This window comes from Lontra canadensis, unplaced genomic scaffold (genome assembly GCF_010015895.1).
Source record: "Lontra canadensis isolate GAN:19392208 unplaced genomic scaffold, GSC_riverotter_1.0 scaffold53, whole genome shotgun sequence".
Lineage (NCBI taxonomy): Eukaryota > Metazoa > Chordata > Mammalia > Carnivora > Mustelidae > Lontra > Lontra canadensis.
The window spans coordinates 1,544,447-1,668,949 of NW_022631047.1; the positions used below are offsets into that span (position 1 = coordinate 1,544,447).

Sequence of the window (124,503 nt, forward strand, 5' to 3'; positions counted from 1 at the left end):
AAAAAAAATGGAGTCTGCCAAGTTTCTCCACTGTAAAGTTAATTTTTTTCTTTTGTAACTAATAAATAATTCGTGAGGATATTTTGAGATTATATAAATATCCTGTTCCTCATCAAACTTTTACCTACTAATTTTAGAATTATTAATGATTCTTTTTAAAATCAGTTATTACTATGATGATTATGAATGATTTTTAACTCCCTCACTCCATCTACATTTACAAGTTGAAATTTCCATCTCCTTTATTTTTTTATTTATTGTAAAAATGGACTCATGGGGTCACCTGGGTAGCACAGTCGGTTGAGCCTCTGCCTTCGGTTCAAGTAATGATCCTAGAGACCTGAGATTGAGACCCATGTCGGGCTCCCTGCTCAGTGGGCAGTCTGTTTCTCCCTCTGCCTCTCCCCCAGCTTGTGCTCTCTCTCCCTCACTCACTCTCCCCGTAAATAAATTAATAAAATCTTAAAAAAAAAAAAAGGAATAGACTCATGGATTCTTAGTTTAATTAGTTATAAGCCATTTCTGTCATTACGTATTTTGTATTTTTAGAATTCTTATATCTGTACAACTTTTTTTTTTTTAAGATTTTATTTATTTATTTGACAGAGATCACAAGTAGATGGAGAGGCAGGCAGAGAGAGAGAGAGAGAGGGAAGCAGGCTCCCCGCCGAGCAGAGAGCCCGACGCGGGACTCGATCCCAGGACCCCGAGATCATGACCCGAGCCGAAGGCAGCGGCCTAACCCACTGAGCCACCCAGGCGCCCTGTACAACTTTTTTTTTTTAAAGATTATTTATTTGAGAGAGTGTGAGAGGGGGAAAGAGGGAGAGGGAGAGTGAATCTCAAGCAGCTCCATGCTGAGCCGTGGAGCTGATGCGGGGCTGGATCTCACAAGGCTAAGATTATGACCCAAGCTGCAATCAAGAGTCAGATGCTTAACCAACTGCTTTTGGCTGTGCTTTACCATTAACTCCAAGCACCTGTGCATTCGTGTGCCCTTCTAGGACAAATTGGCACCAGCCACAGTGTGGCAAGACTCTCCCCCAGAGGATCAGCATGGGTCCGTGTCTCGCTGGCTTCCTAAATTTGGAGTTTTGAAACCCAGCTAGTGGACCTCAGATAAAACATAGGAGCATTGCCCTGTTGGGTGAGCAGATGGCTTGGCAAAGACAGGGTGAAGGCAGGGATCTAAGGGGATCGTGTGCCTGGGACACATGAGGGGAGATTGTTCACTCTTCTGTGAGGGCTTCCTAAACAGTGGTGGTGTGAACTTTGCCTGCCCCCCTCCCCGCCCTCTATCAGCACAGTGCCCACAGTGGAGGCTTGAGCCGATTATTCCAAGCCCCAGCCCCCTGCTAGGGCAAGTGTGCCTGAGAGTCAGAGTAGCGGTGGGCCCTCCCCCAGAAGACCAGCACAAACCCCCCACACGCACTAAGTCTACTGACCATAGAGCGCTGCAAAGCTTCAGCTCTGGGGCAAATAGGAAATAGAGTCTAACCTCTTTTAACAAGCAGACCAAAGCACACCCAATTAGAACCTGCCACACACTGGACAAGTTCCCAACATTCCCCAACTCAGGCAAGGAGAAACACACACACACACACACACACACACACACACACACACTCCTTCCTCCAATTCCTCCACCCTCCACCCCTACCTTTGATAACCATGTATCTAAACTTTTTTCTATGAGTTTGGTCTCACATATAAGTGAGATCATACAGTATTTGTCTTTTTCTGACATGCCTTCGAGGTCTATCCATGTTGTCACAAATGGTAGAATTTCCTCATTTTTTTATTGCTGCTAATATTCCATTGTATATACACACCACAACTTTATCCATTCATCCATCCACAGACACTTAGGTTGTTTCTCTGTCTTGAGCAATATCAGTAATGTTGCTATGAACATGGGAGTCCAGATATCTTTCAGAGTTAGTGTTTTTATTTCCTCTGGATATATTACCAAAAGTGGAATTGCTGGGTCATATCGTGGCTTTATCTTATTTTTTAATTTTTTATGGAACTTTCATGCTGTTTTTCATAGTGACTGTATCAGTTTACATTTTCACCAGCAGGGCACAAAGATTCCCTTTTTTCCACATCTGTACTAGCATTTGTTATCTCTTGTCTTTTTGATGATGACCATTTGAATGGATGTGAGGTGATACCTTACTGTGTGTTTTGTTGTTGTTGTTGTTGTTTTTTTAGGATTTTATTTATCTATTTGACAGACGGAGATCACAAGTTATGCAGAGAGGCAGGCAGAGAGAGAGGAAGGGAAGCAGGCTCCCTGCTGAGCAGAAAGCTTGATGTGGGGCTCGATCCCAGGACCCCGGGACCATGACCCGAGCCGAAGGTAGAGGCTTTAACCGACTGAGCCACCCAGGCGCCCCTCAAGTTAATTTTTGTGGGTGGTGTTAGATAAAGGTCCAGTTTTATTTTTTACATATGAATAATCAATTTTCCCAGCACTATTTATTGAAGAGACTATCTTTTTTTCCAGTAAGTATTCTTGGCTCTCTTGTCAAATGTAAGCTGATTGTATATGCTTGGGTTTATCTCTGGGCTCTTGATTCTTTTCCATTGGTCTAGCTGACTTTTTATGTCTACCATAATGTTTTAATCACTATAGCTTTATAGTGTAGCTTGAAATCAGGAAGTATGATGCCTCCTGCTTTGTTTTCTTGGGATTTCTTTGGCTATTAGGGGTCTTTTGTAGTTCCATATATATCACAGATTTTTATTGTTAAATGGAAAGATCTTGAAGTTTATAAGCAAGAGAAACAATGATGGGGTTCTTGGCTGGTTCAGCTGGTAGAACATGCGACTTGATCTCAAGGTTGTGAGTCTGAGTCTCACATTGGGTATAGAGATTACTTTAAAAAAAGAAAAGGAAAAGAAACAATAATAGAAAGTAGACAGGGGAAGAAGGAGGAAAAAAAAAGAGACAAACCAAAAAACAGACTCTTATTAACTACAGAGAACAAACAGTTACCAGAGGGGAGGTGGGTGTGGGGAAGGGTGAAATAGGTGAAGGGGATTAAGAGTGCACTTACCTTGATGAGCACTGAGTAACATAGAAGATCGTTGAATCACTGTCTTATATACCTGAAACTAACTTGACACTGTATGTTAACTATAATGGAATTAAAAATTAAAAAAAATAAAGAAGGCCTAAATATAAATGAAGAGATATACTATTTTTACAGGTGGGTCAGAAGACTCAATATAATTGTTAATTCTCTAAAAAAGTAAAGAAAAGAAAAAAGAAAAATGGACAGAGAAAATGAAAAGCTGAATGACTAATAAATATATAAAATATATTCATTTTCACTAGTAATCAGAGAAATGAAAAGTAAAACCACAGAGAGATATAGTTCCACATCCATAATACTGCCAAAAATGAAAGTCAGCCAATATTAGGAGAGAAGCTATAGATAAAGGGCAGATTCTACACTTCTATGCAAGATTAAATTTATAGAGCCATTTTGGTGATCAATTTGGGAAATACCTGATAACATTGAAGTGCATTTGCCCTATGACTCAACAATTTCACTTCTAGATACAAATCATAAATATCACACATTTACACAAGAAGACCTGTACAAAAATCTTGAGTATTCTATTGTTTGAATCATGATAAATTGGAAATAACTTATCTGTCAATTTACAGGATAATGGATAAATTGTAGTATGTTCATACAATGGTTGGTCGATCTACCTATTATCCAACTATCTATCTCTCCAACCATCCATCCATCCAACCATCCATCCATGTGATAGTTAACATGAGTCTTCATGAGGATTAAGCTACATATATCAATGTGGGTAAAATTTAAAAACATAATGAGTGATAAAAATAAGTTGCAGAAGATCTGAACAGTAGTATGTCTTTTGTTTAAAGTGTTAAAACTTGCAGAAAGTCCTATATCTTGCTTATGGATATAAATATATATAGTAGAAGAACTATTATGTTTATGAGAATAATAAACACCAAATTCCTGGTGGTAGTTACCTTTGTGGATTGAGGAAGGGTATGTTGGAGATGTCAATTGAACTAACATTATATTTCTTAAACTACGTGTTAGATATATAGGCATAGGTGTTAATATTCTTTTTTAAAAGATGTATTTATTTATTTAAGATTGAGAGAGCATGGGGTTGGGGAGGGCAAAGGGAGAGGGGAAGGAAAATCCCAAGCAGACTCCCTACTGAGCATGGAGCCTGATGCAGGGCTGGGTCACAGGTCCCTGAGATCATGACCTGAGCTGCTCAACTGACTGAGCCACCCAGGCATCCCTAATTAATACTCTTTTTACTATTTTGTAGGACACAAATATTTAATAACAAAAATGAAATTTAAAGAAGTCATAGTCTGTATAATCTCAAACTATATGAACTACATCTTCACCTATTACCATACCTCATGTATAATAAACAGTCAAAAAGCACATCTTGAATGTAAAAAACAAACCACATTTTTTCAACAGGGAGTAATAATTTGAATCTACTTTTCTAGGTTCTCCTTTTAGTAGATACCGTTGGAAATTTTATCATGCCCAAATATGGTTTTAAAAAATATGTTTAAGTAGATCATTAACAGAAACTCCTATTTATCTTCTTGATTGGTTTAGTAAAGCATTACAAAATAGTCCTTGCTGAGGAAACCAATCAATAAATGTGACAGTAAAATTTTAATCTCTAGGACCTTGCATCTAGTAGTCATTAAATAAATATTTGTTGAATGAAGCAAATACAGGAAGTATAAGATTATGTGAAGTGTTAAGGCTGTTTTTCTGATGCTTTGAGGGGAAACTTTTTTTGAGAAGTTAGCAGTTGTGGGAACAAAAATCCATTTAATTGCTGACTGGAACTCGAAAGAGTGAGCTTTCTCTCTGTGGGTTTAGGAGTTTTCCCATGGCTACACTATTTTGCACAGCTGACATTCATTTAGATGCGCTGGGCAGGATAAACAAAACATTGATCTTTCTGTTAATGAAAGGCTTAAGCAAAACCTCTAAGTCATTAACTTCTTATCTACATAGAAAGCTGTGTCTAAGAACATTATCAATTAAAAAAGAGAGTAGCATGTATATTATGAAAGCTCTGTAAAAATAAATTTACACATAAAAAATAAATTTATACATGTATATATATACATACATGCAAGCATGTAGTTTGTGTGGGAGAGAGAGAGAAATAATCCCAATTGTTGGTTTGTCTCAGAGGCAGGATGGGGGTTGGAACTAAACTTTCTGCATTGTACACTTTTGTAATATTTGAGTTTTCTATAATTTATGTTGTGTTTATGATGGGGATATTTTATATTTCTATTTCTGGCAGGCCAGAAAACCAGTCTATTTTTTAAAAAAATTTTATTTATTTATTTGACAAAGAGAGATCATAAATAGGCAGAGAGAGGGGGAAGCAGGCTCCCCGCTGAGCAGAGAGCCTGATTCGGGGCTCCATCTCAGGACCCAGATATCATGACCTGAGCTGAAGGCAGAGGCTTAAACTACTGAGCCACGCAGGTGCCCCGAAAACCAGTCTATTAATCAGTGTGGTGAGGTTCTGGTTCTTAGGGAGTAGGACAAAGCACTGGGGTGCTTTTTGCTCGGGGTTGATGATAGGGTAGGAGTTGGGGAGAGCATTACCCAAAACCTCTGCAATAATTTAAGGGCCAAGCTGATGCTCTTACCACCTGTATAGCTTCTCATTGCAAGAGGACAAAATAGAAAGGTCTAGATGTTTTCATACTTTCACTTCCAGTTAAAGGAAGCCAAGCCCTGGAATGGTTTTCAGGGTTTTTCTTGATCTGGACTGTTCACCCCTGAGCCCCGCAGTTAACTACCACTCTCCGCAGTTAACTACCACTCTCCAAATGGAGGCAGCCCGTCGGTAAGTAAGTCTCAAGTCCCCGCTTAGGGAACTTTCACCTGTTGCTCGTGGGAATGTACATCGCTTCAAGCCTATTGGGGGCAAATTTGATTACACATCATTAGAATTTGTAATGTTTTAAATACCCTTACGTTCAGCAATTTAACTAAGACTTTAGTCTGTGGATATAAAGTATGGGCCAAGCAGTGACTGAGCTACAAGGAGTGCTTGCGGCTGCATTTTAAAAATATAATAAAGAACAAATGAGAAATAATTTTAATTTCCAAAAATGCTGAAAAGCTATAAGAAAAATGAAGCAACTATATCATAGACTATTTAATATATATATTCCCAATATATTTAATAATATTAAATATTTCACAGATTTAAGAATATTTAATTTATATTTATATAGTATAAAGTAAATATACTAATATTATTAAATAAAATGATCAAAACTTTATATTTAGGGGTGCCTGGGTGGCTCAGTAGTTAAGCGTCTGCCTTCAGCTCAGGTCATGATCCCAGAGTCCTGGGATAGAGCCGTGTATCGGGCTCCCTGCTCCTCGGAAGTCCTGTTCTCCCTCTCCCACTTCCCCTGCTTGTGTTCCCTCTCTTGCTGTCTCTGTCAAAAAAATAAATAAAATCTTTAAAAAAACAAAAAAACCCAGGGTGCCTGGGTGGCTCAGTTGGTTAAGTGACTGCCTTTGGCTCAGGTCATGATCCTGGGGTGCAGGGATCAAGTCCCGCATTGCGCTCCCTGCTCAGCGGGTAGCCTGCTTTTTCCCCTCTCCTCCCTCCTCCTACCCTCTCTCACTATCTCTGTCTCTGTCTCTCTCTCTCCAGTAAATAAAAAACAAAAAACCCCTTTATATTTAGTATAATAATTTCATAAATATATTCACAATATTCTTCAAAAGTGAAAAAAGACTACAAAACAGTCTGAATATTGTGGTCTACTTTTTATTTTATTTTATTTTTTAAAAAGATTTTATTTATTTATTTGACAGACAGAGATCACAAGTAGGTAGAGAGGCAGGCAGAGAGAGAGAGCGGGAAGCAGGCTCCCTGCTGAACAAAGAGCCTGATGTGGGGCTTGTTCCCAGGACCCTGAGACCATGACCTGAGCGGAAAGCAGAGGCTTTAACCCACTGAGCCATCCAGGCACCCCTACTTTTGATTTTAAAAAAGGATACTCATGGGGCGCCTGGGTGGCTCAGTGGGTTAAAGCCTCTGCTCAGGTCATGATCCCAGGGTGTCCTGGGATCGAGCCCCACATCAGGCTCTCTGCTCAGCGGGGAACCTGCTTCCTGCTCTCTCTCTGCCCGCCTCTCTGCCTGCTTGTGATCTCTGTCAAATAAATAAATAAAATCTTAAAAAAAAAAAAAAAGATACTAATGTGGAACATCTGGGTGGCTCAGTTGGTTGAGTATCCAACTCCTGATTTCTGCTGAGGTCATGATCTCAGGGTCATGGGATCAAGCCCTTCATCAGGCTCCATGATCAGCTGGGAGTCTGCCTGAGATTTTTTCTCCATCTCCCTCTGCCCCTCCCCCATCACTCTCTCCCTAAAAATGAAAAATAAATAAAAAAGGATACACAAGAGCACACATACACTCACACAGATAAAGAAAAGTCTACAAAATGGAAGAACACCACAGATCTGGTTCTCTCCTTACACCTACATTAAATAAGGGTTTGGAGTTGGATTATGGTTTTAAATAATATCCCAAATCCTGTCCCTTAGTACATGCTATCTCTCCCATCTGGAATGACCTGCCCATGTGGCCTCTCCCTCTTGGGAATTCCTGTGGCACTTCATCAACACTGTTACTATTCCTGAACTGGTTACTGTTTTCTAGCCACCACCTTCTCTCTCACAGTGGATTATAACATTCTGGAGAGGGACCAGGTACCTGGTACACAGGGCACGTGGCCCTGGGTCTAGCCACATCAAATACAGTAAATATTTGTGGAATGGGTTGGATATAAACAATTTTCAGGCACCAATACGTCAGTTGAAAAGAACAAAACTTAACATGGCACAGCATATTAAATCTTTGTCTTTGACTTTCAAGATAAGCTGTTTGTTTTAAACTCCTGTCAAGGAAGGACAGGGACAAGGGCAGAGTGGTGGGTGTGCACATCTTCAGTGGAAAACTCCATGGGATGTTTTCAAGGTTTTGAACATAGAAAAATGTTAAGGATATAATGTTGATGGGAAAAAAAAACCACATGTGAAATAGTATATAGTTCCAAATATAGGGTGACCAAATAATTTATTGTTGAAACCGGGACATTTTTGGGAATGAAAGTTGGTGCTGAAATACTTAAAATTATATGATTTTTTATTGATTTGAAACCCTTTTGGGAGCTTCCCAGGTGAAATCTAAAACTGGCCCCGTGCTCAGAGCTGAAGAAAGAGGCAGGCCACTCCAGGGCGGTGGGTGGCAGTTTTAATAAGCAAAAGGAACTTCCATATGAGGCTTGTCTTAGGCGGCAGCAAGATGAATGGATCCCTGCATCCGCTCATTGCATCTTAAGAGTTTATAAAGAGGCCCACGCTGGGTTCAGTCACGTATACCGTGCATGTGTTGTCAACACCACATCGCTATCTCAAGGCTGTGTCCTCGGAGCAGTCCCTGGGAGCGGGAAAGTCAAGGGGAACCCACATTCCAAGCACAGGGGAGGGGTTGAGGATCCTGTGATCACTGGGGCCCACCTCACGGGTCAACTGGTGGTCACGTCTTTTCAATGACATATAATTCACATACCATAAAAATCACTCATTTGAAGTATACAATTTAGTGGTGCTTAGTATGTTTATAGAGGTGTGCAACCAGTGTCTAATTTCAGAACATTTTCATCTCCCTCAAAGGAAACCCTGTACCCAAAGTATTCATTTCTTTGTTTCCTTTAATTTTTTTTTAATAATTTTATTTTATTTATTTGACAGACCAAGATCACAGGTAGGCAGAGAGTCAGGAAGAGAGAGAGAGGGAGGAGGAAGCAGGCTCCCCGAAGAGCAGAGAGCCCCACACGGGGCTCGATCCCAGGACCCTGGGATCATGACCTGAGCCGAAGGCAGAGGCTTAACCCACTGAGCCACCCAGGCGCCCTTGTTTCCTTTAATTTTAACCTTATTTTTTACTGTGAAATATAATGTACATACAGAGAAATACATATATATATATGCATATATATAATTTTTAAATATATATATAATTTAATAAATAACTATAAAGTGAATACCCCTGGAACTCTCACTTTGGTCAACATTCGGAGCACTGCTACCCAATGCATACTATCCTCATTTGACCATCTAGAGGGACACACTACCCAGACTTTTGTCAAAATCATTTCCTTGGTTTTCTTTTTAGTTTTTAGTTGAACTACTCCCGATTTTCTTTCCTTTCTAAAAATTAAGATATAATTGACACGTATTAGACATTTCAGGTGTACCACATAATGATCTGATATTTGTATGTATTGTGAAATAATCACCACAGTAAATCTAGTTAACATCCCTCTCCATATATGATTACAAAAATTTTTCTTGTGATGAGAACTTTTAAGATCTCTCTTAGCAACTTCCAAATATGCAATACTGTATTATTGCACCGTATTAACTAAAGTCACCCTGCTGTACATTACATCTCCAGGACTTACTCATTTTATAACTGGAAGTTTGCACCTTTTGCCTCCCTTCATCCACTTCTCTGTGCACCCCCACTGGGACCCCCACCACACCGGACAACCACCAATTCGTTCTCTGTATCAATGAGCTCGGTTTTTGTTTTTGTTTTTAAGATTCCACATGCAGGTGAGATCTTATAGAACTATTTTTGATTGTATTTCTAAAAAATAGAGTCTTGTTTCACCTATTTTAATTCTCCCACATCTTGCTTCTCTTACCCAGCATAACGCTGACACAATTTGCCTATAGTATGGTACATGGAAGTAGTTTCTTCATTTCTATTACCGTGTGTTTCAACTAATGAGGATTTTCTAGCAACCATTTGGTTATTGATTTGTGGAACAACTATCTTTTGATGAGAGAACTATCAGCAGAGGACTTTGATATTTGTTGAGACTTGCTTCATGGCATACTATATATGGTCAAGTTTTACACAAAGCATGCATTTATTTTTCTTCTTTTTAAGACTTTTTAATGACTATTTCATTCAGCATTACACTCTCTAGTTCCATCTATGTTGTTACAAAAGGCAGGATTTCATTGTTCCTTTAATGGCTGAATAATAATCCATCATACAGTATACCACACCTTCTTTATCCATTCATCTACTAATGGACTTTTGGGCTGCTTCCATAATTTGGCTGTTGTAAGTAAAGTTGCAATAAACATGGGGTGAATATATCTTTTTGAAATAGTGTTTTTGTATCCTTTGGGTAAAATACTCTGTAATGGTATTACTAGAACAAAGTATTTACTCTTTTTTTTTTTTTTTAAGATTTTATTTATTTATTTGACACAGAGAGAGAGAGACAGCGAGAGAGGGAATACAAGCAGTGGGAGTGGGAGAGGGAGAAGCAGGCTTCCCGCCAAGCAGGGAGCCTGATGTGGGGCTTGATCCCAGGACCACAGGATCACGACCTGAGCTGAAGATAGACGCTCAACTGACTGAGCCACCCAGGTGCCCCTAAGGTATTTACTTTTTAAATTGGTTTTAATTTTTTAATTTTTAAAAATTTTTAAAATTTCTTTTCAGTGTTCCAGAATTCATTGTTTATGCACCACACCCAGTGCTCCATGGGTATTTACTTTTTATTTATTTTTTAATTTTTAAAAAAAGATTTTATTTATTTATTTGACAGATGGAGATCATAGAGAAGCAGGCAGAGAGAGAGGAGGAAGCAGACTCCCTGCTGAGCAGAGAGCCTGATGCGGGGCTTGATCCCAGGACCTTGGGGTCATGACCTGAGCGGAAGGCAGAGGCTTTAACCCACTGAGCCACCCAGGCACCCCCATGGGTATTTACTTTTAACATCAGTTTTGGCACAACAAATTTCAGTAGTTTAGTTCAGTTACTCTGTATATAAATCAAAATATTTGTAAAAGTTGACAGAGCTTTTACATTAGTTGGTAGCAGATCACAGCTTGTTGGGAAGCAATCATTAATGATATATGTCCCACAACCAAGACCAAGTGCATTTCTCCACCGCAGATTTTTAATTTAGTGAAAACATTGTTCTCATGATGACACTGGACTCTCTCTACTTTTGTACTTGTAATTATTACTCTCAAAAATAATTTTATCTTTAATGTTGGAATTTTATATTTTTTATTTTTTTAAAGATTTTTATTTATTTATTTGACAGAAATCACAAGTAGGCAGAGAGGCAGACAGAGAGAGAGGAGGAAGCAGGCTCCCTGATGAGCAGAGAGCCTGATGTGGGGCTCCATCCCAGGACTCTGGAATCATGACCTGAGCCGAAGGCAAAGGTTTTAACCCACTGAGCCACCCAGGTGTCTCTAATGTTGGATTTTTTTTTTTTTTTTAAAGAAGAAATCATCTTTTTTTTTTTTTTAAGATTTTATTTATTTATTTGACAGATAGAGATCACAAGTAGGCAGAGAGGCAGGCAGAGAGAGAGGAGGAAGCAGGCTCCCCGCTGAGCAGAGAGCCCGATGTGGGGCTTGATCCCAGGATCCTGAGGCCATGACCTGAGCCGAAGGCAGAGGCTTTAACCCACTGAGCCACCCAGGTGCCCCGTAATGTTGGATTTTTAAGCTGAATTTACAGTTCCTTTTACAATGTTACATGTTTTCATCTTTGACAGAATTAACTTCAAAAACTTTACTTTCATTTTAATAATTGGATAAAAAAATCAAAGCATTATTGTAATTAATTCATTTTCTACTTGAGCCACATGATAATACTGACACGAAATGGCATTATTAGCCATTAGTGAAATTCTTCTGCTAATGAGTTGACACATCAACAACTGTGGTTTCATTTTTCGCATGTGGATGAGAAAACTTGGAATCAAAACTGTCATTTGTTCAAAATGCAGAGTGACTCTTCACACAGTGAGATGGAAATGTGTCATCTGCAGTTGCCGGTGTTTAGTCTTTGTCTTTGAGTACAGTCTTCATAAAATAATGGCACATGGTGTGGAGCTCAAACTCTCAAAGCTCAGATCAAGAGCTGCATGTGCCACCAGCTGAGCCAGCCAAATGCCCCAATAAGGCTAACTTTTCAAGAAGATATAGATGCTTCTTCAACCTTCCTGGGTTGGTCAGTGGTATTCTTAAGGCCTCTAGGTGTCAACAAATATTTGCAAGTTTCATTAACTTTTTATTTTTATTTTATTTAATTTATTTATTTTTTTAAGATTTTTTTTTTTTTTGGACAGGCAGATCACAAGTAGGCAGAGAGGCAGGCAGAGAGAGACAGGAGGAGGCAGGCTCCCTGCTGAGCAGAGAGCCCGATGTGGGACTCGATCCCAGGACCCTGAGATCATGACCTGAGCCGAAGGCAGAGACTTTAACCACTGAGCCACCCAGGCGCCCCTTATTTTATTTTTTAAAAAAGATTTATTTATTTATTTATTTGACAGCAATCACAAGCAGGCAGAGAGGGAGGCGAGAGAGAGGAGCATCAGGCAAGCAGATGTCCAAGCACACTTGGTGTGTTGTTTTATCATTGAACACCCTGTGAAGATTTGAGAAAAGAGAGAGCTGTCTTCATTCTGGGTTTTTGGTAGATTTAACTATCTGGGAAAGCAAGAATTCTCTTCAGTGCTACTAGACAAGCATGGCAGAAGGTATGAATACAAAGTGAACTCTTCCAAATCCATTTGTGTTTATGTTAATAATAAATAAATAATAAAAATAATAAAAAGGAAAAACCCTGGATAAATGCTAAACCAGGTATGACACTGTGGCCATAGGCATGAGCCAGGACTTCCCCAGTCTAACCAAGATGTATAGTCACCTTTCAAGGATCCTAGTAAGGGTTCTCTTGATGTAAGCAACAGCAACTATCTTTGGTTAACCCAAACGAAAAGATGGCTTATGGGGAGAATTTTTCAGGGTAGGGTGTATAGCTCAAGGATAAAGAGCCAGGCTTGGAGAGTCTCAGTAGCAAGAACTCATTGATGGGTTTGTCAGAGTGCCACTCTGAAATAAATGTGTCTTGATCATGCTCTGTGTTTGTACTCCCTTGTACTCCTCAAAGTCAAGAGAGAGAAAGAGACAGAGAGAGAGAGAGAGATTTCGGCTGGTCTAACCTGTGGTACTATGCCCACCTCTTGGCTAGGGGAGGGCAAGGTACTGGCATACACATACCCATCTAGCCTGCAGCCCATGAGAGGTGATTCCCTGAGGAGAAACCAAGATGCAATATTTACTTATTTATTATTATTATTTAAAGATTTTATTTTTTTTTAAGTAATCTGCACCCATTGTGGGGCTTGAACTCATGATCCTCAGATCAAGACTTGTGTGCTCTACTGACTGAGCCTGCCAGGCGCCCCTCAAGGTGTTATATTTAAAGAGGAAGAATTAGAGCTGGGTAGTCAAAAACCAAATGCCCACCATATCCACCACATTTTTTCCATCTGACTTATGGTCTTCTCCATCACAGTTCTGCCATCAGTCTAGGTGTCTTCAGTGCCCATGATGATGATATGATATCCTAGTTTCACACTTTTTCTTTCTTTTTTTAAAATTTATTTTTATTTTTATTTTTTTAAAAGAGTTTTATTTATTTATTTGAGAGACAGAGATCACAAGTAGGCAGAGAGGCAGGCAGAAAGAGAGAGAGATGGGGAAGCAGACTCCCTGCTGAGCAGAGAGCCCGATGCAGGGCTTGATCCCAGGACCCTGAGATCATGACCTGAGCTGAAGGCAGAGGCTTTAACCCACTGAGCCACCCAGGCACCCCTCTTTTTTTTTTTTTTTTTTTTTAAGAGAGGGAGAGAGAAAGGGAGGGAGGGAAGAGGGAGGAAAGAAAGGGCAGAGAGAGAGAGAGAGAGAGAGAGAATCCCAAGCAGGCCCCATGCTCAGTGCAGAGGCTGATACAGGGCTCGATCTCAGAACCCTGAGTTCATGACCTGAGCTGAAACCAAGTGTCAGTAACTTAACTGATGGAGCCACCCAGGAACCCCCGAACTTTCTTGATCTCCCCAGCTTCCGTGACTATTTCTGTTTCAGGAAGCCACAGGTCATTAACTCAGACTGGACTTTTAACATTCCTTCTCTGAAGGCTCGTTTCTTTCTTACTTTTACATGATATTTCTAGGTCTCTCAATTTTGTCCTCCTAAATCCCTGTTCTTTGACCTCATGTATTCTGCAGGTCTACTGACCCTTTCCTTCACTTCCTCCAATCTATCAACTGGCTGTTGCCTTCACTTTCTTCCCAGGAGAGGACAGACACATAACCCATTGTAGCAGTCAGTCTTGCCACTATAATATTGAGCTTGCAGTCTTACACTGAGCTAGCTTACTGCAGCATCGCCTCTATCCCTAACCAGCTGTCTCCCATTTCCCCAGGGATTCATTTAAACATTCACCATTATTCTCAATTCTCCAACCCCACAATCTACTAGTTATCTTGAAAATTGAAAGCCCCAATGAGGAAACCCTCCATTCCCTGTGTTTCCCACTGACCAACATAATGTCCTTCCCTGTAGTTTTATGGAATTGTCCCTTCTCTTGTAAGGCTAATTCTTTCCCCTGTTCTGAATCCAATCCTTTCCTGTATCTTACCCTCACAGTTACGCCTTCCCTAGCCTGTTTCCTCAACCTCTTCTGTCCATAGGCTCTTTCCTCAAACCTAGAGACATCTGCTACCTTTTTTTTTTTTAAAGATTTTATTTATTTATTTGACAGAGAGAGAGAGAGAGAGAGAGAGAGAGAGAAAGATCACAAGTAGGCAGAGAGGCAGGCAGAGAGGGAGGGGGAAGCAGGCTCCCTGCTGAGCAGAGAGCCCGATGTGAGGCTCAATCCCAGGACCCTGAGATCATGACCTGAGCTGAAAGCAGAGGCTCAACCCACAGAGCCACCCAGGCGCCCCGACATCTGCCATCTTGAAAAGACTTCCTCTCATCCTAGCATCTCTTTCTAGGTATTGTCCTGTCTTGGTCTTCCCTTACAGTTCAAATTCTTCAAAAAGAGTAGTTTATATTCCACTCTCCACTTTTTAAATAAATATTTTTGATGACTCCATTTTATTCTTTTTTAAAAAAGATTTTTAATTTATTTGAGAGGACGAGAGAGAGAGAGCAGCAGCAGCAGGGAGTGGGGGAGAGGGAGAAACAAGCTCCCCACTGAGCAGGGAGCCCAAAGCAGGGCTTGATCCCAGGATCCTGGGATCATGACCTAAGCCGAAGGCAGAGACTTTAACCCACTGAGCCACCCAGGCGCCCCCACTCTCCACTTCTTTACCTTCATGCCCTGTTCAATTTAGTGCAACCTAGCTCTTTTTTTTGCCGGCTCCTGTTATCCTCCATATAAAAAAGTTAATGGATGCTAGTCAGCTCTGACATCGACTGACCTCGCTGTAGTATTGCCTTTTGACCAATCCCTCTTTCTCAAGACTTCTCCTTAACACCACACCTTCCTACGTCTCCTCGGAGGAGGGCTCCATCCCTGTGTGTCCCCAGGCTCCCCCACCTCACACCAGCCCTCTTCTCTACACTGAACCAACTCTGTAAACTTCCTCATTGAGTTGAAAACTGAACTTCTATTTCTATGCAGTTTAGTTTTATAGGGAAGAGCGATGCAACTTGTCATAGCGGTCAAGTTCCTCGGTTCTGCTGGTCCGAGGACACATTTTACTTTTCACATATTGTAGTCACTTCTCACTAGCCAAAGAAGCTGGAATGAGGACATACCAAGAATAACAAACTTTTCCTAGACTTTAATAACCTGACTCTTAAATGCTGTTTCTCTCTGCCTTGATCATGCTGAAAGCCCAAGTTATAAGAGTTTAAAAGGCACAGGGAAAGTCGGGATGCGGGAAGTACAGGCTGTAGTCATTTTGAAAGCAGAAGTTGCAGAAGCAGAGCAGGAAGCACCCTCACCCGTCATTATTCAGAGTCTGGGTGTGCATTTGTAATAATGCCTTGTTTATTTCTTGGTTGGGTCTCAAGGGGGCTGCGGGGACGTCAGAAGACATTGTTCCTTGAACACAATTGTCACTTAATAAATATTCATTGAATGAGAAAGCAGAGACAGACACTTCAGAATTTACAGATACGAAGAGTTGTTCATGGAGCTATGCTGCAGGTTTTTGGTGTGGGTGGAAGTGGTAAGAAGACGGTGGTTTTATATGGAACACCTAGGGCACAGAGGCAAATGAATAGAAAACAGTGCCATGAAAAACCTCTAATGTGATTATGTAAAAAAGTTGCCCAGAGCTGAGGTCTCTTTAGTTGAGACCCAAGGAAATCTGATGTCCCCTAAACTTTCTGCTTTTATTTATTTATTTATTTAAAGATTTTATTTATTTATTTGGCAGACAGAGATCACAAGTAGGCAGAGAGGCAGGCAGAGAGAGAGAGAGAGGAAGAGAAGCAGGCCTCCTGCTGAGCAAAGAGCCTGATTGCGGGGCTTCATCCCAGGACCCTGGGATCATGACCTGAGCCGAAAGCAGAGGCTTTAACCCACTGAGCCACCCAGGTGCCCCTGCTTTTATTTTTCAAACTGGCATCCATGTAATACACATGTACTCCTTTGAACCAGGCAGTGAGGTCACAGAGGCAAGGAGACTCAGTCTTTAGCACACACTTTCACATCACACAAGGATTGAAGCTTGTTAAAGATGAATGAAAATGCAGGGCGCCTGGGTGGCTCAGTCAGTTAAACGTCTGCCTTTGGCTCTGGTCGTGACCCCGGGATGCTGGGATCGAGCTCTGTGTCTGGCTCCCTGCTTAGTGGGGAGCCTGCATTTCCTTCTCCTTTTGCCATTCTTCCTGCTTGTGCCTTCTCTCTCTCTGTCAAGTAAATAAATAAAATCTTAAAAAAACAAAAAAAGAAAAAGTATATAAAGCATCTAGTGTTTAACATATAGGATACACTCAAGGAGTTGTTTTGGTTGATGAACCCTGGTGCGGTGGTCTCTTGTGCTCTAGCTCAGGTAGCCATGTCTGTTTTTGCTCCCACATCAACCCAAAAGCAGAACTCAATTTCTCCAATTTCCCCCAAAATATCCATTTACAAAAGAGTAGCGATGGGCAGCCTAGGTTTTATTGAAGATTTTGTTGGGAGAAACTAGAAGGTGTTCATATGCCTCAAAGAAAGCACCTTAAAATCCCTAAGTGGTTCGATTTCCCCAAACTTCCCTTTTATCTTAATCCCAAAGTCTTCTCTCTCTGAGGCTCTTCCACCTACACCCAGCTTCGTGACTGCTTCCCATTGTTCTGGGAATTTCCTTTGGGAACATCAAATTCTCTATCATGCAGATTGATTTAACTTGGTCCTACTTCCTGTTCTGGGTATGCAAACCCCTGTCTGTGCTCAGTCCACAAAGGGTTAGGCTGAAATGTTAACTGTCTGGCGAAACTCAGTAAATCCAGCCAGGAAACTATCTAGCTCAACTTATGTAACACAGAACACTGACACATTTTTGCAATCATGACGTATTGACAAATGTATTGAAATAGATGGTTTTGGCGCCATTAGTCATGGGAGTCACATTGCTCTGCGCAGAGATATCACAAGGCAACATTTGAATTAAAGAGACTCCTTTAATGTCAGATATTTATCTTGGGTGGCTGGGTTAATGTTCAGAATTAATGTTTTCACAAAATGTCAGATTAATGTATTTAAGAAACAAAGAAGGAATGGATTTGAGAAAGAAATATTCCAAAGCTTCAATATGATTAAGCATAGGGTAACCACAGGTTATATATTAAATTTATTCACTAATTTTTCCAGTTTGTCTCAGGATGAAGAGTTTGAGCTTGGGTTTCTCTCTACCTCTCCCTTCTTGGTGATGCCAAACTCATCCTGGATGTTCAGTTGTTTCTGCCTGGGTTTCTCAAGTGCAAGTTCTTTCTGTCTTTGATCCATGTGGTTTTGAATTCAGGTGGTAATTGACCTATATTGTTCTGTTAAATCTTACATTCTGTTTGAAGCACTGGGGCCTAAACTAAAATGGTCAGAGGAAGAAAATCTCCCCTGGGGAAGTGACTGTTTAGCCCAGAACCATCTATGTATAAATTTATTGACTCACCTGCTCCAAGGTACAGGCTGTTCAGGGATCGCCTTGGGCCTGCTTTTATCTGCCTTCCCATTGGAGCTGACAGATCTTTCAGGGCCAACCAGTTCTACCATCCATGACCTTCAAAGGAGCCTGGTCTCAGCTCCTATCAATATTCAGAAACTGAATACCATGACTTTTCATTAAATGCAAATAAGAATGAGTCAAAGAAGTTTGTGCTGATTAACCCTTGAGATGACTGGGTAATTGATAAGTTCATGATAGAAAAATGACTACTTGGGATGGGCTTTTAAGAGGATTGTGATTATGATTCTTTGATAGAATTAAAACTTGATGGTGTTAAAAAGAAAACCATAGTCCCCAAATGGTGTCACGTTAAGGCCCCATGTCACAAAATGAAGACTTAATCCCAAATCTAACTGCAGTTTCAACCACCCACACCCCCACCTGAATGTAACCTTTTAGCAGCCAAACTGAATTTTCTAGTAGATACTAGGAGGTAATTTCCTAGCCGGCCCCTTTGGTTCCCCTTAGGAGGGTGACATGCCTAGAGCAGTGCTTCTTTGGTAATACATTCTTTTTTTACATCTCTTCTCTGCTTTTAAAAACCTTCCATTTTGTACAGTTCCATGGAGCTCCCCTGTGTTTGCTAGATGAGATGCTGTCTGATTCATGACACATTTAATAAAACCAATTAGATCTTCAAATTTACTCAGATGAATTTTGTTTTTTAACAATGGAAGATTGGAAAACAATTTGCCTAACCTGGATAATCATAGATAAAGTCATAACCTTTTTTTATCTGGTTGTTTAAATGAGATGGGGGAGGCTAGGAGGATAAGCATGAACTGGGAGAACATGGAGGTCTGTATTTGGACCATGGGAAAATGTACTCGGACATTAAAAGCAATAATATTAATCATCACTATTTTAACTACATCTAAGTAGTTAAGTACTTAACTTAGTAGTTAACTACATCTAAGTAAGTTGACCACTTTGTAGGGAAATTGAATTTTGTCTAGACTGTTGGATAATGTCTGGAAAAATAATTTCTCCACATGAAGACCTTGGATCATCAACTTCCATTTATGCTTTTGATCAAATGCTATTTGGCTAATACATTGCAGGAGTGCTTTAAGATATTTGCCTTTAACAAAAATGAACTATTGGGATTTTATCAAGATCAAAAGCTTTTGCACAGCAAAGGAAACAGTTAACAAAACCAAAAGACAACTGACAGAATGGGAGAAGATATTTGCAAACGACATATCAGATAAAGGGCTAGTGTCCAGAATCTATAAAGAACTTAGCAAACTCAACACCCAAAGAACAAATAATCCAATCAAGAAATGGGCAGAAGACATGAACAGACATTTCTGCAAAGAAGACATCCAGATGGCCAACAGACACATGAAAAAGTGCTCCGTATCACTCAGCATCAGGGAAATACAAATTAAAACCACAATGAGATACCACCTCACACCAGTCAGAATGGCTAAAATTAACAAGTCAGGAAATGACAGATGCTGGCGAGGATGCGGAGAAAGAGGAACCCTCCTACACTGTTGGTGGGAATGCAAACTGGTGCAACCACTCTGGAAAACAGCATGGAGGTTCCTCAAAATGTTGAAAATAGAACTACCCTATGACCCAGCAATTGCACTACTGGGTATTTACCCTAAAGATACAAACGTAGTGATCCGAAGGGGCACGTGCACCCGAATGTTTATAGCAGCAATGTCTACAATAGCCAAACTATGGAAAGAACCTAGATGTTCATCAACAGACGAATGGATAAAGAAGATGTGGTATATTTACACAATGGAATACTATGCAGCCATCAAAAGAAATGAAATCTTGCCATTTGCGACGACGTGGATGGAACTAGAGGGTATCATGCTTAGCGAAATAAGTCAATTGGAGAAAGACAACTATCATATGATCTCCCTGATATGAGGGAGAGGAGATGCAACATGGGGGGTTAAGGGGGTAGGAGAAGAGTAAATGAAGCAAGATGGGATTGGGAGGGAGATAAACCATAAGTGACTCTTAATCTCACAAAACAAACTGAGGGTTGCTGGGGGGAGGGGGGTTGGGAGAGAGGGGGTTTGGGGTTATGGACATTGGGGAGGGTATGTGCTATCGTGAGTGCTGTGAAGTGTGTAAACCTGGTGATTCACAGACCTGTACCCCTGGGGAAAAAATATATGTTTATAAAAAATAAAATTAAAAAAAAATTTAATAAAAAGAAAAGAAAAGAAAAAAAAGATATTTGCCTTTAATTATAGTATTAGTCATAAGGTTGGTTTATTGTTAAGTAAACAAATTAAAAGCTTTCCTGAAAATCTGAGAGAGAAATGTTGAGGAAGGAGCTCGTGCCATCTGTAGATAACTGGTTGTACAATTTCGTCTTCTTATGCAGAGGGAAGCATGTGTTTGCGATGGACATAAGCAGCTACCAACATGACCCCACTATCAGTGACTAAGCCCTCAAACCCATTGTTTCCATAGCAAAATATATTATCAAAAAGTTAGGAGTGAAAAAAAGTTTTTAATTATGATATATCTGTTCTTTTCTTTTGTTGTCTGTGCTTTTGGTGTCATATCCAAGAAATCATTGCCAAATCCAATGTCAGGAAGCTTTCCCCCTGTCTTTTCTTCTAAGAGTTTTATAGTTATGTCTCTAAGCCTTTGATTCATTTTGAGTTAACTTTTGTGTATGGTATAAGGTAAAGGTCTACCTTCATTCTTTTGCATGTGGATATTTAGTTTTCTAAGCCCCATTTGTTGAAAAGATTGTCCTTTCTCCTTTGAATGGTTTTGGTAACCTTCATCAGAAATCACTTGACCATGGGATGCCAGGACGGCTCATTCAGTTCAGCATTAACTCTTGATTTCAGCTTAGGTTATCATCTCAGGGTTGTGGAATAGAGCCCTGCATCAGTCTCTATGCTCACCGGGGAGTCTGCTCCTCTCCCTCTCTCTCTTCCTCTGCCTCTACCCTTCCCCCCGCTTATGTGCACATGCACACACATTCTCTCTCTCTCTCTCGATAAATAAATAAAATGTTTTAAAAAAATCATTTGTCCATACATGCAGTGTTTTATTTCTGGACCTTCTATTCCATTCCATTGGTCTATATGTCTATCTATATGCCAATACTACACGATTTTAACTACCTTAGCTTTGTAACAAGGTTTGAAATCAGGAAGTGTGAGAACTCCAACTTTGTTCTTTGTTAAGATCGTTTTGGCTATTCAGGGTCCATTGAAATTCCAACTGAATTTGGGATAGATTTTTTTTTTTTAATTTCTGTGAAAAAACATCACTGGGATTTTGATAGGGATTGCACTGATACCGTAGATCTCTTTGGGTAGAATTAACACCTTCCAATCTATGAACACTGGATGTCCTTCCTTTTATTTATGTTGCCTTTAGTTTCTTTCAGTACCATTTTGTAGTTTCTAGTGTACAAGTGTTTTGCTTCTCTGCTTAAGTTGTTTCTAAGTATTTTAGTATTTTTTATTAAAAAAGGTTTTATTTGGGGCGCCTGGGTGGCTCAGTGGGTTAAGCCTCTGCCTTCGGCTTGGGTCATGATCTCAGGGTCCTGGGATCGAGCCCCGCATCTCTGCTCGTCAGGGAGCCTGCTTCTCCCTCTCTCTCTGCCTGCCTCTCTGCCTACTTGTGATCTCTCTCTGTCAAATAAATAAATAAAATCTTTAAAAAAAAAGGTTTTATTTATTTATTTTAAATTTTATTATTTATCTATCTTTTATTTGGGTGGGTGGGGTGAGGGACAAAAGAAGAGGGAGAGAGAAACCCAACCAGACTCTCTGCTCCTCGTGGAACTTGATGTCAGGCTCCATCTCCCGACCCTGAGATCATGACTTGAACCAGAACCGAGAGTTGGATGCGTAACCAATGGCACCACCCAGGTTTATTTATTTATCTAATAAATAAAAAACCTATTTATTTATTAGAGAGAGAGCAAGGACAAGAAGGGGGAAGAACAGGGAGAGAGACAAGCAGACTCCCAGCTGAGTGTGGAGCTAGATGCAGGCCTCAATCCCAGGACACTGAGAACATGACCTGAGCCAAAATCAAGAGTTGGCCACTTAACTGACTAAACCATCCAGGCACCTTAATAAAGTATCTTTTCTCTTCTTTCTTTCTCTCTTTCTCCCTTCCTTCCTTCCTTCCTTCCTTCCTTCCTTCCTTCCTTTCGTTCTTTCTTTCTCTCTCTTTCTCTCTGACAGAGAGAGAGGGAACACAAGCAGGGGGAGTGGGAGAGGGAGAAGCAGGCTTCCAGCTGAGCAGGGAGCCCGACATGGGGCTCGATCCCAGGACTCTGGGATTGTGACCTGAGCCGAAGGCAGACACTTAATGACTGAGCCACCCAGGCCCCCTTATTTTATTCTTTCTGATACTATAGTAAATGGAACTGCTTCCTTAATTTCCTTCTTGGGTTGTTTATTGTTAGTGTATAGAAACACAACTCTTCGGAGTTGGGCTTGTATCCTGAAACTTTTCTGAATTTGTTCATTAGTGCTAATGGGGTGTGTGTGTGTGTGTGTAGTCTTTAGGATTTTCTCCATATAAAATCATGTCATCTGTGAACAGAGATAATCTTACTTCTTCTTTTCTAATTTGGATGCTTTTTATTTCTTTTTGACTAATTGCTTTGGCTAGAGCTTCCAACACCATGTTGAATAGAAATGGTGAGAGTGTGCATCCTTGTCTTGTTCCTGATCTTAGCGGAAAAGCTTCTAGCATTTCACCGTCAAGTATGACATTTGCTATGGGCTTGTCACATATGATCTCTATCATGTGGAAGTGATTTCCTTCTATTCCTAGTTTGTCGAGTGGAGAATAGTTTTTTTAAAAACTAACTTTTTTTTGGAGTACTTATTGTGTCAGGCATTATACGAAGCTCCTCACATGGATCAGTTAGATTGATGCTTCCAAGAGTCTTTGGGGTAAGAATATTATTGTCTCTCTTTCAGCGATAAAAAGACTAAAGCTTAGAGTTTGTCCAATGTCATGTAGTTGCTGAGTGATGAAGTTGGCTGGAGTTTGAATCTGGAGTTTGTGTTCCTGACTGCTCTGTTTATGCTACTACTTAAAGTTTCACTCTTTGACATGTTTCAAATACAAGTTCAGGGGCTTGTGAATTCTGAGGTGTGAGCTTGCAGGCTGGGTCTTGCTCTGAGGAGGAAGACGAACGTCCTGCACGGTTACCCCACGGAGAAGTTACACATCAGTTGGTTCGAACCAACTCTTTCCAGCTCAGCTCTGAGGAACAAATCTTCCACAGAGATTAGATTTTAGAAATGAACTTGCTCAGACTGTGTAAGCTGTTATATAAAGAAAGTGTTAGAAGAGATGTGTTAACATGTGCATATGAAACCACATAAGAAAAAATGCTAAGAAACAAAACAAAAATGTATTCCCTGTAGTAGGGAGAAAGGAAATTTATCTCTGTTGCAGGTGTGATGGCTGCATGTGGCTGCCCAGAAGGGGTGTGAGGAGAGGCAGCAGTGTGGAGGGTTATAAGCACAGGTTCTACAAGGATTGTTTGGATCCTATTCCTGACTCCGCCACTGACTTGCTAGGTGATCTTGACATTTCTTACCTCAGTTTTCTCATCTACAAAAGGGGAATAATTACACCACCTACCTTAGTGGGTTGTTGTGAAAATGTGCTGAGTTATTTTTATAAAGTGGTTAGAATGGGCCTGACACATAGCCCAAGTGTACTGGGTGTTGAGATACAGGGAAAAGAGATCAGTCAAAGCATGAAGGAGAGGCAGCAAGTGAGCCTGGAAACAATACTCAATAAATATTGTTTGAACAAACACGTTTGCCACCCCATCTTGGGGAATTGAGGAGGGAATCCGTAGTCTTTGGAGAACTTTTCTCTGAGCTTTCCTTTGCCTCTGGAGATGACTGGATCCAGCAGCCCTGGAATATCCTATATATAGTCCGGGTTTGAGAGACCTGATCTGGAGTTGTCTAGTTCTAGGATAGCTACTCAAATCTGAAAAGGACTGCCCTCTCTTCTAAATTTTGTGAGGCAAGAGAGTGTGAACCAAGGGAAACCTAGGAATATCCGTGAAAAATGCTGCCCTGTCCTCCCACAGATGCTCAAGGCAAAGTGCTTTGGGAAGAATAGGAAGAGAAACCCCAGGCAGCTGGGGAAGAACTCAACTCGAAGGCCTGAGGTGGAAATGAGTTTCCTTGTCATGTCTGAAGGTACTGGAGGCAGAGAGAGGATTAGTGCTGCCTCTTACTAGCCCAGTCTCACACCTCTCTCATGGAACCCCCTCCCTGAGACAGCCATGAGGAACACCACTTGGTTTCCTAGATTCATGAGCTCGCTCCTTCCTTCCTTCCTTTTTTATTAAAGATTTTATTTGTTTGCCAGAGAGAGAGAGAGAGAGAGAAACCAAGCAGAGCAGCAGGCAGGGCAGGCAGAGAGAGAAACAGGCTTCCTTCCCACTGAGCAAGGAGCCCGATGTGGGACTCAATCCCAGGACCCTGGGATCATGCTCTGAGCCAAAGGCAGACACTTAAACAACTGAGCCACGCAGGCATCGTGAGCTCTTTCTTTTCTTTTCTTTTTTAAAAGATTTTATTTATTTATTTGGGAAAGAGAGGGCAAGAGAATGTAAAAGGGGGGGGCGTGGTGGGGAGGAGAATGAGCAGAGGGAGGACAGACAGACTCCAGGCTGAGTGTGGAGCCCAACGCAGGGCTTGATCTCATGACCCAGAGATCACAACCTGAGCTGAAATCAAGAGTCGGACTGAGCCACCAGGCACCCTGTCATGCAGGCAGTTCCCTCTGCCCAGAATACCTTTCACCCCCTTGCCTGCTTCTCAGTTTAGAGCTCAACTCCTCTGTGAGTCCTTTGCCCTATTGCCCCAAGGGATATTAAGTGTCTTTCTCATTGTTTCTCCAAGGAGCTGATATGTGCACGTATGTGTCTTCAACAAATAATTGTATACCTCTATTCTGGACCTTGGGCCAGCGTCTAGAAAATTTATGAACACACTCTTAAGGAGATGATCTCATGACTCATAAGCCAGAGGTCACACGGTTTGTTTACCTTCTGAGCCGCTGATTCTCTGAGTTTAGGGCCCAGATGGATTCAGAGAGCGTGGGCTTGTTGCATAATTATTAATCACTGACCTGCTTGTCTCTTCTGTGAGCCATGAACTCCTCAAGTACATGAGACTCATTCTCCGAATGACCCCGGAACACCTGGTGTTATGGACCAGCACGGAGCCCAGTGCAACAACAGGGGAAAGGTGTCTGATGTCTGAAGTTCTTGTTCCATAGAAATTTTCTCCTAAGATGATCATGAGATGTGTGTGTGTATGTCAGAAAGTAAGGTTCAGACTGATGGGGGTATGACAGAGCCCAAGTCACTTCACGGTGTGGAAGGGAGTGTGAAGAGTGAGTGTGTAAACAACGCATGTGGAAATACTGTCCCCACCTCCATTGTAGTGATATCCACATAACATGGGTATTAGAGAATTTTGGCAGGAGAATTTTGCCTCAGTAATTGTGCTTCTAGAAAATCCTGACTGACAGAACTTCAGACTGGACGGTTTCTTTTATAGGAAGAAACATGAACCCTTTTTATAGGCAGAACTTAAGGTGAGAGAAACAACTGTGTTTGTGTGCTGATTTGGCTAGCTTGATTTGGAGAGGATGAAGTGAGTGTCATGGTGGGAGGACCTGGGAAGGACTGGCTGACAGGCAGACGGAGAGATGGTCTCTGGTGATAGGTGAGACTGCATATATGCTGGAAGACACTGAGAGTCTGAGGTCCTGGGAGTGCTTGAAGTTCTCTTAAAGTGCTTCAACTCACTCAGTAAAGTAGGAAGCAAGATCACTTCCTCAAAACAAGCTGAGGAAGACATGGAGTTTGAAGAGGACAAGGTGTGAAGTACTTGCCTAGGAGTGTGGGAGAGAGTGGGCTATGGAAGGATAATATGCTAGTGGGGCAGCGGTCAGGGCCCAGTGGAAGTTTGTCAGCTTAAATACACATCAGCTTAACTGTTCTTCAGATATGTTCAGTGTGTGGAGCAGGTAGAGTTGGATTCGACCAGAGCTGTGGTTTGGCTGAGTGAGGACACTTTTCCCGAAGATAGGCAGTGAGTTGCAGATAAACAAAGGAGTCATTAAAATTATTTTCCAAGTGGAGGTGCCATTATTTCCTTTCTGCTGTAAGCTCACACGGCTGGTGTTGAGATGGGCAAGTTCATGACAGCCGGGAAGGTGGTGCTGGTCCTGGCTGGATGCTACTCCGGGTACAAACTGGTCACTGTGAAGAGCACTGACCATGGAACCTCAGACTGTCCCTACAGCCATGCTCTGGTGGCTGGAATTGACTGCTCCCCCTGCCACCATACAAAGTGACAGCGGCCATGGGCAAGAAGAAAATCACCAAGAAGTCAAAGATCAAGTCTTTCATGAAAGTTTACAACTACAGTCATCTTATGCCCACAAGGTATTCCATGGATATCCCCTTGGACAAAACTGTCCTCAAAAACGATGTCTTCAGAGATTCTGCTCTTAAACACAAGGCTTGAAGAGAGGCGGAGGTCAAGTTCAAGGAGAGGTACAGGACCGGCAAGAACAAATGGTTCTTCCCGAAGCTGCAGTTTTAGATCTGTTTTGTTTCAGTCGTTAAAAAAATAAAAAAGAAAAAGAAAAAAAGATTGTCCATGGAACTTAAGCTGGATGAAGATCAAAGTGAATACATCGTGGTACGGAGCCAGTGAGGATGTGGTAGACCCAATCTGAGTGTTATCCTGGTGGGATCTAAGGATATTTACTTACTGGATGGAGTGAGCTGGAAAGATAGGAGTAGGATTCATGGACCAGAGATTGCAGGGACTTTTCTAGGCCAGGAGGAAATGGTTCCAGGGCACCTGTGTTCACTGCCTAGCATGTGGCAGATCCTGTGGGAATCTTGCTGAGCTCAGTAAATTGTGGGACATCACCCCTATGAGAGGCACATGGCTGGCGTGCCCCAGCCCTCATCCTCCCCAAAGTCATCCCAATTCCGAGTATATTGGTTCTGGACCCAGACAGAGAAAAACCATGAGTTGAAACTTTAGTTACTGTAATGCTGGTAGATGATTTGCTTTTAAAGTCATTGTTGGGGGCAACGTTCCTGGGGCAGTATGCGCCTTGGATCTTCACTTTTCTCTCTAAGATGTGACGGTCATGTGTGTTACCTACATCCATGGACTTCCTAGCTGTGTAATCTGTACCCCTCTCCTATTTTTAAATCCCAAACAAACAAGCTGGATTATAAGCAAATGAGGCTTATGTTGTTGGTGAGATAAGTCAGCCTCCTCCTGTAGCTTTGTAATTAAACCTTTTGTGATACCACAACTGCTTTTTATTAACCAATGTCTTGAGACTCCAGCGACGGGGTGCGGCACAGGCCGAGCTTTGAGAGGCGCCTCTTGGAGCATACCCCCATGGACAGATGGCACTGGTCCCTGGTCCCCACCCTGACACCCAGACACAGGGTGGGGGTCGTATGAGGTGACACTGCAGCTGGCCAGTGGGTCTGGGAAACACTTTGCCATTTCCACAAAGATGGGGGAGAAAAATAGAAGAGAGGGAAAGAAGAGGAAGGAGTGGATGAAGCAGAAAGGAACAAGCAGAAGAGGGGGGAAGAGAAGGCAAAAAAGGAGGAAGAGGAAATGAAGAAGGACACAAAAGGGGATCCGTTGGATCCTAACCCTCCCGTCCATGCCACCAGCCAAGGGCATCTGACCTCCTCGTGACCGACAAGTAGGGGATGATCAGGGAGGAAGGCCTTCCTCTGTCCCATGGTCTTTCCAGCTGGACTTGGGACCAGATTGACATGAGACAGATTAACAGGAGCAAATAAAATTTAAGGTGCAGACCTATGGGGAATCCACACAGACATGACACTCTGAAGGTAGTGGGGCAACAGGAAGCTCATGTGAGCTCAGAACAAAGCTGAGGGCCTGAGGACTCAAAGATGAGAAAAGTCCTTAGTGAAAAAGTAGGAGATGTTTGGAAAAAACAAGATTGTTCTCTCACGTTGCTGAGTGACTTTGGTAAAGGGAGGTTTCTGTTAGTACTTCCCTTCCTGACGCAGACTCTCCCTTCCACCATGAATTTAGGCAGTTACATGGGAGGCAGAGAGACTTTCCTGCATCTGCTGGGTTTTTTTACTTTTAACTCGAAATAATCTTTATGCCAGAGTGGCCGCCCTGGGGTGTCTCACCCTGTACCCCTCTGGTCTGGTCACTTGTGCTCAGGCTGTGGAGATTCTCAGCCTGCTTTGATTTTAAAATTAACTACCAGACTTGCTTTGCTTTTAAAATTCATGACCCTTCCCTATTTTCATTTTTTTTAATTTTTAAATTTTTTTCCTATTTTCATTTTTCAAGAATTAAAAATTCATAGGGCAAGAGGGTAACGTCTTGGGTCTACACTCTCCCTAACCTCCTACCTATTCCTGAATTTTCTGTCCAAATGGGAAAGGACAAGGGGTCTTGTCTTGGTGCCAGCACCAAGCTGGATAGGAGGGTATTTGCTGATTCTTCTGTGCCCAGCACCGCCGAGGGCTCCTGAGAAAGACCAAAAGATTGCTTATGTGTATTAAGTGCACACACATATTTATGGCAACATTCCTTCTCTCAAAAAGATTTCAACTTGCTTGAAATAACAGGCATATTAAACAAGTACAAACATGTTAATTGCTAGACAATGACTATGAAAGGGTCTTGAACAGGGTTGTAGGCCCAACCCACCCGAGAGGCAGCCGAGGAGAAGCAGCGTTTATAGGACAGGCTGTCAACAGCTTTGAAAAGACTTTGCTGCCAAGTCTCAAAGGAAGATCTTTTACTTGCCTCAATCAGATACAGCCCCCAAGTTGACATGTTCACTTCTTCCGTCAGGCTTGGGGCACGGGGCTGCTGGGGATGAAAGGATTGTAGGGTCAGGCAGAGAATATTAATACCCTGTTTTCTTTTCAAGATCGGGAGTGGAAGGGATATTCATGGAAGGAAAATGCAAGACAGCTACAGAGTGAATTGCAAAGAAGGCAAAAGTTTAACCAAGTCCTTGTGTCACACATATCACCTGCTCGCCCACATCTGTCATGTTCTGCTCTGGTCCTTGAGAAAGCAAATACTAACTCGAGCTGAGAAAGTAAATTTTTGCCAAATTTCTGGCCCACTCTTTCTCCAAAGGACCTGCTGCAACCGTGAAGTTTTTTTTTTTGTTTTTGTTTTTAAGATTATTTATTTATTTATTTGACAGAGAGAAAGATCACAAGTAGGCAGAGAGGCAGGCAGAGAGAGGGGGAAGCAGGCTCCCCACTGAGCAGAAACAACCCCTTTGTGTGACTACTGGGTTTTCACTTACTGAGAAACCTAGTTCTCTGAAAAAGCATCACTCATCCAAAACTTTGCTGTTTAAAATTGTGTCAGTAAGAATGGATATCCCATTCTTGCCTCTGAGTCACTCTGACACGGAAGCAGCTTCAATATACGACTCAGATACAGAGCTTCAGATAACGGGTGCTAGACACAACATTTCACAGCTGTCTTAACTGTACGCTTGACCCTTGAAATACAGGGGTTTGAACTTCATGGTCTACTTACATACAGATTTTTTTTTTAATTTGATAAATACAATATGTACTGTAAATGTATTTTCTCTTATGATTTTCTTTTCTTTTTTGGCAATATATAGACTCTATTCGAATATGTGCTATTCTTGAAATTAGGGCGGAGCACATCTGGAAAACATACCTGCTGTTGAAATCAGATCCTTGAATTTGCATAACAGAACCCAGGATTTGAGATGGATGCCTGATTTGAACTGACCAGAGGTCTGGAGGTGGGAAGTTCTGCTTGTTCCATGACACTACCTGTAATGTGATTATTTTCCAGGGGAACCCAAACCAGACACCAAATGGCCTTGTAAGTGGATGTAGCAGGGACCTCTCTGTACCTAAGACTAAATATTCTGTTTGAAATTATGATATCTTCATTTGTAGGAGAAGGTTCTTCCCTCAAGCTGGGAAGAGGCATTATTGTGAACCTCAGAGAAAAAAAGGGGGGGTCCCCTTAGTTAATGCAATATTATGTATGGTCCAGGTGTCCAGTTATGTAGTGAATAAGTCATGGGAATAAAAAACAGAGCAGAGGGAATATAGTCAATGATATTGTACTTGGGTTGTGTAGTGACAGATGGTAGCCGATGGTGGCTATATTTGTGGTGCACATAGCAAAGTAGGGAGGTGATAAATCACTGTATTGTACACCTGAAACTAATATAACATTGTGTGTCAACTATACCCAAAAAATTTAAAAAATATATATTATGTCTGCTAGTCAGGATAAGGATATGACATAAGGATATTACATTTATAAATATTTATGAACACATCATAGGATCACTGCAGGCTCTAGGTATGAATCTGTTTCCAAGCCTTTTTACTCTGTTGGCCGAATTTACTTTCTTGTGGTTATAGGATTGAGATCTTCAGTTTCTGGCTGGCTATCTTTCAGGAACCAGTCTTTGCTCCTAGAGCCTGTCTGTGTACATCCTTATGATTTGGAGAAATTCCTGGAAGCCTCTCCAGTAATTAATGGTACGTGCCTCATGTCTCAGAACCATCGACAGCACTTCAAATGTCTTTCACCATGGAATTCTCCCTGACTTCTCTTCTGCCATTTCCTGCACTTTCCTTATGTTTTTCCTTTCTTTCTTTCTTTTTTAAAATGATTTAATTTATTTATTTGATATAAAGAGACAACAAGAGAGAGAACACCAGCAGAGGGGAGCGGAGATCATGACCTGAGCTGAAGGCAGATGCCTGATGACTGAGCCACCCAGGCGGCCCTCCTTACGATTCTTTCTTTCTTTCTTTCTTTCTTTCTTTCTTTCTTTCTTTCTTAAAAGATTTTATTTATTTGACAGAGAGAGAGATCATGAGTAGGCAGAGAGGCAAGCAGAGAGAGAGGGGGATGCAGGCTCCCCGCTGAGCTGAGAGCCCAACGGAGGGCTCAATCCCAGGACCCTGAGATCATGACCTGAGTCGAAGGCAGAGGCTTAACCCACTGAGCCACTCAGGTGCCCCTTCTTATGATTTTCTTAATAACATTTTCTTTTCTCTAGCTTATTTTATTGTAAGAATACAATATATAATACATATAACATATAAAATATGTGTCAATCAACTGCTTATGTTATCAGTAATGTATCTAGCTGATAGTAGATTATTTATAGTTACGTTTTTAAGGTATCAAAACTTACATGCAAATTTTTGACTATGCAGGGGGTCAGCACCCCTAAGCCCCTATGTTGTTCAAAGGTCAACTATACTTTCTTTTTTTTAAGATTTCATTTATTTATTTGATAGAGAGAGACACAGTGAGAGAAGGAACACAAGGAGTGGGAGAGGGAGAAGTAGGCTTTCAGTGGAACAGGGAGCCTAATGCAGGGCTCGATCTCAGGACCCTGGGAGCATGACCTGAGCCGAAGGCAGATGCTCAGCAACTGAGCCACCCAGGTGCCCCTCAACTATACTTTCTAAAGTAAGAGATCCTGGGTCCACTTTGCAGTTCAGACCTGAGGTAGACCGCTTTTCACACAGCCCTGCTTTGCTTGGAGCCTATCAACACATTGCTTCACTCCTAAATCCTGTACTAACTCTTCCTTTGTTTGGTGAAATGACCCATGGGTCTTCTGGTGTGCAGTCTCCCTTGTGGCATTAGGTCAAAAGACCTGACTATGTTGGACTACAAGTTGGTTTGGATCTCAGGCTGATTGGGCTAGGACACCTTTCAATTAAAAAAAAAAAATTTAAAGAGTTTATTTTTAAGTAATCTCTACACCCAAGGCCGGGCTCTAAGTCACCACCTTAAGATCAAGAGTCACATGCTCTACGCTGTAAGCCAGCCAGACACCCCTAGGACATCTTTTAGCTTCAAGGTTCTCTCAGTGGTTTTCTATCCTTCTCACCTCAGAACATTTATTCAAGGTGCCAGCGGGTTCTCAGGTCTATGCTATGTTGGCGCAAGGAGGAAGGAGTCATGGGAATGTGTAAAATTTGCATGTCGAGCTCCTGACTGCAACTGGTCCTGCTGGTGTATTCTCTTCCCCTCAGAGGGCATCACATGATCAGCCTTGGCATTTCTTCCAGGAAACAGCAACACCTGTCTCTCTCCTAAGCTGATCCTTGATTAGGTTCACAAGGCATCTGCTAGTTCTGTAGGCTGCCTCAAAAATTCTCCTCATAACTCATGAGTAGGACACAATAGGCAGAAAATACGAAACATGCTTCGTGATCAAAATATAGGTGTGACTTGATGCATGATACTAAGACCTCTCCAAAGATACTTTTTAGAAAATTAAACTTCTTAAGAATTACCTTGGACTCTCAGGGTGCCTGGGTGGCTCAGTAGGTTAAGTGTCTGTGTTCGGCTCAGGTCATGATCCCAGGGTTCTGGGGTCCAGCCCCACATCAGGCTCCCTGCTCAGTGAAGAGCCTGCTTTTACCTCTCCCACTACCCCTGCTTGTGTTCCCTCCCTCCCTCTCTCTCTCTGTCTGTCAAATAAATAAATAAAATCTTTTAAAAATTTACCTTGGATTCAGTGGGAGTGAGTTACACAAGATCTGCCTTTGGGAGAACATGAAATAAAACGATTTGCTGACTTAGTTTAAATTTGAGATGTCTCCCCGACATTGAAGGGGAAATGTGGAGGAGGCCATTGCAAAATCGAGTCTGGGCCAAGCAGACAGGTACGGGCTGACATAGAAGGACAGCTACACAGGAGCTGGAGAACTGAGCCCCCAGGACACCCGGCATCAAGGATCTGGTACAAGTGCAGGAAACTAGCAAAGGAAACTGAGAGGAAGCATTGAGACAAGAGGAATGACGTTGCAAGAGAGTGGTGTCCTGGAAGCCAGGGGAAGAAGGTGTATCCAGAAGGAGACAGAGACAGCACTCAAATGCTTCTGTGTAAAGTCACATGACGATAGGAAGTGAACCCTGGCCATCTGGGAGGAGGTCACTGGACACGTCCATGGAAGCAGTTTGGGAAGAGTGGTGGGTGCGGGTGCCTGATGGACATTCTCTCATCCAACATGGGAAGAGGGATTGGAGACAGTGAGTACCGACAGATCCCTAGAGGAATTTGGGGGCCACTAGAAAAAGATGTGGTGGTGGTGGTGAAGGGACAGCAGGAGGGGGAAATAAGTGGTAGACAGCGAGAGAGCGGTGGCTTAGGAGGGGAGGGGAGGGGAGGGGGAATTGCTGGAGGGTGCGCTGAGAGGGCTCGAGGGACTGTGGTCTACTGCAAGCTGCAGGGACAGGTCTTGGGGATGAGGGCAGGCTTGGCAGCTGCAGGCCCTGTTGGCTGCGAGGGTGTGGGAGGACTCTGTGGAAATGCTTCTCCAATGCTTCAGTGTTTCTCAGTCAAGTTGCTCATCAGCTCAGAGCCAGGACAGGAGAGGACAAGTTGGAGCATGGAGGAGAGAGGAGGGGTTTGGAAAGGTTATCTGGGAATGGGGAGAATGAATGGAGAATGGCCATGGCCAAGAGCATGAAGCCCACTGGAGATCCATGGTCATGGATTTCTCCTGATACCAGTCAGCCTCTGAGCTCCATTCTCTCCATCCACCCTCAAGGGCAGGCCTGGGGCAGAGAGAGGGGCTATGACCCTGGCTTGTGGTTTGGCCAAGTGAGTACCACTAAGGGAGAGACGGGGGTGGGAGGGGTGGGGGGGGAATGAGTCCCAGGCATGGCCAGTGGGGGGCATCATAGTAATAGATCGGGGAGTGTAGGTGGGGATTGAAGAGGGACTAGCAAGGGCTGGGGCTTAGTGAAAAGGGGCTTTGGGTCAGTGGCACTGGAGTCCTGGTGGGCTCATGACCCAAAACGGCTGATTTGTCATCGCTGCTCTTGTGAGAGGGGAGGTCAGGACACCACTCCTCAGCACTGGTGTTACCTTTCCTTTTGTAATAACGGTGCCCTTTATCCTCACTCCTTAGAGCTGTGTGTGTGTGTGTGAGAGAGTGTGTGCTTGTGCCCTTGGCTGGCTGGCTGCCACACAGAGGCACTCCCCACTAAGAGAGCCTTATCTCCAGAGGAAGAGGGTGAGGGACAGTGCCGGGGCTGTGTTGGTGGACAGGACCCAGGGAATGCAGGCTGCATCTCCGTGCGATGCCACTGGCCCCCCAGGAGAGTGTGTGTGGAAATAATGGTGTGTAAGTGATTTGAGACATCGATCCTTCTCTCAAGAGATTTAAAACTGCTTGTGCTAGAAGCTGTAATGGGACAAGGGAATGATGCCCTGGTGATTATTCTAACCAAGTTAAGTACCCCAAGAGTGAGAGAAGTCTGTGTCACTAGCTTTCTGGCATAGTATCCCACCTCCTTCGGACAACCACCCTAGGGTAAACAAACCAGATGTTATCTCTGAGGAGGAATCTGAGCCATAAGGAAGTTAACTCGATTATCTAAAATCAGGACCCTGAACTCCCGCCTTCCTGTAAAACCAACCAATGGGGGCGCCTGCGTGGCTCAGTCAGTTGAGGGTCTGCCTCAAGTCTTGATCCCCTGACCTTTGCTATCTGCTCAATGGGGAGTCTGCTTCCCCCCACCCCCCCACCCCCGGCCCTGCTCATGCTCTCTTTCCCATGGCTCTGGCTCTCGCTCTATCTCTCTTAAATAAATGAATAAATAAATAAAATCTTAAACACACACACATAACCAACAGTTGTCTTGTTTCATTCCACACTTCCTTCTAGTGGGCAAAACCCATTCACTGCCCAGTTCCTTCTTCCTGTCCAGTGGATGGCCAAAGCCAGCAATCCGAGAAGAGCCACTGGGCTCTGGGTGCCTTCCTATGACCTTTTCCTTGAGGACTTTGCATTACCAAAGGAGATATACTCTATCAACTGATAAGCCCAGATACCATGGACCTGGGACCGTAGGAAAAGGCGAGACTAAGTTTGCCCTTGGAGAGCTCACATTGAATAGACAGAAACTAACTGCTAAAAGCAAGCAAAGAATAAGAGGCTGGGACCCAATTCTAGCTTTCCTTTCTCTAGATGATTCCAATATTTATTACTCACAGATAATAAGACTTTATAAATGGAATTAATGGAGCTCTCTAGTCCTTCTGTTTCTTTTCTCTTTTTTAATTATTTAAATTACCATTTAGTATAATTTTCTGTTGGTATACAGCTCCATGGATTTTAACACATGAGCAGATTCTCATATCTTACGGATCAGGATACAAAACAAATCACTACAATCAGGAGATAGAGCAGTTCCATCACACTCAAAACTCCCTTTAGTGTCACACCTTCACCCACCCACACCAGGGGCAAGCACTGATTTGTTTTCCATCACTGTGGTTTTGTGTCCATCCCACAGGCTAGACTCATGCAACTGCATCACAAGGTCTCCAAAGTAGCATCCGGTCACAGTCTCCGTTGAAAAGCTCAAAATCAGGTGCCTGGGTGGCTCAGTAGTTTAAGCGACTGCCTTCAGGTTCGGGTCATGATCCCAGGGTCGAGTCCCGCATTGGGCTCCCAGCTCCACAGGGAGTCTGCTTCTCCCTCTGACCTTCTCTCCTCTCATGCTCTCTCTCACTCTCTCAAATAAATAAAGAAAATCTTAAAAAAAAAAAAAAAAGCACGAGATTGCATCTAAATTTTGGCAGCTCCAAAATCCCACATCTCATGACATTTTATCTCATGGAATCAGGTATGGGTGAGATGACTGGTCACAATTCTTCTCTGTCTGTGGACTTGGGTAGTTAAAGAAGTTATCTGTTCCCAATGCATAGTGAATGGCGGTATAGGCATAAGGTAAAGTTACAGAAATTCTGACTCCAAGAGAGAGAAAGTGGAAGGTTAAAAAGGGGTCACCAGGGGGCGCCTGGGTGGCTCAGTGGGTTAAGCCTCTGCCCTCAGCTCAGGTCATGATCCTAGGGTCCTAGAATCAAGCCCCGCATTGGGCTCTCTCCTTGGCAGGAAGCCTGCTTCCTCCTCTCTCTCTCTCTGCCTGCTTCTCTGCCTACTTCTGATCTCTGCCTGTCAAATAAAGATAAAAAATTAAAAAAAAAAAAGGTGGGGGGGTCACCAGGACAAAGTTGTTTTGAAATGCAGGCAGGCAAACTCCCTTAGGTTTCAAGGCCCGTGAATAATCCTCTGAGCTCTTCACACTCTGTGGTCTTGGTACCATGTTCTGGACCCTGCAGCCCACCCTGTGAGTCATCTCTTGTTTTTTTCATAAAAGTTAGCATGCATTTGCACCTGAGTGGTTTCTTTTTTTAAGGATTTTATTTATTTATTTGAGAAAGAGCAAGAGAGCACACAAACCGGGTAAAGGGCAGAGGGCGAAGCCAACTCCTGGCTGGGCAGGGAGCTGGATGCAGGACTCTATCCCATGATCCCTGGGATCGTGACCTGAGCCAAAGGCAGATGCTCCATTGACTGGGCCACCCACACACCCCGTAGTCTTACAGTTTTGATTTAATAAGGCAATCCTCCCCTTTCCTTCTTGCCAAATCTGTGCTTTAATTTCATGTATTTTTATTTTTTAAAAAACTTTTTTCTTTTTATGAGGTGGGAGGGGAGAAGCAGAGGGAGAGGGACAAGCAGACTCCAGGCTGAGCATGGAGCTGGACACAGAGCTCAATCGCATGACCATGACCTGAGCTGGAATCGAGTTGGATATTCAACAGACTGAGCTATCAGGGCCCTCAGATTTGTTCCTTTAAATCAGTAGTTCTTCACTGGGTTTTATATACAACTGATCTCTACCTCTGAAACTAATAATACATAAATGTTAATTAATTAAAGTTAAATAAAATAAATAAATAGTCTCACCCATCAATCACTCAAGCTATCAATCAATCAGTAGTTCTTAAGGAGGTAATTTTGTCCACCAAAGGATCTTTGGCACCATCCGGGGCATTTTGGGTTGTCACAAAGGAGAGGGGATGGTTCTTGAGTGAGAGAAGTCTGTGTCACTAGCTTTCTGGCATAGTATCCCACCTCCTTTGGTGGGATAGAGGCCACCGGTGCTGTAAAAATCCTATAACGTACAGGACAGCCTCCTACAACAAAGAATTATCTGGCCCCACATGTCAATTGTGGCAAGGCTGAGAAAGCCTTATAGATTAACTTTCTTACCAATTTGTCAAGATCCGAAATAAATCACATTTGAATTGTGAATGGGATCGCATTATCTTTGTGTGTTCACTTTGGCAGGATGATAACTGCGTGTCTTCCCACCCAGGGATGTTCAGTTCTGCAGTAACTCAATACATGCTCCTTAAAAATCGCTGTACTATGCAGAAGTCTGTGGTGTAATCCACAGGGCTATTGGGAAATGGGTTTAGGGACAACACTGAAAATCTTTTTTAGAACACACTTCTTAAAAAGAGGAATCTAATGAAAACACTGACACAGTTTAACACATGTGGAATGGTTAAGAATACATAAACACTCCAATCAATACGGCACCTCACCTTGAGAAAGATCTGAAGTTTGCTGTAGAAGAATCAGGGCTTGTGAGGTATGGTAAGTGATAGAAGGAGGATTATCTGAAATATGATGGAAAGTTCTAACACCAGATATGGAACAGTGTGGTCGGGGGAGTCTTGATGTTCCGGTTTCTTGCATAGGTATTGGGTTACTTGTGGAGATGTGACCTGGGCATACATCCTTATGGCGGGAGAGTCAAGGGTTGCTGGGGCGGGGGGGGCTGGAAGATGGCGGCCCGGCTGTCATTTCTATTGTTTCCCCTGCATTCCTGGAGCCGCCGACCCAACATTCCGACCTTTTTGGTGTCATAGGGGCAGCGATTCAGATGTGGCTACTTCCTGCTGGCGAAGGGGCGTCGTTATAGAGTCCTTCGGATGTGGGTAGGCAGGTATAGGGATGCAGGAGTTGGTTGACAGTGACCCTGGAAACCTCATGGATACGATCCTGAATGAAATGAAGAACACAAGGGGCGATTAATAATGAGAGGCAAAGGAGAATGAGAGGACTTAGGATCAGGAGGAGCCGGGTCGTTAAGGGCGAGAGCCTCCATTGAGAGGGGATTGTTTCAGGGCGGTGCTGGCCATGGAGGGAGTCATGGATTTTTGCCGGGTATTGATATTGGTTTCGACTATACTGGATTTGTTGATATAATAGCAGCATTCTTCATTGAGGAATACATAGGTTTCTCCCTTGTCTGTGGTGAGCAGGTCCAGGGCTCGTTGGTTCTGTAGGGCTACCTGGGCCACTGAGGTAATCTGTTGTAGGCATGTCAAGGACTTGGCTGAGGACTCCACGGCTGTTCGGAGCTGTTCGGATAAATCTCGGGTAGCGTCTAAGGAGTGAGCTAGGGTTCCAGTGCCCAGCCTGTTGGCCACTAGGGAAGATGCCAATGAGACCCCAATAACCAGAGGAAGAAACATAGCCCTTTTCTGTCGAGGGGGGGGTGGAGAGGACAGCCATTTCCGCTAGGGCTGGCACCATCTGGGCTGGTAATCTGTGGTGACCGGCTGACTAGACCGTGTGGTGTCCCCATGGGTCCAAGTTTCCACTAGGAAGAAGCACCACCTGAACCCGGGTTGATGGACGAGTGGCTAGGGAGGGTTAGGAGTAAGGGGAGAGTGAGGAGAAGAAGTGCGGGAAATCCACAACCACGTAGTCCCCAGGTTTGGGAAGTCCAGCCATCCTGTGGTGGGGCTGGTTTTAGATTGGAGATGTGTACCCACGGGTACAGTATGGGGGCTGGTCCACCTGGGCTGTAAGGACTTTGGGTGAAGTTCTCATAGGAGAACTTGGTCCCTGGGATTTAGGGCCTGGGGGAAGTCTCCATCTGGGCTGTAAGGATGGGGATGGTTGCATCTGCTTGTAAGAGGTTCAGATAGGGCAGATAAGATAGGAGGGGTGGAGGAGAGGTAGGCAGGTTGTGATTGAGTCGGAAGGGCCTGCTGTACAGGAGTTTAAAGGGGCTGAGTCCTGACGGGCCGCGAGGAGAGGCTCTAAGGTGGGTGAGTGTTAGTGGGAGAAGGGTTGGCCAAGAGTGGCGGGTTTCAAGAGTGAGTTTGGTGAATTGTTCCTTGAGGAGGCCGTTGGCCCTCTCGACCTTACCCGAGGATTGGGGGTGATAGGGGATATGGAGTTTCCAGGTGATGTTGAGGCTCCCGGAGGTCTGTTGTGTGATGCTGGAGATGAAGGCTGGTCTGTTGTCTGATTGTAGATTTCAAGGGAGTCCAAATCTCTGGATGATGTGCTCAGTGGGAACCATGGCGACCATGTCTGCTGCTTTTCTAGTGGTGGGAAATGCTTTGATCCAGCCTGTGAAGGTGTCCACGAGAGTTAGCAGGTATCTGAAGGTTTTGTGTGGAGGCATGTGAGTGAAGTCAAGTTGCCAGTCCTCACCTGGCTGATGCTCGAGGAGCTGGTGGGTGGGTCCCGGTCTGCGAAGGCTGCCCTGGGCGTTGACCACAGAACAGATTCTGCAGGCCGGGTGTACCTCCCTAATGGTTTTTTTTTGGAGGAGGGGGTGGTGAAAGAGAGGTTGGAGAAATTGGTATAGGGCCTTTAAACCGATGTGGAGGGACTGGTGGATGTCAGTAATGAGGGTTTGGATTAGGCTGTTCGGGAGGGCAATAGAGTCGCCTTGTTGTTCCCCAAAGAGATGGGGTCCTTGGAGGGCCGATGGCCATGGCAGTGGACAATAGCCACCTCGTTAAGGTAATTGAGAGCCTCGAGGAGTTTGGCAATGGGAGGCCCATTGACTATGGGGGGTTCCCTTGGTCATGAGAAATCCTTTTTCTCTCCAGAGGGCAGAGTGAGCGTGGGTAATAAGGAAAGCATATTTGGAGTCAGTATCAATAGTGACCCACTGGCCCTCAGATAAGTGAAGGGCCCTGGTGAAAGCCATGAATTTTGCCTTTTGAGAAGTAGTCCCAATGGGAAGGGGGACCGCTTTTATGACAGCATCCAGGATGACCACTGCATAGGCCACATGTCGCCGTCCATCTGGCGCTATGAGGGAGCTCCCATCCATGAACAGAGTGCGATCGGGGTCAGGCAGAGGCCGGTCCGAAAGTCCTGGATGGGAGGGAGAGTTCTTCCAGGAGTTGAGAGCAAGAGTGGGAAGGAGTGGGGGCAGACGAAGGTGTCAGCAAGAGAGTGGCGGGATTTAGGTGAGGGGAGACAGAGAGTGTGACCTGAGGGTTTTCTGTGAACAGCAGGTGGTAGAGTTGGAGACAGGAAGGAGTGAGTTGTGCCAAGGATTTGTGGCTGACTAAGTCCATCAGTCAATGGGGGGAGAAGACTGTGAGGGGCTGTCCTAAGGTAAGTTTGAGGGCCTCCTTTGTAAGAGAAGTGGCTGCCGCTAGGGCCCCAAGGCAGGGCTGCCATCCCTGGGTGGTGACATCTAGTTGCTTGGAGAGTTAATGGGGATAAGGAGACCCTGCTGCGGGAGGTGGTCGATGATGGGCTTAAGTCCTCGCCAGTGGGTTGCTACTATAGGTCTGGAAATGTCCCATACCTGTGGGTCCACGGAGGGGAAACAGTTTGGGATAGAGGACGAGTCAGAGGGGAGTAGAGGGGGGACGAGGTGAGCAGAAGTCGAGGGAGAGAGACGAATGGTGGCCTGAAGTTTGTGGAGGATGTCCCTGCCTAGTAGGGGAACAGGGCAGGAAGGGATGACGAGGAAGGAATGTGAGAAGGGGAACCCATCCAGGCTGCACGTAAGGGGTGGGGTGGCCTTTAGAGTGGAGGAAGTACCATCAATTCCCATAACTGCAACTGGTGAGGGACGAGTAGCACCTGAGTAAGAAGGCAGGATGGAATAGGTAGCCCCCGTGTCCAACAGAAAGGAAATGGAGTTACCCGCTACCTGGAGTGTGACCCTGGGCTCGGCATGGGTGAGAGGGGTGTCCAGGTCTGGGCTCCGTCAGTCATCCTCCAATCCGAGAAGTTGGAAGTCAGGACTTACATCTCAGGGTCTCCCCCGTGTAGAGGCTCCAGGAATCCCCTGAGGCTGGGGCAGTCCGATTTCCAGTGGCCCATCATGCGGCATTGAGGGCACAGCCTAGTAGGCGCTTTTGGATTGGGGCATTGATGGGTCCAGTGTCCCTCAGCTCCGCACTTGAAACAGGCCCCTGGAGGGATGCGGTTAGGTGCTCCCTTCTGTTCACCCCCAGAACCTGCCGGCCTCAGGGCTGCTACCAGGGCTTGGCTCTGCAGTTGGACCTTCTGTTGGAGTCTGGCTTGGTGCTTAAGTTCTGCTGCCTCTTCTAGGGAGTTAAAGACTAAATGCCATTTTCACCAGATCAGAAATGGGAGTTTGAGGGTCCTCCTCTGCTTTTTAAAATTTTTTTCCGAATTGGCGGCTGATTGAGAAATAAAGTGGGTAGCTAAAACAATCACCCCTGCTGGAGAGGCCGGATCTAGGTGAGTGTATTGAGTCAGCGCCTCAGTAAGCCGGTTAAGCAACATGGCCCAGTTTTCATTGGGTTCCTGAATGATTTCCCTTCACAAACCTTCTACAACTTTAAAGCACAGGACAGGACCTGTGGATAGGAGGAGAAGCTGCCCTGATATCCTGAGGCGTGGCTGATTATATACATAGGAGTTGGGTAGGTGAGGACAAAGGGGATGTTAAGAAGGGCTGTCATGGTGAAGAAGACTGTCAGGATATTGGAGGCCTGGTTATTATGAAGCCAAGGCCATCTTTCCCTCTAATGAGGTACTAACATGAAGACAATTGGGAATTTCCTGGTGGAATGTCACATTCCTCCTATCAAACATCCTTGTCAGTGAGTTTTAGGTTTAGAAGAAATTTAACTTTATTTCCATTTCCTTTCCCTCAGCCTCCTTCAGTTTTATGGAGGGGGGCGATGTTAGGGCTTGAGGAACTGAGTTACTTGTCTCTAGAAGTTGGGCTATTAATAAGATAGTTTTTTTGTTATAAATCAGTAGGACTTTTGTAAACCGAGGGAGACTCCTGTGTTGCAGGATTGTGATTTCTGCAAGTTAACCATTTGTTTTTCTTTTAGGGCATCCAGGGGTGCCTGAGGAATGCCACACATGTTACCGAGATGGGGGGGAAAGGGGGTGTAGGGTGCTAGCTTTTGCTTTGTTTTCAGCCAGCCTTCTGCTCCCTCATCAATTTGACCTTCAGTAAACTTTGAAGTTTCACAACTGCTGATAACTTTGTCAGGAGTTGGGATGGGAGTGGTGAGGGGGAGGGGTAGAGGAGGGCTGCGGTTCAGAAAGCCTGAACGTAAGGGACCTTGGCCCATCTGCCTTGGTGTCTGCCCAGGTTTCTTAGGTCCATGAAAATCTGATAATTAAACGTGCCTTCCAGAGGCCAGACTGATTGCCTAATCGGTATTGTGGCCAAGCGACAGTAGAGTAACGTTGCTTTTGTAGGTCCTGGTCCAGTTCCAGGGTTTTAAGATTGGCCAACAGGCCTAAAACACCCCAGGGATGTTTTAGGGTCGAATTTGGATTGGGAGGTCCCCATGATTCGTTGCTAGGCAACCCGAGGGCTGGAGGAAGGCGAACCCGCATCCACCACTGGGATGCGGAAAAACTGTGTCGACTGCGGTAGAGGTTAGGACGTCTCCCAGCCTCTCGGAGTCACAGAGGTCACCTGGTGACCAGAGGGGTCCATCCTGACGCGGCTGCGGTTAGGCAGGGCTTTCCAGAGGGAAGCGCAGGATCGGGGGAAACTCACCACAGCTTCAGAAGTGGCGTTTGGAAAGGCAAGTCGAGGTCCGGATAGGGAGAGGAGAGCGCCTCCCCACCAAGGTGGGGGCTCAATCTCCTCCCGGGTTTCGGAGCCAAATGAAGGTTTTAGAGGCGAGATAAACACGACACCAGGCGAGGTAGGCACAAAGCAAGATTTATTAAAGGCGCTCTCCGGTGAAGTTTCAGGGCTCAGGAGAAGGGGAGCCAGGAAAGTCGTGCCGGGAGGAGGTGGGCACCCTCCGGCCTAGGTTCCCAGACTCCGGAAAGGGGAGTCGGGGAAGTTGCACTGGGAGGGGGTTGAGTGGGTCTTTTATCTGAGTTAAGACAGGGAATAGGTTCACAGCCATATAAGGTATGGTATTCAGGGATTGGAGGGTTGGGGGAGTCTTGATGTTCCGGTTTCTTGCACAGGTATCGGGTTACTTGTGGAGATGTGACCTGGGCATACATCCTTATGGCGGGAGAGTCAAGGGTTAGGAAGTGGCGGGGGCTGGAAGATGGCGGCCCGGAGGTCATTTCTATTGTTTCTCCTGCATTTCCGGAGCCGCCGACCCAACATTATGGTTTTTCCTCATGGCTGGATCCTGGCTAGGCTTCATTGGCAGGAGTATCTCACAGGTGAAGCTATGTTCTTCTCATTGTATCTTCTCAGGTGGTGCGTGATTTCAGTGTGTCCCATTACTGACAAAGCTCACTTCCATCACTTGATTCAGGTGGCCTCGGAAAACCCCTCCCCTGTAAAGTTACTTTCTTTTCCTTGATAACTAGTAAGTAGTTTGTGGGGAGGTGGATGTGAAACTATGTAAATATTCTATTCCCCATTAACTAATTAATATCAATATGGACTTGTGGTTTCCTATTTTATTTTATTACTATCTTTTTATTTTCTTTTTTTAAAAGATTATTTATTTATTTATTTATTTGGCAGAAAGAGTGCATGAGCACAAGCAGGGGGAGCGGCAGGCAGAGGGAGTGGGAGAAGCAGGCTCCCCACTGAGCGAAGAGACCAATGTGGGACTCGATCCCAGGACTCTGGGATCATGACCTGAGCTAAAGGCAAATGACTGAGCCACCCAGGCGCCCTGTGGTTTCCTATTTTATTCCATTGGTTCTTTTCTATTAACTTTAATATTTATTTTGATGCTCAATTTTGTCACCTGTTTAACCAGTGAGCTCCACTCCCTTCAAACCACCGTCAGTGCCCAATTGTCATGTCCCTGTCATTCTTTGAGCACTTCCTTACTTCTGGCACAAAAATGTATTCCAGGCTTATCTTGTACTTTCCAGCATCAGCCCTGAAATCAGTAACTTGTTTTTTTTTGGTGAACGGTATTTAGAGCCAGGATCTGGGTGCCAGGTGTTTCATGGTTATTGGGATGTTGCTGCTCCCAGGATCTCTCGGCGAGACAGTTAGGGAACAGAGGCATATGTACACACACACACACACACACACACACACACACACAAACACACAAAACTCATTTGAAAATCCCTATCATCTATCTATCTATCTATCTATCTATCATCATCATCTATCATCTATCACTATTGGAAAACTTGACTTCACTCAGATACCTTCAATTATAGTCCAATGTCTCAGAGTTCCTTCTAGTTTCCTCCTTTTCCTTATTTCCTACTCCCTTCTCAGGGAGAGCTCTTGTTTTCGTTTTCCTTAGTAGACTTACTTATTTGAGCAAACTCCTTCTATATAACATGTTTCTCTGTGCCCCCTCTTGCGTGTGTATTCCCTTCACATTCCTCTTTGGGCTCCAGTACCTCACACCAGGGAGCCTACCTTCATGGATTCCCTCTCTAACCAGTTTAGATCCTGACATTCCTTTCTGGCTGCTGTGGATCCTGCTCTATGCCACCATCTCCACCCAGGTTGTGCTTAAGTGCAGGCTTAACCTTCTTTTAGGATGGAATGATTCAGGAATGGGCTGGCACAGAAGAGGGAAAACAAACCTTGCTTTTGAAAATGGTTATTTTATTACTAATTGAAAAGTCACAACTATATTTACATTCTTATTTCTTTAAATGGAACATTGGAGAAAAAAACCAAAGGCTTTTTCTGCTCTCTAACTCTGTCTCCAGAAGTAACCCAGTGTTATTAGTTTGATGTGTATCCTTCTAAATTAAAAAAAAAAAAAAATAGGGGCACCTGGGTGGCTTACTCGTTAAGCATCTGCCTTCGGCTCAGGTCATGATCCCAGGGTCCTGGGATAGAGCACCGCACTGGGCTCCCTGCTCAGCAGGAAGCCTGCTTCTCCCATTTTCACTCATCCAACTTCTGTTCCCTCTCTAGCTGTGTCTTTCTCTGTCAAATAAATAGGTAAAATCTTTAAAAAAAAAAAAACTAAAAAGAAAAGAATTTCACATTCATACATATGTTTCCCCAAGGAAAAAAAATATATGTTAATTTTTAAGATTTTACTCTCTGCATTTTAAGAAAAGCCAGAGACCTTGAACAAGGCTTACCAGGAACATTAGTCAGGACTCTTTATTTGCCAGTGACAGAAATCCAACTCAAAGAGCATAGGCAAAAAGAAAATGTATTGGCAGATTTCATTGGGAAATTCAGGGTACAAGGACACTGGGCAGACAGCAAAGACATAGACCAATAATCATGTGTATCTAGGCCAGCAGTCAGTACAATTCCACCCAGAGCTGTGGGAGTGAAAGAGCAGTGGCAGCAAGACATCCACACACTGACAACATACAATCACATGGAGGGAGGATGTGATAAACAAAGAAGAGATTTTGCAAATTCTCGTTAGTATCCCACAGAACGAGTTTTTGGTTTGCTGAGTAAGGCTACCTCATTGTGCAATTCTAAGTGACACATTGAAAGGTTGGATTTCCAGCTCTGTCCAGGAACATTCCAGGGTCGAGAATGGAGAAATCACAGATGAAACCCTAAAGATCTTGGCACATAGTATTCTGTTCAAAGACAGAACATTTATGAAGTAACAACCGATTTTCCTAAATTATACCAACATGATAGATCTTAGACCTTCTAATTGTCATGTCTTTCTAAGTTGTGAATCTTGCTGCCAGCAAATAATTGGATCACTTAAAAATATCCCTAACTCTTCTTTTTAAAAAAAAATTATTTTTAACTTTTCCTTTTTGTACATGAGAGTTAATCCATTTGCATTAAATGCTCTGTTTGAGAGACATTTTTCCTGCCCTTCATTTTTTCGGTGGTTTGCTCTCTCCATTATGTAATTTCCACAGTGGACTTTAAACTAATTTTTCCTTTAATATAATTATAAAACAGGCCCTGTCAAACATTTAAAAATAATCATTGTAATTTTTTTTTCTGTAACTGATTTTTGCCTAAGCAACCTTTGAACTTACTTCTGGAGATGAAAAACAGAGGTATCTTCGCAAGCCAGTCTCCCAGCCAACCAGGAGCTTCTCCTGCCCATTACAGCCTGATAGTATGTCTGGGCTGCTCACAGAGGCTCAGCTCTGGGTGTAACCTCTCTGCCAAGTTCTTTGGCAGTGAATACTTATCCCTCTCCTGCTGGTATTGCAGTGTCTTATTTTTGCTTTTTATTTTTTTATTTTAAAGATTTTATTTATTTATTTGACAGACAGAGATCACAAGTAGCAGAGAGAGAGGGAAGCAGGCTTCCTGCTGAACAGAGAGCCCGACACAGGGCTCGATCCCAGGACCCTGAGACCATGACCTGAGCCGAAGGCAGAGGCCTAACCCACTGAGCCACCCAGGCACCCCCTGTTTTTGCTTTTGTTTCTTTTGGTGTCATAGCCAAGAAATTGTGGCCAAGACGAATGTCGAATGTCGAGAAGCTTTTAAGTTTTCAGGTCTTACATTTAAGTCTTTAATGCATTTCAAGTTAATTTCTTTGACTGGTGTAAGACAGGAGTCCAATTTCATTCTTTTGCATGTGAGTATCTAGTTTTCCCAAGGCCACTTACCGAAGAGACTATCCTCTCCCCATTGAGTGTTCTTGACTCAATGAAAAATTTTCAAATATTTGACCGTTCATGCATGAAATTATTTCTGGACTCTCAGTTCTGTTCCATTGGTCTATGAGTGCGTTTTTATGCCAGTAGCATACTGTTTTGATGACTATACCTTTATAGCAGTGGTTCTTATTTTCTTGCTCCACAATATACTTGAGGGATAGCCAACATTCCTGTGAATAACAGTGGCTCCCACAATCTAAGGGAACTATGTATTTCAGGATGCTATTACTAATTATGCTAAGACAACATACACGAACCAGTATTGTTTCAGGGACACTGGGACATGTGAGCACCCTAATTATAGCAGTGATTTTTCAGCTGGGGGGAGGGCTTAATCTCCTAAAAGAGTGTGTGAGGATGTTCGAAAAGCCAGAGGTGTAAGTATCAGTTAGGACCTGAGTAAAAAAAATAGAAACCACCATAGTTATTCTAAGAAAGAGAATTTAGCATATGGAATCGTTAACCAGTGATTGAGAGATGGAAAAGATGAAAAGGAACACTGCAATTTTCCTGGAGGGAAACTGCAGCAAGCCACTGCCTCTCCCAGGGCTGGGAGGGAAAAGCCATTGGGATAATGTGGAGTTTTTGCTCCAAGGAGAGACGCGCGGGGAGCTGGAAGCCAGACCCTGGTGGATGGGGCAATGGCTGGCTGGTGCTGGTGGGGTCGCAGCTCTGAGGAGGTCTCAGCGGCACAGGGCCCCGGACCTCTCAGGAGAAGGTGTCAGCTGGCTGGCGGTGGTTTTCTCTGAGGACATCATCGGGCCCATCTAGAGGGTATGTAGGAAAGAGCTACAAACTGCAGTCACCTTTGCTGCTGAAGTCAAGTATTGATGGCACAGGAAGGATGGTTGCTAGGCTGGCGCTGACATCATCAGCTGATGGGCATTTCCCCTGGACAAGTTCCAGAGGAGGGAATGCTTTCTGCGGACAGGGTCTCTAACTGGGAAAATGGACGTTTTTTAACGGGTGCTGTAATCACCGTGAGCTAGCACGGTTTACCGAAGCTCTTTTTCAGCTAATGACTGTTCCAGAAAGCAAACGGGAAGGAAGAAATCCCTCACCCCTCCAGCCTTCTGGCTGCCCTATAGAGCCTCTGTGAGAAGATCCTAACAGGGCGAGCTGGCAGAAGAGAAATCTGGTTTGCAGAGTTCCAGGCACAGCGACATAAATAGACACAGAAGGGTGGAAGCTTAGAGAACGTAGCTCATAACCAGCGTGTTCCGCCCCTTCAGCTGCTCAGCCCCTCTCAATTCTTCTGTGTATATTGAGCTTCTATAAAACAACAAAATAACTTTATGCTTTGGAGGACAAGCAGAAACTTCCTTTGTACAAATGAAGACATTCTCGCTTTCTCGCCTTAACACATGGTCCTAGTGCTGACTGCCTCCATCCCTAGGTGATGGGTACCGGATCCTTCCCTGGAAGAAAACGCCCCTTCACCCCTATGCTCTGCCTTGTTAAAGTGAGGACTCAACTCATTTTCCATTTTCCAGGGGAGAAAAGGATTCCATTTGGAACAGGTTTGACTCTGCAAAAGACCTTTGGTAAGCTTCGGGTGCTAGCTCACGGTGATTACGTGTAATGCTCTGTTGACCAAATGTCTGTTTTCCCAGTTAGAGACTCTGTCCGCAGAAGGCATTCCCTCCTTCTCTGGAACTTGTCCGGTGGAAATGCCCATCAGCTGATGATCTGACCCCAGGCAGCCCTTTAAAGTAGCTACCACCGAGTTCACAGGAACCAAGGGAAACCCCTCCTGGTCTTTGTTCTGTGCCCCTCTCCCCTATCTCCGCATACCTGGTCCAGCATGCCTCCAACGTCCCTTGCCCATGGGCTGCCACTGCTGTCCTTTGCCTCATCTACCCGGCTGCATCCTGGCATTGGGTTTCTGACCAACACTCCCCAGAAGCATCAACCTCGGCATGCTTCTGCCAATCACATGGCTCTCTTTCTGTTCACCAACTCTCTGCTGGCTCAAGGAAAAGCCCTTCTTGCAGAGCTCAGCCCAGGACTCTTCCACCGGGTGTGGCCCGACTGGGCACTGACCATGTCCCTACGTAACTTCACAGTGAGACTTCTGGCCACACACTCTCCCTGCTTGCCTTTTCCAAACCGATTCTACACAAGTTCTTTACTCTTGACTGCGCTCGCGATGGCCAGTAATCCAGCTCAGCCAGCTGACTCAAAGAGTTCTAACCCTCATGACATCAACTTGTCTTGCAAACCTGACAGTCTCCTTTATCCCAGAGAACAGGCTAATCTTACTAGTCTTTAGCTCACTGGTGCCAGCCTTGCTCATCTAAGGTCAATGCACTCATTTTGTAGCTATTATCCTTTATTCCTAAATGATATGGAGCTAAGAGCTGCATTCTTCCAGCTCAGGGAGATTTCCTGGAGTGTATTTCCTCCCCCTCCTTGGCCTGAATGACCAGATTCCAGACTATGAGCTTCTCTTCTGAGGTTTGACCTCCTGGATCTGGATGGGACCTGGATTTGAGAGAATACACGAATTTATTTTCATGGCAGTAGGTGCTTCCTTCTAATTCTTAGAAGTCAAAGTGTTGGCAAAGACAAGGGTGGACTGACTGTTCTAATCTTTGGCAATTTCACTTATTTACCCATCTCTTATAATAAGAACCTATCCTTTTTAAAAAAAATTTGATTCCCAATAAGATGGATAAGACATATGTGCCTTTACACTTTTTCTGCTAGTGTAAACTCTGTCCGTGTTTGGCATTCTTTTTGAGTAACCTAGACAGTCTTTACCCTGCTAATTGGCATAATTATGGTCAGAGCTCGAAGTCTCTGGACCTATTTTGGATCATCATTCAATTTTTGTGACTAACCATTATTTCCCTTAGGTCATATCCCTAAAGATAGTTGTGTGAGTTTAAGTCAAAAGCTCCTGGGCAATTGATTTTCAAATATAATCTAAAACTGTTGAATGGGGGCCCCTGGATGGCTCAGTCATTAAGCCTCTGCCTTTGGCTCAGAGCATGATCCCAGGGTCCTGGGATTGAGCCCCCCATCGGGCTCCCTGCTCAGCGGGAAGCCTGCTTCTCCCTCTCCCAATCCCCTTGCTTGTGTTCTCTCGCTATGGGTCTCTCTGTCAAATAAATAAATAAAATCTTAAAAAAAAAAAACTAAAAAAAAACCAAAACCAACTGTTGAATGGAATGATAAGGGCTATTGTAATGGTCCACTACTTCTCAACTTTTCATTTGGCTATGAATTAACTGGTCATCTTGTTAAAATGTGGATTTTGATTTAGGAAGTCTGATGCAGAATCTGGGATTTTGCATTTTAAAATAAATTCCCAGGTAATGACAATGATGCTGGTCTACACAACATGTTTTGAATAGCAAGGTTCTGGACTGTGATAAGCAGCCTCTCCCTGCTTTTCAGCGTATTGAGGGTAGATGTCATGAACATCCAAAAGCAGTTTGCCAGAAGTTGTCTGTGTACATGTTGTGACTTTTATCATTGGGTAATATACATTGGGTAATATAATTGGGTAATAAAACAATATACATATTGGCAGCTCTAGCACACAGATTTGTATCTATTCTCCACTGAAAATCCCCTAAAATGACAGTAAGATACCTTTTATTTTTTATTTATTTTTTAAAAAGATTTTATTTATTTATTTGACAGATAGGTAGATCAGAGATCACAAGTAGGCAAAGAAGCAGGCAGAGAGAGAGGAAGGGAAGCAGGGTCCCTGCTGAGCAGAGAGCCCCATGCAGGGCTCGATCCCAGGACACTGGGATCATGACCTGAACCGAAGGCAGAAGCTTTAACCCACTGAGCCACCCAGGTGCCCCAGTAAGATACCTTTAAAAATAAAGACTATAAACCCATAAGGAAGAAGAGAAGACTCATAGCAATGAAATTTTAGGAGAAAGCAAGTGGGCAAGTGGCAAATGACTTAGCAGAATTGAAAATACTGAACACATCTGTCACCAATGGGCTGACAAGCATCTCAATTTAATTGAGGAACTCCCATAGGGCGGAAGAATTAGCGCCCTAGACGTCTCTGGAAGTGGGGATTGGCCAAGGCCTTAGAAAAGAAGGATTGCTTGAAAACATATTCAAGAAACTGACCACCAGACCTCCTCCCAGATGAGTACAGCAACTGTCCCTCTCACACCAGGGAAGAGGGGGTAAAAACAATGAGTATTTAGATAAGAGCCGGGGGCACGGATATTGTTCTAAAAATGGGATGAAGTGAAAAATGTACATAGTCAGTGCTGAAACCCTGAGCTCAGTCTTCTTTCTGTATTTGGCAACCAGAATGGAGGCAGCCGGACATATGCTGTGATTGGGTGGAAATATCAAAAGTATAAAGAAGAAAACAAAGAGCACTCGAATCTCACCTCCCAAAGATAACTGCTGTTAAGAGCTCAGCTGTGAGATGGGATACCTGGGTGGCTCAGTCGGTTAAGCGGCTGCCTTCGGCTCAGGTCATGATCCTAGGGTCCTGGGATTGAGTCCCGCATTGGGCTCCTTTCTCAGCGGGAAGCCTGCTTCTCTCTCTGCCTCTGCCTGCCACTCTGCCTGTGCTCGCTCTATCTCTCTCTGACAAATAAATAAATAAAATCTTAAAAAAAAAAGAGTTCAGATGTGGGGCGCCGGGGTGGCTCAGTGGGTTAAAGCCTCTGCCTTCAGCTCAGGTCATGATCTCAGAGTCCTCGGATTGAACCCCGCCTTGGGCTCTCTGCTCAGTGGGGAGCCTGCTTCCCCCCCACCCTGCCTCTTAATGATTTCTGTCTGTCAAATAAATAAAATCTTAAAAAAAAAAATTCAGCTTTAAGATTCAGTGTGTTTCTTCCCAGTTGAGTGTTTGACCTAGCACATTTCTTTTTACCCTGTAGGTTTAATTGAATGGAGCAAGCACGAGCTGAGCACCTACTATGTCTAAGATGCTAAGAAGGTACAGACAAAGACACAGACCATTTGTTTCAATTCCGTTATGGGTTAGAGTTACTCCAAAAGAGCCAAAAGCAACATGGGGTTTTAATTGCCTAGGGAAGTCCCTCTCCTTCCTTCCTTACTAACAAATCAATACCACACTTTTTTTTTTAAAGATTATATTTGTTTATTTGATAGAAAGAGACCCAGTCAGAGAAGGAACACAAGCAGGGGGAGTGGGGGAGAGAAGCAGGTTTCACACTGAGCAGGAAGCCTGATGGGGGACTCAATCCCAGGACCCTGGGATCATGACCTGAGCCAAAGGCAGACACTTAATGACTGAGCCACCCAGGCATCCCCTAACACCACCCTTATTAAACTTAATCTTTGTAGCTCCAGAAGTTCCAGAAAGAGGAGAAACTTTGCCAAGGCTGGTAATATACATTCAAAATGAAATACACTATGGGCTACCCAGGAGTTTACCAAATTTAATTCTTATTCTACGTTTGCTATCAGAAAAAAAAATGTCAAGTACAGTCAATGTTTACAATGTTTACAGAACTTACTTTGGCCAATGTAACTAAGAGTGACCTAGACCACGGTGTGATTTCAGCTGAGAAGTGGGGCAGAGCAGTGGCCTGATGGTCCCCATGTTTTCTTTCTCCCATCTTTTATTTATTTATTTATTTAAAGTTTTTTTATCTATTTATTTGACAGACAGAGATCACAAGTAGGCAGAGAGGCAGGCAGAGAGAGAGAGGAGGAAGCAGGCTCCGCGCAGAGCAGAGAACCCGATGTGGGGCTGCATCCCAGGACCCTGGGACCTTGACCTGAGCTGAAGGCAGAGGCTTTAACCCACTGAGCCACCCAGGCGCCCCATCTTTCTTTTTTTTTAATTATTATTTTTTAAAAATTTTTTAAAGATTTTATTTATTTATCTAACAGAGAGCAAGATCAGAGAGTCAGGCAGAGAGAGAGGGGGAAGCACACTCCTTGCTGAGCAGAAAGCCCGATGCGGGGCTCCATCCCAAGACCCTGAGATCATGACCTGAGCAGAAGGCAGAGGCTTTACCCACTGAGCCACCCAGGTGCCCCTCTCCCAGCTTTCTAATCCGAAGAAGAAAATCAGTTTTTGTGCACTTTAAACCCAGTTTGGGCAAGGAATCTATCACTTCTCTTATGCCCATCTGATGAGGGGAAAAATTAAACCGGCCAAGCAGGTGAGCAAGTGTTTGGCCCACACCGTTGGTTGTTGCTGGGCTCCAGCCTGTGTAGGTCACTTGCTTGGCAGTCACAGTCCTGTCTGAAGGGGGAGATGGGCAGCATCCCACAACATCCCACAGTATCCCACAGCAGTGTAGCACAGGTCTCCAGAGCCTGACTGCTGGGGTTCCTCATCTGTAGAATGGGCATGTTAATAACAGCGAAGATTGTCAGAGAAGATTAAATGAGTTAGTATTTGTAACCCACATAGACCAGTATTCTGCACCTGATAGGAGCTATGTAAGCATTTCCTGATTATTTGAAATAAACCCTGTCTGAATGGACTAAAAGAAAAAGTTGATGCCCTTTACTACTCAAAAAAGATTATAGACATGAGAATCAGGTGACCCTTTTTCCATTCTTTAGTCTGACTTCTTTCCAAGTGGCCGGTAGGTTTTCTTTCCTATCTACGTCATGAGAAGTAAGGCATTCCACAATTAGCTTTAGATGTAGTAGTGTATCTTAGCCAACGTCAGACACAGCTTTAAGCATTTTGTGTACATTATCTCATTTGACCTTCCCAGTCAATAAAACCAAATCACAGAAAAGCTAAGTTCTGTGCCCAAGCTCACATAGTTGGTTAGTGGTAGAGCCAGCATTCAGTCCTAGAAAAGCTGGCTCCCGGGATCATGAGCTTCACCGTGACAATGGGCTGCCCCCCAGAGAGCATGTTCTGCTGGGAAGAACATGCAATTTTAAACGCTCCTGATCTTCCCTTTTGCCTCTGCTATTGGTAGAAACCAGTCATTCCCCAAGCCTCAACAAGGCTCCCCAGTTCCCGATGTGATGGTGCTCCCACGGGCCACACAACCACCCAGCTTCTAACCTCTCTGAATTTTTCTTTCCACTTCTATCAAAACTAATTTATATTTGCTACATTCATAGTCAAAGTAGAGGTAAAGATAAGTCAGCAGGTCAACCGGCCTCTTGCCTCAGAGGAAACCCCATTACAGTAGCCCCTCTTATCCATGGCTTCACTTACTGTGTGGTATCTTTCTTTCTTTCTTTCTTTTTTTTAAAGATTTTATTTATTTATTCGAGAGAAAGAGAATGAATGAGAGAAAGAGAAAGAGAGCTCACGCAAGGGAAGAGGCAAAGGAAGAAAGAGAAGCAGACTCCTCTGCTGAGCAGAAAACCTGACGCAGGGCTTGATCCCAGGACAGCAAGACCATGACCTGAGCCAAAGGCAGACACTTAACCGACTAAGCCACCCAGGCGCCCATCACTTTCTGTGGATTCAGTTACCCTGGTCAACCTCTGTCTGGAAGCAGATGGTCTTCCTTCTGAGCATCATCAGGTCAGGGTAGCCTAGCACTATGTCACAGTGCCTATGTCATTCCCCTCACTTCATTTCATCACGTAGGCACTTATCATCTCATGTTGTCACAGGAAGGGTGAGTATAGCACAGTAAGTTACTTTGAGAGAGAGGGACCACATTGATATAACTTTTATTACAGCATATTGATATAATTGTTCTATTTTATTATGTTATTGTTGCTAATCTCTTACTGTGCCTAATTCATACGTTAAACTTTATCACAGGTACGTATGTATAGGAAAAAACAGTAGATGTAGAGTTTGACACCATCCAGTTTCAGGCATCCGCTAGGGGACTTGCAAGACAGGGACTGTCCTGGGCCATTATGGTAAAGTATTCCTCAGCCAATTCTGTATTTCAGCACTGCAAGTCCTTATATCCAGTTCTAACCATTATCCCAGAAGATCAACTCTGGGAAGAGGCTGATGTACAAACCAAGAGCCCAATTTACAGGGGAAGCTACTCCTGAGAGTAAAACCTATCTAGGGCATTTTCATAGGATACTAACTATGAGGTCTTGTGAGACAAAAGGGAAGACTAACTGGGTGAGATGGAGAACATCTGGATCATAGATCAAGGTATTGTGTGGTGAGGACACATTGCCAGCCAAGAAATGAGATGCTTTTAAAGAATATTTCCAATAAGTTAGTGGCATGAGTGAACTGCCCTCTATCCACTCTAGAAGTATGGGGTTCTGGGGCTTGGCAGTAGTCCTCAGGTCCAGAATAGCCACTCTCCTGCACAGGGCCGCAGACCATCTGGCCGGACTTTCCTCTCTGGCTTCTCTGAGGCTCCATGTAACCCACCACCCCTCTGTCAGAGTCCCACCATATTCACACTTGTGGCAGTGTGCCAAGTGGAATGCATGCCACGTGCACACAGCACAGTCCAGGCTTTCCTGGTGACCTGTCTTGCCCCACGGAAACTCAGGAGGTTCTCATGACTACTCAGCATGACATTAGCAAACCATCTCTTGGGTAGGGTTACATCTGAAATGACTCATCTCACATCCAGAGTGACACTATTTCTAACTTTCTGAGAAATCTCCCCATTTAGAGCTAATAGCTTCCTGATGCAGCAACTGGGGATTCAACCTTTATAAATCAAGTGATAATATGTGATTGTGGTGATTTGCCCAAGGGAGAGGAAAAGAAGGAGAAAGGACACTGTGGTTGAGTTAAACCTGTGTAGTTGCCCATGATAATTTAGTCCACTAACTTTAAAGCTTTTTACTTGCCTTGTTTTACCTGCCTTGCAACAACTAATTTGTTGTTCTCTTGTTACAAGAATGACCTTGGAATTGTTACCCTTGAGTAAGGCAGAGGTCAAGTTAACAGAATCCAAACAGATCTCATTTGAATATCTGTAAGAACTATAGCACTACATATAGGGAAAATATGAAAATAATACAGCTTAGCATATAACTGGCAATAATCTATTGGGTTCCACTCAGTTGGTGAATCAATGTGGGTGGGGTGGCAGAATTAAGTCAGATGTGAAAATTAGATATCACACCCTCACATGCAGCGTTAGTGGATTGTACGAGATCCCCTTAACTGGCATAGAGATATGGAAAGAGACTTCTAATAGTACTTATCTCCCATCATTGTGAGAAAACACATCTTACATGTTGAAATAAACTTGGAGGCCCGAGATGGAGCCACTCCAACCCCTGATACCCCTGTCAGCAAACCCCGCTTGCGTGCCCTTAAATGCTCTGCTTTACCAGAAATGCAGTGTATCCAGTCAGCCAATCTCTAAATGCCAGGCCAACTCTGGACTCTATACTTATAATTTCTTTGTTCCTTGATCTTTCTAAATCAGGTCAGATATGCAACCTTAACCAACCATGCCCTATTTTGGAGCTGGAAATTTTAATCCTCTTAAAGCTCTCACTCTTTCCCAATGTCTTATGAAGAGCATTCACTTCTTGTGAGGCACTGTATTCCCTCAATCCATGGATTGTGTTCCCTTGAAGAAAGAACATCGGACTTGTTAGTTTTGTCATTTGACAATGTCTACCAGCATAAATATTTTTATCCGAACCAAAGTCTCAGGTCTATATGCAACCTCAGCTACCCAAAAGGACAATGTCAAATTACTTGGGAGGAAATGATTTACTCCTTTATGGGTAAATGTCTGAAGAGACTTAGAATTAAGTCTAAAGATGGTCTAATAAACCAAACCCTGAGTTACTACTATTCTGAACTAAAATGCTCTGGGAATACTCCATAGCTATATAGTATTTTAAGTACCTAAAACATGTGAGAAAATTAAGATAATTTGACTTTGCTATACTTATTTGTTTCTATTTGATTTATAAGGCTTATTTAAGGTTTGTCAGTCACAAAATTGATGTACTTTAAAGAGAAAATTAAATATGTTATTATTATTATTTTTTTTTTAGTAGGCCCCATGCCCAGTGTGGAGCCCAATCCAGGGTTTGAACTCAGGACCCTGAGATTAAGACCTGAGCTGTGATCAAGTGTTGGACACTCAACTGGCCAAACCACCCATGTGACCCTAAATACATTAAGTTTATTAATAAAGTCTAAGTTTCTCAATGGAGCTTAAATAGCATAACCAAATATTAATTGAACTCCCCCTTAAAAACTGATAAAATCTGCTAAATTGTATGGATAAAATAAGGTTTATAAGTTGAACAGATTATTAAAGAATAATGTCTTTTATTACAACTTTAATAAATCAGACATTAATTTTAATAATCGAAGTGAAGTGGGGAAGCTGAAGGGACTCTGTTTTAGAAAGACTCAATCTCTGCCAGTTTTCTGCTAGGCCCCACTTACTCTTGTTCTATATATACTTAGCCTCCAAAGAAGCCAAAGAATCTGTGTTCCCACTTCAAAGCAGAAGCAAGAAAGTTCATCATTCTCTGAGTTTTGTCCTATGCCCCAAACACCTGACAACAACATTTATCAATCAACCAACCGACCAAGAAGAGCTCGATCCCATGCACGTTCCAGGACATTAGCTTTGAAAAAATCTTGGCTGATGCTGGCATCAACCCCTCCCCCAGCCTTCAGTGATTCATGAGATAACACCTGTCTGACACTTGACACTTGCCTTTGATTAGACCCTACCCTGGATTCCTAAAGGAACATGTACTCTAGACCCCTTTCCAGTGTAAACCCCTAACCTCAAGCGATGACGAGACTCAATCTCCTTTCCTTTCTGAGTCTCTCAGACACTCTATCTGCTGTTTTCTGTCATTCACGCTATTCAATAAACTCTGCTTTCACTTCTTCGGCTCGCATTGGATTTCTAACCTGGGAGAAGCCAAGGACCCTCTTAGGCTGGTCCGGTGGAAATCCCTTCTGGGTGCTCAGACCCAACCTGCCTGCATCAAAAATAATCCCAGAAAAGTCTTTTCTGCAAAACCTCACGTAACACCTATCATTACAAAATGGGCTTTGAGTCTACGGGTTCCTGGGTAGTAATCGAACTCCTATGTGAAACAAGGCATTCAAATTACTCAATAGAAAAACAGAAGATGAGAACACTCACTTTACAAATCAGGAAAACATCAATAAACATATGAAAAGCAAGGTAACCTCCCCAGCGGTTAAAGAAATACCAAGTAAAACAAGAATGACTTTGCAATGACCAAGTATCTTGTTTGTTTTGGTTTATTTTTAATGTGGGTGTCCAAGGTTAGCAAGAACTCAGGTTACCTGGGTACTTAGGCACTGAGGCCTAAGGGGAATTTGGCAGCTCATTAAAAATTTTAAAACCCACATAAATTACGTATGCCCATAGGGATGGTATTATGTATGGACCAGTATTTTTATTCTCAAAAATTTATCTTAAGGTAATAATAAAATAACAACTTACATATTTAACCTCCTTGCAGTGCTGTGGATAATTGCTAAGAACTGGAGAGAATGCAGCCAGCCAAGAATAAATAAAATGTGACATGTTAACAGAATAAAAGTGATGTGATCTAAATATGACATAAAACATATATAGCACTTTTATGCATATTAAAAGAAAAAAGTATCATATAAACACTATGACCCATTTTAAAAGGATATAAATACATAAAGAAAAGTCTGCATGTGTGGTCCAAAAAAAATTAAGACTGGTTATCTCTCAGTGGTAGAATTATGTTCATTATCATTTCCTCCTTTTATGTTTTTCATGTGTTATAATGTCTTATGACTAGCCTATATTGCTTATATAATAAGGAAAAACAATAAAACTGTGTGTATGTTTGGCTTATTTGTTCATTCGTGTCAAGGTATGATCAAAACTTAAGTTAAAAAGGGAGAAACAGATGAGAGGTCAGGACCTACAGCACAGGGAAGGTTTACTATATGTATAATTGAGCACTCACTTTGTAATCTGTCCAAAAACAACACAAACATTGCTGAAAGGGGGAAATTCACCTGACAAATGCACCTTTTCCTCAGAAAGCAACCTAAATGTGACGTTTATCCTACAAACATGACTGAAAACTTCCTCTGAGTAGGACACGGTGCTATGGGTAGAGTGCAGAAATGAAAACAAGGCCCTTGACCTCAAGGAGCTCAGAGTCTATGGAGGAAGAGCTTCAGGCATATCAATAAAACATGGCAAGCATGCAGCTGTGGGAGTGGACAGAATAGTCACCTCACAGGGGAGGGATCTGGGGAAGGCTTCCCAGAGGAGATGATGCTTAAAAAAACTCTCGAATGACTAGTGGGAATGGCTTGGGTGTAGAAGACATTGTGGGACATGCTTTTCCCTTCTAGTAATGTTGTCTAGAATAGTTTTTGATCTCCAGAATAGACTGAAAGGTGAGGTTGATTCTAATCTGATCTGCAGATCTGTCTTATGGAAATAGGACTCTTTGTCTCCCCAGGTTCCCATCAACAACCTTTCTAAAAGCAAATGAATGAAACAGAGGCAATGGAGATCCTATCATATTTGTGCATTTGCAAGCCATTTTGGTTAAATGGGAATGAGAGGAGTGCAGTGAGCTGTTAGACAATTGGATTTTTTTTAAGATTTTTTTTAAAATTTATTTTCCAGAGAGTGAGACAGCAAGAGCAGGAACACAAGCAGAGGGAGTGGGAGAAGAAAAGCAGGCTTCCTGCAGAGCAGGGAACCCGATGCAGGGCTTGATCGCAGGACCCTAGGATCATGACTTGAGCTGAAGGCAGATGCTTAATGACTGAGCCAACCAGGCCCCCAACAATTGGATTTTTTAAAGTAATCTCTATACTCAGCATGGGGTTTGAACTTACGACCCAGAGTTCAAGAGCCACATGCTCCACCAACCGAGCCAGCCAGGCACCCCCAGACAACTGGACTTTTAAAAGCCTGCTCCAAAGGCCAATTAAAATAAATGATGGGGAGGGAGGGTGGGCGTCTGAGTGGCTCAGTAGTTTAAGGGCACCACTCTTGATTTTGGCTGAGGCCACGATCTCAGGTTTGTGAAATTGAGCTCTGAGCTGGGTATAGAGACTGCTTAAGATTCTCTCTCTCCCTCCGCCCCTCTCCCACTTTCCCTTACTTAAAAAAAACCTGAGATCTTAACTTTCATTGGGAATTGGCTTAGAGAAAAGAAGAGACAGAGGGTCACCTGGGTGGCTCAGTCTTTAAGCGTTTGCCTTTGGGTCCGGACATGATCCTGGGGTCCCAGAATCGAGCCTCACATCATGCTCCCTGCTCAGCAGGGAACCTGCTTCTGCTTCTCCCACTCACCCTGCTTGTGTTCCCTCTCTCACTGTGTCTCTTTCGTCAAATAAATAAATAAAATCTTAAAAAAAAAAAAAGAAGTAGAGACAGAAATAAACACAGGTAGCAGAGGCCTCAAGGAATCAGGAATATGACTGGTTGTGTTTAAAACTATCGTTTAGCCCAAGCTTATCATGATGCTCTGCTCTGAGGACAACTCTTTGCTAACATGATCTCTCTTCACCCTCTAAATGACTCTGAGAAGCAAGATATAATTATCCTCACTGTAGTCATGGTGACGTGTGGGACACGGTCTGCGAAGAAGAGGTGTCATGAGCCCTCATGAAAGGTGGAAGTGGCCGCTTGAGCAATGGGGTGTTCCAGCCCTGAGAGGACAGTGACCCCTGTTTTTGCTCACCATCAAAGGGCAGAGTGCCATTCTGACAAACTTGACTTTGACCAGGGCTACTGTCTGCACGACTCTGAACAAGTTATGTAACCTCTCTGAGTCTGTTTCCTCTCCTCCAAAACAGGAGAAATAAATCTTCCTAAGTCTAAAGGGGATAATGTATGTAAACATATGTATGTAAACGCTTACCCCAGCAGCTGGCACATAGAAAGGGCTCAATAAATGTTTGTTCCTAGTATTATTTTCTTTTTCTCCTATCTTATTGAAGACTTTCAAACCTAGGACAGTAGGAGACTCCTACTTTGAAAGAGCTAGTGACCCGACACTAACTTTAAGGTATCCTTCTTTCCTACTGGAGGGTCAAAAAGACACCCCCACTGGCAGGTTAGAATGGGTCTGTGGTAAACATTTCCTTCGTACCTTTGTCACTTATGAACAGCTCAGTCATTCACATTTCCTTTCCCCAAATGAAAGGAAAACTGACCTGACATTGCCTTTCTGTTCCTTCCACCCCCAAACACGTATTATTAGCTATGGATGTCTCACATCCTCGGGCTACCCCACCCTGGCTCCCTGGAGCATATCAGACCTCTGAGCTTACACTGAATGAAAAGGTTGTCTACCATTTTTCACTCCCAGCAGGAGTGTTAAAAGGGAAGCCATTGAATTCTAAAACTAGAAATTGGAAACTGGAAATGTTGGGTTGAGTCTTCAAGCTTACCTAAGAACTTCATATTCAGTCAGTTTCCTGAATCTTGTCTGTTGTGGGATTTGTCAGGACTTGACATTGTATTGGAATTAGTGTCACCAGTACATTTAGCATAAACTGCCATATATGGCCCCCAGAGGGACCATAGAATGGGTCTACTCACTTTATTATAGGTTTTTCCTAGTTCCAGTTGGACACAGGGGTTCTTCTGAGAAAGCTAGTACAAGAGAGTGATATAACATAACTTGGTAGAGTAGTGAAGGTGGGGATATGAAAAGTCAATATAGGCCCCTTGCTGTCTGTCCCTACAGACAGATTTGCTTCAATCAATAACATTTATAAATAGGTACAAGGGATAGACACCTTCTTCAACAACGTGCAGGAAAGAGACCTCTGGGGAAAGTGTGGGGTAAGCCTGAGAGTTGCTGGGGTGACTGCAGGCCCTGGAGTTTCATTCCTAAACCCCAGCCTGGCACTGTAGGTAGACGTTTCCTCCTTTGAGTAGGGACCTCAGCTTGCTTTTCATGACACCACCCATTCTAGATCATTTCTAGTTAGCTTTGCAAAATAACCTGATTCATTTCATCTTAGAGGAGGAAGGCAACTGGGGACTGACTTACCCCTCTCTTTGTACTAATTAAAAACAACAACAACAACAAAAAAAAAAAACCCTAAACCCAAGGGAGTCTAGAGATGTTAAGAAACTTGCCCAATAGGGGCGCCTGGGTGGCTCAGTGGGTTGAGCTGCTGCCTTCGGCTCGGGTCATGATCTCAGAGTCCTGGGATCGAGCCCCGCATCGGGCTCTCTGCTCGGCGGGGAGCCTGCTTCCTCCTCTCTCTCTGCCTGCCTCTCTGCCTGCTTGTGATCTCTGTCTGTCAAATAAATAAATAAAATCTTTAAAAAAAAAAAAAAAAAAAGAAACTTGCCCAATATCACCCAGTCAATCAGTGGTAGACCAGAACTAGAATTTCAGGGTTCTCTTGCCCAATGCCCATCGGGGGCACAAATCTCTTCTTTAGATGCTCAGTTGGTTTTACATCACATGCTCAGGGCTGCCAGGAAATTTGGGCTTTTGTTTCTCAATTGTCAGGTCAAAGATGGTTGTAACTGCTGCATACAGATCTTTCTAAACCTACCTGGCTTGAATAAATATTAAAATAAGTTGGCAATCCTGGAAGAACCCAAAGCAAATTACAGAGGCAGGGTGGAGCAAGGAGGCTGAGGGTGAACTAGAAGTAAGATGATTGGGTGGGAGGCTGAGTTAAACCTGCCTCGGTTGGAACGTTGGTGATTAATCCACAGTGTCAACTTGGCTGCCTGCCTAACCGACTCATTCTTTAGACTTGGTTCAGCGCAGAAGGCAAAATGGAGTCTCTGATGTCAAGCAGTTCAGACACTGCAGCTAGGGGATATCGTCGGGACCCATGTCAGCTGACACCCCAGAACTAATGACAAGCAGAACAAGATGAGGTTGACAAAGACATCGAAACTGATGAAATCACTTTAAAAAGGGGAGAATTTGGGGAGCAAACTGTCAGACTCTTCGGATCTGACCCACCTATGTCTGACCACTTGAAAAAGGCAGCTGCCACCCCAGGCTTTGCCCAAGAGATCTCCAAACAGAACCAAGATCCTTTGCTGCTTCAGTGTCAGATGCAGTAAATGCTGAGAGCTGACCCAGACCAGACCTTGGCCTTATCTCAGCTGCGGGCACAGACTGACCTTGCGTTTGGTATGTTAACGTCCTGCACCCCTCTGTGGTCTCGTGGGAAAGATAGGCTAATGCTAGCACATTAAGGAGAGCAGCTACCACAGTGTCAGACCTTAGGAAGCTGGTTCTCTGGAGACTAAATAAACCAGCCCGTTGAGAGACTTAGGCTACCTGTGGTGTAGGAAACAAAGGCAGAAGGAAATATAGATAGAATGAGAAGTCCTTATAACCTGACTCCCACTGACAAATACTTGAATCAGTCAGAGTACAGTTCTCCAGGATGCTCACATCCGTCTTCATGTTAATGCCTTGCTAGAGGGAGAAACTACCTTAGTTTTGACAATAGCAAGGCCTCCAATATCCTGTGAGTCTTGTTTAGCCTATGAAAATCTTTTTGGAACTTCCCTTATCTTTACTTTCCCAACCCCAAAATATATAATACTCCTCACAATCTGGAGCTTTGCAAAATAACCTGCAGTCACAGCTCTTCCTGCCCAGGGGGCCTGTTCCCATGCTTTAAGATATCTGCACCAAAGATATCTCATGTTGGCTCCGGACCCCAACAACACTGCTCCTCAAAAAACCACACCACATGGATCAGAGCCCTGGCTGGGGCTCAGAATCAGTTGTTTTGAACCAAAGGTCAAAAATACTTGAGTGGGGCACCTGTGTGGCTCAGTCACTTAAGTGTCCCAGCTGGATTTCAGCTCAGGTCCTGATCTCTGAGTTGTGAGATGGAGCCCCTCCCCCTTTAAGGTTATCTATCTCCCTCTCCCTTTGCCCCTCACCTCCTCTAAAAAAAATACTTGATTGCTGGTGGGAGACGACCTACAGTTTTCAAAGAACTTCTACGTTTAGTTTTCTCTGCCTTCTGGAGAAACATGGACCCAGATTTCCTCCCCCCCAAGAATGCTGTTTACCCTTTGGGGGTGAAAGGGCTACGCAAGGGTTTGCCAGGTTTTATTTTATTTATTTATTTGTTTATTTAATTTATTTTTTTTAAGATTTTCTTTTTTAAATTTTATTATTTATTTGACAGACAGAGATCACAAGTAGGCAAAGAGGCAGGCAAAGAGAGAAAGGGGGAAGCAGGCTCCCTGCTGAACAGAGAGCCCAGTGTGGGGCTTGATCCCAGGACCCTGGGATCATGACCTGAGCCGAAGGCAGAGGCTTGACCCACTGAGCCACCCACGTGCTCCGGTTGCCAGGTTTTATGATGCAAACTTTAACTCCAAGGTAGTGAGGGAGCTTCCAACTATGGGATGAAGAGATCAGCAAATCCTTTTGTCCAAAAGCAAGTATAAAATTGGACAGAACTGTCAGAAGCAATGGTTTAAGTTCTCTGGAAATTAACCAACAGTAAATAACGAATTGAGAATCATTTAGTCATGAAAAACTGCCAGCTCTTCAAATGAGATCAGCAGGAAACTGTGATCTCCTTGACTGGGGTCATTCCCCTATCCCCACTGGAGCTTAACAGGCAAGAAGGGCAGAGCTGCTTGGAAAAATTAGCATCTTTGTGCCTGAGGGGGCAGGCTTAATTTCAGGCAGAAGATGGAAACACATCACAGCCTTATCAGTAAGAGCAGCAAACTTAGTGATGTAGTTTTGGAACGTAGGTGAGTCTTGGTGGGTGAGGTCCGGAGCCAACCATCAAGAAAGATTCTTGAGATGTCCTTGGTGCACAATGGTGATTTTATTAAGCCATGGGGACAGGACCCATGAACAGAAAGAGCTGTTGCACTGGAGCTGTGAGAGACAAATAATAATATACTTAGGAGTCGGGGGAGGTAAGGAAAAGGGAGGTTTCCAAAGGACTTTCATGTTAAAAGACTCACAGGATACCAGGGGCCTTACCATTTTTAAGGTAGTTTTTCCCTCTAGTCAGGCATTAACATTTAAAAAAAAAAAGATTTTATTTACTTCTTTGACAGAGATCACAAGCGGGCAGAGAGGGAAACAGGCTCCCTATGGAGCAGAGAGCCTGATGCAGGGCTTGATCCCAGGACCCTGGGATCATGACCTGAGACAAAGGCAGAGGCTTAACCCACTGAGCCACCCAGGCACCCCTAGTCAGGCATTAACATTAAGAGGGTTGTGAGCTGCCTGCAGGAATATCACATGTGTCCCACCCAGTGGGGAAGGGGAGTTACAGAGTGTCATCTCATGCTTTGCCCCCAGCTTGTCTTCTGCTCCCTCATCAGTAGGACGGGGAGAGGGGAAAACTCAAAGCTCTTCTAGTCTTAGTTTATGGACACAGTTCAGGCAAGCAGAAGACCCACCAGAAATTTAGATGTGAGGTCCTGGAAATAAAAGAGCCACTGAAAGGCTGGAAAAAGCTTTTCATACGTAGGTCTCTGTCTAGAGCGCTCTTCACATGCACAGGAAGAACGGTGAACGGTGGGAGCCCAGCGGAAAGCTAAAGCCCAGCTAATTCGAAAACTGACTGAACTCTGAATGACTTCCCAGGCTGTGACAGTGACAAACGTCTCCAGACATTTCCAGATATCCTTTAGCAGGAATGGGGGAGGAATATTGCTCACAGTTGAGAACCACTGCTCCAGTTATTAAGGAAATAACATTTTTTAAAAAGCCTTAAAAATGAAGAGTGGAATTAAAATGGTCTACTAGAAACTTTTTAACGTAAGAGATGGCAGTAAAGGAGGAACAGAGGAAAAATGATATAAAGCCTAAAGAAAATAAATTAATAAGAAAATATTATAAATTAAATGATAATAGAAATAGCAAAATAGACAAGAAAGTAAGTAGCAAAGTGACAGATACAAATCCAATAACATTAAGGTGCCTGGTTGGCTCAGTCGGTTAAGCATCTGACTCATGATCTCAGGGCCATGGGGTTGAACCCTGTACTGGATCCAGGGAGAGTCTGCTTAAGGTCTGCTCCCTTTCCCTCTGCCCCTCCCCCCATTCATGTGCATTCTTGCTCTCTCAAAAAAAAAAAACCACAACAAACTAACGACATTAATAACTACATTATTGTAAATGAACTAAACTTTCCAATCAAAGGTAGAAATTGTGAGACTGTATAAAAAACAAGACCTAACTATACAGTCTATAAGAGACATGTTTTACTTGTTTGTTTGTTTGTTTGTTTGTTTTTAAGTAAACTCTACACCCAATTGTGGGGCTTAAGCTCACTACTCCGGCATCAAGAGTTGCACACTCTACCAACTGAGCCAGCCAGGTGCCCCTAGAAGAGACATATTTTAGATCCCCAAACACAAACAGATTGAAAATATGAAGATCAAAAAAGTTTTGCCATACAAATAGTAATTGTAAGAGAACTTAAATAGCTGTATTAATCAACTTTAAGAATACAAATATTACTAGAGATAGAAACATTGTATAATGTCATTATACCTTTAGAAGGATAAAATTGATAATGTATATGCACCTAACAACTGACCTCCAAAATAACAGGAAGCAAAATGAACAGAACTGGAAGGAAAAACAGACCACTCAAGAATTATAGCTGGAGATTTAAGTGTTCCTCTCTTGAGTATTGATAAAACAGAAAATTAGTAAGATAAGGAGACTTGAACATTATCAACCAACTTGACCTAACCAATAGCTATAGAACACTCTACTCAACAAACAGAATAACTTTCTTAAAAAAAAAAAAAAGACTTTATTTATTTGTTTGTCAGAGGGAGAGAACACAAGCAGGGGTAGCATCAGGCAGATAGAGAAGTAGGCTCCCCAGTGAACAAGGAGGCTTAGGTGGGGTTCAATTGCAGGACCCTCAGATCATGACCTGAGCTGAAAACAGATGCTTAACTGACTGAGCCATCCAGGTGTCCCTAGAATAACTTTCTTTTCAAGCATACATGAAACATTCTCTAGAGTAAATAATATATGAGGCCATAAACAAATCTCAGTAAAATTTAAAAGACTGAAGTCATACAAAAGAGAGGAATTAAATTGGAATTCAACAAGAAAAAATTTGAAAGCACCCCAAATATTTGGAAATTAAGACACATCTGAATAATCCTTAGGGCAAAGGAAAAAATCACATGGGAAATCAGAAAGGATCTTGAGTTGAGTGAAATGAAAACAAAATTTATAGGGTGCCACTAAAGCTGTGTTTATAGGAAGTTTTATAGCATTTCACGTGCTCGGTATCATTAATAACAGGGAAGTACAAATTTTTTTTTTAGGAAAATACAAATTAAAACCATAAAGGGATACCACTGCATGCATAGTGGTGTGGCTATAATCCAAAAAACTGACAATGCTAAGGGTTGTTGAGGATATGGAGAAAACAGAACTCTCACATATTGCACATTGTTGATGGGAATGTATAATGATAAAGTGTCTTTGGAAAAACAGTTTGGCAATCTCTTAAAAAGTTAAAAATATATGATACAGCAGCTCCCCTCCAAGGTATCTACTCAAGAGAAATAAAAGCATGTGTTCACATGAAGGCTATTTGAATTTCACAGTAGCATTCTTTATATTAGTTCCAAACTGGAGGCAATCCAAATGGCCATCACTGGTGAATGGAGAAAATGTGGTATATCCATATTATAGAATACAATTCAGCAATAAAAAAGAATGAACTCTTGAGTTATGCAGCAACATGGATAAACCCAAAAACATTATTCTAAGTGGAAAAAAAAACAGACATAAAAGATTACATGTTGTAGGATTCTATTTATATAAAATTTCTAGAAAAGTAAATCTATAGAGACAGAAAACAAATCCGTGGAAGTGGGAACTGATTTCATGCACAAGAGAACATTTTGGATGAAGAAAATTTTTTCAGTACTGGATTGTGTGATGGTTGCACAAATTGTATAAATTTAGTAAAAAAATTATTGAGTTATACAGTTACATAAAATTCAATAAGTGAACTCTGTAAATTATATCTCAACAAAACTATTTTAAAACAAAGGTAAGTATCTCTATCTTGCAAAGGAAACAACCCAAAGACCAAAGCTGATTGATTCTTAGAAATGTCTCCAAACTCTTCTCAATTCTCTGCTGTTAAGAGAGGCCTGGGTTCCTAAGAAAAGGAGAATTCCTGGAGTCTTCATAGACACGTCCCTATCATCTGACCTAAAGATTCAGCAGTATAATTATTAAACCTGTCAAATACCAGAGACTATAAAAGAAGAAGCTATTGCTAAAGATCCCCCAAAAGAATTGGTTTATTCTGTGTGGCAGAGACTGCCAGCTTTCCCACAATATACATTCTCTCCTTTATCCACCATAATTGGATTTTTAGCTGAATCCATGGCTACTCAGAATGAGAACAACCTTCCTTGCAGCTAGGTCTGACAATGTGACTAAATTCTGGCCAATGTACTTGAGCACAAGCAAGATGTGCAAAACATCTGTGCTGTACCCTTATAGGATAGAGCCCTGTCCTTCTTTTCCCCATTCCAGCTGGCTAGAGCCATCCTGGACTGTTGGATAGCAAAGCAAGAAGACTGAAAAACTCTGAGCCCCTGACAAATCAATAGAGAAGAAATATCATACTATGCCAGGTTTTTCCATGAGGGAAGAAAGAAATACCTGTCTTGTGTAATCCACTCTTAATTTGGGTGTCTGCAATAAGAATATGATCTTTGTATACAATCCAGAGGCTATCGAGTGTGTCAGTTATTTTCAAATGTATCCATTAACCATTCAGAAGTAAAGAAGAATGAGAGAGGGAGGAGGGAAAAGAAGGAGAGAGTGGAGGTGGGGCAGAGATTTCTATCCAACATTGCCATCTGAAGCATTTTCTTGCTGAGCAACAAGGAGACCATTATATACCTAGGGAGGACGGTTATGATTGGTAAACTTCTCTTTCTTCACGTAAAGGACAACAGAAGCCAATGTGAGAAATCCCAGCAACTACTGAAGCCACTCTACCATGGGAGGGGAGATTCCTTCAGGCTCCCAGTTCCAAATCTTAGCACAGAGCTCATGAGAAGCCCCTATAAAGAGGCACCCTAGGTCCTCTTCTTCTGTCTTTTGGGAACTTATCCTCTCTCCTGGTTTTCCCAGGACCCCGATTCCTACAGCTACTTGCCAACAGTTTCCTTCTTTTTCTAGTTCACAGTAAGACTCTGCTAGACACTACAGTAGACAGAGGTCCAAAGTCCAAGAAATTAGGTGGGTTCAGAATGGACAAATGAAATTGAAAGATCAGGAGAAGAATCGCCTTTTTCCAGAAACTGCTATGGCTTCCCATTGCACAGAAGAGAGAATACTCATTCTCTAGCTTGACCTATGACTCACTCACCAGGTCCATTATCTGACTCTATCTCTCTATTTCAAAGTTTTTCATGTACATTATCTCAGGGATGTTTTATCACAGTCCTACTTTACTGGGAAAAAACACTGGATCACTGAGAAGTTAGATGACTTACCTGAGGTCACACAGAATGGAGCTGGAATGTTTTGCAGGTATCCAGACTCCAACTCCCATATGCTCCATTGTACCAGTATGTGCAGGAGCTCTGGGCAAAGACCTTGAATGTGGACAAGCAAGACCCATTAAAAAAATGTTCCAATGATCTGAGGTGAAAGAAAACTTTTTTAAACAGGACGTAGGGTATATAAAAATTTTTTTTATAAAATTATGAAGTACTATACAAAGATTACTTGTTATTAAATAGTTTTTACTAATAGGAAGCATGTTTATATACCTATGGCTACATACCATAGACTATGACTAAGTAGAATTAGCTGCTGTCTTGGATCCAAATCATTATTCTTTTCTGCCAAAGTAGGTAATTAAGAGCAAATTTTACAATTTAATAGTGTCTCTCTCTTATTTAGCAGGCTGGTGTCATCTTCTCATGGGACCAGTATTTGGAATAAGAGGACATCTAGATTAAGAGAAATATATCTATGTCATACCTCCGCCCTCACACACTCCTTCCCCCACTGGGTGGCTGCAGAGATGCTCTCTGTCTTAGGGAGGCCCAGGACCACCGACTCTAGCCTCTCTGTCATCTGGCCTCCCAGCTGCTGGACCTTCTCCTTCTGACACACAGCCAGCACCCTCAAGCCTTACAGGTCCAGCTGCCTGGCCAACAGGTTCCCGAAGCACGAGTCACACATAATAATTAAGCCATTGTTGTCTTGGACGTGGCCAACCCATCACCTGCCTCTTCTGGTACTGGTATGGAAGGTGGTAGAACCCTATGGGAGGATGGGGGGTGGAGTTTGTGGGGAGGGTGCTCCTCATTCTTCAGTAGAAGGAGAAATTCAGACCTCTTCTTCTCTGGCAAACTTAGAAGAGCTGGCATTTCTGTCCTTATTTTGAAAGGCTCTTGAAATTGCACAAGACAGGAGGTCACAAGATTTCTAAGGAGAGTCTCAATTCTGCCTTTGAAGCTGTTTACTGCCAGTTGTTGAAACTTGCCTCTATTAAAAACACACACACACATACACACACACACACACACACACACACACACACACACACACGACCTCCTTATACCTTCTGCTCCTCTGTTGGACATTACCAAAGGAACATTTTGTTTGTTGTTCCAAGTTTGACATTAAAATTCTCTGTATCCATTTGTTCTGGTCCAGATGCAGTATTTACACTTTTGTTGTTCAAGAATGTCTCAGACAGTCTGGCCAGGTGATAGTTCAGTGACCAGGCAGCCCCATGATACTCTGGATTGCGCTCTCTCCTCCCACCTCCCCCAGCTTCTGGGTTGAGGTTCTCTGGAGATCAGAGAGCTTGCCAAGCCTCGGGGGAAAGGCAGGGGAAAGTCCTGTAGAAGAGGAGACCTATGGATGACAGAGGTTCCTCTGCCTTCACAGGGAAAATGCTGGAAGAGAGGCTCAAGCAAGGCTGGTTAGAAGAGGTTAGGAGAGGTTTCCAAAGGTTCATGGGAACAGAAGCAAGTCACATCACAACTCCTGGCTAGAAAACACTGTTCCAAATGTGTGGGCCCAGAAATGTTCCCTGGGATGAATAAACAATGACACATTCAAAGATAGGATTTTAGAACTAGAAGGACCTGTTCTGCCAGTTGTTTATAGGGTATGTAATTATTCTCTCTGGGCCTCTAGTTTCCTCATTAAAACTGGAATACTATCTATGAAGGTTCTTGTGAAGATTAAAGTGCCTAGAACAGTGCTTGGCAGGTAGGAAGCACTATGTAAGTGTATGCTCTTGTGTGGGGGCTGGAATCCTGACTACCACTTGTTAGCTATATAATTTTGTGCAAATGACTTAATCTCTCCAAACCTTAGTTTCCTCCTCCATAAAATAGGGGTAACATCAAAGGGCTTGTTAGGAAGATTAAATTAAAATTAAAACACTAAGCGCTTAAAACACTGAATGCTTGGGATTGAGTAATGTCTGATAAATGTTAATTATTTCTATTTCTATTATTTTATTGGTATATTTCTCTCATCATATCTACTCTTGCTCCTCCTGTATCCCTCCAACCAGGTTCATTCCAACTAATTCCCCAATGGCAGCAAAAATGATCTTCTTTAAAAATAAGTAGCCTCAAGGGGAACCCTCTTGGAACACTCTTGGTGGGAATGCAAACTGATGCAGTCACTGTGGAAAACAGTATGTTGGTTCCTCACAACGTTAAAAATAGAACTACCCCATGACCCAGCAATTGCACTGCTAGGTGTTTATCCGAAGGATACAAAAATAGTGATTCAAAGGGACACATGCACCCCAATGTTTATAGCAGCAATGTCCAAAATAGCTAAAATATGGAAAGAGCATAGATGTCCATCGACAGATGAATGGATAGAGAAGATGTGGTATACATACACAATGGAATACTACTCAGCCAACAGAAAGAATGAAATCTTGCCATTTGCAGTGGTTCAGTCAGTTAAGCCTCCTCCCTTCTGCTCAGGTCATGATCCCGAGGTCCTGGGATCAAGCCCGTAGTAGGGTTCTCTGCTCAACAGGAAGTCTGCTTCTCCCTCTGCCCCTCCTCTTGCTTGTACTCTCTCTCACAAGCCCCGCCCCCATAAATAAATAAAATCCTCTTTTTAAAAGATAGTTTTTTAAAGATTTTATTTATTCATTTGCCAGAGAGAGAGAGCACAAGCAGGGGGAACAGCAGGCACTGAGCAGGGAGCCCAATGCTGGATTTGAACCAAGGACCCTGGGATCATGACCTGAGTTGAAGGCAAACGCTTAACTGGCTGAGCCACCCAGGCATCCCAAGTAAGTAAAATCTTAAAAAAAAGGAAAAGAAAAAGAAAAAAAAATCTTGCCATTTGCAATGATGTGGACAGAACTAGAGGGTATGATGCTGAGTGAAATAAGTCAGAGAAGGGGTGCCTGGGTGGCTCAGTTGATTGTCTGCCTTAGGCTCAGGTCATGATCCTGGAGTCCTGGGACAAAGCCCACACTGGGCTCCCTGCTCAGAGGAGAGTCTGCTTCTCTCTCTGACTCTTCCCCCTCTCATGCTCTCCCTCTCTCTCAAATAATAAAAAAAAAAGAAATAAGTCAAAGAAAGACAATTATCATATGATTTCATTCATACGTGGAACTGAAGAAACAAAACAAATGAACATAGGGGAGGGGGAGGAAAAAATAAGATAAAAACAAAGGGAGGCAAACCATAAGAAACTTTTAAGTATAGGAAACAAATTGAGGGGAGGGGATGGTGGGTGGGGGGTTGTGGTAACTGGGTGATGGGCATTAATTTTTTTAAGATTTTATTTTATTTTTTATTTATATTTATTTTAAGATTTTATTTATTTGAGAGGGCACTTGATATAATGAGCACTGGGTGTACATGCAACTGATGAATCACTAAATTCTACCCCTGGAACTAATTATACACTATATGTTAACTAAATTGGATGTAAATAAAAAATTTTTTAAAGGAAATGAATAAAAATAAGTAGCCTCAAAAGAAATCTATAGAGACAGCAGGCTCATCAATGGTTGTCTAGAGACTTGGCAGAAACCAGTGTTATTGAAAGGAGGGAAGATTTACCTCAAAGGGCACCAGGGAGGGCACCTGGTGGCTTGGTGGGTTAATCCTCTGCCTTCAGTTCAGGTCATGATCCCAGGGTCCTGGGATCGAGCCCCGAATCAGGCTCTCTGCTCAGCAGGGAGCCTGCTTCCCCCTCTCTCTCTGCTTGCCTCTCTGCCTACTTGTGATCTCTCTCTGTCAAATAAATTAAAAAAAAAAAATTAAAAAAAAAAAAAGAGGCACCAGGGAGCTTTTTGGGATGAGATAAATGTCCTATATCTTGGCATGGTGGTTGCACAGATATATTTATAAGTCAAAACTCATCAAACTTTATAGTCAAAAGGATGCATTTTGTTTAATATAAATTTTATCTCAATAACATTGGTTTAAAAAAAGGTAAACAACCTCCTTGGTCATCTATTAAATTACTAAATTTTCTCTGCTTAATGGCATTTATCAGTGTATAAAATTATTTCATTTATTTTTTTATTTGTGTATTGCCCAGCACCTCCACTCCATCAGGATATAAACTGCTTGAAGGCACGGACTCAGTCTTGTCTACTACTCTAACTCCAGCATCTAGAACTACACCTGGCACATAGTAGGAGCATAATAAATTCTTTTTTGACAGAGTAACTGATTAAAATCCTTCAATGGTTCTGCCTCCAAATTATATACTGATTTCATTCATTCTCATTATCCCTACAACCACCACTTTAACCTATAGTACCATTATTTCTTTCTTGGGCTATGCAATGGTCCCTTTGTTTCCACCATTGCTCCCTCATTTCAGTCTCCACAGAGCCCTTTCCAAAATTTATTTTTTTTAAATTTTTTAAAGATTTTATTTATTTATTTGACAGACTGAGATTACAAGTAGGCAGAGAGGCAGACAGAGAGAGAGGAGGAAGCAGGCTCCTTGCTGAGCAGAGAGCCCGATGTGGGGCTCAATCCCAGGACTCTGAGATCATGACCTGAGCCGAAGGCAGAGGCTTTAACCCACTGAGCCACCCAGGCGCACCCCCTTTCCAAAATTTAAATCAGATCATATTACTTCTATGCTTGAAATAAAAACAAAACAAAACAAAAACATGTGGAGATAATTTGATTAAGAAGTTGAGTAAGTGCAAAAAAAGGTAACTTAAAACTTCAGGAAAATACAAAAGCTATACAAGAAAAGTTATAATCCTAATATGAAAGAAACTAGACTGTAATCCTGGAGCAGATTTTATTTTATTTTTTAAAGATTTTATTTATTTATTTGACAGACAGAGATCACAAGCAGGCAGAGAGGCAGGCAGAGAGAGAGGGAGAAGCAGGCTCCCCACTAAGCAGAGTCCGATTCGGGGCTCGATCCCAGGACCCTGAGATCATGACCCGAGCCGAAGGCAGAGGCTTTAACCCACTGAGCCACCCAGGTGCCCCTGGAGCAGATTTTAATCTCAGCCCACAAATTTAAAAAAAGCAAACAAACACCTTAACCATTAATGATAGGGTGGGAGGCGGGGATAGCCCTTAGAGCAAAAAATCAAGTCTTCTGTATGCATAGATTACCACTTAAGTGTCTGCCATCCCAGTCTTTATATGCTCTTTATATACTCTTTATATCTGGTGAATCTCTACTGCCTTCCTGTTTTGGTGGGACACAGGTGTCTTACATGAAGTCACCCAGGGTCTCATCTACCTAAACACACAACGAAGCTGTCACTCTTTCGAGTCTTGCTACCTCCCCAAGGTTCTTCCACAAAGTGAATGGCCTTTCTTCCTCTGGAAGAGCCAAACCTCATTCGCTTATCAGCCAGAGTGAATCTCCTTGTCTTGGGGAAAGGGGCCTGCTTCTCTGAGACACTGTGTACATCCACAAGTCACATTCCCTTTTTTTATTTACCCAATTCCAGTGTTTTCTCTAAAAATATTAAGGTTGGAGGAAGAAACTAAAGGGGGAGAAGATGCAGGAAATGTATTTGTTCAAATATCTCACCCTAGGTAAAGCAGTACTAGATTATCTTCCTACCTGAGTAGGGAAAGGAGAAATGGGAAAACAGGGAACAATGAACATGTAGAAATTAATATCTCAAAATATTACCTAGTCATGGTCTATCCCAAGTATTTTGCCTTCAGGAAAGAAAATTTGTTTTTAACCTAGATTCAACTCTCTTAATAACAGAGTCTAAGTTTTTAATTTTCCTGGGCAGTAGGCATTATGACTCACTCCCCACCATGTCCCAATTAATCTAAACTATTCATAGCAACTTACCCCCTTGTCTATGAATTGTCCAGGGATGGACAAACCTAAGCCAACTGGGGACAAATTTGTGTCTCAAGGAGAGTCTTGGTGAGGGCTCTGGGAAATAGACTTCCTTAATCTTTAATACCATGAAAGACAGGCCCTTTCTTCTCCAGTAAATTGTGAATGGAAAAGCACAGAATTCCCAGTGCCACTGGCAGTCACACCACAATAATAAAGATAAATAGGATAAAGCCAAAACTGGATGGCAGAGCAAAGTAGAAGGAATCTGCATCCTCGATGCCATTATTCAAACACTGAATCCTGTCCTTTCTTTATTGCTAAAGCCATAATTCCTAGAACCCGTGAATGTGACCTTATTTGGAAAAGGGGTCTCTGCAGAGGTAATTAAACATTCATTTTGTCATTTTCAAGTTCAGTCGGATGTTGAAGAGACACCAATAAAGACATTTTAATTTTAAAAATTCACATTTGACTTTTATTACATAACCACTCTCAAGATCAAAAAAGTCTTTTCAATAGAATTTCACATGACTTAGAAGTTTGGTGGTTTTTTTTTTTTTAATTTAGTTTCATGACTTATTTGACAATGTTACTAATGTCAAAAATATATTCTCTATAACTATAACTCTGGGAATCTGAACACTGAGTTTTGTCTTGGCCATCACGTTGGGAGGCCTTGGATAGGTCACTTCCTCCTCTGAGCATTCGGTACTACTGTGGAGCTATATCGGTGGTTCCCATGCACCCAAGGACATCAGAATTATCACCTTGTTACAAACACAGATTCCTGGGCCCCGTCCCAAGCTACTGAATCAGATAATCTAACATTGGGACCAGGAATCTGTATTTTTAACTAACCAGGAGATTATGATGTACAGGGAACTACTGGATTAGATGGTCTCTGGGTTCCTCGTAGCTAAAAATGTGATTTTCTGATTTCTGTTTCTTCTGTCACTGTTTGTCCTATCTCTGCTACTAGATACTGTGTTAAAAAACAGAACCACAAAATAAAAAATAAAAAAACCCAAGACCATGATTTAATCTTCTTTACAGCCTTCCAGCACTTACATAGTGCCTGGTATGTTGTAGGCACTCAATAAATACTTGAAAAATTAATCAATGGTGATTAAATAAATGAATGTTATTTTATGTGGATCCCAATCACCTATGAACAGAGAGATCTATATAGAAAGAAAACATCATAAACTTTTACTTGATATAATCTTGCACTCCCTGTCTGCTCTACTACATATTTTAAATAATGGGTTGTGGGAATGAGGTTAATGCATATTTAGAGACTCAGTAGGAAAGTCGTTGAGATGCTTCTGTGGGCTCGATTATCCTGCAGTATTTCCCAGTGGTGGTGATAACTGACAGAGGCTCATGATTCAGCAGGAGCTCGGTTTCCTCCCCTTGACATTTTCACATCCAGAAAAACCTGAATCCCTAATGAGTCACAGATGTTCTTGAGGCCATGCTATAGGTCTTTGCATCTGCAAAGGCCACCTGGGGTTTCTGTAGTCCCAGTAAGTGGGAAGAGGCACTTGTCTTCTGCTAGAAGTTATCCATAAATTCTCCGACAGTGGGTGTCAGCCAAGCAAAGCGTCCCTCAGAATGTCTGATACCACCTCTTTGGACCCTACAGTCTCTTCTCCCACCCTCCTCCCTCCTCCACACTCTACTGACCACCCCTGGACTTCCCCAGCTCAGACACTGTCTGCTGGCTTTGGAAGGTACCGGCTCAGGATGAAATCTGTCACAGGGGTGGGCAACTTAGCTAATGGGATGTAGAGGAGTTTGGCATCCAGGCCCGGGTTATAGCGGATTCGGGGGCTCCGGGAAATGATGGCGTGCTCCATGCTGTTGGTGACCTCGCTGATCCTTGGCTCTGCCAGCTGCATCATGTTTTTTAACTTGTCAGTATCTGTTTGAGGGCACAAGAGGGAAGGAAAGTCAATGGCTCTGTTACTCTTCATAAGACATGGTTTCTTCTGAATTCTATCCAAATTCCCTTTCCATCAGATCCCTGATCCCACTTTTCAGGCAGATCTACCACACCCTGCAGGTTGTTCCTTAGGCAAATGCCCTGTAAATAATCTTGTTTCTCTTCCTGAACTCAACAACTGTGTGTTGAATTAGCAATGAGAAAAACTGTGCCCAGTTCTGCCACTTATTAGTTGTGTGACTTTGAGCTTAAACTTCCATCATCTGTAAAATGAGGATTATAATACCTGCTCTGGAGAATAATAAAGATGAAGGGTAGACGATGTGGGAGGACAGAATAGAAAACAAGTGTATACAAGTGCATGGGAAAAATTGGAGGAAAGTAAGTAAAAATACTGTCTGGCTGGTGGGATTCCTAGTCACTGGAGGCTCTTTTTTTCTCCTATATAGGTCCTAGAGTTTCCAGATTTTCTACAAAAGCATGCAAGAAAAAAATGTTATTAAAAAATAGTAGCAGGGGTGCCTCTGTGGCTCAGTCAGTTAAGCATCTGTCTTTGGCTCAGGTCATGATCTCGGAGCCCTGGGGTGGGGCTCCCTGCTCAGTGGGGTGTCTGCTTCTCCCTCTGCCCCTCCCCCTATGCTTGTGCACATTCGTGCACTCTCTCTCTCTCCCTGAAATAAATAACTTAATTAATTATTTAAAATGTTAAAAATTTTAATTTAAAAAAATTTAAAGATTTTTTTAAAATCTTTTTTTTTTTTTTTTTTTAAAGCCCTGGCCTTTGTCATGAGACCATTGTGGGGCTCAAATGATCTAAAGCTCAGACTGGTCTGTTGTAAGGCTCTAACAAACATGAGGGGCTATTCTGTTTGCATCTTGTGCACAAGCCCGAGGCTATGAGGAAGGGAGCAAAGCATCTGAGTGCTCCAAGTCTGCCAAAGCTCACAACACAAATAGGAGACAAGCCACATGGCACACTTACGGGTCCCTGATGTACACCTTTGCCCGGGACACCGGCAAGTCACTGGGACTGCTTCAGTGAGAGCCCCAAGAACTCCGGAGGAAATGGTGCCTGAGAGTCAGACTTGCCAATAAGGGATTAAAACTTGAAAACCACAGGAACAACAGCTGGCCCAACTTGGGAGATGGTCTGGGAGGATAGAGAATTCACCTCTTCTGGGCAAGACTCGGGTGAGTGGTGATGAGGGCAGGACAGTGTAGTTTAAGTACCCTTCACCCCCCCAATGCCAATGAACCCCCTCTTTGTTTCCTAAAGAGAAAACTACTGCAGTGAACCAGCTGTGCTCTGAATAACTTCTCTGCACTCATGGCAGTGCATTTTCACCTGTTTGCTTACAGAATAATGAATACCAGGGGTCAGGAGTGGGCAGCATCTCCCCTAACTCTCCTCTCCCCACGAAGGCTATGGTTCTGCCACTCTGAGCAGTTGTCCCTGGTCTCAATTGTTAAATCCCAGCCCTGCCACTAGTTGTGTGACCTTGGGTCCTTAACCCTCCTGAGCCTCCATGCCCTTAACTCTGCAATGAAAATGAGTCAATGATCCCCAAGGTCTTGCTGTTCCTCTCAGAGACCCCCTCTCCCTCCCAGAGAACTCACAGTTGCGGAAGTACTCCTCCCCATAGCTATCCCGGGTCTCCTGAGGCAGCCGCTCCCACAGCCTTTGCATGCGGGACACCAGGCCCTCCTTGCCCAGGATGGATGTTCGATAGTTCCCGGGCTCAATGATGCTGACTTTCACCCCAAAGTAGTGGAGCTCACGCCTGGGAAAGAAGAGTAGGACTCAGTCTGGGGCCCCAAGATGACAAAGGATCGTCTGGGAGAGTCACTTCTGACGCCTCTACAGGGGCTTACCTCCCCAGGAACCTAGAGCCACTCCCCCACCCCTGTACCAGGTTGGCACTGCCTTCATGCAAATAAGGGCCTCAGCCCTTTCCCAAGCAATCTGCATTAGGCAAATGCAGCAGGAAAGAAATCATTGGTGAATCTAGACCAAAGTTCTGTCTCCTACCAGGTTCCTCCCACTTGGCCCCATACCTGACAACCACATGGCAAAGGGAATGAGGGGTCTGGAGAAGGCCTGACTCCTCCTCTGAGAGTCTCCCTTGGGCCTGTCTGCCCCCAGACTTCTCTGTCTGCATGAGAGACTCCCCCTCCTACTCCCATAAGCCCAAACATAGTTTCAGTCGCTTTGGGACAGCTCAAGGGAAGGGCAGGAAGACAGCGCCCATCACCAGCCTCCTCTTCTCCTCATTCCTTCTCCTGGTCCTTGGAGAAGGCCCCTGAGGACGAGGCTTCTTCCTGCTACTGTGTTAGCTCCCCACCTCCAGAACTCCCCTGCCCACATGCTATCCTCCCTAGCCCTCTCTTCCTGAGGTGAAACCCGCAGGACTCCCACCCAGAATGGTTTGGTCCCGGGGCTCAGTCACCTGATGCTGTCAGAGAAGGCCTCGACACCAAACTTGGAGACACAGTAGCCGCCACCAATGACAGCCACACGACCTCCAGAGCTGGACATGTTGACGATCCTGCCCCGCGCTTTTTTGACCAGGGGTAACATATGGAGGGTCACTTCGATCAGTCCTACCAGGTTCACGTTGATCACCTTCACGAAGTCCTCCTTCATCAGCCATTCATTGGGTCCACTGGGCAGGCCTACACCAGCATTGTTCACCAGGGCCCAGAGGCCTGGGGGTGTGGTGGAGGGAGAGAGAACCACACAGAAATCATTCGCGTCTCCGGAAAAGCATCAGAGTCCCCCACCCACCAGCCCAGGGCTGCCAAGGCACAAGATGGCCCGGCTGGTGGCTTGTGGTGGGGAGTTGTGATGGGCCAGAGGAAGATATACCTTTTACTAATTAGTTTTCCTAAAGTCCTTCAGCCCTCATGCTTCCTCCTCTCTACTCACCTAAGTGTAAGAAATGCACTCCATTTTGCACATTACCAACTCCCTTCATCCACTCCCACATTCATCCATTCATCTCTCCATTATCTAGTCTCGGTCAGTTACAGGGGAAGGTGATAGAGACATAAAGTGAACAAGACAGAGTCTTATCCCTCAAGGAGCTCACAAACCAGAGAGGACATTAATAATATTCATAAGTAAATATGTAACACATTTAAATAAAACATGAAACATTAAATAAAACATGAAAAAAATGTAATAAGGGCTCTCTTTCAGATATTTGAGTTGGTGTAAATGGAGAGAAATAATGCTGAGTATTGTCATTCAACTCTGCAAGGACCCACGCTTGAAGGGCCTTAAGTTCTAGTCCTGGTTCTACCTCCAGCTCCTGACAAGTCACTTCCTCTCTCGACGAAAGGCCTCAGGTCTTTCATCGCCTGGGCAGAACATCTGCTTCCAGCCTGCAGTCTGCAATCCGGAGACCCTTCCAGGCTAAACCCCAGAACCTGCAGGGGAGGCCTCACTTTCATTTGTTTTACACACTGAGCTTCCAAGTGAAATTCCACTTGGAGGAGGATGTTTGATGCTAAAAACATGTTGGAAAGTCTCTAAATGATACCTAAGGACACTTTCCAGCTCTTTGATTCAAAGCTTCCATAAACCCCACTGTCCCGACTCCTTCCCTTCCCTTCCCCTCCCCTCATTCCACCAGCCCACCTTGACACCTGCAGCCTCAAGATTCCCCTCCCAGCAAAACTCCACTCTTCCAATGGCAGGTCTAGATGTAAACACCACTCGTGGTCCACTGCTCATTTTAGGCCTGGGGTCCACACACAAGCCATGCTCCCACCATACCTTCCTGTCTTCCCCTAACTAGAGAGATGCCAGGAGACCGGCTGCCTGGTAGGACTCGGATCTTCCCAGCCACAGGAGACTCTTTTTCTTACAGATGAGGCAATGAGGCTCCCGGGACCCAAAGACTATAAAACCCAAGTGCTCTTTGTCTGTGGAGAAGGGATACACACTTGCCACGACCTGTGATCACCCTGGCCAATAGCTCTGTCCGCTGGCAAACCATTTTTTTCCTGCAAAGAACAACTAGAGAACCATCAGAGCGGTGTGAATAGCTCTAAGGCTGTGCCAACCTGTGATGCCCAGAGATCTCAAGGGCAACAAGAAAGCATGCCAGAAACCCCGCCCCCCCACTTTCCCAGCACTTTTTAGACCAAGGATGTTGCCCATTGGGGCAGGCAGAATAATAGCCCCTCCAACATGTCCCCATACTAGTCCCTAGAACCTATGAACAGGGTGGGTTACATAGGAAAAAGGAATTAAGAAAGCACATGGAAGTCAAATTGTTAATCACCTGACCTTAAAATGGGAAGATTATCCTGGACTAGCCTGGTGAGCCCAATATAATCAGAGAGGTTTTTTAGGTGGAAGAAGGAGGCAGGAGACAGAACCAGAGAGAGAAAGAGCAGTGTGAAAAGGACTTGGCCCTACCTTGCTGGTCTTGAAGATGGAGGAACAGGGTCATGAGCTAAGAAATGCAGGAAACCTCTAGAAACTGGGAGAGGCAATGAGATGGACTCTCCTCTAGGGCCTCCAGAAACAACGCACCTCTGTTGACACCTTGATTCTAGCTCAGTGAGACCCATTTTGGACTTCTGACCTCTAGAAGTATAAGTTAATAAATTTGTGTTGTTTTATATATTTTTTAAGATTTTATTCATTTATTTGAATGAGAGAGAGAGAGAGAGAGAGCGCAACCAATGGGGGGAGGGTAGGGAAGATGCAGAGGCAGAAGCAGGCTCCCTGCTGAGCAAGAAGCCTGAGGGTGGGGGAGCTCAGTCTTAGGACCCTGGGATCATGACCTGAGCCAAAGGCAGATGCTTAACTAACTGAACCACCCAGGCACCCCTAAATTTGTGTTGTTTTAAGCCACTAAGTTACTGCTTTAATTTATTACAGCAGGAACAAGAACCTAATATACCCAATGACTCATGAACACAAGTGGCTCAAGGCTGAATGTAGGGCACTGGGCAAGGCGGCCTATTGAAGAAAGAGACTGACTCTCACTGAATTATTCATCAATTAGTTCATTCAACAAAAATTTACTGAGCACTTTACTAGATGCCAGACACTGTCTGGGTACTAAGGATAGATAAGGTAAAGAGACAAAAAGCCCCTTCCCCTCCCACCTCTGGCCCTGCCCGGGAAGCTTTATTCTAGCAGGGGAAAACAGACAATAAATAAGAAAAATAAGTAAGTTGTAATAAGTAAGTTGTATATTGGATAGTGGTAAATGCTAAGGAGAAAAGGAAAGAAGGGAGTTACTGTTTGGCCCCTCCTGGGCCCCAGGGCTCTCTGGCCCCCACCCGCTGTGGGGGCCCCCAGACCAGTCCCGTTGGGAGTCAGTACTTCCCTCGGGCTGCTGTTCCACACCAGAGCCATCCCGTTCCTCCTGTTCCTGTGCTCATGCCCTTCGTGCAGGAAGCTTCCTGGGCAGCCCAGCCCAGCCAGCCCACAGTCTCTCTTCCCAGAAGGAGTGGTCACTCTGATGTCAGCATTTAACCTGAAGTCAACCCAACATCCACCATGATATGGGGAAGAGGACAGATCTCTCTCTCTCTCTCTCCTGCCTTCTAGCCTGACAAAGTCAAGGAGAACAAACACCCCCACTCAGGGAGTCCAACCTTGTGTTCCCTTTCCGCTCCCCCCAGTCCAATCCCAAGAAACGTGCTCTCATTGCCATAGGAGCTGATGGCCGGGACTTCCCAGGTCCTGGAAAGGCAACTCCATCTTTAGCACCTTGGACGTACAGAACACATCTTCCTTCTCCCGCCTCCTATGGCAGCCTCCCTCCACCCCTCTGGGTCTCTGGCAGAGAAAACTTCCTTGGGAAATCACCCCCTTCATATGAACTGACCAAACCACACAACGGTTTCCAATCCCGCTGAGCCAGAGCCCCAGCCCCCTTCTCTCCATCTCCTCTCCCACCGCATCTGAACAACAGTGTCCCTGATCACTGTCAGACGTCTGAGGGGAGAAAGAGAGAAGAAAACACAGAGAGAGCCGAAGAATGTGATTTGCCCCACCTTGCTCGCCCACTTGGTCTCTCACCCACTGGGTCGCTGCCTGTATGCTCTCGGTCTTGGTGACATCCAAGAGGATGGTCTGCAGCCGGTAAGAGGTATCCTGCCGAAGCTTCTGGGCTCCCTCCTCCGTGAAGCAAGCAGCCAGTACCCGCATGCCCCGATCAACCAGCTGCCGGGCCAGTAGGTTGCCGAAGCCCGAGTCACAGCCCGTGATGAAGACGTACTTGTCTGGAAGGTTGCGCACCAGATTGCAGTTCTTAAACCAGCGGTACATAAAGGAGAGATCCGTGATAGCCGCCATGGAGCAGGGGGAAGGTGACCGCCAAGAAGCCTGGTCTCAGGAGATGGTGGGAGAGGCTGATCCTCCGAGCCCCGGCTGGCAGTTTGCTGGAACCCACTGAGAAGAGCTCTCCTCCCTTCTACCACTGGCAACAGACCCAGGGCTCCCGGGTGAGCCACTTTATAATTTCTAGAGGTGGATGCATCAACACACCAATTAGCCTAGATGCAAGAAATTCAAGTCCAACCTGAAGTTGTGTGACCTCAGACAGTCCTGGTGGCTGCCTCTCGCTCTCCCCCAGCCCTGATGGGGGAAGCTGCCAAGGATGGGAAAGACCTTGCTGGTGAGGTCGATGCTGAGACAGGGCTTATCCTGGGTGGTCTGAGCAGTGCGGGTGAGAAAGGAGGACTCCGCCCAGAGAGCCTCCCTGGAAATCCCCACCTCCGGCCCGGGGACCGAAATCACTTGTCATGAGGGCAGACACATTGATAAACTCGATTTTTATTTTCAGGGGAAAAAGTTAAGACAAATTCATTAATGTAAAACAAACAGAATTGGTTTGCCCACTCCCCCAAAACCCCCAAAGAAATGAGTTTTAGGTTACTAGCTCTTTGGAATTCTCTGCCCTTAGGTGAATCTCCATGATAAGAGAAGAAGAAAAAGAAAGCATCACCCCCAGAGTGGATGTGCCTCCAAGATCCTGAGGCCAGAGGTAGCAGGGCCCGCCTACAGGGAGGCTATTTCTGAAAACTGGAAAGAAGAGAAGCTCCAGGCCTGGGTCCTTAGGAGGTGATACCAACGAGGAACCTCACGGCACTCCAGGCAGGCCCAGCTCTCCTCAACCAGTGACCAGGCAAATACACAAAGTTAAGAACAGAAGACACAATAGCTACTACCCCAGGGCAGGGCCCCCAGTGGGCATTTCCTTCCACCTCTAGGACTAGGCACACACTAGGTGATCTGGTGAGCTGAGAAGCCTGGCAGGGGTGTGTGACAGTGGAAGGAAGGGATTATGAAGTCAATTGACACAGTGGCTAATTGGATGTACAGAGGGTAGTGGAGACCAGGAATCAAGGGGAGAATCCCTTTAGAGAACCCCATTAGAATAATGTATGGGGCTGATAACAGGTAGAACCATAAGTGGCAAGAGAAGTCAGGGTCGAGGATGTTTTGGGCATAGGGAAGGGAGGCAGGAGAAGAGACAGTTATGATATGAACATCATTGAGATGAAGTCCAGCCAGATGATGAAGACAGGCCATGAGATCCCTGGGCAGATGCAGGAAAGACCTGAGGCCAAATCTTGGCTCTGAGAAGGGATGACATATGGGAAAAGCAGAGGACTAGAGTCAGAGACTTGGAAAATTCTCAGGGTCAGGATGTGGAGAGTAGGGACAGAGTCCAGGAAATTGAGCAAAGAACTCACCGAAGTTAGGAGGGAAGCTGATAAAGAAAAAGAAGTAAGAGATGAAAGAGAGGAGCACACCTAGGACCCTGTGATGCAGGGACAGAAGGATGTTGGGGTCTATGGCAGCTCTTGGAATAAACCTCTAGAGACACCATTCCCCAAGATGACCCTGGCCACCAGCTCATCCTGAGGGACTAGGGGCCAGCCACCCACATCTTCCGGGTCCAAAGGCTCTGACAGAAGCAGAGCCACAAATTTCCCAAGGTGAAGAGCCAAAGAAGCATCTCTATGCACCACTATCCATGAAGGTTAGTGAGCTTCAGAATCAAATAACATACATGTTGCCTCAGGAAAGACCAGAGAGCTTGGCCATTCTATAGAAAGGATGGTGGGAGCGAGAGGTCAGATCATGGGCACACCCTTGGGGTGCAGATCCAAACCCTGTGTGGGAGAGAGATGGGAAGTGGTGGAGGCAAACCTTACCCACGGCACACCCAGCCCAAGGCACAACTCCCACGCTCAGCTGGGGAGGTATGTCCCAACTCTGACTCCCGGGTAGGTGAATAGAGCAATCTTGGCTAAGGGAAGTCCGACAATGTCGCTCAAGGGCTGAGCAGTCCCAGGAGTATCCTAGTCATTGAGAAGACAGGTGACATCCAGGGGTTGTCTCTGGATTTAGAAAAGGATGACTTGGAACGATTCCAACACAGGACCTGGCCCGACTCACCATTTCATGGGCCTCTGTGCTGACGGATGATCACGGCAGTGCTCCCCTGGGTTCAGACTCCCAACAGCTATGAAAAGCAGGTCATGCAGTGGGGAATGGGAACCACGGAGAAGGGCTCTTTTCCTAGGGCTCGAAATGCCCCCTGCTGAGTAGGCACCTGAGGCTGACAGGTCAGGCTGGTGGTTGGGCTCCATCCACACCTCTGCTCACTAGTATGGTCAGCAGAGAGGGGCTTCGAGCTCCTCCAGACCATTTCTAGCATCTACTGCATGGGTCAGAATGAATGACACACCAACATCTGACCTCGCTTTCTGTTTTCACCAAGAACACTGATGTCATTCTGTAGTGTCAGGTCCCCCTAAAGGCTCCATGGCCTTGGTCAGAAACTGAGGGAAGAAAACTAAGACACCTGATGAGACAGCTCCCAGCTCATTTGTCCTCAGCTCAGAAACCAACACCACTCTCTGCAAATGCTTTCTCTGTTCAGTCCCTACTCAGAGAACATCATCAGAGCAGTGGGGACATAGAGAGTTCCCGGTTGCAGGAAGCGCTGGGTAATTGAGGAAATTCCTGCCTGGCACACAGTAGGTGCTCAGCAAAGGTTAGCAGGAAACGAAAGACTGGGGTCCAGAAGTGACTCCCACTCTCCTCCCCTGGAGGATAGGGGAAGGGAGATCTGGGCTGCAGAAGCTGGGGAGGGCCGCAGTTGGGGGCATAAATCTAAAGGAGGGGGCAGAGGGCTGCAGAGAGGATGCTGCTGAGGGAAGAGGCTTGATGTCCCTGGGAAAGGGACCGGGGCCTGCCAGTGCTTTAGCGACTTCTCCTTGTCTGAGCACCCATGGGTTTCCTGTGACCCCATGTTACTTGATAAATCCTGGAAAGGAAACATTGGCCCCCCACTTCTGTGGAAGGAAGGGGGTGATCTAACTCCCCTCTTGAAATCCCCTCAGGTTATCCCCCTGCTCCCTTGATCTCCATAAAGGCACCGGGCTCCTCCTTTCGTGGACTCACACCCCACTGCTCCCCAAGGCCACAGTTTGCATCACTGGACCTAGGCAAATTTTCAACTTTTGAGTCAAAAATAATCAATGGACATCAAGGTTTCAAGACAACTCAACAACTGGTTCGTTCATTTGTTCATTCCTTCCTTCCTTCCATTCTTTCTTTCTTTCTTTTTATTTATTTGCTTGAGAGACAGAGAGCACACAAGCAGGGGGAGTGGCAGGCAGAGGGAGAGGGAGAAGCAGACTCCCCGCTGAGCAGGGAGACCAACCGGGAGGCTTGATCCCAGGACTCTGGGATCATGACCTGAGCCAAAGGCAGACACTTAACCGATTGAGCCAACCAACTGAAAGCCAGTAACTGGTTTCCGTGTCCTGTGTCATGATCCCAATTTTAGACATGTCCTTTCAGCCAAGGTCTGGGAGCTGGCCCCTCAGGCTAATGGCGCAGGCTGGGGTCATCATGCACATCTCCATTCTATCACAGGTATCTTCAGTGGAGAGGGACATTAACTCCCCCAGGCTGTGTCCATCCTGTGGGAGAGGGACACCCTGTGTAGGGGGACAGAGGCAGAGCAGGTGGGGGCTGAGACCCCCTCTGCTGCTGACACTGCCAAGAGTATGGATTCCTCAAGGTGGCAGGAGGGCCAAAAATGCTCAAAGCCTTGAGAAGCCATTCAAGGAACAAGACATGGGTGTGTGCTTTGGAATCCCTATTCTTCAGCCACAAAACTTGATTCTTTCTTCCTGATAGCTCCAGAGTCCTGAGTAATGTCCCAGGGAAGCCTGGGGAGGAGGTAGGGAGGAAGGTGAGGTGGGTGTCCTTGGTGATGTGAGATCCCCCCTCTCTCCATCTCTCTCCCTCCCCCTGAGGCATCCCCACCCTCACATTGGACCCCCCTCACTCTTACCATGCACTGCAGCTTGGGTTACAGAGCCTTAAGGGGCTTCAGAGAGCTCCAGGAAATGATGGTGTCCACCAGTATGGTGGGCATGTAGCTCATGGGGAGGTAGAGGAGCTTGGCGTCCCAGCCCGGGGAGTACCGGGTACGGGGGTGGCAGGCCGTCAGTGCGTGCTCCATGCAGTCTGTCACCAAGTACAGGTTGTTGCAACACGATGACTCCAGCTTTTCGACTAATTTCTTGACTGTCCAAAAAGAACGACATAGTCTCACATTCTAGTCTTCTTGCTTCAGGATCAACTGAAGGAAAGAGTTACCAAAAGCGCCCCACCTCCCCACTGCTCCCAGGTCACCTCCAGGTTGACTCCATGGAGTTCAGCGGAGCCTGTCCCACCTCCTACCACAGGAACACTTTCCTCACTAAGCACCTTCTGGCTCCATCATGGGAATGTCTGTTCTGCAGAAACCGAGGTCTCTGCAAACACTAGCCATCTGAGCACCTGAAAACCAGCAGTTCTCATGCCGGCTTGCCAGGTATCCATGTCTGTCTTCTTCCCTCTCTGGCTTCGGGTTCCTCCCCAAACAACGAGGGCATCAGAGGAAACAGTGGTCCCAGGTCTAACAAGCCTGGGTCTTCCCTGAGGTCACCATGGGGATGGAAGGAAATGTCCCCTCTGTGTGGGGGACTCCGAGCCTGGAGGAGGGGCCCAGGTCTGTAGGAGGCGCTAGGGATGGGCTTTACTTCCCTCTCCCCAGCCCACAGCTCACTCACCAGATGCCAGGAACTTCTCCCCATAGATCTCCTTCACTTCCGGGCTGGCCTGATCCCATGCCTCCTGGATGCCCCTAGAAATCTTCTCAGGGCTGCAGATGTTAGTGCTGAAGTAACCAGGCTCGATCACAGCTACCTTCACTCCAAAGTAGGAGAGCTCCCTCCTGCAAGCAGACAGGCAGAGGGGCAAGCAAGGACTTGGGAGGCCCCAGGGACAAACACAACAAACAAACAAACTTGGTATACACTGAACTCGGCATTGGGGTGGGATCAACTCAAAAGCTTGGGAAGGTTCCAAGAGCAGCGGCCAAGGGGAGAAAATAATGATCGGCGTAGTCCGTGTGTAACGTGCGTGTGTTTCCCAGCACTGTCTGCACTCCTGAGCTCACGCCCCACCTTGGCTGCCGCAGGACACTGTTCACGGGCCATCTCCTCCTGTTTCCGCTCACATCCAATCTGTCTCCAGACTTGGCCCATTTTACTCCAGCTCACCCCTCCTCAGACCCCCTCCCTTCCTCTTCTGCCTTCGGTTCTCTGAGGAACACCTTAGCCTGCATCTCAGCTCCCTCAGACCCAGAGCCAACTTCTGCCTGGTTCACCAGAGGCTGATTTGACAAACCTGAGTAAACACCTTCCACGGAGTCCTGCTGCCAGCAGCATGAAGGTTTGCAACCTGTCTGGACCCCCACCCCTGCCCTATCCCCATGCCCATGTGCCCAGCAGGCCCCCTGTCCAGCCGGGCTTTGTCCAGTAGACTGGAGGACCTGGCAGTATAGGGAGGCAGCCATGACTCACCTTGGGCTTGGGCTCAAGTCATTCCCTCACACAGCAGGCCTTCCCACTCAACTTTGCCCAGGTGCCAAATCCATTTCTTCAGTCCTCAGCTCTGGTCCTTCTCCAGAACCCTCTCCTCATTCCGCTAGCCACCACCACCACCATGGCTAACTGGCTTGGTCACAACCATCATGAGAGATGGTCATAACATCTGTGTCTCTCTTGTCCCTTTTCTCAGCTGTCAGACATTTTTTTTCTTTTTTTTCTTCAATATTTTATCTATTTATTTGAGAGAGAGAGAGAGAGAGAGTGGGCAGAAGGAGAGGGAGAAGCAGACTCTGCACTGAGCCGGGAGCCCGAAGTGGGACTTGATCCCAAGACCCTTGAGATCATGACCTGAACTGAAGGCAGATGCTTAACCAACTGAGCCACCCAGGTGCCCCTCAGCTGTCAGACTTTTTAGATCAGACACATATGTTGTATACTCACAGAAGTGCCAAGAGATAATTACTGAACGAAGTCAAATGTTGAATCCCTCACGTGAAAGGCCCCCCAAAGCTGAACATTGTAGGAATTACAGACATGAGCTCTGTAGCCAAATGATCTCAGGTCCAATGCTGCCTCAGAAACTTCCCTACTGTGGGTCCTCCCCCCAGGCAGTGGTGGGTGAAACCGGTTCTATACACCTGGGGCCCATTCCAACACCCAGAACACAGGATGGTGCTTCCCAGGGAATGTCTGGCACAAAGCAAGAAAGAAGCATCTGGAAGGAAGAGCCTCTGAGGCTGTGAGGAAATGAAGCCCTAGAAAATCCTCCCCCAGAAGCACAGAAGCAGGAGGACTGAGGGAGGGCCTCTGTCCTAGTCCAATACCTGAGGGAGTCTGAGAAGGCCTCAACGCCATACTTGGAGATGCAGTAGCCCCCACCCAAAATGGAGAGCCGGCCCATGATGCTGGAGACATTGACCACGCGGCCCCTCGCCTTCCTCACTAGCGACAGCAGGCTCAGGGTCACCTCCAACAAGCCCAACAGGTTCACGTCGAGTATCTTCATGAAGTCATGCTTGGTCAGCCACTCATTGGGTGCCGTGGGCACAGAGACACCAGCGTTATTCACCAGGCCCCAGAGTCCTGGGCATAGGGCAGGGAGAGAGCAACATTGTGTGCCTGAGTGAGATGTAGCTATGGTCCCAAGTCACCTCCCAATTCACTTTTTTACAGAACCAACAACAATGCCTACATGGTACAAAGGACAAGCGTGCAGGAGAGGAACTGGGGACGAGGTGGCTACGAGAGGGCGAGGGTCTACACGCACACTGATCTTCTGGATGCCCACTGAGCTAGAATGAACGCTCCTTCTCGTCTTCCTGCTCCTATGGACCTGGCACACAGGAGGTAATAAACCCCTTTTTGTGAAGAGCGTGCCCAGAGTTCCAAATAATAGCATGGCGTTCACAACTCTCATAGGAAAGAGACAGCAAGAGGTAGACAGGAATGGCTAAGTAACAAAAATGAAGAGGATACCAGCGAAGAAGGGAAAAGAAAATTTCAAAATAAGTGAAAGGAAGAAAAAACACATGAAAACTGACTGCCCAATCTCTGTTGGGAAAGACAGACCTCAAATTCCAGCATCAGGGTAATCTAGAGAACAGGTCTGCCCTGGACACCTGGGGACAGGCTTTGCAACAGCCCGCACCACATCCAAGGTTGTATCCGTCAGGAAGCCAAGGCCGCCGGCCTTTGTGCTCGGGAATTCCAAAGTCCCCCCACGGTGAGCCTGGGCCAGGCTTCTGGAGGAGGTGAGACTGAAGGTCTTACCTTAGCCCCAAAAAGGGTCGCCCTCTCTTTCACCCTCCCAAAAGGTCACTCTCACCCCCTCCTTCTAAGTCCCCAGCCGCCTCAGCTTTCAGGAAAGCTCCCCGGAGAGAGATGGGGAGAAAAGACACACAAGGGATTTGAAATAGTCCTCAGTGACAAAGGGCTGGTGGTAGGGAGAGGTGGGGGGTTGGGGGGAGGCACAGGGTTTGACCTTGGGGATACTGGATAGGGAAGAAGGTCCCCTGTGATACTCATCCCTCCCTTGCTCAGAAACCTTCTCCGGCCTTAAAGAAATGCATGCTCTCTGATCCAATTCTTGTATTTTACTTAACATTACTGAGAATGGAAACAAAGCTTTCGTACAGAAATCTCCACTGAGACATTGTTTCTGCCAGCAAAAGTGGAAAACATACGTCAGCAGACAACACTATAGGATGGCTCCAATGAATGGTGGTCTCGTAGCATGCCTGGATATACAGACATTGAATATTACGTTTTGGAAAAGATTTGATGATGAAAATGCTGATCAGAAGATACATAATAATATAGAGAATGACTATGGAAACCGGCCTTTGGGAAATTTTCTTTTATCTTAATCCTCGTCTATGTTTTCTACGAGGGTGTTTTATACTTTTAATCACAAAAAAAGACATCAGTGATGTCCTCTTTCCTGAGAAGAGCAGGCAGCATAATAGAGGAGAAAGAGCAGGACTCCTCACCCATGTTTGACTAGAAGTCCCTTCAGTTCCCCGAGCCTCAGTGTCCTCCTAAGTCAAGCACGGCTGATCTTAAAGCCCTACAGAGGCCCGGGTGTGAAGGCCCCATCCAGAAACAGTGCACCTGCTGAGACCAGGAGCCTGGGTCCAGCCTGGCCCAGCCCTGTGCTGCCCCATCACAAGCCTCGAGGGCCCAACACCTCCTCCAGAATTTTGGCCCTAAACTTAGGCTGGGCTCATCTAACCCTGAGCTCAGACCCAGGCACTGCAGGCCTTCTGCTCTGGAAACTCCAGAGCTTGAGGCTTTGAAAGTCAGAACATCTCAGGAACCTCCCCAGTTTCACAGAAGAGAGGTCTCCCGGTGCAGAGAGAAGAAACAAGGAGACACAAACAGGAATCGGGGCCTTACCTCTGTCCCCCACTCGCTCCCTCACCCACTGGGTGGCTGCCGAGATGCTCTCTGTCTTGGTGACGTCCAGGATCACCGTCTCCAGCCTGTCTGACGTCTGGCCTCTCAGCTGCTGGGCCCCCTCCTCCGTCAGACACGCGGCCAGCACCCTCAAGCCTCGCAGGTCCAGCTGCCGGGCCAGCAGGTTCCCGAAGCCCGAGTCACAGCCCGTGATGAAGACGTACTTGTCTTGGAGGTGGCTCACCACCTGCCTCTCCCGGTACCAGCGCAGGAGGAAGTAGAGGCCCACGAGGGCCGCCAGGCACAGCCACATGGCTTTGCAGGAAATGCACAGGCTGAAATGAAACAAGAGTGTGGTCAGTGGTCAGGCAGGATGACTTAAGAACACATGCAGCTGGCCAGCCTCCAGGGTGTCTGACAGAGCGTCCTTGAGTTTTTCCTGGTCGCCATCTTCAGTGGGTATTATTGATTCCGGTGCCATCTTCCACGCTCTTTGGTACACTTACGCCCTTTCTACTAGATGCCATAGGATTTCACCAAGAATCCTTTGACACAGAGATGCTTTTCCCAGATGCTTTACCTTCTTTTGGTCCTTGTGCTCCTCCCATTTCCCTCTACCCACCTTCTCTCTCTCTCTCTCTCTCACACACACACACACACGCACGCACGCACTGGGGTCCCCTATGTCCTAGATCTCATGCTTCAGAACTGTCTTCTTCATTCTTATTCAAGGCTGGAACCCTGGTCTCCCTGATTTACTGGAGATTCTTATAAAGATGACAGATACACCGTGAATCAAGATGCATGTGGTTTTGGGGCACCTGGGTGGCTCAGTTGGTTAAGTGACTGCCTTCGGCTCAGGTCATGATCCTGGAGTCCCAAGATCGAGTCCCTCATCGGGCTCCCTGCTCTGCAGGGAGTCTGCTTTTCCCTCTGGCCCCTCCCCTCCATGCTCTCTCTCTCTCTCTCTCTCTTTCTCTCTCTCAAATAATAAATAAAATCTTAAAAAAAAAAAAAGGCACACGTGGTTTAAAAACCCAGCTTTGCTACCGACCAGCTGTGTGACCTGGGCCTGCTGGCTTATACTTGGGCAGGGGTTTCCTCCTTGGGCTCAGGATACAGAACTCAATCCTCAGAAATCTAAGCCACTGTCAGCCTCTCCAGGGGTTAGAAGGAGAAGGCACGGAATAGAAGGTCCCCTCCTGCTGCACTAGTTCTCTGAGGCAGACAGATGTTCAGGAGCCTGAAGGGGAATCTGACCTCAGAGGCAAGGAAGGGGGAGAAGGGAATGGGAGAGACACGCAGGAGAGACACGGCTCCCAGTCGCTGGGAGGGTGGAAAGCAAGCACTTGGCCCAAGGGGGTCTCACTCCGTGGAGATGCCCCGTCCCCGGGCCCGGGCCGCCTGCTTGCCTTGCGCTCTGCCCTCCCACAGCCAGAATCCAGCCCAGACACAGACTCCAAAGGCAGAAAAGACTGGAATCCAGCCCAGACAAGACTCCAAAGGCCAAAAAGACTGATTTGCACAGGGGCCAAGGTAGGGGGTGTCCTAAACCCCATCCGAGCAGGCAGGGCTGTAATCCCATGTAACTGCAAAGATGTTGGTTCGGTGTGTGTTTGGGTGATGGTGGGAGGAGGCGGGAGCTGCCCCCTTAGCAGACTAAAGAAAGGACTGGAGAATGGCTATCCATGGAGGGGGTTCAGGGTGAGGCAGAGGACCCCACTTCCACAAAAGGAGAGTGGACAGAGCTGGGGCTGGGACAAGAACAGAAGCCATTTGGACTGCTCTGGGTGTAACTGGGTATCTCCTGTACTATCCACATTTATACAGCTCCACCTGGTAAATGAGAAATAGGAGAGGCACGGGGGGTGGGGGGGCGGCGGTGGCAGAGAGACTGCCCCACAGGAACCAGAGGCTCACCTGCTCCCAAGTCTCTCCCAGCAGGTGAAAAAGACATGAAGGGGCACCGATTAAGCCTTTAGTTGTTTTGGGTGGGGAGCAGACTACAGTCTTAAAGTGTTTGTCTCTTAAGGTGGGAGGCTGTGGCAGCATGGACAAGGCTGCAGAAATGAAACCATCCCTGCTTCCTGGGGTCACCACCAGGACCCTCCTACACAGGCTGCCCAAAGGCTGGGGGAGGAAGAAAGGAGGAAGGAAGGAGCCCTGGAAACGCTCAGGGGTGCAAGGCAACATGCGCATCCTAACTGGACACCAAACCCCACTAAGGGAGCAGACCATATTCCTTTACTTGCAAGGAACCAGAGGGTTTCTTCCTCAGTGACCACAAATGCCTTCCCCACTAGTTTTCAAGGGGGCCAGGCAGCAGAGACATCTCCCAGCCCTCACGGCGCGCTGCTGCACTCTTGGAAATCCTCAAAGCAACGTGACCGCTTGCCGCTGCTCTCTGGGGCTGCGAGGAGCTTCAGAGTCCGTTTCAGGTGGGAAGAACCGCAGGAAATTCAGAGAGGGCAGTAAGAGAAAAGAGGCTGGGGTGCCCCTCACTTACCTGGGAGCTGTGGGGGGTCGAACGAGAAAGCCTGCAGAGGCCCCAGGGAGATGGAGACTGGTCGCTGCGAATCTCTGCACTGAGATCCCCAGTGGCGCCCTGAGGAGGGAGAGTCCGGCTCCAGGACGGCCCCTTTAAGCCAAGTGCGCGCTGGGGCGGAGGCGCGCGCCCCCTGGTGGTGCCCCTCTGGAGGCTCAGCGAGACCACCTTCCGAGCGGCGCGACCCCCACCCCGTTCCCTTTTCTCCATCCAGTGTGGCTCTTCTGAAAAGGGGAGCCACAGGTGATGGGAAAGGGAGCTGGAAAGGGCAAGGCGTGAGTACTAGCTGTGCAAGCGTGTTTCCAGCTCTACAGGAATGCCCCCTCTGCCCCCCGGAGTGGGAGCCCCAAACTGTAGAGACACAACTCTGCCTTCAGTGTGAGGATCGGGCGCATTGATTTCAGCGGAGCCTGTCCCACCTCCTACCACAGGAACACTCTCCACACTAAGCCCCCTCTGGCTCCATCATGAGAACGTGTGCTCTGCAGAAACCGAGGTCTCTACAAACACTAGCCATCTGAGCACCCGAAAACCAGCAGTTCTCACGCCGGCTTGCCAGGAATCCATGTCTGTCTTCTTCCCTCTCTGGCTTCAGGTTCCTCCCCAAACAATCAGGGCATTAGAGGAAACAGCGGTCGCAGGTCTAACAAGTCTGTGTCTTCCCTGAGGTCACCAGGTAATCACATGGGACCATGGGGATGGTAAGAAATGTCCCTTCTGTGTGGGGGGACTCTGAGCCTGGAGGAGGGGCCCGGGTCTGTAGGAGGCGCTTAGGGATGGGCCCAGGACGACCACACAAAGGTTTGCTTCCCTCTCCCCAGCCCACAGTTCACTCACCAGACACCAGGAACTTCTCCCTATAGAACTCCTTCACCTCCAGGCTGGCCTGATTCCATGCCTCCTGGGTGGCCCTAGAAATCTTCTCAGGGCTGCTGATACTAGTTTTGAAGTAACCAGGCTCAATCACATCTTCACTCCGAAGTGGAGAGCTCCCTCCTGCAAAGCAGACAGGCAGAGGGGCAAGGACTGGGAGGCCTTAGGGACAAACACCACAAAGAAGTTTACCAAGACATTATGTATATTGAATGAAATGAATACAATGTCGGAAACAATTTCACAGCATACTACGAGGTACTGTTGAAGTGCTGAGAGCAGGACCCAGCCCCGGCAATGTCCCCAGCCACCGATGCCAACCTTTAGGCAGGTCCCCTGTCTCAGCAACTCCTCCAGGAAGTGAGCCTCCCGAGACACTCAGCATCAAGAAATCCAGAACTTCTGCTGAGAGAGGGCACCGTAAAGGGGAATTCTGGGAAGGCAAATCCTCATCAGATCACACTCTCCCCAAAAGTCCAGCGATCCAAGGTCTCAACGGTGGTGGGCAACGGGGAGAAAAGAGGTTCTGCTGATAAGCTGGGTGAGGTGAAGAAAGCTAGCATGACTTCAAGATCTGGAAAACATCCTGGGAATCTTCCCAGTTAGCAGAAGAGAGGTCTTTCTTGCACAGAGAGAAGCAATGAAGGGACACAAATGAACCTGGGTGTTACCTCTGTTCCCCACATGCTCCTTCACCCACTGGGCGGCCTCAGAGATGCTCTCTGTCTTGGTGATGTCCAGGATCACCGTCCCCAGCCTGTCTGACATCTGGCCTCTCAGAGGCTGGGCTGCCTCCTCTGTCAGACACGAGGCCAGCACTCTCAAGCCTCGAAGGTCCAGCTGCCGGGCCAGCAGGTTCCCAAAGCCCGAGTCACAGCCCGTGATGACGATGTACTTGTCTCGGAGATACAAGCCCAGGAGGTAGTTGAGGCCCACACGGGCTGCCAGGTACAATCACACGGCTTTGCAGGTAACAGATGGACAAGCTCTGATCAGCAGTCTGGCCTCCTCAATCCAGATGGCTGTGAAGGCAGTCGGGCCTCCTGGCTCTCTTGCATCTTGAAGTCTTTCATTTCCCTCCTGATCACTGTCTTTCTGGAATTTTTTTTCCTACCCCCAACCTGTCTGCTCTTTGGACTACTTTTATAAGTGCTGACATATGCCCTTGAAAAGCCCCAGTCCTGCCCAGAAAGGAAACATGGCTAGTGCAGTGCCCCCTCACCCTTTCACTGCACTCTGCTCTCGGGGTCCATGTGGCCACACTGAGTGACACGGACCACTTTGCTCTGGCTTCCAGCTTTAGAACAGTTCCACTTGTCCGCTGACATGCAGGACCTGGAGATTCCCCAGCTCAGGAAGGTTCTTACTAGAAAATACACCTTTTGGGTTTTTTTTTTTTTTAATTAACATATAATGTAAGGAAGCTACACTTTGATTCAAGACATATTTGCTAGGGTGCCTGGGTGGCTCAGTGGGTTAAGCCTCTGCCTTTGGCTCAGCTCATGGACCCAGGGTCCTGGGATCCAGCCCCACATCAAGCTCTCTGCTCAGTGGGGAGCCTGCTTCCTCCTCTCTCTCTCTGCCTGCCTCTCTGCCTACTTGTGATTTCTGTCTGTCAAATAAATGAATAAAGTCTTTAAAAACAAACAAACAAACAAACAAACATATTTGCCTTGAACATGCTCCCTGAGCCCGGGTTTCCTCCTTGGGCTCAGGATACAGAGCTCAGTCCTCAGAAATCTAAGTCAATCTCGGCTTCTCCAGAGTTAGAAGGAGATGGCACTGAGTAGAAGGTCCCCTCCTGCTGCACTAGTTTTCTGAGGCAGACAGATGTTCAGGAGCCTGAAGGGGAATCTGACCTCAGAGGCAAGGAAAGGGGAGAAGGGAATTGGGGTGGGCACACTCAGGAGAAACACGGCTCCCAATCGCTGGGAGGGTGGAAAGGAAGCACTTGGGCCAAGCAGGTCTCACTCCATGGAGATGCCCCGCCCCTGGCCCAGGGTGCCAGCTTGCCTTGTGCTCTGCCCTCCACAGCCAGAATCCAGCCCAGACACAGACGCCAAAGGCAGAAAAGACCGGTTTGCACAGGGGCTGAGGGAAGGGGTGTCCTAAACCCCACCGAAGCAGGCAGGGCTTTAATCCCGTGTAACTGCAAAGATGTTCTTTGGGTGTGTGTCTGGGTGATGGTGGGAGGAGGTGGTAGCTGCCCCCTCAGCAGACTAAAGAAGGGACTGGAGACCGGACAGAACAGCTGTCCATAGAGGGAATTCAGGGTGAGGCAGAGGACCCCACTTCCACAAAAGGAGAGTGGACAAAGCTGGGCTGGAGCAGCTTCCTCAGGGCACCCCAGTAGCCTCTGACAGGATTGGGCTCAGGTCCATGCCCACATCCACTGGACTACACCAGCCACCTTCTCCCAGAAAAGAGGCCTAGGAGGGAGGTGAGTCATGTGGAAGCTCAGAAGGATACTGAGTCTGGCTCATTTTGGCCGTCTTTGTCCTCACAGCTGTCCTGCCCTCATGGCGGGCCCTTGAGCTGTAGCTCAAGCTACAGCAAGCTTCAGTGTTTGTGTCCTTCAAGAAGCACTAGAAGAAATAAGACCCCTAGCCAGTGTACAGCTCCCTGACACTCTGGAAAGGACATCTAGATGTGGTCCCAAACCTCCTGAACGTCCTTTCCCAAGGCGGCACAAAATGGCTGGATGATCATTGTTTGAGGGGGAGAGATATGGTAGAAATCCAGAAGCTCCAGGTGAAGCCTGATACAATGATTTCATGTGAATGAGGCAATGTGGGGTGTACCCCATTGTGCTAAACCCCTAGAGCATTGAGGACTGCAGCCTCTCGGGGGTAGGGACGGGTCTAGCCCCCGGCAGTGCCCCACATCCTGCAAGAGGAGTGTGTGCAGAGCTAGGTGACTGCCGCACCCCGCCTCGTGCTCCATTTTCACAGTGCGTTTCTCACAGTGTCCAACCATGTGAGAGTCCGCAGGACCTCCATCTCCTCTTCTTCATAACGAGGGAGGAGGATCAGGAGGGTCTCATGAGTCCTCTCAATTCCAGCTCCCGGGGAGTTTAAGAACCCCTATGTTGTTATCAAGATGGAACCCTAGGAAGTCGAGGCCTCTGGAAACTCTGGAGAATTCAAGGGGCATCTCTGCCCAGCACCCATCAGGCGCTCAACCAAAGTGAGCACAACAGAAGAAATCTGGAATCAGCAAGGGACTGTCAGGACATCTACAGAGCCCCCCGGGGAGGTGCTGGAGATTAGGAAGTGGGGGGATTCTAGGGGAGGAACTGAAGCCAGAAGATGGATAGGAAACTGAAGAGCAGGGAAGAGCTGAGGCATGCTTGGAGGCTGCTGGGGGGTGCCAGTTCCCTGGGGGCCTCCCAGCCTTCGGTCTCTCCTCTTCCTTGCACTAACCTTACTCACCTCCACATACACTCTCTTGGGAAACCACGGTGAGGAAATGGTTGTTATTCTTCATCCTGTGAAAGCAAAGACAATTCTCCTCCCCTTTCTCAACCCCTCCCCAGGTCATCCCATGAGGGGGGTGTTCACCCTCACTCAAGAAATCTCCCAGAATTCCATAGGCTGAGTCACCTCCACAGAAGCCTATAGCATACCCCACTTATTTTTTTTTTAATCCCAGCCCCATCCATGAGAGGTGCTTCAGGGCAGTCATTTTTGGCATGATGGACCCTTTTGAGAATCCAAGAAGACTCTAAGCCCCATAAAAATGACTTAACAAAATATATGGGATTTTGAATATACTTTTCAGGGGGTTCACAGATCACCTAAAGCTATTAGGTGCCAGGAATCTAGGTCAAGATTCCCCGCAATATGGGTTTACTGAAATACTACAACAGTGGGACTCAGGCAAGTTGTCTGACCTCCCTGTGCCTCATGCTATGGTAGAATCTTTGTCTCTTGTAGTAGCCACCTCCTTAAGTTGTTATGGGGATTAAATGAGGCACCTGGCGACATCAAGCACCTCGCAATCATGCCTGGTAAATGGTAAGTATTCAATAAATGTAAACTGTTACTATTACTACATCTCTTTTGTGGTAGTTCATAGCACCATTGGGGATGTTCTTGACCTTCTATGTAAGAAACACAACACCAGACAACTAAATAAAAGAGGAAGCTGGTGTTGATCCAGTGCAAAGAAAAATGGTGGTGGGACCAAGGAGAGGTATCTCAAGGTACTTCCACAAGAAGGAATCTCTTCTTCCTCACCCCTAGAAAGCGGGTAAGGGACATATTGTACATATCTCATCTCTGGCATCCCATACAATAACACTTATCCTCACTTCATATAAAGGAATTGAGACTCAGAAAGGTAAAGTGGGGGTGGCTTGGTGGCTCAGTTGCTTAAGCATCTGCCTTCGGCTTGGGTCATGATCTCAGGGTCCTGGGATCAAGCCCCACATCAGGCTCCTTGCTCAGCGGGGAGTCTGCTCCCTCTGCCATTCCCCCTGCTTGTGTGCTCTCTCTGTGTGTCAAATAAATAAAAACATAATCTTTTTTTAAATTTTAATTTATTTATTTGACAGAGAGCACAAGTAGGCAGAGAGGCAGTCAGAGAGAGAGGGGGAAGCAGGCTCCCTGCTGAGCAGAGAGCCTGATGTGGGGCTTGATCTCAGGACCCTGGTTCATGACCTGAGCTGAAGGCAGAGGCTTTACCCCACTGAGCCACCCAGGCGTCCCAAAAACAAAATCTTTAATAAAAGAGAGAGAGAGAGAGAGAAAAGAAAGGTAAAGTGGTTGTGCAAAGTCACGTGGCTCCTAAGTGGGAGAAATAGGTATCAAAGCCAGGTCTGTCCCCAAGAAAGTGTTATGTCCGCCGTGTCTCAGTGAAGAGTGAGTAAGCAGGAAGGACCTGAGCAGAACCAAGGACAGGGCCACTGGACCACATCCTTCTTTGGGGAACCTTGGGGAGCTCCTTATCTGGTGCTGTTGGGCAGACAAGTCTGCCACTCTGGCATGGGGAAGCTGTGGGAGGAGGGCAGAAGGGCTTCTGCGGCTGGGCTGGGCTTCTGCACACAGGGACTTCCGGGAAGCTGGCTAAACTCCTCAGCCTGGACCAATCCACAGTCCATCTGCCCTCCACACATGAAGTGGGGTTCTCAGCCACACAAACCAGCCAAATGGGGGGATGCCTGGGCTGGCCTGCCCAGCCCCTTCCTCTGGGGTCCAGGCACAAGCCCTTGGCCCCCACCTGACCCTGGGAAGCTGCCTGCTTTTATCTCTGTCTCCAATAACTCCTCCCTGGTACCTTCCTTCCTTTCTGATTGTTGATTACAATGTCTTGTCTACATTTTTTGAAGGAAAAAAAAAAAAAACTGAGGTGGGGGTTGGGTAGGAAGGAGAAAGAGCAAATTTCCAGGAATTGTTTTGCTGCTGCTGTTCCTGTTACTTGGAGCAAAGCTGTTTGCCACCCCCCTCCTACTCAGGTTGGCAAAAAGCCTGGGTCCTCCCCCTCTGTCTTTCCCTTCCTTCCAATCTCTCTCTCTCCAGCTGCACACCTCCTCCCTCCAAAGAAAAACAGCCCAGTGAAAACTGCAGAGCTGTCACTTATCTCTTCCTGAGGGAGCAGCTTTCCCTCTGAGCCTCTGCCAGAAGGCACCGCCAGCATTTCCTCCTGCTGCAAATACACAGTCAGTGATGTGAGGGCAGGGGCCTGGGAGCAGGTGGAGGTGAGGCGGCAGGGGAGTGATGTCTCTGTATGGGAGGGAAAAAGTCAGGGGTTGGAAGATTCTGAGACCCCAGAGACATGAGCCACTAAAATGTAGTCTTGAGAGGACTGGAAATGGCAATGAGTCAGAATGTGTAGAGAGAGCAGAGACAAGAACTAGGGTATCCCTGGAGGGTTGGTCTAACAGAGCCTCCCTCTGCATGGGTCAAAAGAAAGGAGAATCCTCAGAAGGCTCCCTATTGAAAAATGATATCCATAGGATAGAAATTGAGATCTTAGAGAGTGAGAGAGGGAGAGAGAGAGAGACAGAGAAAGAAAGAGTAGAACGGTCGGGGAAAAAATCAAAGTAAACCACATTTTATGTCATCAGAGCTCATCATGACAGAATTCTTGATCTAGGGGCCATCTGATGTGGGAGGAGAAGTGTGACATAATAAGAAATGTATCTCCCCCCAATTCCTGAGCTCCTAAATCCCTTAGGAAATTTCCTAGATAGCTTCAGGATGGGGACTGGTTCCCAGAAAGACCAAAACTTGATTAGAAGCTTAGAACTTCCAACCTCACCTCCCATCCTCTGGGAAGAGGTCAGAGACTAAATATTAAATTAATAATAGATCACGCCTATGTGTTGAAGCAGCCACAAAAGTGCCTGAACTATGAGGTTCAGAGAGCTTCTGTGTTGATGAACATATATACATGCCAGGAGGGCAGCATACCCCAACTCCACGGGGACAAAGCTCAGGACCCTTCCCAACCTCACACTATATATCTCTTTATTTGCCTGTTCATTTGTATCCTTTATAATAAACCAGTAAACACAATGAACGCTTCTCTGAGTTTTGTGAAAAACTCCAGCCAATTATTGAAACTGGGGTGGGGAGGGATTGCGGGAAATTTGTAACCATGTTGGACAGAATTGTGAGTACCTTAGGGACCAATGATTTGTCACTGGCCTCTGAAGTGAGAACAGTTGTGTGGGACTGAGCCCTTGAACTTGTGGAGTCTGACACTAATTTCAGGTTGGTGTCAGAAATGATAAATTTCAGGACACCCACTTGGTGTCCGGGGGAGGGGGTTGGAAAATTGGCTACCCCTACGTGTTTGGTGTCAGAAGTGTTGTGCGTAGAGAACCAGTTTTTCTACAGGAGGCTTTAGGAAAACTGCAAAATTAAAAATATCCCCTCTCATGGCGATGATTGGTGGTGATGGTTGTACAACAGTGTGAACATACGTATTTTTTTTTAAGATTTTTTTTTTTTTAATTTGACAGCAAGAGAGATACAGCAAGAGCAGGAACACGGGCACGGGGAATGGGAGAGGGAAAGTAGGCTCCCCGCTGAGCAGGGAGCCTGATGCAGGGCTCGATTCCACGACCCCGGGATCATGAATTGAGCTGAAGACAGACGCTTAATGACTGAGCCACCCAGGAGCACTGAACACACATATTTTATTATTTATTTAAGTAATCTCTATGCCCAGTGGTGGGGCTTGAAGTCATCATACCCCAAGATCAAAATTTGCATGTTTTACCAACTGAGCCAGTCAGGCACCCCTTACTTAAGGCTACTGAACTGTATAAGTAAAAATAGCTAACATGGGGGCCTGCTTCTCCCTCTCCCTCTGCTTCTGCTCTCTTTCAAATAAATAAATAAATAAAATATTTTTAAAAATAGCTAAAATGGTAAATTTGATGCTATGTTTATTTCATCACCATATAAAATTAATTATTAAAGTGAAAGAGAAATCCTCTCCTTGAATGGATAAACAAAATGTGGTGTAGCCTCGCCATGGAGTATTACTCAGCCACACCAGAGAGTAAGGAGGTGCAGATACCTGCCACAGCGTGGATGAAGTTCCCCGGCACGGCCACGTGAGAAACGAAACAGACACCAAGGTCGCACGTTGTATGATTCTATTTCTATCATAACAGGTAAATTTGCAGACACAGGAAGCAGAATGGTTGCTGCCAGGGGCTGGGAGAAGAGGGAAACAGGGAGTACGTTTTGGGAAAACGTGAGGACCTACAGAGAGGTGGTGGTTTCACAACAGCGTGAAAGTACTGAGTGCCGCGGAACTGTACTCTTGGTTGACATTGGTATGGGAACTTCACTCTGATTAAATACTCACACCTAGACCCCTCGGGCCAGCACACCCTTGGCCCTACAGGCCACAGAGCCTGGGCCTGGCTCCAGGGGGCTCTGCCCTCTGCACCGGGGGGCCTGTGTGTGACAGGTGACCTCTCTGTGCTTAACAAACAGAGGATAAGGAAGCCCACCCTTCATCCCCACAGGGGGTACCACAGGGTATCTCAGAGACCAAATGCTTAACAGCAGCGAAAATGCTCCGAGGAGCCGGAAGCTCTGCTGGCACAAGACAACACAAACCCAAGGGCTCTGAGCCTTCGCCCATGGCTTGGAAGGAGAAAAGCGTGGTGTCTACCTGCCTCTCCTGACACATCCTTGGCCACACTTCGTGAGAAGTGTGAAGCAGCAGGGGAAGGATGCTGCTCTCCCCGCCCCCCCACCCAGGAAACTCCCTGAAGTTCAATGCAGCCCCCTTTCCACCCCCCGTTCAGTCTTCCCTCTCTCTCCAGATTCTCCCCCTCAGAGCCCAAATGCAGGGTGGGTGCAAGACAGTGGGGAAAGGCCGCATGACTGAAAGTCTGGCTGATTTTCGGGTTTATTTTTGCCTGCCCACCCCCATCCAGTTTTGCTTTCGTAGGAATCAACAGACAGGGGAGAGCAGGATTCCAAGCCCACTCAGACTGGAAAACAGAAACGTAGGTAAAGCATTTACCACAGGCCTGGCCCTGTGCTAAACACTTCACCTTGTGGGCTCACTGAATTCCCACAACACCCCTATTAGTAGACAGTATTGTCCCATTTTGCAGAGGAGACAACTGAGGCTTAAAGAGGTAAATTCACACAGCTGGTGAGTTAGGAGTCGGGATCTTCGTGCTTGCAGCCTGACTCCTCCCTGCCACTGGCACACGGGTCATCTGCTGTGACTTCCCCTCTATCTGCATTGGGGGAAGGCAGGAAAAACCCTGACCCTCTCCCACGGAGCCTCAGCCAGTGATACTGCTTCCCGGATGAGAAGGACGGCCCTGAAGCCCACAGCGAAACCAGCCCCACGGCCATCGGCCCTCCAGTCTCCTCACGGCTCTGCAACAGCCCAAACCAGAAGCGCTCCTGACAGAAACGCAGGTGGGTATCTCCCTCTTAGGAAAGAAGGGAATCAGGGCTTGAAGACAAACTGACTTTTTTGTGCATGACCCACAGATGTCCCCGGGGATAAATGAGAGGGGTGTGTGTGTGTGTGTGTGTGTCCCACATCCATAGCCCGAAGGTGAGAGAGAGTAGACTTCCGAAGGAAGGCCCAGGTGAAAGGGTTAAAAGGTGAGGTTCCAGGAGAGAAGTAGAGGTCGGAGCCAGCCTGTGGCCTGAGCTACGGTGGGGCCCCCCAGGCTGGGAAGGAATCTGGCTGGGCCCAAATAGCTCTTGTCTCTCGAGCCACCGAGTCCTAACAAAACATCTTGGCTTGCAGGTCAAGGCCGGCAAGTGAGCTGCATACTAGTTCTCCACAGTCTGTACATTAAAACTCTCTCTCTTGCCTCTTCAGACCCAGAATCCTTTCCCAAAGCCTCCTGGTCCCTGTGGCCTGCTAACTTGAGACCTAAGGCTGTTTTCGAGGTCTCTGTTCTCTTCCAACCCTCTCTTCTCCCCACCAGGCGTGCACCAGTCCTAATATCGGCCAAGGACAACATGGCACCTGCCCCCACAGAAGGCTTCACCACGGCACCTGCTAGTGACTTTGGAGAGATCCACAACTGGAATGAGCTGCTCTCCTTCTTCAACCACACCTTGCCCGAGTGCCACATGGAGCTCCGAGAGGACACCAAGCAGGTGATCCTCTTTGTCCTCTACCTGGCCATCTTTGTGGTGGGCCTGGTGGAGAACCTCCTGGTGATATGGGTCAGCTGGCGCTGCTTGGGCCGGGCAGGGCTGCTGAACCTCTACATCCTCAACATGGCCATCGCAGACCTGGGCATCGTCCTGTCTCTGCCCGTGTGGATGCTGGAGGTCATGCTGGACTACACCTGGCTCTGGGGCAGCTTCTCCTGCCGCTTCACGCACTACTTCTACTTTGCCAACATGTACAGCAGCATCTTCTTCCTGGTGTGCCTCAGCATCGACCGCTACGTCACCCTTACCAGCACATCACCCTCCTGGCAGCGCCACCAGCACCAAATGCGGCGGGCAGTGTGTGCAGGAGTCTGGGTCCTCTCAGCGATCATCCCACTGCCCGAGGTGGTGCACATCCAGCTGGTAGAGAGCTCCGAGCCCATGTGCCTCTTCATGGCGCCCTTTGAAACCTACAGCATGTGGGCCCTTGCGGTGGCCATGTGCACCACCATCCTGGGCTTCCTACTGCCTTTCCCGCTCATGGTGGTCTTCAACGTGCTCACGGCCTGCCGGCTTCGGCAGGCGGGATGGCCCGAGGGCCGGCGCCACTGCCTCCTGGTGTGCGCCTACGTGGTCATCTTTGCCATCTGCTGGCTGCCCTACCACGTGACCCTGCTCCTGCTCACACTTCACGGGACCCACATTGTCCTCCACTGCTACCTGGTCCACCTGCTGTACTTCTTCTACGATGTCATCGACTGCTTCGCCATGCTCCACTGTGTGGTCAACCCTATTCTTTACAACTTCCTCAGCCCGAGATTCCGGGACCAGCTGCTGAGCGCCGTGGTCCATTACCTTCCCAAGGCCCGGGCCAGGGCAGACAGACAGGCTTCCTTGTCCTCCTCCTCTTCCACTCAGCATTCCATCGTCATCACCAAGGAGGGCGCCCAGCCTGCTGCGGGAGGCCCCCAGGACCACCAAGCCTGAACCGGTAGGCGCCAAGGACCTCACCCCTCTCCGCCCCTCAGTGTAGATCCCACTCTCCATCAGTGAAGAAGAAAGCTGCGGGTGTAAGTGAGAGATTTTGGGGGAAGTGGGGGGAAGGGCCAAATGCTTACGGTCAATTTTGAGTATGTCTTATAAAAGTGAGATGGGGAGGAGGGGGGCAGGGAGGGGCAGAGAATAGGTCTTTGGTGGTGTCCTGTTGGTTTCAATCCTCGGGACTCAAGAAGACACTCGGGGAAAATGGTGAAATAAGTAACAGAGACAGACGTGACTCTGGCTCTTTCCAAAATCTGTACTTCCAGCTGGGATAGGCTAAAGAGAGGCTCAGCAGAAACTTGACACACTCATTTCAACAATCACCCTGGCCGGAAAGAGTGTGCTCCCCGGGGACCTCCCACAACTTTCCTTTTGTACTTGTGTGTTTGTTGATTCCCCCCACCCCCCACCTCACCACACTGTGCAGGCTGTGAGGACAAGCGGTCAGAGGCCAAGGAACCAGGAGGCCTCAGCAGTTTCCTAGCATCCTCGGTGGTATGATGGATGGAGGGGGTGAAGCAGAGGTCTGGTGCCCCACCCCCACCATCCAGGAAGTGGCTCCATTTCCTTGCTGATACTCTCCCCTTCATCCATTCTGCTTTCCTCCCCACGAAGCAGAGGAGCCATCCCAGAGTCAATGCTCCTTGGAGCCCATCTGCTCCCGCCTTCAGATGTAGGACATTTCCAGACTTCTAGGAAGAGATGCTATCAGAAATCCACCCCCATCCCTCCCTTTTTTCTCTAGATCATGGGAAAATATCAAGGGACATCCATTCTGACAGCAGACCTTGGGAGAGGCAGCGGCAAGACGCTCCCAGAGGCTCTGTCCCTCAGCCCTTGTCCCCTGAGCAAGGGGTGGGGAAGTAGAAATTTCCCAATTCTGTCACAAGGCAGAGCTCTGGTATTCTAAGTCAGTCCTCACCCTTAAACTTCATTCTCCCTGGCCAGGTCTTCCATTAATTTTCCTGTCCAGCAACTTACTTCTATTCACGCTTGTCCTATAAATAGGAAAAGAAGCCTTCTTGTTGACAAGTAGATCTTCTGGAAAAGACTCATTTATCAGTTTGGGAATCTAGGACCATGTCCATGAAGGAAAAGTCTAAGAACCGGTCCCCAGCCCACTAGTTCCAAGTGCTTGGTGTCCTAACCCCGCCCGAGCAGAATAAAGGGTTTGTGAACATAATCACTGACGGCCTCTGCTCTGCTCAAGAGCTCAGTATTTCTGGAATGTTTCACTTGGAATAACCATTCACTGACCTGGAGCACGTCCCACCTTTAGAAATCTGAGAACTGCATTTATCTGATGCACTAAACATGTGCTCTGATAGTGTATGTACCTGTCTGTCAGGGGCACAGAGGGAAATGCGGCTGCAGTCCCGCTCGCCGGACCCAAATCCGAAAGGGTCTTAAGCGACAGACAGCTGCTCCGTGGCACAGAGCTGAAGGCTTTTTCAGCCAGGACAGTCCGTGTTTTGACTTGGAGTTGCAGGAAGGGATTAACCGAACAATACACAAAATGCATTAAAAAAGACTTTCCTCCTTTGTGCCCATATAAAAACCAAGCCCAGGGGTGCCTGGGTGGCTCAGTGGGTTAAGCCTCTGCCTTTGGCTCAGGTCATGATCTCAGGGTCCTTGGGATGGAGCCCCGCATCGGGCTCTCTGCTTGGTGGGGAGCCTGCTTCCTCCTCTCTCTCTCTCTCTGCCTGCCTCTCTGCCTACTTGTGATCTCTGTCTCTCAAATAAATAAATAAAATCTTAAAAAAAAAAAAGTAAATAAAAATAAAAATAAAAACCAAGCCCAAGGGATGCCTGGGTGGCTCAGTTGATTAAGCAGCTGCCTTCAGCTCGGGTCATGATCCCGGTATCCTGGGATCGAGTCCCACATCAGGCTCCTTGCTTGGCAGGGAGCCTGCTTCTCCCTCTGCCTCTGCCTGCCACTCTGTCTGCCTGTGCTCACTCTTGCTCCTCTCTCTCTGACAAATAAATAAATTAAAAAAAAAAAAAATCTTAAAAACCAAGCCCAAATCTGATGCCCTTATCACTGCCTCTGCTGACTTGAAGCTCCAGAAGTTTCCTAAAGGGAACCCAATGTCACATCTGTCACCTCCTGGGTTACCTGGGACACCAGCCCCCCAGGGGCTCACTCTTCTCAAGGATTTCTTTGGCAACACGTTGTCACCCTGGGTGGCAGGAATACCTCCTTAGGGGCTTGGGAGGCCAGAGCCCAGGGTGTGCTGACAGCGGCAAGGCTCCTCTGTTTGGCATTCTCTGAGCCCTGACCGGCGCCACACCTGACCCACGTGTGGAGACCAGATGGACCACGTCACACCCCAACTAGCTCCTTCCTTGTGGAGGTACGTTTGTTAACGACCCCATGAGACCGTGCCAAACTTCCACCTCCTCTGAGTCTGCCTCTGTCCGCCCAGACATGCCACATCAGTGAATCAGATGGCACTGGCAGGACAATCTGAGGCTGAACCTCTAGCCCAACTAGACATGAGCAGAGTCCACTACTCTCTGGGCCAACAGATTCCCCCCAGGGAGGTTTCCCCTGGAAAGGCTGGGCTATTGACTTAGTTTGCCACTAAAAACAGGTCAACAGGTTAACCCCGGGGAACTCCAGCTACAGGAAAGGAAACCTGTGCGGGGGGTGCCTGGTTGGCTCAGTTGGTTAAGCATCTGTCTTCAGCTCAGTTCATGATCTCAGGGTCCTGGGATTGAGCCCTGTGTCGGGCTCCCTGCTCAGCAGGGAGCTTGCTTCTCTCTCTCCCTCTGCCTCCCTCCCAGCTTGTGCTTTTTCTCTCTCTCAAATAAATAAAATCTTAAAAAAAAAAAAAAAAAGGAAAAGAAACTGTGCTACCCGAAAGAATCCTAGCATCAGGAGTGCCTGGGTGACTCAGTTGGTTAAGCTTCTGCCTTCGTCTCAGGTCATGATCTCAAGGTCCTGGGATTGAGCCCCAAGTTGGGCTCTGGGCTCAGTGGGGAGTCTGCTTCTCCCTCTCCCTCTGCCCCTCCCCTCTGCTCGTGCTCTAATAAAGAAAATCCTTTAAAAAGAATCCTGGCATCTGCTGAGCACAATGCTGCCGCTACTGAGTGTTGGGCCCCAATCTTCTGAACTCAAGGGACAGAGTAACCCCAGTCAAGAGGAAAAGAATTCCTGTTTCAAGTTTCCTTTTTTTATTCTAAATAAAAACCACACTTTGTGCCGAACAATGGAATATAAAAGAATCAGATGTACAACGATTTTAGACATCTACTATTTGGGAAAAGAAGTTTACAAAATATACAAAACTTTACAGCAATAGATAGTAAACACTTAAATATTAGGAGGTCAGTACTTATTAATTTAATGGAAGTTAGGCGTCAACAACTCTTCTCGGTTTCATAAGAGACTTTCACTAGCAGAGGTGGGAGGGAAGGGTGGACTGGACAGGGGAAGGGTGTTAAAGAAACAGCAAAATCAAAACAGTTTCATTTTCATTCTGATGTTAAGTTTGCCGATGAGTGATGACAGTGAAATGAATGCTGTGTGCCCCCGGCTTCCTGACCCAATCAGGGCAGGACTAAAGCAAAGGATGTGAGGGGACATCCGGACAGGCAGACTTCTCCACAGCCCACTCCCACACCAACAAAATCAGTGTCCACCTAGAAAAGGATTTAAATTCACTTCCAAAGTTGAGTAGTCTCAGGAACAGGGCACAGTAAGAGGCCAGAAGACAAAGAAAATTCATCAGTAGCAAAACCTGATTGGGAGAAGGTATTTAGGCCCAAAGGTTTGTCCTGGAGACAAAGGGGTACTGATGGATCAGAAGGGAATAAAGTAAAAAAAAACTTTTACCCATTTCCTGGTTCTTAGGGGTCACCCGGGCCCAACCCCCACCTCCTTTCTTTCCACCTAGCCATAAACTATAGAGACTCCCTGGGGTCTTAAAATGTAGGACCAAATACTAAAATGTAGCAGAGCTTCCCAGCAGGCACTACGGCATCAGCAAGCCAGCACCGGCTCACAGGAGAGGTGGGAGACGGACCCCTTCCTGTGGCCAAAAGCAGCCTCTGCTGTTTATTCTGACGTGCTATGCAAGTATTACCTTCTTCCCTTAAGAAACAGGTCAGGAATAGCCTCGTGCCTGATTTAATGCTCTACAGTCGCCATCTTGAAATTCTTCATTTTTAAACAAAGGACTCTGCAAATTATGTAGCTGGTCCTGAGTACAGAACAACAGAGAAGAAGGGGGAGGAGAAAAGACATTTAGGGGGTCAGAGAGAACCTCAGAACATACAGCAGACTGCTAAACTGGGCTCCAAGGCAGAGGGGCAACAAAACAGAAGGCTGAAAAAAAGTTTAAAAAACTCAAAATAAAATGAATACCTTCGACCAGGGATCCCAGAGTGCCCTTTGCCACAACATAGAGTTTCAAGTAAAACAGTTCGGAAAAGGGTGAGCTGGAGGTGTAGGCAGCAAACATGACCCTAAACAGGTGGAGGGGTCAGGTGTGAATATGGGGACAAGCAGAGAAATGGGGTTTGGTCAGTGAGCCTCACGAGCTACTGACCCCTGCTACATGTCTGACCGCAACCAACCCTCCCACCCCCCAATCAAGCGCTTAGCCTCAGGACGATCAGGGGGTGCAGCTTTTTGTTTAGTGTTTCAGGGGCAAGGTTCAAGGATTTGCTTTTTGGTTTACTGGCAAAAAGGGAAAACTTCACAGTTTCAGGTTAAGTATACAGACTACCCAGCATCCACGATGCCCTCCGTTAAGGAAAAGGGTTTCTCCAGCACACTGATCCATGCTTGGCCAGCTGGCTGGGTTCCAGTAAGTACCACCTCTCTCAAATCTGATCCTTCAAAAATTGGTCCTCACTGACAGTCTAGGAGGGATCATTCAGCCTTCCAAAGTTTAGCAGATACTTGACGGCGGTCTTCCGCACATTCGCCTTCTTAAATTTCAAACGGTCAGTGCGGGAAAAGAAAGGGAGAAGCCAGTCAGGGACAGAAAGTCTCAGCACTGCTTTCTTGACAAGAATGACCTGAGGGGACGAATAACAAGTTCGATGGCAAAAAGCAGCCACTGGTACACATCCCTTCATGTAACAGTCACCCCACCAGAGAGCAGGCACCCCAACTGGGAGGCTTTACCAATTTAGGGCTAGAGAGAGAGGCAGCAAGTCCGACAGGGATGAAACTTTGGCTTGCCTGTGTGTCTTAATATAGCTTTCCAAGTTTAGGAAGGATGAGAAAATGTGCAAAAAGTTCCTTCATTTAATTTGTTCCCCTCAACCCGGTCCTCTATCTACTCAAGCTCATGTAGGAAAGGCCGAGGAATTTAATAAGCCCCAACTTCCTATAACTCACAACCATTACCTAAAGGGTTCCCTGGGCTTATTTTGCAAGAGACTATCTGGACAGAAAGAAAAGGAGTCACTTGTTTAAAGGCTAGACACCTTCTCCCTGAGTCCGAGCCCCCGTTTCCAAACCTCTGGCCAGGACCGTCCCCTGGACTATGGCTACTCGCTGGGGAGAAACTCATTTTCCTTAAGTCACTTATCCAAAAGAGATGCTGGGTACTATGTATATAAAAGCAAAAATAAATAAATATCAATGTTCGAAAAGGCTCTGTGAGTTAATTAAAACCACTCGCTTGTGAAACAGCCCGGGTGCTGCTGAGTCCCCCCAAGGGCAGTGTCAGGGCCTAGGCCAGGGACTCCCAGAGCTCGCCTGAGCAGGCTGAGGTAGTATGAGTTACTGAGGTGCTACCTTGTGAATATGCGGGATCCGAAGGTCCTCTCCCTCAAGCCTTCTTTGGGCAAGAACCCCTCAAAAGCCACAAAGAATGGAGCAACCAGCCCCAAGGACTGGGCAGACTCCATCCCAGCCACCTGGGGCAGGCTTGCACCAGCTGCCGTCCAATTACGCCCCCTGGTGGCGATGCAATGACAGATCAGGATAAATTCCAGCAGGTCAAAGGTGAGCTGCTAAAGCTCCTGGCAGTTAGCACAAAGTAAACAACAGGTTACCCGACTGGGACAGACAGACCGCACATCCCGCTACACACTCGGGTCCCTTCGATCCTGAAGGGCTCACAGTCCAACACTCCGCCACCCCGTGGGGTCTTCTCATCTACACCACAGGTCAAACACACTTCTAGGTGGGAGACTGGATGTAAATTAAGGCAAGGTTGCTGCTGTCAGAGACATCCCCACCTCTCCATCAGGAAACTCAAAGTCGACGGAGGTAGCCAGATGACAGATGACTGTATCAAAGGGCTCCCTGTCCTCTTTGCCCCACAGGGAAGGCCTAACCAACCACCTGGGCTACAACTCCATAAAATCTTATTTCTTTGGAATTGAGGAGAAAAGAGAAGCCTCCCTTCCTGTCCATCCAGGCTGCCACTTCCGGTGGCCCTGGAGGACACCTCTTCTGACCAGCAAGGATTCATCCCAAAGCTTTCTGACCTAAACAGAAAGCTCTGCCCCCAGTTTGGATCTAGCTGCCGAAAGATTTTCCTGTCCTCCCCCAGCAGATGAGAGCGTGGAAACGAGCAGGCGCCGCCGTCCCATCCACCTTTTCCCTGCTGAGGGCCAGGCCTGGAGCCTGAAGTGAGCTGCCCTGCAGACTAGTCTTTTCTGAAAGACCACATTCCCCAAATCTCTCTCAGAGCTGGGCATCCCAGATGGAAATCTGGCAATAATACCCACAGTGAAAACCTCTCTCCACCTCCTCTATTCAGTGAGGCTGTTGGTTGGATTCTTAGCAGCATAAATACCTATCAGTAAACTAAAACTTGAGAGGCGTGGAGAGGGGATCTAGTCAGGGGATCTAGTTGACATCAACTGCCTGACCAGATCCCAAGCCCGGCCTCCGAAGACTCAAAAACACAGCCCACCGTGGGCAAGAACAGGTAAGGAGGTAAACATGATAGGGCCATTGCTTCTCAAAAACAGTAACAGCTTGTGTGCTCTTTCTTCTTCTTTCAACACAAGACAGAACAGAATTTCCTAGCAAGGCCAAATTGAAACTGCAGAGGGCCCAACAGCCATTAGAAAATCAACGTCCTGGCTGCTGCCTGGGAGCTGCCCTTGGCTACGCGGGGACCCAGTCAGCTGTCCGGGTTCTTCTCCGCCTCTTTGGAATGGATAATGTACATGAAGGTCTGCTCAATGGTGAAGTCAGGTGGGAGGCTGCCTTTGTGCACGCCCACGTGCTTGCTCATGAGGTTGAGCGTGGAGCTGTAGTGGCCACAGACCGTGCAACGGTACATGAGGGCCCCCGAGTGCGTCTTCAGGTGGCACTTGATGGTCGAGCGGCCTCGGAAGAACTTGTGGCACACCTTACACTGGTACGGCTTCTCGCCCGTATGGATGCGCCGGTGGTAGTTGAACTCACTTGTGTGGGCAAACCTTTTGCCACAGACCTTGCAGCTATACTTGCTGTTCCCGGGCTGGCCCTGCAGAGCCAGTTCCTCACTCAGGAACTCCTCCGCCGGCAGCTTCCGCTTCTGGAGAGCGGGGTGCTGCAGCCCCGCGGTGGGCCGGGCATCAAGGCCACTGCCGCATTTGTGCTGGCTCACGTGGTAGCGGTAGGCGGCCTCCGACTTGAAGCTCTGGCCGCACAGGTGGCAGCGGAAGAGGGCATCCTCCAGGCTTTGGTGCACGGCCATGTGCTTCTCTAGAAGGTGCCAGTCCACGAAACTATTTGCACAGACGGAGCAGGAGAAGACGGAAATGCCCAGGTGGGACAGCGTGTGCCACATGAGGCTGCAGAGGTTCAGGTGGCGCTGGTCACAGACACTGCAGGCCTGGCCCTTCAGGTGCAGATGGTCAAGGATGTGTCCTCGGACTGCATGGAAATCTCTGGCCAGTGCCTTCCCACAGGCAGCGCACTTCAACTCTGCAGTGGCTGCCCCAGAAAAGAGAGCCAGCTTTCCAGAGAGGGGGTCGTTGGGGTGGACGATGATGTTGTTCTCAAATATCCCATCCCGTCGGTGGAGGGTAAGCTGCCACTGGGTAAAGAACTTAGTTTCACACATGTCGCAGGAGAAGAGGAAAATGCCGATGTGGGACAGAACGTGGGTCACCCTGGAGTTTCGGTCCTGGAAGTGGGTTTCGCAGACCTTGCAGTTGCCTGTCAGCAGGTCCACATGGTCCCGAGCATGCTGTCGGATGAGCTGAATGTTGGGCTCTAGAACTTTCTTGCACACCTGGCAGGGCATGGCCTTATTCTCCCGGTTGTCACTCTCGCCAAAAGTCAGCTCATCCTCACTGTCGTCACTCAACTCAATCACCTCCTCTGCTGTGCCTATCTCCTCGGTGGTGTCTTCAAACTGCAAGTCATCATCCCCCAGTTCGTCCAGCTGGAGCTCATCCATCTGCCCAAAGCCCGGATCTTTGGAGTGGTCGCTATTGCTCAGACACGAGTTGGTCCCAGGGGTAATGTCAATTGCACGGTCAGGGGGGAAGAAGCTGTTTTTGCTGAAGTCTCCGTTGCTCTGAACCTTGTACGGCTGGCAGGAGCTCGCGCTGGTTTGGATGCCCATGCTGACGGCGCCTAGGACAGGCTGAGTCACCAGACTAGGGACGGGGGTGAAAGGAGCAGGGCCGTCGTGGTCTTCTGTCTTTGGCGGCATGGGCTGCTGTGACAGAGGCAAGCTATGGTTAGTGTCACCGGTGACATTTCTCTCTTCCTCTTTACAGCTTCCTCCAGCATCACTAGGTAACACATAGTTCCTATCAGGACCGAAGTGCTCCCCCCCACCCCGGAGGTCTCCAAGCGGACAGGCAGGTTCTGCCGAGCTACAACTCTGGGTACCGGAGTGGCTCTCCCTGCTGCTGGTCAGGGGCTTGGCCACGGCGGTGCTCTCCAAGTCAGGAAAGGTGGAGTGACAGGCCCGGAGGAGATCCTCCATGCCCAGGCGCTCAGCCACCTCATAGATGACCCCAACATTGATCAGGTCTGTGAAGAGCTCCGACGTGTAGACAAAGCTCAGAATCTTCTCGAAGTTGGCAGGGGTGATGAAGTCCACCACGTAGGTCCTGGCAGCATCCAGCCCTGTATTCAGGAAGAGGTTCTGGAAGTAGCCCGCAGCGCAGGCCAATACGGCCTTGTGGGCCGGGAAGGAGCGGCTCCCCACCACAATGGTGACATCGCACATGGTCTCTGAGAGCCGGCACTTGTTGAGTTCCTTGAGCAGGTTGTTGGGGTGGTTGGTGCTTTGCAGTTTGATCCTCATGCCCATCTTAGCAGCTCCTAGGACGTTGCCTCCGTATCAGCACGGTTCACCTGTGGACAGCAAAAGGAAGAGATGGATGGCCAAACACATCCCTGCAAGCAAGGAGCTCTGCCAAAGAAAATACCGCCAGTCTGAGTGTTTGTGAGCCCTGGGCGGGGAGGAGCCAAAGGACACCTCATAGATGACCCCAAGCTGCTCCATGCTGCCAGGGGCAAGGACAAGTGACGGGACAATGACCTCTCTCCCTGCATGTTCCCAAAGACAGAGCGGTCACAACAAAACCTGAAAGTATTGAAAAAAATCTGATAGCGCCATCTGTGAGAGTCAGTAAGAGAGGGGTTAGGCCTGGTGGGATAGAAGCTAGTACCTCAGGGCCAAGTCAGAGGCAACCTCTCCGACACAATCCCTCACTTCATTAGCAGATGGAGGGCGCAAATGAATCTCCTAACTTCTTCCCCAATACAAGCTTTCCTATCTCGTTCAGTACTTTCCCTTCTCTTACAAACACAGTAAAAGTACTTGAACATAATTACCAAAGTTCCATTAGCTGCTGAGGGCAAGAGAAGGTTGCTCTTTTATTTTCTTATCAATGCTCTGTCCTTCCAGTCCCTAAATAGACCTCTTGCTCATTCATGAGTTCTGATCTCTCCCTCCCTAAATCACCTACCTGCCTAGTCTCTTGTCTTACCGTAACCCAGAGCCATCCAGATACTGCTGTCTCCTCCTCCGCATGCTTAAGATTAAGCTAAAACACTGACGACCCAAAGAAATAAAGCAAAATAGAATACACTGTAGCATTTACTATTACTTATATATGCCTTTTTTTTTTTTAACCACCGTTTTTGGGATCTATGCATATTCTTATCAGAACGAAAAGACTTACTTAATGCCCTAAGAGCCCATCTAATTATACTGGCAAGACTCCTAAAAGCTTGCTGGATCCCACTCCCCCCCCCCCCCCCGCCAAGTCCTGCATGAGTGAGGAAGACAAGCTAGCTGCATTCTCCTTCAGTCTCAGCACTCGCCCCGCGCAACACAGCCCCTTTCTCCACCTCACCACCTCTACAAACTCCCAACTTTTTCTGGGGTCCAAGAAGCTTCTGCGCTTTGTTGGGATACAGGGAAGCCTCTCCCGGGCCCTGGCGGCCACACATCAGGTCGGGGCACTGGCAAGCCTGAGTGGAGGGTGGGAAGGGGGGCACACTGGGAACTTCCGAGAAGGCACCCCAAAAATCCCGTGGTGCCGCAGTCTCTCCTCTGGAGGGTCAAACCCAGCAAGAACGGGGTTGGATCGGGCCAGGGTGCTCCATCCGGGGGCCACCGAGCACCTCGGTCGCTCCCCAAGCGGCAGGGGATCCCCCCGGGGCGGCTCCGGGGGCGCCGGGCCAGACGGGAGCAAAAGGATGGGCGGCGGAACCGGCCGGGGTCGGCGCGCGGCCGGGTATGATGGGTCCGGCCGACGAGAGCGGGCAGGAGGGAGCCCCGCGAGAGCGAGAGAAAGGCCGGGACGGGGGTCGGGACTCGACCCGGGTCAGCCCTCGGCCCGGCCGCGCTTACCCGGCTCCGCGGGGCCCGAGCACCATCGCCACCGCCGCCTCACACAAAGGCCCCGGCCCGCCGTGCCTGGCCCGACAAGGAGGCGGCGCCGCCGGCCGCGGCCAGACTCTCCATCCGCCGCGCCGCTCGCCGCGCCGGCCCGGGCCGCCCCCGCCGCCCGGCCCGCAGCGCCCCCCGCCGTCCCGGAGGAGGCAGCGCCCCCCGCCGCTTGGCCGCAGCGCCCCCAGCCGCCCGGGAGGAGGCAGCGCCCCCCAACGGCGGGGCCGGGAGCCGGGTGGGGCGGGCCAAAGCCCGGCGGAGACTCCGCTCTCCTCCAGCGCCTCTGGGGACCCCTGACCAGGCCCCACCTCCCACTGTTATACCCCAGTTTTCGCGTCGGAGAGACCACCAAGGAGCCAACACCGATGTAATCACACCAGGGTTTATTCAACAAGCTTAAGCTTGGACCCAAGTATACCCGACACAGCGGAGTAGGGACTTGGACTCCGAGCTTAGTTAAGGCAGGGGTATTTATGAGTTCCTGTTACTAAAGCAGGGTGGGGGTCTCTGGAACCAAAGCAGGGTGGGGTTCTTGTTACTAAAGCAGGGTGGGGGTCCTTAGAACTGAAGTAAAATAGGGGAAAGTTCAGCCCTTGGGCACAGGGGTCTGAGATGGCTGCCGGAGCTAAGTTGGCTGTACTTACACTAAGGCTAAACCTGAGGTGGGATGGCCTTAATTTTTCTCGGCCTCCACATTTCCCCCTCTCAGAGGAACCTAGGGAAGGCCCCAATCATGGGCCCAGGCTGGTCTCAGCAACAAGGTCAGATGGTTGGTATTGCTGTCTGAGTACCATGAGCTGAACTGTACTGACTCTGTCTTTGACAAAAGTAAGCAACATTAGTGGAGTAAGTGAGAACGGCACAGTCTTAGCTTTAGGGGATTGTCCTTGTCGGGCTGACTTTTCCATTCTGGGACGAAGTCCTTGAGAATGGCATGTGGGTCAGCTGGCCAGATGTGGGTGTAGTGGACCCAGGGAGTAATTCTGCCGACCTTGAGAGCGGTGGGAGTGGTCAGGATCACGATGTAGGGTCCCTTCCACCATGTTTGAAGTGCCTGGTGTTGGTATCTCCGGACGTACAACCAGTCACCCCGCTGATATCGATGGGGGTCTGGGGTGTGGTCCAGTCTTGTAGAGGGCCCTCAGCTTAGGCCACACCTGTTCATGGGTTCGTTGTAACATTTGGAGGGAGAAAAGGAGTTGGTGATCATCAAACTCAGCAAGCACCTCAGATTTTAAACTGGGAATAATAGGTGGAGGAATACTGAACATGATCTCGTAAGGGGTAAGTCCCATCTTAGATGGGGAGTTTCGCACCCTATATAGGGCGAAGGGGAGGAGAGTCACCCAATCCCTGCCAGTCTCCAAGGCTAATTTAGTCAAGGTCTCTTGTAATGTTCTGTTCATCCTCTCTACCTGTCCTGAGCTTTGGGGCCTATATGCGCAATATAATTTCCAATCTGCCCCAAGTACTAGTGCCACTCCCTGTGTTACCTTAGAGACGAATCCTGGTCCGTGGTCTGATCCAATCTTAATAGGAAAACCATACCTCGGTAAGATGTCTTCCAGCAGTTTCTTGGTCATGTTCTGTGCGGTTTCATGTTTGGTGGGAAATGCTTCTGTCCATCCTGAGAAAGTATCTACAAATACCAGTAAATACCTGTATCCATATTTTCCAGGTTTTATCTCGGTGAAGTCCACTTCCCAGTAGGCTCCTGGGCGGTCCCCCCAGAGCCGGGTGCCCAGGTTAGATCCATGGGCGGTGGCATTAGTTAATTGGCATGCGTGGCAGTTTGCCACAATCTGTTCGATCTTGATAGGGAGTCTTTGATAGTGATCTCTGCATGTCGCACCAAGTCTTCCATTTTTTTTGTTCCCATGTGTGTACTTCTGTGCATTTTGGATAGGAGTCGCCGTCCCAGTTCCTCTGGTAGGATTATGCTGCAGCATAATCAGCAGCAGCTGATTATCCACCAGCCATGTAGGCATTGTGTCCCGGGCAGACGCCTAATCCATTGTTAAGTCTTCGTCAGTGTAGTTGGGGTTGTCTGGCAAGCTCGGTGCTCCCGGATCAGGCAGTGTGGTCACTAAGACATGGTCCACTGAAAGAGCTGCCTCTTTTGCCTTTAAGTCGGCCAGCCTGTTTCCTCTGGCCACTGGCGTGTCTGCTTTTTAATATCCTAGACAATGGATAATGGCCACTGCCTTAGGCAGCCAGAGGGCCCTTAGGAGCTCGAGGGTTTCTGCCTTGTTTTTAATAGTCTTTCCTTCTGCTGTTAAGAGCTCTCTTTCTCTATAAATGGCTCCATGGATGTGGGCTGTGGCAAAAGCGTACCTGCTATCAGTATTGTTGTTTATCCGCTTGCCTGATCCCATTGTTAGCGCCTTGGTTAGCGCAATCAGTTCTGCACGTTGGGCAGACGTCCCAGCCACCAACAGTTCCGCCCAGACACTCTCTGTCTCTGTGGTCACAGCTGCCCCCGCATACCTGATTCCTTCCTGGACAAAGCTACTGCCATCTGTATACCGTATACCAGGTGTCATCTGCATTCGGCAGTGGTCGGTCCTGGAGATGGGCTCTGACTCCGTGCACCTGAGCCAGGATTTCTTGGCAGTCATGTGGGTGGGGGGTCCCCGTCAGGGTTAGGGAGCAGTGTCGCTGGGTTTAGGGCTGTTGGCAGCTGGAACAAAATTCTGGTAGGGTTCAAAAACAAGCTCTGATAATGGGTCAAGCGGGCATTGCTGATCCATTGGTCCAGGGGTTGAGTTCCCCTTCAATGGCATGTAGGGTAGTGACGTATGGTTCCTGCCCCATAATCAGCTTATCTGTATCTTTAACCATGGTGGCCTCTGCAGCAATAATTTTTAAACATGGAGGCCATCCAGCGGCCATGGCATCTAATTTCTTTGAGAGGTATGCCACCGGTCTCTTCCAGGGGCCCATGTATTGAATTAGGACTCCCTTTGCCACCCGTTCCTTTTCATCCACATAAAGATGGAAGGGCTTAGTCAGATCAGGCAGCCCGAGTGCCAGGGCCGAAAGCAAGGCTGGTTTAAGGTCATTGAAGGCTTTGTCCATGGCCTCAGTCCATACAAAGTCCTGTTTTTGTTTCGTGGCCTCATAGAGGGGCTTAGCTATGTCAGCGAAACCTGGGATCCACAATCGGCAGAACCCAGCCAACCCTAGGAATTCACATACCTGGCGGACATTTCGAGGCTGTGGGATTCTCATGACGGTCTCCTCCATGCATCCATTAACCATCTTTGTCTATCTTTTAATTTGCACCCCAGGTAGCTCACCTCCATTCTGCAGATCTGGGCCTTCTTAACTGAAGCCCGGTATCCCAGAGTTGCTATCGTTTGGAGCAAGTCCTTGGTGCCTAGTAAGCATATTTCCTGGTCCTCTGCTGCCAACACGGTATCATCTACATATTGTAATAGAGTCAGATTAGGGTGTTTGGCAGGGAACTCACTTAAGTCTTCGTGCAGTGCCTCATCAAAGATGGGGGGCAAATTCTTGAATCCTTGTGGTAATTGATTCCAGGTGAGTTGGCCACTGATGCCCTTCTCCGGGTCTGCCCATTCAAAAGTGAAGAGGTCTTGGATCTTTGGGGTCAAGGGCAAGCTTCTCCTGAAGCCAGCTTCTTGAGACGTCTCTGTTTTTCATGTGGGTCATCCATGGTCGTGGCCAGTAGGATCTTAGCCAGGTTCCAAGTCTGACAGTCACTTAGCTGTTGCTCCTCCAGGGTCTCTCTGTTATTGTAGACTCTTTCTGCCACCACTATCAGATCCTGTAGGCTCTTCTCTCCTAGTCTTTCTACCCTCTGTAATTTCCTTTTAATGTCCAGAGCGGCTTGGCTAACAAAAGCCATAACTATGGCAGCTTTGGTCTCTGGGGCCTCTGGATTCATAGGGGTGTACTGTCTGAACGCCTCTATGATCCTTTCTAGGAATGCCGCCGGACTCTCATCTTTACCCTGTCTTACATCATATACCTTGGCCAGACTGGTAGCCTTGCGTACTGCAGCCTTGAGACCTGCCATTAGAGTCTGGCGGTAGACCCAGAGCCTCTCCTTACCTTCTGCCGAGTTGTAGTCCCAAGCGGAGTGAGACAAGGGGAAAGCTGCATTTATGAGATCGGAGCTCTGAGTTGGCTGGCTGTCGTCACCCAGGACGGACTTCCGGGCTTCCACCTGGATTCGCTCTTTCCTCAGCAGTAAAGAGAACCTGCAGGAGCTGCCAACCGTCATCCCAGGTGGGCTGATGGCTGAAAAGAACAGTATCCAAAAGACCAATCAGATCTTTTGGGTTATCAGAGAACTTTGCATGTTGAGTTCTCCAATTGTATAAGTCACTAGTAGAGAATGGCCAATATATCATTAGTTGTCCCCCCGTTTCATCGGGGGGTCCCATGGCACGGAGGGGAAGGATGAGTGGAATCGGCCGGTCCCAGGTTTGAGGCTGGGGCCACTCGATGGGTCCATCCACATGTCCCTGCCGCTGGCCCATGTATGGGGGCCCCTCCACTTGGGAGGGTGGCATTCCCTCGACAGCCCCTGATGCCTCTTGGAGGGGCAGACGGGGAGGGGGAGACCTCGTAGGGCGGCGGAAAAATCAGGTCCTCCGTGGGAGTGTCTGGAAGACGGGGTAAATCAGAGTCTTTGGTTAGGACTCTGCTTTCTTGTTAGACTTGGGAGTTGGTTTCTGCAAGGCCTGGATCTTGGGTGTAGGTCCTACTTTGGGAGGGAGAAAAGGTTTAAGCCAGGAGGGAGGATTCTCTGTCATGTCTTGCCATCTGGCAAGACATTTGGTCAGGGTGGCTTTAACCTGTAGGATAAGAGGAAGCTGAAAGGTTCCCTCCCGGGGCCATTTTACATTAAAAGCTGGCCGCTCAGACATGCAGAAAGTCCGAAACTTTCCCTTTTGTACGTCTGTGCTCAGATTATGAGCTCTCTCCCTGACGTCCGAGAAGTGGTTAATCATCAGGGACAGAGGGGTAGTCTGTGTCTGTCCCATCATGCCTTCAGTCCACAACAAGGCACATACACTTACAACAATTAACAAGAACACACTCACACAGACAAATGATCCGGCACGGCCACGAAGACAAAACTGAAAGGAAGTTAAGGGAGAATCCAACCGCAAAGGCAGCCGGCTCTCCTCACAGATGAGGATCTTGTCCTCCAGGCGGGGGTAAGGGACACCTCTTCCAAAAATTCCCATAAACTTAACAACCAGCACAACAGACAAAATTCCCATATATTTAACAAACAGCACAACTGACAACAAAAACAAGATGCCTGACCACCTAGGGGGACTCGAACCCCTGGCTGCCTTGAGGGACAACGAACCCCCTGGTGACCGCTTAAGGGGACTCTGACCTCCTGAAACGGCAGGGGACCCAAGCCCCCTGGTGACCGCCTAAGGAGACTCTAACCCCCTAAACGGTGGGGGACTCGAACCCCCTGCAGGGGCAAGGGACATCTCTCAAGACCCCCAGTCGATGGCCTGCCACGTGTCCGCTTGAGCCAATGTCAACCCAGATACAAGTTGGAATTCCTACGGGTAAAAATGCAGATTGGAGCTCCCAAAGTATGCGCGCAAATAGATAAAAATGAGTGCACTCACCAACCGGTGCAAGACCCTCCTGGTTGGGGTCCTGGGAGTCTCCCAGGTCTCGGTGGAACCTCCAAATGTTATACCCGAGTTTTCGCGTCCAAGAGACCACCACGGAGCTAACACCGATGCAATTACACGAGGGTTTATTCAATAAGCTTAAGCTGGGCCCAAGTATACCCGACACAACGGAGTAGGGACTTGGACCCCGAGCTTAGCTAAGGCAGGGGTATTTATGGGTTCCTGTTACTAAAGCAGGGTGGGGGTCTCAGGAACTAAAGCAGGGTGGAGCTTCCTGTTACTAAAGCAGGGTGGGGGTTCTTGTTACTAAAGGAGGGTGGGGGTCCTTAGAACTAAAGTAGGGGAAAGTTTAGCCCTTGGGCACAGGGGTCTGAGATGGCTGCCGGAGCTAAGATGGCTATACTTATGCTAAGGCTAAATCTGAGGTGGGATGGCCTTAATTTTTCTCGGCCTCCATACCACTCCCACGCAGCCCGGGGACTGCCGGCCGGGGACTGCGGGCCGGGCAACAGCGGGAGCAGCTGCGGGGACGTTCCCAACCCCCGCAGTCCCGGTTTTTCTGAATTGCCCTCATTGACCGGTGGAGGGCCATCCCCTCCTCACCCTGGGGCATGGCATCCCGACTCTAAGCTGTCATGCTCTACCCTGTCCTACATCTCATCGTCCCAGAAGCTTCTCCAAACGTTGCAGATAAAGGTAAAAATGAAGTCAGGTTGTTTGTGAACTACTGAGTGTGCTGGGCTGAGAGCTTCCTAAAGACGGGGCTCTGTGGTTCTTGATTCTACTCCTGGCATGGTTCACCACACACTATCTGGTCCTGTGACAGGTGCTTAATAAAGCCTGTTTGAGGAAAAAAAAAAAAAAAAGCCTGCTTGACTGAATGAACCAATGAATAAACAAGTACTTGAGGTCTGCGCCTCCCGAACACTCGTGTCTGAAAAACCGCTGCTGCCCCTCCACCCACCTGGGTGGCCAGAGGGAGGAATTTACAGGCTCCCACGGCACCTTGAGAGCCCACCCTGTTTCCTACAGCCTGTCGTCCCTGAAGGGGAGCAGAATTTACCACCCCCAAATGCCTCTTTGGCATAAGGATTATTTTAGGTAGCCTTTTTTTTTTTTAGGATTTTATTTATTTATTTGAGAGAAAGAGCACAAGAGTGGGGTGAGGGGCAGAGGGAGAAGCAGACACCCCACTGAGCAAGGAGCCCCACGCCCCCGGCTGCATCCCCTGGGACACTGTGATCCTGGCCCGAGCCAGAGGCCGATGTTTAACCCACTGAGCCACCCAGGCACCCCCTCGGCTACTTATTTTTTTAAAACGGCAGACGCGGGAGAAGCTCTGGAAACACAGAAGTTACATTTATAAGGGAAACCTTTATCTGCACGGGTGTCTCTTTCTGTACTAGGAAGACAAGGATGACGTAAATCTCCAGAAACTCTCATCAGTGGAGAAGGCAGGGACCTCAATATACATAACAATCACCCCCTTATTTACAGGGCTTGGCCTGAAAACCCCCCATAACTGGCTCCCCACCCCCAATATCTTCTTTTGTCTTTAGCTGGGGATGGTATTTAAGGTGGTGGCTCAGGCTGTTAGGGAGTTACTCCGTCCTCCTGAGCTTCTCCCATGTTTACAGGAAGTATACTTGTTACTGAACTTATGTTTGCTTTTCTCCAGTTAATCTTTTATGATGGCTTGGTCACAGCCAAGAACTTAGAAAGGTAGAGGGGGGTCACCTGGGTGTCTCGGTCAGTTAAGCATGTGACTCTTGGTTTTGGTTTTGACTCCGGTCACGATCTCAGGTCCTGGGGCCCAGCCCCACATAGGGCTCCACACTCATGATGGTCAGGGAGTCTGCTTGAGGTCCTCTCTCTTCCTTTCCCTCTGCTCCTCCCCCCACCCATGCTCTCTCTTAAATAGATAAATAAATCTTAAGAAAGAAAGAAAGAAGGCAGGAAGGAAGGGGGAAAAAAAAAGTGTAGGGATGCCTGGGTGACTACATTGGTTCACGCTCAGTGGGAAGCCTGGTTCTCCCTCTCCCTCTGCTTGCTGCTCCCCCTGCTTGTGCACTTGCTCTCTCTCGCTCTCTCTCTCTCTGTCAAATTAATTAATTAATTAATTAATTAAAAAAGAAGGATAGAGGGAAAATTATTTTTCCTTCCTTA

At 46.5% G+C, this 124,503-nt stretch overlaps 4 protein-coding genes, 1 long non-coding RNA gene and 1 pseudogene across 6 annotated transcripts; 2 read left to right on the forward strand and 4 right to left on the reverse strand.

Moving 5' to 3' along the window:
* The first annotated feature begins 21,567 nt into the window (after positions 1–21,567).
* LOC116877604 lies at positions 21,568–26,750 on the forward strand (annotated as a pseudogene).
* A 26,369-nt stretch (positions 26,751–53,119) lies between these two features.
* Positions 53,120–69,852, reverse strand: LOC116877680. 2 transcript variants are annotated; one of them, XR_004384688.1, is made up of 3 exons: positions 69,737–69,852; positions 69,244–69,345; positions 53,120–53,170 (listed from the first exon to the last, which is right to left on the reverse strand). It is a non-coding gene; the product is annotated as an uncharacterized LOC116877680 (long non-coding RNA). The 2 variants fall into 2 exon arrangements; XR_004384687.1 differs by lacking the exon at positions 53,120–53,170 and adding an exon at positions 58,160–58,247.
* A 5,746-nt stretch (positions 69,853–75,598) lies between these two features.
* On the reverse strand, positions 75,599–83,723 carry SDR9C7 (short chain dehydrogenase/reductase family 9C member 7). The gene is made up of 4 exons (XM_032874513.1): positions 83,013–83,723; positions 79,439–79,697; positions 78,609–78,772; positions 75,599–76,970 (listed from the first exon to the last, which is right to left on the reverse strand). Exons 1-4 carry the CDS (start codon positions 83,311–83,313, stop codon positions 76,753–76,755), a joined length of 942 nt encoding a protein of 313 aa, XP_032730404.1. The 5' UTR covers positions 83,314–83,723; the 3' UTR covers positions 75,599–76,752.
* Positions 83,724–86,717: 2,994 nt separating this feature from the next.
* On the reverse strand, positions 86,718–94,432 carry RDH16 (retinol dehydrogenase 16). The gene is made up of 6 exons (XM_032874514.1): positions 94,324–94,432; positions 91,818–92,152; positions 89,747–90,005; positions 88,101–88,264; positions 87,338–87,573; positions 86,718–86,960 (listed from the first exon to the last, which is right to left on the reverse strand). Exons 2-5 carry the CDS (start codon positions 92,128–92,130, stop codon positions 87,356–87,358), a joined length of 954 nt encoding a protein of 317 aa, XP_032730405.1. The 5' UTR covers positions 92,131–92,152; positions 94,324–94,432; the 3' UTR covers positions 86,718–86,960; positions 87,338–87,355.
* Positions 94,433–103,757: 9,325 nt separating this feature from the next.
* On the forward strand, positions 103,758–106,678 carry GPR182 (G protein-coupled receptor 182). Its single transcript, XM_032874515.1, is given in 3 exon segments — positions 103,758–104,138; positions 104,663–105,813; positions 105,816–106,678. Coding segments are annotated over 2 exon segments (1,134 nt in total). The 5' UTR covers positions 103,758–104,138; positions 104,663–104,696; the 3' UTR covers positions 105,833–106,678.
* A 2,360-nt stretch (positions 106,679–109,038) lies between these two features.
* Positions 109,039–116,758, reverse strand: ZBTB39 (zinc finger and BTB domain containing 39). Its single transcript, XM_032874516.1, has 2 exons — positions 116,663–116,758; positions 109,039–115,155 (listed from the first exon to the last, which is right to left on the reverse strand). Exon 2 carries the CDS (start codon positions 115,109–115,111, stop codon positions 112,976–112,978), a length of 2,136 nt encoding a protein of 711 aa, XP_032730407.1. The 5' UTR covers positions 115,112–115,155; positions 116,663–116,758; the 3' UTR covers positions 109,039–112,975.
* Between the last annotated feature and the right edge of the window lie 7,745 nt (positions 116,759–124,503).

Bases quoted from the DNA above. Each gene is read 5' to 3' on its own strand.
- SDR9C7 (XM_032874513.1), bottom strand. From the start codon at position 83,313: ATGGCGGCTATCACGGATCTCTCCTTTATGTACCGCTGGTTTAAGAAC. The intron at 79,698-83,012 runs GTGGGGCAAATC...CCACACCCCCAG, and splicing joins AGACCAAGTGGGCGAGCAAG to GCCTCTGGGCCCTGGTGAAC. The intron at 76,971-78,608 runs GTGAGTTCTCTG...GCCCTCAAACAG, and splicing joins GGAGGAGTACTTCCGCAACT to ATACTGACAAGTTAAAAAAC.
- RDH16 (XM_032874514.1), bottom strand. From the start codon at position 92,130: ATGTGGCTGTGCCTGGCGGCCCTCGTGGGCCTCTACTTCCTCCTGCGC. The intron at 90,006-91,817 runs GTAAGGCCCCGA...CCCTATGCCCAG, and splicing joins GGAGCGAGTGGGGGACAGAG to GACTCTGGGGCCTGGTGAAT. The intron at 87,574-88,100 runs GTGAGTGAGCTG...CTTTTTGGACAG, and splicing joins GGAGAAGTTCCTGGCATCTG to TCAAGAAATTAGTCGAAAAG.
- ZBTB39 (XM_032874516.1), bottom strand. From the start codon at position 115,111: ATGGGCATGAGGATCAAACTGCAAAGCACCAACCACCCCAACAACCTG.